The 144,179-nt window shown below is 35.6% G+C and overlaps 4 protein-coding genes across 4 annotated transcripts in view; 2 read left to right on the forward strand and 2 right to left on the reverse strand.

The window, feature by feature from the left end:
- Positions 1-106, reverse strand: part of LOC131061392 (uncharacterized) — a 1,308-nt gene extending 1,202 nt beyond the window's left edge. Inside the window, exon 1 of the mRNA XM_057995036.2 lies at positions 1-106. This exon is cut by the window's left edge and continues 153 nt beyond it. Coding sequence (XP_057851019.2) covers positions 1-58 — 58 coding nt within the window. The 5' untranslated portion in view covers positions 59-106.
- A 14,913-nt stretch (positions 107-15,019) lies between these two features.
- Positions 15,020-16,256, reverse strand: LOC131061391 (uncharacterized). Its single transcript, XM_057995035.2, has 2 exons — positions 16,021-16,256; positions 15,020-15,930 (listed from the first exon to the last, which is right to left on the reverse strand). Exons 1-2 carry the CDS (start codon positions 16,229-16,231, stop codon positions 15,146-15,148), a joined length of 996 nt encoding a protein of 331 aa, XP_057851018.2. The 5' UTR covers positions 16,232-16,256; the 3' UTR covers positions 15,020-15,145.
- Positions 16,257-22,798: 6,542 nt separating this feature from the next.
- LOC131061361 (uncharacterized) lies at positions 22,799-24,460 on the forward strand. Its single transcript, XM_057995008.2, has 4 exons — positions 22,799-22,830; positions 23,250-23,338; positions 23,429-24,204; positions 24,359-24,460. Exons 1-4 carry the CDS (start codon positions 22,799-22,801, stop codon positions 24,458-24,460), a joined length of 999 nt encoding a protein of 332 aa, XP_057850991.2.
- A 40,460-nt stretch (positions 24,461-64,920) lies between these two features.
- On the forward strand, positions 64,921-106,268 carry LOC131061360 (uncharacterized). Its single transcript, XM_059214822.1, has 4 exons — positions 64,921-65,131; positions 65,221-65,900; positions 106,061-106,131; positions 106,226-106,268. Exons 1-4 carry the CDS (start codon positions 64,921-64,923, stop codon positions 106,266-106,268), a joined length of 1,005 nt encoding a protein of 334 aa, XP_059070805.1.
- The last annotated feature ends 37,911 nt before the right edge of the window (positions 106,269-144,179 follow it).

Here is a 144,179-nt window from a genome sequence, read left to right on the forward strand (position 1 = left end):
CGTTTGTACTAAGCAGCGCCACCATGCAAATTGCCGCGATCAACATCTTTGCAGTCATTTCGACACAAGTATTGCTATGAGTCTCTGCTACTGCTCTTGCATCAAATGAATCCCATCCTCTGCTTTTATGGCCACTCCATTCTATTGCTTCTTCATAACGGGACTCCCATCCTCGTAATCCATGCTGCTTCCACGTTATCCCTATGCACGATGGAACGTGGAACTTTATCAACGCCCCTATCCGCTTGGTTTTCTGGTTTGATTTGTCACCCATTTCAACTCAGCCAACCCCCAAATTAATAAAAAATTGTGAAACGATTTCAATCCAAGCGTCCCCTACGAAGGCGCTGAGATTCTCGAGGCGTGCAAGAGTATTTTACTATTGAAGCGTCTCATTTACAAGACGGCGAATGCATTTGAAGCAACCCAAAAGTATTCCTTATGCCACCTGCAACAGCTTTCAATTCATTTCTCTCTAGTTCATCGTATCGCTACAAGTTTTTTTTTTTAAATGCACTTTCTATTGATAAATTCCTCTTATACAACGGAATGTCTCTTTATGCTGTACAAAGCTTGGAATGTTTCTTTAGGTTGATAAATTTTTCGTAAATTGTTGCATGAATCAACCCATCATTCAATAATGGGACCCATCTCTACACAAAAGGTTTTTTCTATTATCATATCTAATATATCAATGATGCTAGATTTAAACATTTACGATTCAATGAGCTTCAAGCATGTAATCTTTAAATATTCATGACGCTGTCTAAGGTAGGTATAAAGACATTAGAAAAAAAGGAAACAAAAAAATTTAGAAGTTCTTAAAGCATATTTAAATTTGGTGAATGACATGCTACCATTAGCTATTAGAGGAAGGGTTAGCTTTTTATATCCGATCCAAAATCCTCCCAAAAATATTCAATTAATAATACATGTGAATATGATCTTAAGAAGCTTGTAGTCTCAATTATTTTGAGATGTCAAGCATTTCCAACAAGAATATAGATTATTGTGATGAAAAATATAGGATTCTTAAGAACACTAATCAGGGAAGAATGTTGTATTTGAATGCATCAATAGTTTGAACATATTTAATTCCATACAATAGTTCAATTCAAAGCTTATGAATGATCAAATCTTGAAGAAAAATAAGTGGTTGGATTTGATAATGATAGAGTGGTTGAAAAATTAGTGACAATATTTTTTTGTGACCTTCTCCAAATAAATAATCTAATAAATTATATATTTGTGTTGATTATTTATCTCAATTGAACAATCAAGAGTTAATGACATATACATGATAAGATCATCACTTAAGAAAGTCAAGAATTATTATAGTTCTTACTCATGATATATATACGCATTCTGAAATATGACCTAAAAAAAAGTTTGAAGTGGTCAAATATACTATGAATTTTAAAATAATAAATGGTATAAAGAGACCTCTCCAACCACTGTGCGGAGGCCAGCGTTGCCCACATTGGGTTACACATGGCTAAAAGAGAAGGCTTTAGAAAAGTCTGGCTTGAGTCAGACTCACTAAACACTGTCAATTGTCTGAATGGGCGCACAGATCCTAGCCGGACGATTGCTAATCTGATCAAGGATTGTTGGGATATAATAAATGAGTTGGAAGAATTCAAATTTTGCACGTATTTCGAGAAGGCAACAAAGCAGTAGATCTACAGGCCAATATGGCAGTGGGCTACGTGGCAGCTAAATGGTGGAGTAGTAGGGATTCATTCACAAAAAACCTGTGCAATCTGGCTTGTGATGATTCCACCCACTTGCGTTAATCAATGATCTTTAATCATGATTTGATTGAGTTGTTGGGGAAATAGATCCTTTTTGTTTTCCCTAACCGAAGATCTAGAAACTTCCCTTGTACCTGGATTTTCTATCTAATTGTGTGGCCCATTTTCTGCTACTGTTCGAAGACTTTTCTGGTGTGGCCCATTTCCTGCAACTGTTCGGAGACTTCTCTGATGTGGCCCATTTCTCGCTACTGGCTCATTATGGGTGGGGAGAAGAACAGGCAAGAACCATCTACTTATGAGAAATGGAAGAAAAACAAGGAGGTGTGGCAGGAAATCATTGATGGGGGAATTGTCCCCTTCTTGGAAAGACTTCATGGCCCTTTTCCTCTACTCACAAAATCCTTTATCAATGGGTGGAAGAAAGGGGTCCTAAGGGCTTATGGTGTTGAGTACTAGCTGGATGTAACCCTGGTGGGAACGGTTACTGGTCTGGCGATGAATGGTAGAAGGTTCTATAAAGACAGGAAAATTGGGGAGGACTTGATGATTTTTTTCGAAAAAGACAAGTAGCGCTCAAGAGTTAACAAAATGGCTGATGGTGGCTATAATAGGAAAGATCTTATGGCTCCCTGGGCAGAAATGGCTGAGTTCATCATGAGGTATATTACGCTCGATGGCAGATATGCCAATATATTTTCCTACCATTTTACCATTTTGAATCATTTTAGGCATGGTAAAATCATTTCTATTCCTTTCTATCTGGCCTCCTCTTTAGAGAATAGTCTTGAAAAACATATGGAGAATTCAAATAATCCTTTTCTTCATGAAGGGCTTATTGTTCTCATCATGGAGTACGCTAAGACCCTTGAAGTTGTGCTCTCTCTATCTGAGAAAGGTCAACATACTAATATTCAGGATGTCTTTGACTCGAAAATGGATTTGGAGGATAGTGGGGGTGCCATTCCTTTTGACAACCTTGATTATAAGCTAGTGGAAGAAGGTGAGATAATGGTAATCCTTGGGATGTTTAGCAATAAGAATCCCCCTAGATGGGCAGCCAACAAATATAAATCTACTAGCAAACTAATTTCTAAGGCCGAGCCCCTTTCTAAAAAGAAGAAGCTTGCGGCTAAGGACTATGGTCCGAAGACTTCAGACTAGGAAATTAAACTGGACATTCCAATTAACGTCTTGAAGGAAAAGCAGGGGACCGTATCTAAAGAAGAGGACAGTGGGTTACAGAGGAATAGTACTCTGATGAACCTGGTGATGGAAGTGATCAAAAGCCAGGAGAGCTGCTGGAAGTGGGTGGAGAGAGAAATTGATACCCTCAAAGTGGGGGTAAAGGAGATTATTGATATCTTCACAACCTTGCCTCAGCCTAGCAAATCTGAGAAGCTCATGATTATGACCCAGAAGCTCTCCCAAGATGTCGAGGTGATGAAATGCAACCATGAACAAAGAATTGAAAAGGTAGAATAGTCTATGGCGGAGATAAAGAAAAACCTCAAGAACCTGGTCGACATAAGCAAGGAAGCCATGAATAATAGTATAGAGGGGCTCGAAAAGATCAATGTCATGGTTGCGGATTATAGATCCATTCATAGTGAACCTGAGAAAGATCTTAGAGGTGAAGACATGGCTGCTAGAAAAAACAAAACTATAGGCCCTTGTTCCAAGACCAGAAGCAAGAGCAACAATAAGGGCACCTCCAGATTCATTATGGAGGAGATGGAGGAAATCAACAAGATTTCCATCCAGAAGAACAAGGAGCTGGTGCACTCTCTTAATTGAGTGACTTTCTTTTTTGTTGTCTATGTCTCTTTTTCTTTTGTGACTATTCTGGGGTGCTCCCCTGTTTTGCTATTGGTTTATGTCTGTTTGGCTGATGGCCGACTTTTGTAAAACTTTTAGTTTTGGGTCCATGTAAAACCCGTTTATCTTTATCAAAGACTATGACCACCAATGCATAGTAAATTTGGAGACTACTTTACTAGCTCCATTGTGCAATTTACTATCCTTCACCTAAAAGAGGCAAGCTAGGATCTACGTGAATGAAAATCATGTATCCATACTAATTCATAATTCAACTCATCATGGTCACAATTCATTTCACTGATAGTTATTTCCTTAACACACATAAATACATCATATTTTACAATATTTCCTTAACAGATTAATTGTATAGATAAATCTATATCTTATGTTTGGCTAGCATAATCCTACATTAAATTGTATAATCATTTATATTATTTTATATAGGTTTGAATTTTTAAACTTATGTCAAACGCTCTACCAATAAATTTTCTTATAGATTAAATTTTTTAGTTGTAATAGTTCCCATTGAAAAGTGTCTGGTTGAAACTATTTTATTCAATTCTTAGGTTTCTTAAATGTTTTAAGTTCGATTGTTTGTATTTTGGCTTGTATAGTGTCTAGATTATGAATCGATAGATGAAAAAAAAATACCACTCTATTCTTGTTTTGTAAGCTTTGTAGGAAGGGTATGTTAATCATGAGTACATTAAATTCATAAATTATCTAGCTATAAGACACCGACCACAATTACAAATATTTTGTTCACCACGTTTGAGATTTATGTATTAACTCAAGTTATTTTTAAACATTAAAACAATGATGAGATTCAAGAAGTGGAACTAGCTTTTGAATGTGAAAAATACCAAAGGCGATGCATGAAAATTTTGTCTATTCTCTCCTTCTTGATCTCTCTATATTTAACCAATCACTTGATCAAACGAACCATCATGGGATCCATCTATACACACAAGTTTAAGGGTGGGAGGTATTGTTGTTGTGATCGTGGTTGTGTAATAAGTGGATTGATGAAATTCTATCTTGGTGGTGTGTATTCTTCTTGTAATAGTGGTTGTTGATAAGTGGATTGAATTGTGTTCACAGGTAAGGATTATCTTTTTAAACCCAGTCCAAACAACTAGCAAAATAAATATTTAATAATATATGTGATTATGACCTTAATATTGTAGTAGTGCCAATTGTTTTGAGGAATCAAACATTACCAACAAGAATATAAATAATTATGATGAAAAAGATAGAATTCTTAAGAATATTAAGGGAGACACAATGTTGTATTTGAATACATCAATAGTTCAAATAGATTTAATTCCACACAATAATTCAATTAAAAAGTTATGAATGACCAAATCCTTACAAAAGTATGTGGACAATTCATATATCATAATACGTAACTATAAAATAATTATATGTATTGCACATGTTATAGGATCCATGGCTGAATGCATGTTTTACCCTATCTCAAGAAGGCGTTAACTAGCTTATGCTAAGTAGTTGGAGTCGATTATGGTATAGTTGTTGAAAAATTAATCACAATATTTTTGTGTGACTTTTTCTAGACAAATAATCTACTAACCTATATATTTGTGTTGATTATTTATCTAAATTGAACAATCAAAAGTCAATGGCATATACAACATAAGTTGATCACCTAAGAAATTCATGAATTATTATAGTTCTTACTCTTTTGATATATGTATATAAACTTTGAAATATGACCCAAAAAGTTTCAAGTGGTCAAATATACAGTGGATGCTAAAATAATAAATGATATAGGGAGACCCCTTCAACTACAACTACTAAAGTATTGTAAATTTGAAGAGTACTTTACTAGCTCCGCTGTGCAATTTACTATCTTTCGCCAAAAAGAGATTAGCTAGTATTTACCTCAATGAAAATTATCTCTGTACTAGTTTGTAATTGCAAGTCATCATTGTCACAATTCCTTTTCCTAGTAGTTGCACTCTGAACATAAATATATTATATTTTACATTATTTCCTTAACACATTAATTGTATTGATATATGCGCAGCTTACTTTTGGCTAGCATAATCCTAAATTAAATTATATAATCATTTATATAATCTTATATAGGTTTAAAATTCTAAACTGATGTAAGACATTCTACCAACGAAGGTTTTTCTAGAATAACAGTTTTATTCAATATAGTTCCTATCAAAAAGTGTTTCATTGAAACCATGTGGTTCATAAACGAAAGTACAATTTCAATTGACAAGGTTTCTACAAAATAAAAAAATAGTTAAAAAGAATTCATCCAAAACAAATAAGGGCAAGAGCATGAAGTTGTATCACACTTGGGGCTAACTTGGGGTAGTTCGTTCGGACTACCACTTGGCCACGTGGCGCTCCATATCGCTAGCATGGCGTCGAGAGTTTGGTCGGACTGGGTTCGACCGAACTCAGTCTGACCAGACTATTGGTGCCATTATCACAATTTGTGTGCGCTTGACTTTAGTGTTTTTCAAAAGAAATTCAAAATAGTTCAGCCAGACTCACCTATGTTGTAGCCAAATCACCTATTTTGTCTGTATTTCTGAAACTTTTCACTTCTGCTCAATTTTTCTTCAGGCAAAATATTTTTTTACAAAAATAAAAAATACCCTTTTGTAGAGCTCGAAGTCAGGAATCTAAACATATATTTCTTTTATTATTTTGATTAATTTTTATTTTTTTAATTAAACATTGTGAGTAGGTTTTTAAAGTTCAAAAAGAAGATGATTAGAAATTAAAAAAAATATCAAATGATATTAAATATTAAATTTTTTTTTTTTTTCACTAGATGAGATAATATTCTCCAAAAGGGTATAATTAATTTGTTTGATAAGCATAAATTTAGTAGACAAAAGGTGATGTCGAATGGAAACTACTAAATTCAGCTATGTTGACTTAAAAATATTATTATGAGAAAAATATACATCAAAATTTAAATTTTTTTTAACACTACATATATATGTTCTCTATTTGGAAAAAAAAAAATCAAAAAAAAAAAGTTCGTTTTTTTTTTTTTTTTTGTGATGCAGACTAGAACCCCTGATTTTTCAGCAATGAAAAATATGTCTTTGAATTTATAAAAAAAATATCATTTTTTTTCCCAAAAAAATATCATTTTTTTTCCCAAAAAAATTGAAAAAATAAGAGACATAAATTTCATTAATATTTCTACATTTGATTAGTTTACAACATTTCAAAATTCAATTTAGAAACATTTGTCACTTTTATGTAATCAAAGTTAAACAATTTTAGTTGTGTTGGCCAGTTCCTTTATGAAAGTGTGACACAGGTTTATGCTTTTACGCATAAATAACACTAAAATACACAATTTTATTCATTCTTTATGTTTCTTAGATGTTTAAGTTCAATTTTGTGGCTTTCAAGTTATTAGTGTCTAGATTATGAATTGATGTATGAAGAAAAAGAGATATATATTCATCTTTTCCAAGCTTTGTAGGAAGGCTATATTAATTGTCCCATCAAAGGAGATCCATGGCAATTTTGCTAACTGTTCATTGTGATGTTCTCTCCTCCTTGATCACTCTATTTTTAACCAATCATTTGATCAATCAAACAATTACTAAATCATGATATCCATCTATACACAAATGTTTATGGATGGAATATATTATTTGCCATTGTGGTTGTTTAATAAAGTGGATTAAATAGTCTTTCTTGGTGTAATTTACTCTTCTTGTAATGGTGGTTATTGATAAGTGGATTGAATTGTGTTCAAAGGTAAGATTTTTTGTTCTTGGGGTGGTGGTTGTTGATAGGTAGATTGGAATTTATTTATAGGAGGAAGATATTATTGTTATGATGGCAGTTGAGATGTTGGTCCTTGTTGGTAGTCAAAGTTGTGGGTTGTATGAGATGAATTTTTTGTTAGTTGATAAAGTGTTGGTTATGGTATGGATTTATGTGGTGATGATTGATTGATTTGTGATACAAATGAAAAAGTTGTTTCAGGTGGATTAGATAGAGGATCCTTTCTTTATTGGTCAAAGTGAATCAAAATTTAAGGTGGATGGAATTAGATGAAGTTTCAATATGATGTAAAATTTTATGTTGTGGCGTAGATGGGAAGTGATCGTGGGTTGATCAGTATAAATTGCAGTAAATTTTAAGTGTATTAGTGGGGGAAGTATATAATGAGATGTGATGAAAGGTGAAACACTCTACATGGTTTGGTGCATTCATTTGATTAGTTGTGGGTTGTTCCTTGTTGGTGACTAGCCAACATGGGGGCTCATTGGACAAGATCAATGAGGCTAGGTGTGTCAAAATTATGGGGTTTTGGGTAATTTATCAATTAATTATCTCAATATATAATATTTATCTAGAAAGGGTAATCTATGTAAGCTATAAGTGGTGTTATTGTTGCTAAATTCTATGAACCTTAGAGAATAATAAAGATGGATTACAAAAGTTTCTTTTTAAAATATACTTTCTTGAGGCATTTGAGGTCTTGAGATTTTTCCTTGAGTGTAATAACTATGGTTACTCATAAATTTTTTTAAGTCATTTATTTCTTTCACTTTCTTGTAACTTCCAACCTAGTGAGAGGATGACATGAAATGACACTTCTTTTCTTACTAGATTTTTATTGGCTTTTAATTTTTTGGTCTTTCTTATTTATGTATTTTTTTTTTATATTTTTAAAAATTCATTCATAAGTTAAAGGAAAGAGAATATGGATGGTTTTATTAAATCTTGTGATCTAGATAGTTTGATGGGGTTAATCTAAAAAGTATACTTAGGCTGGCTTAGGATGGAAAAATGGTGGATATGGAAGCTAAATACATTGAAAAATAAAAAATAGAAAACAATGAGTTGAAAGAACAAAGAGGCTAACAACAAAAGTACTATTTACTAGAGTTCATTACAAACTTCATGCTCAAGCTTGTTGCAATGATTTGATAATGGATTTTGATAGAGCCAACTCACATAAAGTTTTTATTGTTGAAAATGATGAATTAATGATGTCATTTTTTGAATTTCATAGGAATATATATGGATAGATGAGGAAAAGATTAAAAAATTGGAGTTAAATTCACTTACTATGGAATCAACTTGAGAGAGTGGACTTATTATGCCCTACATACTTAACCTTACATTTTACTTTGGAAAATTCGGGTCCCCTTTTCTTTTGTCCTCTTTTCCTTCTTTCTTTTCTTGTTTCTTTGGTTTTGATTTCCTTCTTTCCTTTTTTTCTTAATGTTATTTCAAAGTCCCAGAATCTGGGGTGATGAAGGTTTCCTTCAGAACCATGCTCTCTAGGATTCCTCCTTGTTTGTTGCCTTTCAAAGTCCCGGGTTCCTGAATCATGGAATCCCAAAATCCTACTCTGATTTGTCTAGCACTTCAAAGCCTTGGAATCCAAAGCCTTGGTTGGTGGTGTGTTTATTGCACCTTGTTTCAAGGATATTTAAGAAAGAAGGAGCTCATTTGTGTAGTTATAAAGTTTCAATGCAAGACTTGCAACCCGTCTTGCCTTTAAGAAATCAAGTGCACAAGATTTTTCAAACTGCTTTCTCCCTAGACTGTGAAGGTTTGGGGTGTTGATTTTGTGTTTTTTGTGTTTTCCTTGAGCTAGTGTTTTCTTCTTTCCTCTATGTTTTAGGTTTTTCTTTCTTTCTCCTGTAATTTTTGTGTGGTATTAAGTTGATTCCTTGAAGGCATTTGGTAGAGAGGCCCTAATTAGTCGATCATTTTTCCCTATCCCCACTCGCAATTTGTTTTCTTTTCATGTTAATTTTTCTTTTCCTATGCATACCACTTTTCCCTAGCTTCGTAAGTCGAAAACTCTCTTGTAGGTTTTTGCATCATTTAGCCTTTGAGGGAAGAAGTTTTGATCAGCCTATATCTAAACAAAATAATCTAAGTATGGAAAATTCCCCTTGACTTCAAAGTCTTGGACTCCAGAGTCATTGATAATCACAAGAAATGGTGTTCACCACTCTTTGGAGTCCCAAAATCCTAGTGTCTAGATGATTGAAAGCCTTTATGGAGTTCACTTTAGAACTCCGAAATTTTGGAATTTGAGGTCCTAAAGAAACCTTTGCCATTTTACAGCCAACAGTCATGATCGTCGAATCCCAAAATCCAGAGTGACTTTATAGAGATAGTTCTCTAGACTTTTAGAATTTGGGGGTCTATTATTGCTTATCCCATTTTGGTATGCCTAAGGCTAAAACCCCGGACCCCAAAATCTAGAATCACCATATGAGAAACCCATCCTTCGAAACTTCAGAACAATGCACTTTGGTGAGTCAGAGAAGCTCTTACCAAATTATCCCTATGGTCCCTGTGATCCTGAAATTCGAAGTTTGGAATCACCAATTAATTGACAAACCCAAACTTTCAAACTTTCAAACTTCAAAGTCTCGGGTGAACCCATATCATTTTGTCCTTTAGAGTCAATGACCTCAAACCTTGAAATTGGGATTAAAGTTATAGAGGATGTTCTCCAGACTTTCAAACTTTGGAGGTTTAGTATCAGTATATTTTCAAGGACCTTGTTGCACATTTGACTTCTCAAGCGGTAGGAATACCAATTCTCGTGTTGTTCCCTCAAACATAGGTGGATTCTTTGTTTGCAATGAAGGGCAAAGCCATTTTGATGGACACATGGATTTTAGATTAGATGAACTAGATTAGAGCCTTCCTCATCAAATCTTATGTTGTTTATGACGAATCTATGAAATTGAAGTGTATATCATTAGCCTTTACTGACTAATGGGAAAAGGCTTGGCTAAGAAGACTCAAAAGAAATTAGAGTATATGAATGAAATCAAGAGATTAGATAAAAAGGAATTTAAAGATGCAAATATTTTGGGAGATGAGGATTATAGCTTCACTCAAAGTAGTCTAGACAATCTATTGTTCAAGTTGGAGATTATGGAGGGCCAAAGTGTTGAAATGATGAAGTGCCAACACCCCATACTAGCTAACCCTTGAGCTTATAAGAAGTACATTACGATCAATGTAGGAGCTTAGCTCCTGAGATCAGACAAGGATCACTTGGATACCATGGAGATTATCTTGTCAGAGTGGTATAAGAAGATAGAAGAGAAATTTAGACATGATAAGAAATTTTGTGAGCAAGCTTTAAATGAATGCATGGGTTTGATAATGGCCAACTCTCATATCTTTAAGGTAGGGGATTTCTTAGAGCACTCTATTGTTAAGCTCAATAAAGCCATATGAGTGGCTGATTTTAGAATCAAATGGATAGATAGGTTGGAGGAAAGGCCATTGAATCAATGCTTTGATAATTTTAAGAAATACAAAGAAAGATAGGAGAAGGCTTCTTCCATGTAATACCCAGTGTCAAAGGACACTCTTTGTAAGTATTGGTAGGGTGTATAGGGGAGAGTTTATCCTTTGTTAACTCCTAGTGGCGACTCAACAATTTTATCTTCATGGGAATGGTGTTATCTAAGATTAGTGGAAACCATAGTAAAATTAGAAGGTTTCCTCCTCCCTACTAGAAGTTAAATTTTCCCTTCTTTGCATGTATAGGGACCAATTCCAGTGGAATCAAAGTATTAAAGAATCTATGAGTTGTCAGTTGAAGACTACAATTGGATACTTTCATTTACTTGCAAGATTATTCTTTCTATTTTGAGGGTTTTAGGCTAAATAATAAAGTCAACAACTTACATATTGGTTGGAATTCTTAATTAATAGGCGATTTTGGGTAGGATAGAAGCCAAATTTTAGGAGGCCTCCTATAAATTGAAGTTTTCTTAGCTTTGTAAAGTTTAAAAAATTGATGATTTGAGGCCTCTAGTATTGTTACTTTAATTTTTTCTAATTTTTACTCTTAATTTCCAAGACACATTTTATCAAAGATTGTGGATTCCGATGCTAGTTATTTGCTAGCACATAATCAATACATCATCTTGTTTGTGGATTTTCTATCTCATGAATGTTTTTGTCAGATTTCTAGTATTTTTCTAGAGTTTATATCTTTCGGTATTGAAAGATTGATCTTAAATGTCTTGTATCAACCTTATTTACTTCATGAACCATTGTATGCATGTTAATGATGCATTAGGTTGGAGTAAATTTATGAGAAGGTAATTAAAATACTATGTTTACTTCATTAGCATTCTAGATTTGATAAATTTAATACATGTTGAATGGATCTAAGTGCTTAATGCTTTCTTAAATCATGTTGATACTGTATGTTTGAAATCAATGCTAGTAATTTTTTGTCTCTTATTCCCTGTTCTATCTTTTGAGGTTTAGTTTTAAAGAAGTTAAGTTCATTAAGGAAGTATGTTTTAGAAAGTTTGTCCTTTGTAAGGTTTGTCACATCAACACTAAGCTATTCCTGGTATAGTTGAGAACCATTTCTAGAGACCTTAGGAGGTAATATTCTACTCTCTTTGTTTTTGATTAAGGTACAAGTAGGGAAAGGGCCCTAACTGATGCAGGAGCTTCCCTGGTTCACAACAATCTTGCATCAACCAAAAACATTTTCCTTACTATTTTGTTTTCTGTTTGCAGTTTCAGTTTTCCTTTTTGTGTGTTCTGGTTTTGGCTCACCAGACCCTATGGAGTTGGATTCTACTTGAAGACTTGATCATCTCTCTTTCTTTCAGACCGCATCTCATTTGGATCACTTACTGACAAGATATCGCTACTGGTTTCCATGACAATTTCTTGTTACCAGTTGTTCCTTTGTTACCAGTTGCCTGAGACCTATTTTGGTGATCTACCGGAACCCATTCCGAAGCTTGTGGAGCCTTGGGAGTTGATTTCGATGTTCCTTGGTGTATGTTCAACCTTTTCCCGCAATCTACGTTTCATCCTTTGGATTTTTTTTAAGGAATCTCTTGGCGGAGGCCGACCTTGTTCATTTTGCATGTTAAGTCTTGTTCTTCGGGTCTTGATCCCTTTTGGGCTAACTGGATCCTTTGGATCGATACATATATTTGTAATCATGCTTTAGAATGTAATCAATTAGAATCAATCAGAATATCAGATAGATAGACTATGCCTAGAAGATAGATCTTTCGATTCAAGGTCTCGGTTGTGACCTATTCTACTAGGCCTGTGTGCTGGTATGTTGTAACCCAGTTGAGTGAAATCAAATTTCATGCAATAAAACTATCTGTTCTACATTGACTCCATCATATCTGTGTGTTTCCTTTGTGTTTACTCTTACTGACCGGTCTAGACTGATCTCCTTGAGGTCCCTCCTCACCGGTGACTAGTTCACTAACATAATTATAGAGAAAAGAAGGAGGATATCTAGCTAAACAAAGTAGAACAACTTCCAGACATGGGTTTTCAAAGGACCCAAAACCTTCATGGGTTTTAGAAAGGACCCAATTTCTCTTTGTTGTTAATCCTTTATTGGTAGATTATCAAGCTTTTGGTTTGATTTAATAACTATCTACTTTACTGGTAATATTCTACTCTCTTTTTTATTTTATCCTTTATTGGTAGATTATCGAGATCTTGGTTTGATTTAATAAATATCTACTTTAAAGACCCTTTTATGAAAGAAAAAGCCTTTATATATTTTTTATTTGACTTATATCATAACTCTAGCTTGAATTGTTATGTACACGATGTGACTAGGTACCATCTATAGATAGATTTGGAAGATAACGAAGTTACATCAGATAGATTGAGGTGGTCCATGTTAGTAGTTGTAGTGTTGTAAATTATAACCCCTTAAAATTTAATTGTCCCTTTTGGGCCCTTGCTTTAGTATTTTCTCTCATAGCTTATTGCAAGCCTATTTCCTGCCTTGTCACTATCAAACTGTTTGCATATGGTCATGAGGTGACCATATCCTAGGTATTGGGCTTGTGCACTCTGCATCCATCATTCTATACTCCTTTTCTTGCTAGATTGGGTTCCTAGCGACATATTCCAAGTGGAATAGGGTACCTAGTACCATAGTCCCTCCAAAAAGGGAGCAAAATCAAGTGCATACAAGTATTAGTTCCACTATTTGTTATCTGATCCTAATATTTTCATATGACCATTGGAGGTCAGCCTAAAATAGGGAATATCTTGATATCCCTAGATAAAGGAAACATTTCTAATTTATTTTCACCTAAGAACATCCCATCACAATCCTAGATCATTGAGAAAGCATTATTAAGCAAGTATCTTTGGATCCAAGTATTATGGAGCGACAAGCTACAAGAACCTGCATGCAAGTATATTTTCCTGATTTCATAATTAATGTCAAATCTCTAGCCCTTTATCTATAATAATAACATTCCTTTGGATTCATACACTTGATCATTTTTATTAGCACAACCATATAATTTATGGACGATGATTAAAATAAGAATTATAGTCAACATTATACTCTGTTTATTATTACTCCATTATCAACAAGTTATCAGGCTCTTGGTTTTATTTAATAACAATCTTGTTTGAAGGTCCTTTTATGAAAGTAAAATGCTTTTATATTTTTTATTGGGCTTTTATTATAGCTCTAGCTTGAATTATTACATGTAGATGGTGTGGCTGGGTACCAATGGGAGTGAATAAATTTAATGATTCATTCTTTAATGAGAGATTCAGTTAATCTTTGAAGGACCAGATAAATGAGCAAAGAGGGAAAATTAACAATGACCCCCTTTTTAGTATATTCACCAAGAAGAACTTCTTTTTGTGATGATGAGAGATACTCAATTGAGGGTATAAATATTAAATTATTCGAATAAGGATGATATAAATGAATGGAAGACCATGATGGGTTTATAGTGGCAATGAAAATAAAATTGGATGGAGAATTATTAATATTTAAAATTTGATTTAAATTTAGAAGGAATTGAAGAGATGCACGAACAATGTCAAAGTATTTATAGAATGCGACGTGGAAATTATTTGATGGCTGTTGGACGTAATACATAGAAAACGGAATTAGGTATGCACAGAGCATGACCATAAACATAAACATAAATATTGGTGGAGTGATAGTGGTGGATATCTATCTTATTACTTACATCATTAGACAAGGAGCACATTTGAAGATTTGTTGTTACATTAATGTTTCTAAATAGATTGATATGTGCATGATATTTTATTGATTGTTCAAACTAACAAATTTGTTTTCTTAGAGGTTTTACTTGAAAGAACGTGACCCTTGCTTAAGGATATTTTTTCCAAAGATGTTTATAAACCGTTTAGTTTAAGTATTAAAGATTTACATATAATAGTGAGGCCAACAAATTTTTTGATTGTACGGGCATTGAAATTAATGTTGCAGACGGTACGTAATTTTTTTAGCAAGAGGTCAATTTCATGATGCAAGGGTCATCTATAGGTAGTGCAAGAGAATTCGGAAGTAATTTAATAGATACACGTACAATGTCAAAGTAGTGATGGGAATGCCACGCAAGGACATGAAATTAATCAAATGATGAAGATCTCTATGACATTATTTGGTGGACATTGGCCGTAATACATAACGAAATTAGGCATGCACAGAGCATAAACATAAACATAGATATTGGTGGCAGTGGCGGTGGTGGCGATGTATTATTGTTTGTTAGTGCAGATCTCTATCTCCTGCAAACCATGCCGCGGTCACCGGGTCTACCTGCACAGTTGAGGTCGAGGATGGAGAAATCGTTGGTGTTGATGTCGTTGTTGGGTGAGCCGAATCGGGCAACTTTGCAGTCAGTGGCAAAGAGATTGGTGGTCACATAATCGGCCTCACCTCCCACCACGGGCATGGCGGCGCCCAAGTTAATGGGGCTCCTGTACTCTGCTCCGTATGTCTGCCCAAGCACGCCGGTTACACGGGGGCTGAGAGAGTAGAACTTGAAGCTCAGCTCCAGATGGGCAAAGCAGTGGTCGGACTCGGTGGTGATTCCGTAGTTGTGGATTCGAGACTCCTCGGGAGTGATGGGCACAACGCGGGCTGTAATCATAAACTTGTTCTCCACTTCAACCGTCACAGCATTAGCGGTGTCAGATCGAACGATTTTCAGTTTGGAGGAAGAGAGGGGAAGCGTGGCAGCAGCTCCCTCCCGGTTAGGAAGTTGGATCGATTTGCCGTCCAAGGCAATGGCCAGTTGGTCAATTGAATCATCCCAGGAGGACACCTTGTTGGCTCCTAGGAACAGCTGGTGGTTGCCGCAGAAGAGCACTCCAATGGACTGCACCCACGTGAAGTCTCTTCCCATTCCCTCACCTCTCTTGCCGGTGAAGTGAGCATTGATGTGAAGCTCTGAGTCCGACACCAAACAGAAGTTCTGGTCTTTCTTACCGTGGAAATAGAACATGATGCCATCTCCGCCAATGAATCGAGGATCCTGGCACACGCCTCCGGGCTTATTGCACGCTGCAGTTGCACAGCACACACCCAAACTTGTTACTCTCCATAAATTATAAAACAAACAAAATAAAATTATCGATAGATAGGCCTACTTACGGCAAACAGCCTTGCAACTTTTGCAGTCCATCACGCACCCATACGCACACTCGTCCGGACAGTATTGCTCGTATCCATAGCAGCTCTTCCTGTACCCGTACTCATTACATTTCACTTTCTTGTTTCTCTTTCCCTTCCCCTGTGCAAGCACGTCGTTTGTACTAAGCAGCGCCACCATGCAAAGTGCCGCGATCAACATCTTTGCCTCCATTTCGACACAAGTATTGTTATGAGTCTCTGCTACTGCGCTTGCATCAAATGAATCCCATCCTCTACTTTTATGGCCACTACATTCCGTTGCTTCTTCATAACGGGACCCCCATCCCCGCAATCCATGCTGCTTCCACGTTATCTCTACGCACGATTGAACGTGGAACTTTATCAATGCCTCTATCTACTTCGTTTTCTGGTTTGATTTGTCACCCAATTGAACTCATCCAAATTCCAAATTAATAAAAAAATGTGTAACGAACATTGAATCCAAGCGTCCCCTAGGAAGGCACTGAGGTTCTCGAGGCGTGCAAAAGTATTTTAGTATTGAAGCGTCTCGTTTACAAGACGGCGAATGCATTTGAAGCAATCCACAGTCTAATTGGCTTGTTTCATTTAACTACTTTTATTCTTTATGCCACCTGCAACAACTTTCAATTGATTTATCTCTTTCCATCCAGTTCATCGTAATCGCTACAAGAGTTTTTTAAATTCACGTTGTATTGATAAGTTCCTCTTAAAAAACAGAATGTTTCTTTATGCTGGAGAAAGCTCAGACATGCATATGGGTCATCTGGTTTGTACTAGATTCTACTTCTCTCTTCCACTTCATTCTATCTTGGGTTTGAATTTTAAGGATTTACTCCTAATTTCCACGTAAAATTACATTCGAATCCAATAGAAGATAGAACATTGGGACAGGACTTTGTTTATTTACTCTTTACTTGTTTAAATTTTACTATTTAATTCGTTCTTTAGGTTTCTTAAATGTTTTTGTTCAATTATTTTTTCACTCGTGTTATTTTCTGGCCTGATTATAAATTGATTAGGAAGAAAAACATTAGTCTATTATTGTTTTTCCAAGTTTTGTAGGAAGGGTATGTTAATAACGAGTACAATAAATTCATATATTATCTAGTTAGAAGACACCAATTGCAATTCAAAATCTTTCATTTGCTCCTTTAGACATTTCTTTACCAACTCAAGAAATGGTCAAATGTTAACTCAATTGATTAGATTTAGAGTTTATTTTGCTTCTTTTGAATAACCAAGTGGAACCCTCTATTGAATATGCAATCATCCTATCAAAGGAGGTGTATTTCAATTTTGTTGATTGTTCATTCAAATGTTCCCTCTTCTTTGATTTCTCTATCTTTAACCCAATTATTTGTTGAATCAACCCATCATTCAATCATAGGATCCAACTATATACACAAGGTTTTCTCTATTATCATAGCTAATATATCAATGACGAGCTTTAAATATTCATGATTCAATAATGAGCTTCAAAAACACGATCTTCAAACATTCATGTTGTCCAAGATAGCTACAAAAGAATTAAGGAAAAAAGAAATAGAAAAAATAGAACTTTTTCAAGGATATTTAAAGCTAGTGAATGATATGCACCTTTAGCTACTTGAGAAAGGGTTAGTTTTTTAAACCCAGTCCAAAATCCTACCAAGATACACAATTAATAATATATGAGAATATGACCTTAAGAAGGTAGTATTGCCAATTGTTTTGAGAGATCAAGCATTATCAATATAACATATAAATAATTATGATGAAAAGGATAGGGTTCTTAAGAACATTAAGGGAGACATAATGTTGTATTTGAATGCATCAATGGTTCAAATAGATTTAATTCCACACAATAATTGAACTCAAAACTTATGAATGACCAAATCCTTAAAGAAAAAGGTGTAGAATTTTTATATTATAATGTGTAGCTAGAAAATAAGATGTATTGCACATGTTGTAGGTTCTATGTAGAAACAATTGTGAGTAAATGCATTTTTAACCTGCTATAAGATTGGATTATCTTGTTTATACAAAGTAGTTGGATTTGATTATGGTATAGTTGTTGAAAAATTAATTAGAATACTTTTGTGTGACCTTATCGAGAAAAATGACATAATAACCTATATGATTTTGTTGGTTATTTATTTCAATTGAACAATCAAGAGTTAATTGCATGCACAAGATAAGCTTGTCACCTAAATCTTACTCTTTTGACATATATACACATTCTGAAATATGGCCGATTTTTTTGAAGTGGTCAAATATACGATGGATGCTAAAATAATAAATGATATAGAGAGACCCCTTCTTCTATAGTACTAGAGTATAGTAAATTTGAAGAATACTTTACTAGCCCCATTGTGCAATTTACTATCATTGGACAAAAGGTGTTATGCCAGGATATATCTTAATGTGTCCATACTCGTACTACTTTATAATTCCAAGTCATCATGGTCACAATTTTTTTAACTTATATAGTTTCACTCTAAATATAAATATCATTTTTCACATTATTTCCTTATCGCTTAATTATTTTGGGATATGTGTAGCTTACTTTTGGATAGCATAATCCTCTTTTTTTTAATGGAGGTCCAAATGTATGAGCATAGCAGGCCAGTAGGGGCAGGAAGTCCACGAGAACACCAGCTCAATGACGACCTTCATAGAGTACTTTTTGCCTCCCGATATGGGGGCACAAGCCTATAGGTTGAAACCTCTTTGGCTAAGAGCCAAGGACTGAGGGTTATCCATTCCACCAAATTCATCTAGGATATGATATTGGCCTCATCCCTTATGATGTTAGAGACTTTGCACTGAGTAGGACTTGACCCTTGGTGGGATCATTTGGATCCATTCAACTTCACTAGTAGACCAAGGGTCGATTTAATCATTTTTATTGTCTTATATAGGTCTGAAATTCTAAACTCATGTCACACTTTCTACCAATAAATGTTCTTTTAGAATAATAGTTTTAGTAGTAATAGTTCGTATTGCAAATTATTTTATAAAAATCACGAGGTTCATAAAATGAAAGTACATTTTCAATTGAGAAGGTTTCTAGTAAACAATTAGTTAAAAAAAATCATCCAAAGCAAATAAAACAAAAGTGAAATATATGTCAAGTTTTATTGTTTTATTCATTCTTTAGGTTTTTGATAGGTATTGGTCAACTATGCCATTGATGTCAAGGTATTTAAAAGAGCTCAATTACTCTCATACCTATGTTTGACAATTTGATTGTAGAAGGACAATGCCAAGTTATGCTGATGAGATTTGCTGCAATATATATGTAATATAATCTTGCATCTATTACTATAGTATAAAGTGACCCAGAAAGATCAACAAAATGCTATTGAGATTTGTCCCTTAGATTCAGTGTTTAGACTATTTCTTTTGAGGGTTATAGATTGTGGTTTAGGAGTAAATAAAAGCTACATGTGACTTGTATCATATTCAAAATTTGTAGTGGTTGAACTTCAACAGATAGAAAGCTTGAAGTGATACAGTGGTCATTATGCTTGTTGGCCAACTAGGTTGATGTTCTGGATTAATATGCCACGTGAGTGTAATGTACACAAATTAGAGATAGTGTGTAGATGCACATTGAGACTAGTAGAACACATTTTAAGTAACACATAGCGTGTACCTTCTTCTGGAGTGTTGTGTGGGTTTTTCAGACTTGACCTATTAAGAATTTTGTTAAGAATAATTCTTGTGCCTGACTTGTAGATGCATTAATCTTGTTCTAGGCCAATGTATGAATTTAATCATAATTTTAGTGCACATATATTTATTATATTTTTCATTCCCAGTGTGAGTTTGCTATTGTAATATCCATACTGAGTGGTTGATGTATGAGTATGTGGGCGATATTGTGTGACTAACATCTCAATTATTTTGTGTATCTTTATTAGAAGATCATATGCATTAGGTCTATATCAAAATCATGTATTCATTCTGGAATGTCCACAATCTATACATTATATATTTTTATGGGATTGGTGTCTCACATGTTGAGTTGGTCCTCAAATCTTGGATAATTAGAGAATTGTTGTCTCTTGTAGGTTGGTGCAAACAAATGTATTTGGAGATTGGTGTCTCTTGTGGGTTGGTGCCTACAAATGTATTTGGAGATTGGTGTTTCTAGTAGGTTGGTGACTACTTCATATTCTTAGTGATCTATTATTTTTGTCAAGATGGATCTAGGTAGTACATCCAAGCAACTATTCTCACTATGTTTTTTCCCTTCTAGGTTTCCACATTTATTTGGTATTTTATTGTGTTAATGTGTGTTTAAGTTTATCATTTGGATAGTTTATTTATTGTTATAATAAGATCCATTATTGCTACTAATGAAATAGTAGTTTCAAAGTTATGTTTTGGCATATGTTGATTCACTCCCCTCTCAGTATATCTATATGTCTAGAAAGTGGTGTCCTTCACTAAATTCTTTGGAAGAATCTTATCAAATTGAGTTAGATCCAGAATGAAACTCTTAGTTGCTCAAGAAGGTCTATATTTAAACAAGGCACCCTTGTTTGATGGATCCAATTATTCTTTTTGGAGGGTAAGGATGGAAGCCTATCTAATGATAATAGGTTTTTTGTGTTTTTCAATCTATTGTATATTGTTAAGAGATTACATATACTCCTCCAAGAGATCAAGACACGAAAAGTGCATGAAATACTAATACAAAGGAATGCAATGTTATTTTATGTGTTCTAGCTAGTTCTAAGTTTGTGAAAATAATGGATTGCAAGACTACTAAAGAGTATGGGACAAACTCTATAATATCTTTGAAGGAGATGATAAAGTGAACAGGGAAAAAATTCAAACCTACTAGGGATTCTTTGAAGGTATGAACATGGAGGAAGAAGATACTATTGCATACCTACTCTAGGTTGATGAAGATGTTGATACCATAAGAGAAATTGGTGAAGAACTAAAAGAATCAATGATTGTTGAAGTGTTATTAGATCCATTTTTCGTAAATTTGATTCAAACTTTTCTACAATTGAAGAATCCAAAAATATGAATAGATTGACTATGGGTGAGCTACATGGGTAGTAACTACATATGAGATGAGAATTGTGAATGAAAGTTTTTTAAGGAAGGATGTAACCATCAAGGCATCAATAGATAATGAGGGTTCAAATTGTAGTGAATATTTTGATCTTGCAAAAGTAAATTTTGTGATGAGATTAAAGAGATGATGTAGTAAGTATAAAGGTAAGTTACCTTTTAAATATTTCATTCATGGTAAGATAGCCCATATATTGCTTCAAAGTGTAGACTAAGAATTGGCAACAAGAAGAATCCTTTGTATACTGATGAATAAGGTTACTCATCTAGTCATTATGAGAAACACACCTATGAAAATAGAAAGGCTCTATTTATAACATTGAAAACTCCCTATAGTGGTGCAGAAAATATACTTGTTGAAAATGAAGGAAAAGATGCTGAAATGGATTTGAAGTAGAATTTAATATGCTCATAGACTAATAAACAATCTTAAAAAAATGATCACATAGGAAATTAACAATAAATAAGAACTAAGACATAGACTTAAAAAAGTTAGAGAATATGATTGTAGATTTTAAAGCCTAGATAGAGGAAGGCAAAATGATACAATATGTCTTGAATGACAAATTAAAGATGAGACAAGGATTGTGTAATTCTTGTAGTGGAAGGGGTATTTCCAAGGAAGTATTTAGGGAGAAAATAGTCAGATGAGAAAAAATATAAACATTGAAAAGAGTACTGAGATAGTAGATGAGATTATTTGTAGTTAGACGAAACAATATTTCAATATTGGTATTGTATATAAGGAAAAATAAATCAATAAGGTTACTTAAGATTCCATAAATAAAAGTGTAGAGAATTTAGGTGAGCATGGTTCTAGAAGTTTAGGATTAGATTTATCCAAGGCAATTGAGGATAAAAAGAAACAAGATGAAGGGTTCATCCATGTTTAAAGAAAAAAGAGAAGGTTCAAAATAACAAATCCAAGAAGACAAGCATACAAAACTAGGTTCAATCATTCTTCTTTAAGTTTCTATTTCAGTTGCAATCATTATGGACTTGAGGTTGTTGATTATATAAGGCTTCCTATAATGAAAATATTTTAGGAAGAAATGTATCATACCATAAATAATTATTATTTGCACATGGTCTAATATAGGTTATAGAAATAAATGACCAGTGTTTATAATTTATCTTCCTTCCTCTAATGTTATATTATCAACATCAAATTGCATACTATAGGAATAAGGCTTAAAAGTAGTAGCATCAATTTTGAATTGTTCTTGATTAGTTCAACCACTCAAATTTGTCCTCCCCTTATTCTTACGATATCGATAATTAAATACAAAACTATTGAGCTTCTTAGTCTTGATATTTTATTTTCATAACCATTAATAAGTATGGCATGTATATGAGCTAGTGGTTATTTATAATAAAATTATGAATGTTTAGAATTTTATAATCTAGACATATTATTTTTTTCCTCATAAGACACACAATCTATTTCGATTTAGGAGTATGTTATCTAGGTGAGATGTATCATCATCTTTAGTTTCGTGGAGATCTCGAATCTAGATGCTTCACCATCTTATTTGAGTATAATAGTTCATTGAGCTCCCCTTTCTATCTATATAAACTTGAGTTCAAAATCATTTATTTCCAACTCCACCTATATTTTTTTTTTCCACCTTTGATGATTTAAGTATAATCATATGGATTTTTGATAATGTTATCTCTCCTTTCAATGGGGTTACCAATATCTTGTAAGATAAAAAGGTAAGAAGGATCTACTTTCTTTCTTCTAACCTAACTCAACCTTAGTTTATTCCATATTGCCTTGCTCTCAAAATTTACTCATATATTATAATTTTTTGTGAGGCCAATTTTTTTCTCTAGCATAACCAATTATTTTGTCCATGGAATTCCTTCCTACTGAGGTATAACCCTTTTAATCATTCCTTTTATATAGTGGTGGGTCCAAATACACACTTTTCACAAAACCTAGGTTTTCGATTGTACATGACGTCTACTTTTTAATCTACAATTCACAAGTTATAAAGAGAAGATTATCAATCTTTTCTTCCTTGTAACCTCAAAACTTCCATCGATTAGCTTAAGTTTCTTAATATAGTCTAAGTAGAAACCCTTCAACAATTTTGTAACAAGAGAGTGAAATGTAATGATTACGGGTACAGGAAGAGCTGCTATGGATACGAGCAATACTGTCCGGATGAGTGTGCGTATGGGTGCGTGATGGACTGCAAAAGTTGCAAGGCTGTTTGCCGTAAGTAGGCCTATCTATCGATAAACTTTATTTGTTTGTTTTATAATTTATGGAGGGTAACAAGTTTGGGTGTGTGATGTGCAACTGCAGCGTGCAATAAGCCCGGAGGCGTGTGCCAGAATCCTCGATTCATTGGCGGAGATGGCATCATGTTCTATTTCCACGGTAAGCAAGACCAGAACTTCTGTTTGGTGTCGGACTCAGAGCTCCATATCAATGCTCACTTCATCGGCAAGAGAGGCGAAGGAATGGGAAGAGACTTCACGTGGGTGCAGTCCATTGGAGTGCCGGTCGGCGGTAACCACCAGCTCTTCCTAGGAGCCAACAAGGTGTCGTCCTCGGACGATTCCCTTGACCAACTCGCCATTGCCTTGGACAGAAAATTCATCCAACTTTCTAACCAGGAGGGAGCCACTGCCACTCTTCCTCTGTCTTCTTCCAATCTGAAAATCTTTCGATCTGACAAAACTAATGCGGTGACGGTTGAGGTGGAGAACAAGTTTATGATTACAGCCCGCGTTGTGCCCATCACTCCCGGGGAGTCTGGAATCCACAACAACGGAATCACCTCCGAGTCGGAGCACTGCTTTGCCCATCTGGAGATAAGATTCAAGTTCTACTCTCTCAGCCCCCGTGTCACCGGCGTGCTTGGGCAAACATACGGAGCAGAGTACAGGAGCCCCATTATCCTGGGCGCCGCCATGCCCGTGGTGGGAGGTGAGGCCGATTATGTGACCACCAATCTGTTTGCCAGTGACTGCAAAGTTGCCCGATTCGGCTCACCCAACAACGACAACCACATCAACACCAATAATTTCTCCGTCGGTGACTTCAACTGTGCAGGGAGACCCGGTGGCCGCGGCATGGTTTGCCGGAGATAGATGTAAAAATTGAGTCTGAATCTTTAGCTGGAAAATAAAAGCAAAACTTGCATATTGAAATCTGAAGAATCAGAATGAATGTAATTAAATCATTTACATTACCATATTAAAACTTGAATGAATTACAATTGATTTATAGATCACAGGAGTAGAAATTATGCATGAGATGCATGGAATTTCTAGAGATCAGAACTGGAAGATGAAGAGGGAGTTAAAAACAGGAACTCCTTGGTTAGCTTAAACATAAGCAACAATGCAAATCACAATCATAGTAAATCACAGGAAAGACTGCATGTTAAGTTGCACTAACACCCCCCCTTAAGCCTAATTAAGGAGAGATATGGGTCTTGGCAACAAAGCTTGATTAAGAACCCAATTACAAAGAAGAAAGGAGAAAACCCAACTGAGAGAAACTCCTGACCATTATTCAAACTATAGAAGAAAGTTGCAATTATCGATGAAGAAGAACTACAAATGAATCCACACTGCAACATGATTGTATCAAAATCATAGAAACCACTGCATGAGTACCTCTGAGATACTTTGAAAATGCAGTTGTACATATTCTGTATTGCTCAAATGGATGAACAGATACGTACGTGGTCTCTGAATACAAAAACTGACCATCTGAAGACAAGTAGATATGAATCTGTAGAAATGTGCTTCAAACTGAAGAATTGTAAAGATGACCTCCGCTTGGGATGATACCATTGTTTATCCATTGCTCAGTAATGTCCCACTAGAAAGAAACTCTGGAAACACTCGAGGATGCGACTCTAGAATCTTATGTAGTTAGAAACCCCACTAGAAAGAATCTCTAGGAGCAAACAGAGTTGCAACATTGGAATCTTATGTAGACAGGAATTTAGAACAAAAGAATACTTTTGACTATCAATTGGAGGAAGGTTGCATATCAACTTTAATCTTCTATTTTATTCAGGAAACTTATTAAAAGAAACCTATACTAAATGCATTAAGCAAAACTCCCATGCAAACTTTCTAAAAGTTCAATTTTTACAAAGCCCCAAATTTTCTAGATCTTTTTCATGTAGTGCTTGCAAAGCACATACAAGTTTTAAAGAATCAATATAGGAAAAAAGACAAGGAATATGCAAAAATTAGGAGAAGAATATGCATGCATCTAAAAATAGAGGTTTACGTCAACTTCCATGGTGATGATAATCTTCAGAAATCTGCCTGCAAATAATCGTGTTTAGCTTCTTCTTCCTAGCAATTTGGCTCTAATACCATGTAAAATTTTGCAGCTAATCCTGCAAAATAGAGAAAATATCTAGCTGGAAAATAAAAGCAAAACTTGCAGAGAAAATTAGAACAAAGAACTCATCAACCATTGTATATATTATAATATGCCAAAGCATTATTTTATACAAAGAATAAATCAACGCATGAACATAGATCATGCAAAAATTGTTGGAGTGGATGGAATAGGCAGAGTACTTACCAGAGATATTCCTTGTCCAGATAAGTTCATCGCCAGCATCAGAAAAAATTATAACTCTCTCCCCCAACATCTTTTCATATTCCAATTTCACATTTTGATCAATATCTAAAAACTCAATTGATTTCCATTTTGCCACCTTAACTATACTCAATTTTAAAATAATCAGCCACAAAGACACCCCAAAGGGAAGAAAGAGTGGAAATTAAAGGAGACCAATCCCTCGAGTTCACCAGAGGGGGATGTCCATTCCAAACTTCCTCCCAAAACCTGACCTTTCTACCATTTTGGACAATCCATGAGAGATGAGGCAAAATCACTGATCTACATTTACATAGAAAATTCCAAATAGTTGAACCAGACGGTAAATTAGAAACTTGAAAAACATAATCTCTTGGTCTGTTATTTAAATATTTAGCAAACATAATCTGTGCCCAAAAGGAGAATGGTCTCTCATACAATTTCCAAACCAACTTAGCACCTAAGGCTAAATTCTGACTTTCCAGACTCCTAATGCCTATGCCCCCAAGGTTTTTAGGCAAACAAACTTTATCCCATGCTACCAGAGGGAGTTTATTCTTATCATCTTTAATATTACTCCAAAGGAAGGACCTAAGAGTATCTTGCAAACTAACAAGAGCCGCTTTCAGATACTGCAAAATAGACATGAGATAAATAGGAACAACATTTAGGATAGACTTAATAAGAACAATCTTACCAGCCAAAGATAACCATCTATGATTCTAGGATAGGATCCTTCTAGAGAAAACTGAAATGATCTTATCCCAAAAGTCAACTCTGTCCTGCTTAATGAAGAAAGGTATGCCAAGATAAGAACAAGGAAGATTTCTAGATGCAAGTCCCCAAAAAATCTTCAATCTATCCTGAACCAATTGTGGAGTATGAAGGAGAAAAATCTTTGACTTATCAACATTGACTCTCTGGCCAGAAAAAGATGCATAATTCTGTATTATCCCCTTTATCACTCTTGCCTCACCCAAAGAGGCCTTACCAAATAAAAAGGTATCATCTACAAACAAGCAATGCAAAATGCTTTGTGGAACATTCTGAATCCTAATTCCCTTCCAAAGCCCTCCCAGCTTAGCGGCTCTTATAGCCCAAGTGAATGTTTCAGCTAGAAGAATGAACAAGAAAGGAGACAGGGGATCCCCTTGCCTCAAATCCCTAGAAGAGGAGAAAAAACCACAAGGGGCGCCATTAATTAGGACCGAGAACCTTGCAGAAGAAATAAAAGCATGAATCCATTTGACCCATGCTTTAGAAAAACCCAATTTAAGTAGAACAACACATAACGCCCCCCATTCTATTATATCATATGCTTTCATCATATCTAATTTGAGGATCATGGTCGGGATTCTGAGAGTAGAAATAGAATGCAGAACCTCATGCACCACTATAGCTCCCTCTACCATCTCCCTTCCTGGAACAAAACCACTTTGTTCTAAAGAAATGATCCTAGGCAGAATTTTAGCCAACCTTAAAGAAATAGCCTTTGTAAAAATCTTGTACAAAGTATTACATAAAGCAATAGGGCGAAAATCAACAAATGTCTTGGTAACCTCTTTTTTAGGAATAATTGCAATCATTGTAGTATTAAGCTCTTTCAAAACAGACCTATTCCTTCTAGCTTCCTCAAGGGCCAATAAAACATCATTTCCCACAAAATCCAGCATTTCTGAAAAAATAAAGGAGTAAAGCCATCCGGTCCCGGAGCCTTATCAGGGTTCATTGCAAAAACAATATTCTTAACTTCATCCAAAGAAAAAGGAGACATCAACATTTTATTATCTTCCGAAGATACTAAAGAATGAATATTAGAAGAAATGTTATTATTAAGATCTCCATGTGCCGAAGACAATAGTGACCTTAAAAAACTAACTGCCTTTGAAGCAATATCCTCCTGTTCTGTTAAAAGTTTGTCATTTGGACACTCAATACAAGATATCCTATTTCTACTTCTCTTAATTTTTGTTGAAGAGTGGATTTTTTTTGTATTTCTATCACCATCTGAAAGACAGATCTCCCTCGATTTTTGTCTCCAATAGATTTCTTCTTTGGACAAAACTTCTTCAAGCTCTGCTTTTAGCAATTTTAGTTCATCAAAAACAAGAGGCACCATACCATGTAGAATCACATGTGAATTAAGACATTCAGTCATATCTTGAATCCTCTATTTTTCTTGAAAGATGTTCTTAAAATGCAAGATATTCCATTCTCTAATATTAAATTTCAAAAATCCCAACTTCTTAGCAATCTGAAACATTAAGGATCCAGAGCAATAAGGAGCATAACTCCACCATTTTTTGAGAAAAGGCAAAAAGGAAGAATCTCTAAACCACATAGGTTCAAATTTAAAAGGTGACTTAAAAGGAGATTTATCTTCCAGAATTGGTAGGGAAATTGGAAAATGATCTGACCCCGAAATTGGAAGAATAGAGGAAAAAAATTTGAACTCTGAATCAATCCAAACATCTGATAACAAAAACAGGTCTTACCTTTCTGCAATTTGAGAAAAATCTCTTCGCATATTTGTCCATGTGAAAATCCCATTCTAAAATTGACAATCAAAAAGACCCATGTCCTTAATGAACATCCCAAAGTCTTCCATAATTTTTTTATTAGGAAAAATACCTCCTTTCTTTTCTCCCAAGTCAGTGACAGCATTAAAATCCCCCCCAAAGATTATAAAGGGACCATGCCTTAAAGGGGAGGAAATCCTCTTAAGTTCTCCCCATAATTTAGTCTTCCTTTGAATACTAGAAGGAGCATAAATATTAAAAAGCCAAAAATTAACCTACGAAAGCTTGCTTTTAACTAAGGCCAACATCTAGTTTATAGTAGAAGCAACTAGCTCAACCTCAATGTTGTAGTTATTCCAAAGCAATGCCAAACCCCCTGGCACACCACAAGCTGGAGAGGAGAGGAATTCCCACTTTCTCCAAGAAGAAAAAACCAAATCAGTAGACTCCTTTGACAATTTTATCTCTTGCAACATGAAAATATCACACTTAACTAAGTCCATCTGGGACTTAATTAAGTGCCTCTTGTTAGGGGAATTTAAGCCTCTAACATTCCAAGATATAATTCTCATTTCTCTCGAGGGGAGGCTAAGGCTCCCCTCTTTCCTTTAGACAGAGAATACTTTCCTTCTCCAAAACTACTTTGAAGATTACTCTTCACAGCCCCCGACCTAGTCACAGGAGGACTGATAATAGACCTCTTACTCCTCTTACCCTTAGGAGTACCACTTCCTTTCATAGTGTCACCAAGAGAAACTAAATGCTTCCCTTTCCCAACACTAGGAGAAAGAGACAAAGTCTGTTGAATCCCAACATCAATTTCCAATTGAGTCCTTTGATTCTTTGGAGGCCTACCCCTACCAGGAGAAACCATAGATGAATCCCTAATTAGAGTATTTTGAACAATTGGTAAAATCTTACTTGACTTAGGAGAAGTCATGGCTAAATTATCTGTGATGCCCACTTCTGATGAGGCCAAAACCTCAAAAGGGTTAGCAGATGCAGAAATAGGAAGGGTTGATTTAATTGCCCCCAAGTCATTCTCAATGGAATAGATAACCCTATTCATAATGTCCTCATCCATGTGATGCTCATGATCTTTAACAAGATCATTTACTTGGTGAACCAACTTTTCATCTGGCACAATAATAGGAATGTCCCCCAACTGAATATTATTTCCTAAGGTGGTGCTATTATCCACATCCACATCAACATGATGTGAAGAATTAGACACCAATTCTTTGACTTGTTGAGAAAGGATAGCATCATCAGGAAACCCTAGAGAAGAAACCCCAACATTAGACTCCGAAACAACCCCATCATTCTTTGCAAAAATCTGACCAATCCCCTGACAACTTTCTATGTATTCTTTTGACTTCACAGGATAGCCATGATTCCCACCACCATCATTTAGTGACTTATCCAAGGAATTCGAGGTAGTGAGATTTGGAAGTAGATCATCCACATTGTTGTCCCCCGAAACCACAATATTCTGGTGAGCTACTATCTTATCCTTACTTGTAAATAACCCTATAGACTCTAAATCGTGAGACACAACATAAACCTCTCGCTTCCCAACATCCCTCATAGCTTGGTTAACCTCAAAAGTAACGGGAGGTTTCCCAATGGAACCATTGACTAATAGTTTATCCAACAATGGATTATCGTGACTACCCAAGCAATGTTCTGCCTTATCTAGAATAGAGGATTTTGAAAAATCCATAAGCAAAGGAGCATCCAATTGCAAGGAAGTTTTACCAAAGTCTTTCTCTAACTTATTAATTGGTTGTTTCCAGATACCCTCATGAGATTTAATGATATAGGTCCGAGGGAAAACATTATTAGGGTTAGTCAGGACACAGATTTTTACCAGAACCTCCCCCTCCACAAAATCAAATCTTGATGATAAGAAAGAACCACAAGTATTACCAATTTGTTCCAAAACCTCTGTGTCCATAAATTCAAACGGTAATTTGGGCAAGCCAAACCAGAAAGGAACTAATTTAAAGCTTGACCAAGCAGGGACATAAAAATGGTTTCCAAGCCGAAACAAACACTAAATTTTTACCAAACCAGTAATGTGAAGATTTTAAAACTTCATCCCTAGTAGAAGAAGAGTTGAAAACAATAATAAATGCATTTGCAGAGAGTAATTGAAAATAACGCATATCAGACCACTTTTTCTGCAATTTATGATGAAATTTAGATAAACTAGTTGCATCCCCCCACATTTTCCCATAAATAGCATGTGTATGCAAACAACGAGCTTTCAAATCCATAACAGAATCAAGTAAATCAATGCATGGAACAGGAGCCCATACCTACGAAGACCCACCTTCTAAATCAGAGCCAGTTTGATTTTCACTTACCTTATCGTCTTTTCCTAATGTCGAAGATTCCCTTACCTTATCCCCCCTTTGATGTGACAAAGATAACTCAAGCAGGTTACTGTTAGACTGTTTGTCCATCATCTTTTCACCAGCGTTCAGTCGAGAAACCCTAATTGCCTCATTTATAGATGAAAACTTCACAACTTTCGCATAGGACGGTTTTCTTCCCAGCTCTATAGATCATTTACCTGAAAGCCCCTTTAAATGATTTGGGATAAATTTTTGCCGTGGGCCCTGACCAAAATGCCTACGATCCAAAAATCATTGATGCCCTTCACTAGATCTGTCCATACTCCGCCAATTTCCACTGCTTCGACCTTTGAAAAAACCCCGAAAATACTTGGAGACTGGTCTGAAATTTCGTAAGTTTGCCCTCAACCAATTGTGCGCTGCCATATCTACCCATTTTCCCTTCATGAAGACTAGCTGTGGGGCATGCAATGGATCATCCTAGCCCACATAAGCCAACGCGTTAGTAACCCTAGTTTTGCTCATTCCGAGCGAGAAATTGCAAAGTACTTTTAATTATTACATGATCTCATGTCTCGATCAACTCCAGACGACTGATAAACTCGAATCCACCAACAAATTTGTCGGCCCCTCGCTATGGCGCGGTCATTTTCTGTTGCAAATGTGCATTGTTAACGCTCAACGCTACTTCTCAACCGATTTGTTTATCTGCAATGATCTGAAGTTGCCGCCCACTGTATTTGCAGTGTTCAAACCTCCTTTATTATTGGATTGCAAACTATTCCAATACCAGCCATGAAGCAATAAATCCTCCTGCTCTAGTTTCTCAAATAATCCGCCCATTTAAAAGAGGCGAAATCTTCTTTTTTCTCTAACGGCAAAATGAACCTCAGAAAGAAAAATCAGAATACCATGTACAACCCTAATGTCTACCATGGCCTAAATCTCTACATCTTTTTCTTTCTACAGTGACATTATAGCCAAATTCCTCTACATGCTACAACACTTCATCCAAACATTACAAATGTTTGGAATGCTACAACATTCAACTCACTCTCCAATTCATGATTACATAGACACATGATCTGGTAAACACTTGATAATTTAACCTCTTGATAATTGAGTAATGATAGATTGATACTGTTGTGGAACGGTATAAATGAGCAGACAGACCATACAATGTAATATAATGATTTACGCCAACAAGTTGGAGGATAATTTTTTGGGATAAAGTAGTCTGTACAATTGTGTATTTTCTTAGTAGAGCTCCCACCAAGATTTTAAAAAATAAGACAACAAGAGAGTTATGGAATGGTTATAAATAGTCAATCTCTCATCTCAAGGTATTTGGTTGCATTGCAACATATGCATTTCCAAGCTAATAGAAGGAAAAATATTGATTCTAAGACACTCCAGTGTATATATTTTTTGGGTGTAACATTAACTCGAAAGTTTAACATCTCATGGATCCTGAGACACATAATATTTATGAGAGTTGAGATGTTGTATGTGATGAGTCATCTTTTGACTCCTTGGTGCATAAGGAAGATACATCTATCTCTCATAGATTGCTCTCATAGTCAAATTAAGAGATAGAAGACTCTTCTCACAAAGAAGATGAGCTGCAAGGAGAATTGTCTGTTGATCTTGCAATCCGGAGAATCATTCTTCAAAGTAGCAGTAACAATATTGGATTTGCATCTAAAATGGGTTCAAATCACTCTTAGGGACTGCCACATAGGTTCCCTTCCAGACCTCTCCTCAAGAGTGAGGACAAGAAGCTAGGAAATAAATGAGGTGAACTTTGCATTGATGAATTCAGTTGCGAATAGTATTGAAACTGATATAGCTTGAGAAGCCCTCAATCATTTATAGTAGAATAAATCCATGGATGTTGGCTATGACTCTCTAACCAATCTTCTTGGAAGAAAGAAACCCATATACTGCACATGAGTTTTTAAAACAAAATACAAGGTAGATGGAGCCAAACGGATATGCTAAATAGGAGGGAGTTGATTATGTTGAGACCTTTTAATTGACTATGAAGCTCAAAGCCATAAGATTTATTTAAGAATTAGCTACACATAAAGGATGGAAGCTTCACCAGATGGATGTCAAGAGTGCTTTATTGAATGGTGTTCTCAAATAAGAAGTCTACATGATCTAACCCGAATGCTTCATTAATGAACACAATCCTCACAAGGTATGCCATTTGATTAAGTCAGTTTATGGGATTAAACAAAACCCTTAGGAATGGTACATAAAAGTAGATGGTTGAATCTCTTATAACATGGTTTCACTCATAGTCCCTCTAATCCTAATTTGTATATTAAGAAGGTAGTGACAAATATTGTTATTTGTGTATTTCATTTGAATTATCTTTTGATCATAGTGAGTTTAGACAAACTCATTAACACTATCAACAATGATTTGAATAAATCCTTCAACATAACATATTTGGGGCTACTTGATTATTGTCTTGGCTTAGATATATGATAGAAGGAGCATCATATTTTTATCTCCCAAATTAAATATGCCAAGATAGTCCTATAAAGGTTTTCCATGTTTGGTTGTAAATCTATGTCCACTCTAATGGAGAAAGATTTGCAACTCTCTCACTTCTAGGATTCAACTCTAGTTGATGAGACTCTATATAGGCAACTTGTTGGAAATCTCATTTACTTGACTTATACTAAACCAAATTTATGCTTTTTTGTCAGATATCTATCTAGGTGTATGAATGAATTGAATAAATGTCATTGGATTGCAACTAAGCATGTTTCTTGATATGTCTGAGATACATTTGATTATGGTCAATAATGTAAGAATCACAACACGTTCTTCTTACAAGGATATGCTAACCCAAACCATGCCAAATCTATTGATGATAGAAAATACACTTTAGACTATATTTTTCACTTTTGGTCTAGTCCTATTTTGTATATAAGTAAGAAGTCTTGGTGTTACTATTGTTACATTTCATTATGTAAGTATTCTATATAGCTATTTTATAACCATTCTTCTATAGTTACATTACAATTCCTATTTATTGCTACACATTTAATATTATATACAATCCATATTTTGCACCATTCGTTCTCATTTGGTATCATAGCCATTTCAATCATGAAGGGTGTGTGAAGTAAATTAGTCATAGAAATCTCATGAAATGGGTAGTGGAGTGTTGGTATTTTGGATATGTTGATATGGTTTTGTCATTGATGTCAACACTTATCAACTCTGGCACTTGGATAATTGGCAATGTTCACCGGCAAGCAAGTGACTTATGCACAGTCACTAGTATCTGGTACACCGACAAGATATATTGTTCACCGGCACTTGGAATGACATGGAAAACACTTGGTTATGTTGAAGACATCATTTGGACACTTTATCTTGAAGATTTGTTCATTGGTATATTCGTGTTTGCATATTTGTTGTTACCGGCAAATAGGTCCAGGATAAACACCGACAAGCTTATCTATTCCAGATCAGCACGACATGCTATGGAGATGATTTATTAAAGTTGTAAATGCATTAAGCTGATATGTTGAATCAGATATTGCATCGGTTATTATTTTACTTGTAAATTGTTTTTATTATAATATTTTTGTAAAGCCGACCTACACATTTTGGTCCTAGGCTTTGGTATATATGTAAGATCTTATTTGTAAGATCGATATGTGATTGGGGAAAAAGATTTTTAATAAGGTATATGTGAGAATAAGTAGAGCTATACACATAGACATCATTTGAAGGTTTAAGGAAGGTTTTATGAAGGTATATCAGAACTGAACCGGTACTGAATCCAACATATGAAGATGCTATTTTGAGTAGTACATCATTATTGGATTTAACCATCCAATTGTAGTCAGTGTGACTCCCATTTGTGTTTGAGCAGTGAGCTCTAGGTGCTCGGCCTTTCTGCATGTGCAGACCCCCTATTGTATACACATACTATCTGTAGTAGTATCATCTAATTATGGGTAAGGTTTCCCACCGTGGTTTTTCCCTTTATAGGGTTTTCATGTACAAATATTGGTGTTATGTGTTGTGGATTTTATTGTCTTTCTGTTTCATGCATTAATCTTTATCGATACTGCAATTAACCGATAAACTGTCAACCGACATCAAGTTTGGTTTATCAGTATTAAGCATTAAGTTTGGGTAATTTGTTTTTGGTTTAAATTCATTTGACAACTGATTCACCCCCTACCCCCCTCTCAGTTGTCTTTAGGACCTAACAATTGGTATCAGAGCCTAGTCCTCTTTTTGCAAAAGTTTAACAGCTTGAGGAGATTCAATGTCTTCTAACTATTTCAAGGACAGTCCTAAACTTGATGGAACCAACTATGACATATGGAAGATCAAGATGAGACACATTTGAATTGCATTGGTAAGGACATCTGGGAAGTTACAAAGAATGGCTATACTGCTCCTACTCCCAGTCAGCCTAACCCACCTACCTTAGGAAAAGATGAAGAAAAGGATTGCAAAGCAAGGGAAGCACTTTTGAGCACATTATCAGATCAGCAAATCATGGGATTATTAGATAGATCTACTGCTAAAGCTATTTGGGACCATTTGGAAACATTAAATGAAGGAGATTCCACAGTCAAAATTGCAAAACTTGAAAGCTTTCGAGTCAGGTATGAAAATCTAAAAATGGAAGAAGATGAAAGGATTTCTGCCTTATGGAAAGAGTAAATGAAATTGTTTTGGGTATTAAATGTTGTGGAGGAACCTTAAGTGAAGATGAAATTGTTTCAAAAGTTTTAAGAGGATTGGCACCGGCATACAAAATGAAAGTTACTGCTATAAATGAGTTAAGAACAATGCCTAATACATCAGTAACTAGAGATACATTGATTGGAAAACTTTTAGCTTTTGAAATTGAGGAATTTGGCCCTGTTGCTACTATAAAGACAAATTTATCTTTTAAGGCATCAACATCATCTGTACCATCATTTGACAAGTCTGATTGGAAAGCCTTTTATGCAAGAGAACTTGAAGAAAGCAGGAGAGAAAATGAGGAGCTTCAAGAACTTGAAGCACTATTTGCAAGGAAATTGCCTAAAGGTCCAATTGGAAGTAAGTATGAAGGTAAAGCACCGTTTAAATGTTTTAACTGTAATAAGATTGGTCATATGGCTTCAAGATGCCCTGATAGACATGCAAGATTGAAAGAAGAAGCTAGAAGAACATACAAGCCTAACCTTGAATATCAGAGATACAGTTTTAAGAAGAATAAAGACAAGTCTTGTTATCTTGCTGATGAAGGAGTCACTGATGATTTTGATGAGGATCCGGCAGACAATGGATGGGTCTTTGTTGCTATAACAGAAGATCAACCGACACCTACTGTTCAATCAGTAGAGCAAGCCCTGACATCTAAAATTGAAGTTAAGGATGAATGGATCATTGATTCAGGATGTTTACATCATATGACTGGTGACAAAAGTAAATTCTTGACTTTTCAGAAATATAATGGAGGTCTAGTAAGATTTGGAGATGATAAAGCTTGTTTGATCAAAGGTAAAGGTACTATATCTCTTGATGGTAAGCATAATACTGACAATGTTTACTATGTTGAAGGTTTAAAGCATAATCTTTTGAGTGTTGGTCAATTAGTTGAAAAAGGATTTTAGTTACAATTCAAGAATGGAAAATGCAAAATTATGAACATAATTGGTTTGGAAATTGCAACCGGTAATCAAACTAGAGGTAATATCTTTCATTTGAATAAAAGTGAAAAGACATGCTTGATTGCACATATTGATGAAAGTTGGCTATGGCATAAGAGACTCTGTCATGTAAATTTTGATTGCATTGTGAAAATCAATACAACTAAGGCAGTTAGAGATTTACCTAAGATTGTTAAACCTCATAATCCGGTATGTAAGGAATGTCAATTTGGAAAACAAGTTAGAGAATCTTTTAAAAGTATTCCAAAAAAATCCAATAATGCTCTTGACTTAATTCATACTGACTTATGTGGTCCAGCTAGAACTAAAAGTCTACAAGGTGATAGATATTTCATGCTAATCATTGATGACTATTCTAGAATGTGTTGGGTTACTTTTCTCAGAGAAAAATCAGAAGCACTTGGGAAATTCAAACTATTCAAGGTGATGGTAGAGAATGAAACCAACAAGAAAATCAAATGTCTAAGATCAGATCAAGGAGGTGAATTTACATCTAAGGAATTTAATACATTCTGTGAAGTAAATGGAATCAGAAGACAATTATCAGCACCCTAGACACTACAACAAAATGGAGTTGTAGAAAGGAAAAATAGAACTATCTTGGATGTAGCTAGAAGCATGTTATCAGAAGCAAATATAACACATGTAGATTAGAGAGAGGCAGTAAGCACATCAGTCTACACATTCAACAAAGTTTGCATCAAAGGTGAAACTGGTAAGACCCCTCGTGAACTATGGTTTGGCATTACTCCTCTTAAATATTTCAGAATATTTGGAAGTAAATGCTATATTAGGAGAGATGAGTATATTGGAAAATTTGATCCTAGAAGTGATGAAGGAATATTTCTTGGTTATTCTTCTAAGAGCAAGGCATATAGATGTTTTAACAAAAGATTGCAGAAAATTGTTGAGAGTACAAATGTGAAAATTGATGAACAATTTAGAGGAACTTCAAGGTATATAGACTCTGAACCGACAACATAGATACTGACAAATGAACACACATCAGTACAGAATGAAGATCCAGTTACACCAGTATCATCTAAAAATTCCACTATAACTGAGGAACAACAACAAACGAAGACACCCCGGTATGTAAGATTGAACCACTCTGAACAGATAATTGGGAACAAGTATCAAGGAGTTATGTGCTAATGATTAATTTGTTATTTCTAAAGTTAATTAATGTCATTTATTAATAATCCATTTTTAACTTTCAGACTAATTCAGCATTGGTTCAGACTAATAATCCATTTATTAATAATCTCTTTGATATTCAACAATGGGTATCAAAGCATTGGTTCATCTTTGAAAAGCTTAATTGCTTGAGGTAGATTTAGAGATAACACAAAATGTTCATGTTAAAGCACCAATGTTTGATGGAACAAAATTTACTTATGGGAAGGAAATAATGGAGTCTTACTTGGAAGCATTTGTAAATGGAATTTGGGATATTATTCAAACGGGTTATCAACGCCCTCAAAATGGACCATCAACTCTGGATGAAATTAAGGCTCAGGAGACAATGCAAAAGTTAGAACAATTCTTATTAGTTGTATAAGTGATGAAGTATTTGGAAAGGTTAAAGGAATGAAAGAAGCTAAAGGAATTTGGAGCAAGTTGTGTTTTTCATACGAGGGTGATCCAAAGACCTAGCAAGCAAGACTTTTGAACTTGAATTAGAAATTTGAAGGTTTTAGAATGGCTGATGATGAAAGTGTTGAGAGCTATATACATAGATTAAATGATATCACAAAGGCTATTTGAGTTGCTGGTGGAGTGCTAGAAGAAAGTGACAGTCATCATAAAGAACTTCTTTACATTGACCGAACCCTACAAGCTAAAGAAGTGTTTTATTCAAAAGAATGTGATGACTTGAATAGCTACTCAATTAATTATCTTATCGAAATATTTTCTACTAATGAAATATGGAGAGATGGAAGATATAAAATCTTATCAAAGAGAAGCTTCATTTAACATTTCAAGGATATCAGGAGATTAACCGAAAACAAGTGAGAACCTGGATGTGATTGAAACAAAATTTGTTAGAAGACTGAAGAGAGGAACTATAAAGTATAAAAATTAAGTTTCCCTTGAAATGCTTTAATTATGAAAGAATTGGTCATTATGCTTCTAATCTATATATAAAGAAGACTACAATTAATCTAATTATGATGAAAAGAAAAGTAGATACAAAAGACATGATTGTAAGAAAAGAATAGATCATAGAGATAAAAGGAAAAAGAGTTTTTTTTTCAATATTGAGGTGCACTCATATGAAGAAGAAGATGTTGTCGAATCCAATGAAGTATCTTTATTCTTGGCTATAGAAGAGAATAATCAATATAAGCCTCAAAGACCAAAATAGATGACTGCATTGCATACTAAATTTGAACCAAAATCATGGATCATTGATTCCAGATGCTCAAATCACATGACCGGAGACAAATACAAGTTTATCAACCTAAAGAATTATGATGGTGGAATAGGAAGTATCTTAATTTATGGTAAGCATAAAATAAATGTTGTTTATTATGTATAAGGTTTGAGACATAATTTTTTGAGTGTTAGTAAGATGTTTGATAGAGGTTATGAATTTGTGTTCACTCATATCGGATATATGATCAGAAAAGGAAAAAATAGAAAGATAGTAGCAAAAAGAATTAGGACAAGTGGAAATGTTTATTATATAAAGGATAAACGTGGAATCAAATGTTATGGGTTACATTTTTTCAGAGAAAAATATGAAGCTTTTGAAAGATTTAAACTTTTCAAATCAGTGGTAGAAAATCAAGTTGATGCTAGAATAAAGTTTTTGAAATTTGATAGATCTAGAGAATTTACTTCAAATGGAATTGACAATTTTTTAAAGAAATATGGTATTAGGAGACATCTTTTTTCTCTAAGAACTCAGCAGAAAGTTGTGGTAGAAAGGAAGAATAGAACTATTGTTGATATGGCTAGGACCATGATGAAAGATGCTAACATGGCTAATGTGTACTAAAAAGAAGTTGTCCATACTGATGTTTATATTCTTAATATGGTTCAGATAAGAGCGAATCATACTAAGGCACCATATGAATTGTGGTATGCGAGATCACCCACTGTGAAATATTTTAAAATCTTTGGGAGTAAGTGATGTATCAAAAAAGATGAGAATGGCCTTGGAAAGTTTGATACTAGAGTAGATGAAGGAATATTTTTGGGATATGCCACAAAATAGAAAATCTTATTGGTGCTACAATAAGAGATTAAACAAGATAGTGGAGAGTACAAATGTGAAAGTATGTGAGGTATGGGATCAAACTGTCATTTAACCTATTCAAGAGACCAAATTTAAGATCATTCTTATTGTAGTAGAAGAAAAGATAGATCTAGAAGGAAAAAATGAAGAGAAATCATACAAAACAAAACAAGATAAAGAAGAATAAGAGAAAGCAATCAAGAACCTGAAATATGTGCAAAGGAATCATTAGAAGATCAAATAATCAGAGACAAGAACAAAGGAGTTCAGACAAGAAGAAGTGTTAACAAGGTAAATGAGCAAACTAATTATTATTTTCTTTCACTCATTGAGCCTAAATCATATGAAAAATCAAGAAAAGATAAAAGTTTGGTAAAACAAATCGAAGAGGAATTGAATCAGATACAAAAGAATTAAAATTGGGAGCTAGTAACTAGACTAGTTGATAAAAATGTGTTAGGAACTAAGTGGGTGTTCTAGAACAAACTAAATGAACAAGGACAAGTCACAAGGAACAAGGAAAGATATGTAAAGGCTATTCTCAGGTAGAAGGCATTGATTTTGAAGAAACTTTTGCTCCAATCACTAGGATGGAAGTTGTTAGAATGTTTCTTGCTTTTTATGCCTACAAAAACTTTATAGTATATCAGATGGATGTCAAGTGAGCATTTTTGAATGGAGAATTAGAAGAATAAGTGTACATTGAACAACTAGATGGATTCAGATTTTTAGAAGATCTGAACATGGTTTGGAAATTAAACAAGGCATTGTATGGAATAAAACAAACACCTAGATCATGGTATGCAAGACTGGATAGATATTTATTACAACAAAACTTTGGGAAAGGAACTATAAAAAATAATATTTATTTTAAGGTTGAAGGCATTAAGTTGTTGATTGTTGTTGTTTATGTTGATGATATTATATTTGGAGGAAGTGATGGAAATTATGTAAATAATTTGAAAAATCAATGTAGAAAGAATTTGAGATTTCTATGTTTGGAGAGATGTCATTTTTTCTTGGTCTTCAAATTACTCAGTTGGATGATGGAATATTTATTTCTCAAGATAAGTTTGTTAAAGATATGTTAAAGAAGTTTGATATGGAGAACTGTAAACTTGTTACTATCTCTTTAGTTGTTGGATGCAAGTTAGGAAATGATGATACATCTTTGGATGCTAATCAAAAGATGTACATATCTATGATTGGAGAACTATTATATCTTACTGCTTCTAGATTAGATATTATGCAGGTTGCATGTTTGATTGCAATATTTCAAGCTAGTCTGAAGAAAACTCATGATCAATTAGTGAAGAGGATTTTTAGATATCTAAAAGGAACTTAAGAATTTGGCCTATGCTACAAGAAGGATGGATATTTCATTTTGAAATCATATACAGATATTGATTGGGTCAAAGTATTGATGACACAAAAAGTACTAGTGGTGGTGCATTCTATTTGGGATATATATTTGTTTCATAGATGAGTAAGAAACAAGAATTAATGCCATTATCCACTATGAAATATAAATACATTGTTGTAGCATCATGTTGTACTCAAGTTTTATAGATGATGCAGATTCTTAAGGATATTAGAGTGGTACATGATGAAGCTATTCCTGTTATGTGTGATAATACCAATACTATAAACATTTCAAAGAATATGGTTATGCATTTAAGAACAAAACATATTTAAATCTATTATCATTTCTTAAGAGAGAAGGTCATAGAGAAAGAAGTCAAATTGGAATACATTTTTACTAAGGCATTAGCAAATGATACTTTTGAGTACTTCAGGCAGAAGTTAGAGGTTATTGCCCCTCCTTTTTCTAACTAGATGTATTTTCAATAATGCATCTTTCCAAGAGGAGAGTTAGCACTTATTTTTGTCTCTTGGATTGATGTTGTTGCTACTCTCAAGAGGACCAGTGGTGTGAGCTGGTTAGTATGGTTTGCAACGCCCTTTGTCATTCTTGTCAAAGGAGGAAAGAGTTGTTGTGAGATTATGATGATCAAGTGATGTCTTGGTGGGGCCATCAATTACAAAGGGGGAGATTATTGGAGTTTGTTGGTAACAAGAACTTGTATGGCTGTCATTAATGTCAAACCTAGTTATCCAAATGGATGTTGGTCTAGATATGCTCTTGGTTGATGGTCCAAAAATCTTTTGGTTCCCTCCAAATATGTTGTTGATTGTGTTACTCTTTAGTGGATCATATTACTTTATTTTGAACATGTGTTGGAAGATGTATTGAGATGTTGTTTTGGGTCTCTCCATGGCATGTGGAGACCCACATTGAGTATTTTGCATTGAAAGAGATTATGTGGCTAACTGGTTGATTATTTTTACACATGTTACGTTTGGTAACAAATTTGGAGTATGAGTTAGCGTGTGTGGATTGATCATGGAAGGATGTAGGACCAAAACCTCTCAAACAAATAATCTTATAGTAAATGCACCTATCATCTCATCTACATAGTACACTTGAAATAAATTCTCTTGGTGACTTAGAAGGTGCTTGTAGACCACATTCCTGCAAAACATCGTTAGTGTGCAAAGTACAACATATATAGCGATAAATATCATAATGCATGAAAAATTCAACATGGACCCTACAACAACATGTAGTACATGCATGATTAATATTAACATAAATGGTTTTGTCATCTCAAAAAATCTTTGGCTAATTTTAATTTGAGGAAAGCTTTGAAGAAACATTTCATAAAATTTTGTTTGAGTCATATCTAAATAGTGTTTTGGATGGCTCACGATTTATAATTACAATTTACCTTCTAACAACATCTCTTTGGTTGGGTGAAACCCTTGTGTTGTCATGCCAATATTTCTCAATTAACGTTCTTAGTGCACCAACAACAATCTTGTCCTTGCATGGGAGTCTACCCAAGAATACCCAAAGAGAATTATTATTAGGATCCTCAATTTTCTCTTGCCTCTCTAAGGCATAGTGTGGTTCTACCTATCCTTAATGACTTGCTTGTTTTTCGTATTAAATGATATTTTTTCATTTCCTTTCCCATTATGGTTGATGTGAGGACACGACGAGTAACAATAGCATCTTTAGTGTGTGATTTCGAACTAATGGCTTGGTATGAATCAAAAAGATTTCTCAAAAATGATTCTTTCACTATTATTTTTGGATGTTCTTAACCCCAAAAATTTCATTGTCTCTCTAAATTTCAGTTTTTTAATCATTTCAACAACTAATTGGCATCTTCCACTTTGATTTAAGTTTTCAAAATAGTTATTCCAAATTCTTCTAACCATTCTTCTACAAGTTTTTTCGGAAATTTTATCATGCATTGGGTTCACAATATTTTCATCAATGTCTATTAGGAAGTTTGGTTTTCTACGAATTATTCTAAGAGGTGTTAATATTGGTGCATTATGTACATTGATCACATCAAATTCAAATGGTATATCTTCTTCAATTTCATTAACATGTGCATTCATCATATGCATTTGAATTGGTGTATGTTGATCATTTTGATTTGGTGCATTCATCATATCAATTTCAATTGTTGAATGATCATCACTTTTATTAGGTGCATTAGATGACATACCTTCACGTAATCTCCTCATACACTCCCTTTGTCTTTCCTTTGTTGCCTCTCTGGTGGGGTGTACCTAGTTTGCTCAACACTTCACCTAGCTGGTGTTGCTCAATTGGACCAACTCACCAGGCCTAGTTGCTCAATTGAACCAACTCACCTTGATTCTTGTTCTTTGTAAGGTGTTTTCTTCAAGTGTTTTGGCTAGGAACCCTATCAATTCACTGTGCTTCTTAGTTGCTCAATTGTGGCTTCTTGGCTACAAGTTGTCAAAATGACCTCCTATCATTATAAGATCTTGCAGAGGTGTGGAGGTGTCTACTAACATGTTTTTTATGCATTTGAGGTACATTAGTGGCTTGCAATCAATAGGTTTCTTACCGATTTCAAAATCTTGCCTAGAAAAGGGCTACAAGGAATTAGGCCTAATTAGGCCCCCAAATCCGGTTTTCTAAGGCTTGGGTGAAAATAATTCAAAGGACCCAAAATAAGTTTGAATTTTATTCAAAGTTACACCTATTCCTAATGGATTTTTGTGGTTTTGGCCCCTGGTTTCACTGTACAATGTATGAACCCCAAAATGAGGGTTTTGAAGGGTTTACAAGGCCTTTAACCGGCAGTGAATGGACAAATTGGGGTTTTGGTATTAAATGGATTTTTCAAAGCTTATCCCTACATGTAAAAGTCTTCCCCAACTCCTTTAACCCCTCAAAACTCTGAAATGGTGATTTGGCACACACCCCTGCACTTAGCACTTCAATTTCACCTTATTTCCACTAGTTGGGTTGCTCTTGGACTTTCCTAGTATAAGGTGACATTCATACTTAAAATCCTTTCCAAAAATTGAACCTCCATATGTAAAATATATAGAGGGTTTCACATCATGTTCCAACAAGCCGTGATGGCAGCACGTGTGGAACTCATGGGGCAACCATATTTACAAGAAAATTGCTATTTACAAGCCAAAACTTGCTGTTTGCAAACTTGAACAAGAAAACACCAAAGAACAGTATTTAAAAGAATCTAAAATGAACCAAAAACTCAATAACACATAGGAGTAACTCAATCCATTTCTGGATCAATGGATTCAATCCATATTCAATTGCCAAATGAGTAAAATCAAGCCAAAATACTGCCAACAAGACTGAAAATGAGTAGTTTCAGTTGTTGAACTTACATCACACACTTCTCCCACCTTGGTAAACATGAAAGAGAAGGTATATATAGGTTTACCACATGTGGAGTCCTCCTAGGTTGTTAAACAATCCCTAACTCCAACGCTAACCAATTCAGGACAAAAGTTGTCATGACAACTTTTTGCAACTTTGCAACTTTTGCACTTTTGGTCTCTCAAACTTATAAGACCTATTCCAAATCATCATAAATGAATTTTCAAACATGTCTAAGACCTATTTAATCCTCCCTAATTCTCATGCCAATTTTTGACACTTTTGACCATCAAAAAGGTCAATTGGCTACTCAAACTCACTATTTACACAAAAATGTAAAATTAAGTAGAATGAACACAACCTAGGCCTACATTGACACAAAATGATAACTCTTGGACCCTCCTAGAGTCCTTATTCATCACTAACTTGGCTAGGGTCAGTACAAGCCAAAATTGTAAAAACTAAATTGCCTAAGTCCTAGGTGCTCCTGCACCACTCTCTTTGTTCATTCATTCCTCTCTTTTTCTTTCCCATTGTCCTACATATAACATCATGATGAAAATCCACAATCAAATAGAAAAAATACAACAAATGATCATCATTTATTATAATCTAAAATAATAATGATAAAATAACTTCAAGAAAACCAAAATACAAGACAAATCAATCATGATCAAAGCAAAAAAACAAAAAATAATCATCATTTTATTATAATATAAAGTAACAATGATAAAATAACTTCAAAAATAATCCAATATACGAGAAAAATCAATCATTTCAAATAAAATTTGACAAAAAAAAAAGAAAACTTGACTGTTACTGTCCCAGAAAATCATGTGCAACAGAAGTGGGGCCTTTAAACAACTTGCAATGCTGGTTTTTAGGCCGTTGGGACTAAAATATATTAAGATTTTCCCATAACCCGTATGGGTTATGGAAACCTAATATGAACATTTACAATTTCTCATAACCTGTACGGGTTATGAAGAACTAGAAGTTTTGGCCTTAGTTTTGCATAATCCATACGGGTTATGCAGAACTAGGAACTAAATAGGAAGTGGAGAGAGAGAGAGAGAGAGAGAGAGAGAGAGAGAGAGAGAGAGAGAGAGAGAGAGAGAGAGAGAGAGAGAGAGAGAGAGAGAGAGAATGGGATAGGGAGAGAGTAGGTGAAGGAGAAGAGGGTGAGAGACATGAGGTAGAGAGAGAACGAGAAGGAGAAAAGGGTGAGAGAGTTGATAGAGAGAGAAGTGTGAGGGGGAGAGAGATGAGATAGAACTCGAGGATAATTAGGGCTCTGAATAGACAGAGATGGTGATGGGGGAAGGAAGATGAGAGAGAGACGAAAAGATGAGAGACATGCATATATACAAACACACACACACACATATATATAAATATAAATATATGTATATATAATTATAGATATGCATATATACATACATAAATACATATTATATATGTATGTCTATACATATGTGTAGTAAATTCTTAGTTTACAAGCATACATTATTATATCTTCATAACCTGTATGGGTTTTGTGAAACACAAAATAATGGTTTTAGTTCTACATAACCCGTATGGGTTATGTAGAACTGTGAATAGTACTTTTTTATTTTTTAAAACCTGTGCAGGTTTTGACTTGGTAATAGGGTTGGAAAATGACCCTAAGGCTTGCAAGCCCATTTTCTCGCCATTTTTGTCCCTTTACACTTTTTTTTCATTCCAACATGATTTCTTAGCTTTGTCGTCATCGGGTTTACAAATGATCAAGTGGGTATCTCTAAAATTACCACCATAATCTCACATGTCTTCTTAGTTTTGTGACCATATATTTTTTTTTCTATTTTTGCACAACATTAGCCTAATAAACTTTAATTTTCTTTACCAGTACCATGAGAGTTCTCACAAAATATGTCTACCACTTTTTTAATAACTTTTGATAGACTCGACCAAATTCAAAATAAATTACATATTATTGTTCTACACTAGATTCTATACACTTTAAAAAAAATAAGTTTGCATTTTTAATTATTTTGATGCAAGTTATGCCCAGCGCACGAACAAGTACCAAATTTTCAAGATGCGGTCACTTCACAAAATCATTTAAAAAAAACTCAATGAAAAATTACAAAAAAATACACAACTTCTAGATCTCACTCTTACCTATCATCCTACTAAAGGATTTTTCAAAATATTAAATCTAACTATATATTTTGTGCAACACACAAAAACAACTATGTTATATTTTTATAAAAAAATTAGGAACAATTTTTCGTGCACGAGAGGTTTGACCCTCTTAATCTTATCCAATTTTAAATAAATTTAGTAGAAAATAGATTCAGAGTACTACAATTCTTATTCTTTTATCAACTCCTAGTTTGAGTGCACGACCCTCAAATATCTCTTTGAAGTTCAGGTTAACCTGTTTTCAGAAGAAAAAAAAAAGTGGCCACTTACACCCCCCTTTTTGTTCACCATCTTGGTGCAATTACCCATTCATGTCAAGGATTATTAGAGGAATGGTGGGTGGGTAGATCTCTGTTAGGTTAGCATGGACCTTTCTCCTATTCAATCTGCTTTGTTGGCTGCAAAAGTTGGGTCGAATCAGCAGGCTGACCTTTTAGTCTAGATGCCAAACCCTTTAGGTTGCTCCTCGGTATCTTAGGCTATCTCTATGCTATCCTTTTTTTCCGCTCCTCCTATTTGGGATAAATCCTTGCTCAAACACCTTATACCTAAGATCAATATCTTCTTTTGGATCCTGCTCCAGAATAAAGTGTTGACGGTTGATAATCTCTGCAAGCGTGGCTTTCAAATCATCAACCAGTGTTAATTATGCAAGGAAGTTGCGGAATAGGCTAATCATCTCTTCATCCATTGTCTGTATGTGGCGTCTATCTGGGGAAGATTTCTCGCTCTCTAGAATTGGTCTTGGGTATTTCCTACTTCGTTAGAGGACCTCTTTTTCTAATGGAATACCCCCTCTTTAAATGTCATTATCTGAAGGTTATGGTCTTTTACATTTCCCCACGTTGTCTGGGGAGTGTGGAAGGAGTAGAACAATAGATTGTTTAGGGATAAGAAAGCTCTAAAGAATATTGTGTTTGAGAGAATATATAGACTAATTGTGGAGAATTTGAATTAAACCCCTTCTAATGCAGATAAAATGGAGAATGTTGTCTGTATAGCCTATGATCTTAAGATGGAGAGAGATTGGGATATCAAAGCTGAAATTTCTAAGGCATCTAGACTAGGGAAAAAGGATCGTGAAGGTGTTAGTTGGATTCATCCCCCTAGGGGATGGATAAAAGCTAATTTTGATGGGGCAACTAAGGGTAACCCTAGGCTGATTGGGAGTGGGGGAGTGTTAAGAGATCACTATGGCAATTTTGTTTTGGCTGTGACACTCTCCTTGGGATCTCAGTCAAATCACATAGCCAAAGCCATAAGAGCATTCCAGGTAATTGATCTAGCTAGTACAAAATGAATATAAAAAATATATGGATTGAGGGGGATTCAAAAAACATTATTGAATGCCTTCTAGGAAATTCCCCCCAATCATGGACCATTAAAATTTGGATTGATGATGCCAAATTCTTTTATCCAACTTTGAAAAGGTTAGAATTTCCCATGAATTTAGGGAAGTTGATGCGGTGGCTGATTATTTTTCCAATGAAGGGGTCAAGCTTATAGGCCGATGGACGTGGAATACCTACAATGAATTATAAGTGGATGTTAAATCCTTATTCGACTATGATGTCACGCATGGAAAAGTTTCTATTTCTAATAATCATAAAATGGATCGGAGAAGGGTACTATTTCATCATTCAATACAAGGGCGATGCCTTAATTATCTTTATGAGTTGCGAGGAGTGACATGGTTTGTGGGTGCCTTGGTTTTGCTGCTAGTTTTCTGCTAAGTTTATCACCTCTGCAACTGAGAAACATGAAGTCAGTGAAAAAATGGGGGAAATAGGAAGAGAGTGGAACCAAAATATAGTGAGAAGCATAATAAAAACTAGCAGATTTGGAGGCACATTGATAGAGGAGGGCTAAGACCTTTCCTAGAGAAACTTCATGGCACTAACACTGATATTGTTAAGTATTTTGCTAAATTTTGGAAGGAAGAAGGAATTGTTCTCTCTGGGAGATAGGTGAAGATAGACAAAAATCCTATGGGGGTAGTTATGGGACTTTCTACATAGGGGATGGAGTTCTTTCATGACAAAAATATCTCAGATGAAGCAGTTATCAAATTTCGGAAAACCGACGAGGAAAGGGAAGCGCTTGTTAAAGTTTCGAACAACTATTTTGAGGCCAACAATATTAAGAAGTTTTAGAGGGAGGTTCTCAAGATTATAATGGAATACATCATCATGGACGACAGATTCACCAGAGTCTACGACTACCATTTCGTCCTCATCAATCACTTTCGGCACAAGGTTAGGATCTCTTTTCCATATTATGTGTTGTGCTCCCTGAAACATTATCTTCAGGAACACTGTAATAGCCCTAGGAATCACCCTGTCCTACATGATAAGCTCATTCAACTTATTCATGAGCACTTTGCTAACATTCTGGCTCTGTCGAATCCCATTTTGGCCCCGACCTTGGATGGGTATGATACTGAAACTAGTTTGTCTGAGGGTAATCATGAATGGGATTCCGATTGGGAAGAAGAAAATACTACCACATCTAAGAAGGTGCCTAAGAAAACCCCTTTGAGTAAGCCTTCGGGTAAAAAAGACCTCTCTGTGAAAACCCTTTCTAAAGATAAAATCAAGGTGAAGGCCCCTCCTAAGAAGAAATTGGTTTCTTACTCCGAGGATACGCCAGAAGATTCCTTTGACACCACTAACCCCTCTAAAGGATCCTACTCCTCTCACCCTGCTATTGATAGAGAGAATAGGCCTAGATTCCCTAAAGACCTCAAACCTAAAGACCATTAATTTAAACCGGACCAGGAATTTCCAGATGATATTATGGAAATTGGTAGAAATGGTGCTATGGATCTCTTTAGGTTTTTTAAATGGGTTTTTTCATGAAATAAAAGATAGTAACTTAAAGAACAGGGTGTTGTCTAGCAAACTGGATGAAATGATAGAAAAATGGCAGCACCATAATACTGTAGGGGTAGTGTGGATTGAAGACGAAAATATGTCGATGGCTGAATGTCTACAAAGGATCATGGAACTAATGGATAAAATGAAAAAGGAAAATGAAAAAAAGACCATGTGACTTGAAGGGGAAATTGGTAAAATAAGGGAAACGATGAGCATTATTATGAAGCTAAGCCATAAAATTGTGAAGAATTCATCGGCCTCTATGAGTACATTGGTGGAGAAGTTGGATAAAGCTCAATAGGGTGCCCTGATTGTGGACCTAGATGCTAACAGAGAAAAAAGCTAAATAGAGGATTCCTGTCCCTCTAAGAGAACCATAGGCAACCTCAAGAGAAAGGTAGAGTCTTCCACTCACGAGTTCCAGGACCTGAAGAAGGCGGCCCAAGAGATGAACATACTCGAAGTTGAGATTGCAGAGACATTAAAGTCCTTAGGTTAGTTTTTGTCTGGTTTCAGTTTAATGCTGTCTTTTGGTTCGGTCTGCTGTCCTTTTTGACTGCGTGACAACTTCTCTATTTTTGTGGAGTTTGGATGTTTAATTTTATAAAGCCTGTAACTCCGTGATTTCAAGTCCCTGTAAATATCATTTTTTGGTTAATAAAAACCATATGTCCTACAAACTTCTCAATCATATTCATATTTTAGAGATATCCACTAACCAAGAATAACATATTTTCCATTAAGAATATTTATTTAATGCCAATATAAGTATTACATACATAATGAATAACCAATTACAACATAGACATTACAATGATTTCAACTATCAGAACCTATTACAATAAGTTATGATCTCAATCTACTACAAGTCCAATTACATACGTCCACAAGATAATTGATACATAGTGACTTTTATATTAGCATCTTCCTCATGATATAAGATACGTAATTTCAGTCTCAAATACATAGAATATACTCCAAGAATCCATCCCCATAAAGAAGAGATATGAATGCACATCCATGGACACCTGCATCCAATGGAGAACATCCCAATGGAAGAAGGCATTAAACCACCCATCCATGTGGAACCAATAAGGAACCACCCCCTCATGCTAGGAGATGACACAAGGTTCCAACTAACACTCTAGACCTAGGCTAACACCTAAAAACCAAAGAGACTCAACCGTCAAATACACTACAAGAAATAACACGTAAACATAAGCCAATCACATCGCAAGGCTAAACATAAAACATAGAAACTACTAGAGGCATATCAACAACCATGGAATAAGGAACAATGAGACATGTAGGAGTTGAGTGTCATCACATGCTATCCTCACATAAAAGGAACCACCCTGATAGACCTGTCATTGCATGATATTCTCTTATAGAAGGCATCATCTAGATAGACATGTAGAACCATGGCTCAACTTATGTGAGAAACAAGGGAGTACGACATGCCATCTCTATGGCCTTCCCAACCTTATCCCAAAACATCCTCCTTGGGACTAAGCATTGGGGCCCAAACACTATTCAATATCTTGATTAAATGAATCCTAAATATCCAAACCATCTAATTAATTATTAAGGTTATCACTTGATAAAATAAGGAAAAATTTCATGAGCCCCCGAAAGTCTAGACTGCCTAGCTTCCTTACAAGGAACCACTTGGTGGCCCATTCCCAAATGACCCTAGCCAATACATGAAAGCCCACTCCCCCTAACGAATTTTCCAAGACCTTAGGGTATACACATACATCAACAACACAAGAGGATCATACAAATGCATTCTCTAAGAATCATTTACATACACGAAGACATGAACTCAAAATAAAAAAACATAAGCCATAATGCCAACATCATGAAATAAACAAGAGCCTCTATAATCAATCACAAGAACAAGCATAAATTTTCCCTTTGCTCAACCATATGTAAAGTCAATCCTACACAATAGGGAACATCAACTTGTTGGAGCCATAGAATAAATAAACAACTAAAAACTGAGCAACACCAACTCTAGAAAAACCAAGATTACCAACAAATGCCTTTGATACAAGAACTAAATCAGAAAAGAGAACTGAGAAAACTAAAATCAGCAAAACACAATAGGTAAAGCAGTTTAGCACATACACCAAGCAATACAACGCATTTGCAAAATGTTACAACTCCTTCATCTGATGTTTCAACACATTTATCAATACTTTCAATGCTTTCAATAGATAAATTAGCACATATAACAAGTGTAATAGCACTTCCATTGCCCAGAATAGCAAATACAAAAATTACCATAGCGCATATATGATAAGTATTAGCACATTCAACACAAACATTGACACATTCGTTAAAATAGAACATTCACAGAAAAGACTCAGAAGATACAAGTAAAGATTATGATTAAATTCAAAAAAGAAATAAGACTATTGAAAAATACCGAACTCATACAGATAGGGAAACAATGCAAAGTAAATCACAGGGATTTTATCAAAATAGAAAATAACAATTAAAATATTGACACAACGTTGTTACGGGCTCGACACACACTCAAGAATACTGGACATACACAGAGCTAAATCTCACCAATAGAGAGAGATAAAAAAAGATTATTTAACATTAGGAACATATATCAAAATATGCGGACCATCCAAACTTAAATTCACAATACCAAATTAATCCAGAACATAGGTTCGAACATGACAACCATAAAGACATGAATATAGAGAAACTTCCATAGTAATTAAACATGAATATAATAGCCTCGCCATGATGGAAATTGGTGTACATTTTGTTCGAAGTAACTAACTTGGGAGATTGATTGAACATACCTTTGAATACAACGTTTTCACCTATTTCCTTGAATTTCAATTTCATTGTTTAAATTTATTGAGGATACTTCCCTAGAGAGTGTAAAACCATTATACACCCAAAACTACATGCATTTCTCTAATCCCGAAAGAATAAAATCTATTCATCACCCTATGGTTGCCTAAGGTGATACTCAATTGTGTTATCTTTTTGGTTCATATAATAGTAAATCTATAAATACAATTGTAATATTAGATTCTTCAAAATACTAGACCTCAATCCCTCTCTTGGCCGCTAAACCATCACCAATGAATTTGTTTGTTTCCTCACTATCAATAAAATGTCACACTCTTACCTTGAAATATTCCTCCAAATCTAAATAGGTTGTACCTAACAGAGTAGAAAAACTTCCTCTTGTAGTTCCTCAAATGATATGGTCTCTTAGTTCAAAATTTTCTTCTTCATGATTACTTGTTGCATCAAATTTCTCTTTTTATTCTTCATTATTGGAGATGTATTCATTGTAATGAACCTTTCATTGACCAATACACTTGTGGATTTCTTTTCCCTTTTCCTTATATTAAAAAATAAAATTTTCTTTGCAACTCATTCTTTGCTTCTTCATTCATGTTCTTGTCTAGTTTGGTGATCCCTTCTAAAAGGTTTTCTTGTTCTTAGGTGGAAATGAATTAGGTTGGATTTTGTTCTTTAGTGTAAAAGAATCCATGTTGCTTTTTTTTATCCGATCTTGTAAATAAGGGCGAGGAAAATTTCTTCACTCGATCCCTGAGTGGTTTATTGAAGTCCCCAATGTATAATACAAATAACGTTTTATCATATACATAAGAAACCATCATTGATAGTCTCTAGAATTCAAACACAACCATTATTTGACCCATATTTTCTTAAATTTTACTAACCCCTAAAGTGCAATTCTAGATCTTTCTTGTTAAAGTTATTGATTGGCCTCTAGTTGAAATTAACATAACTCTATGAGATTATGAACCTGGGTAAAAAAATATATGATACCATGAGTTGTAGCATCTCCTTCCAAATTTAGTGGCATAATTTATCTCTTCCACTTCATACATAGCATTTAGGGAGAAGCATATATCCTTGACTTTTGATCCAGCAATGTGTTGAGCTTTTGTTTGAGCCATCAAACCTAGGTTTGGATCACTTGCCCAAATTTCATTGCAAGTCTTGGTTTTGTGTTCCTCCCTCTTTTACAATCTTATTTCTTCCCTTTTTTAGTCTTGATTCTTAGTTTTGATTGATACAAACCTATAAGAGAAATCACTTGATGAAATTCACCCCTTGGAGATCTATAATCATGTAGGTAGTTTATATAACTCTCTCTTGGATTTTGTTGTTCCCTATCACCATACAAGACTTTTTATTTATCTATATTTTGAGGCACTAGGGGTCTAAGTATTGATCCTTTTAGTATTATGGTATTACTTCTATTGTTGTTGTTTGTATATTTACTTGCATCACCAATGTTGTTGTAACCAACTCCAGGTTTGTTCATATTTTGTAGCATTTGTGTCAATATATTGGTCAACATTTTGCTGTCATTGATAAGTACATCTAATTGTTGTTCTATATTATTACCCTCATGTGGATTCCTTTTGTCTCTATTTTCCATAATTTCTTCTACAACTTCCAAATTAATACGAAGGTGCCTAAGAAAACCCCTTTGAGTAAGCCTTCGGGTAAAAACGATCTCTCTGTGACAACCATTTCTAAAGATAAAATCAAGGTGAAGGCCTCTCCTAAGAAGAAGTTGATTTCTTACTCCGAGGACACGCCAGAAGATTCCTTTGACACCACTAACCCCTCTAAAGGATCCTACTCCTATCACCCTGCCATTGACAGATAGAATAGGCCTAGATTTCCTAAAGACCTCAAACCTAAAGACCATTACTTTAAACCGAACCAGAAATTTTCGGATGATATTTTGGAAATTGACAGAAATGGTGCTATGGATCTCTTTACGTTTTTTAAATGGGTTTTTCCGTGAAATAAAAGACATTAACTTAAAGAATAGGGTGACGTCTAGAAAACTAGATGAAATGATAGAAAAATGGTAGCACCAGAATACTGCAAGGGTAGTGTGGACTGAAGAACAAAAGATGTTGATGGTTGAATGTCTTTAAAGGACCGTGGAACTAATGGATAAAATGAAAAAGGAAAATGAAAAAAAGACGCGAGTTGAAGGGAAAATTGGTAAAATCAGGAAAACAATGAGCATCATTATGAAGCAAAGCCATAAAATTGTGAAGAATTCGTCAACCGCTATGAGTACACTAGTGGAGAAGTTGGATAAACCCCAACAGGGTGCCCTGATTGTGGACCTGGATGCTGACAGAGAAAAAATCTAGAGAGAGGATTCTTGTCCCTCTAAGAGAACCAGAGCCAACCTCAAGAGAAAGGCGGAGTCTTCCACTGAAGAGTTCTAGGACCTGAAGAAGGCAGCCCAAGAGATGAACATACTTGAAGATGAGATTGCAAAGAATTTAAAGTCCTTAGTTAGTTTTTGTCTGGTTTCATCTTAATGCTGTCTTTTGGTTCGGTTTACTGTCCTTTTTGACTGCGTGACAACTTTTCTATTTTTGTGGAGTTTGGATGTTTATTTTTATATAGCCCGTCACTCTGTGATTTTAGGTCCCTATAAATCTCGCTTTTTTCTTAATAAAAATCCATACATCCTACAAACTACTCATTCATATTCATATTCTAGAGATATCCATTAACCAAGAATAACATCTTTTCCCTTAACAACATTCATTTAATGCCCATTTAAGTATTACATACATAATGAATAACCAATTACAACATAGACATTACAATGATTTCAACTATCACAACCTATTACAATACATCCACAAGATACAAGATACATAGTAACTTTTACATTAACATCTTCCCCATGATATAAGATACGTAATTTAGTCTCAAATATATAGAATATACTCCAAGAATCCATCCACATAAAGAAGAGATATGAATGCACATCCATGCGCACCTGCATCCAATGGAGAACATCCCAATGGAAGAAGATATCAAACCACTGGACCATGTGGAACAAATAAGGAACCACCCCCTCGTGCTAGGAGATGACACAAGGTTCCAACTAACACTCTAAACCTAGGCTAACACCTAACAACCAAAGAGACTCAACCATCAAATCCACTACAAGAAGTAACACGTAAACATAAGCCAATCACATTGCAAGGCTAAACATAAAACATAGAAAATACTAGAGCCATATCAACAACCATGGCATAAGGAACAAGGACGCATGTAGGAGTGGAGTGTCATCACATGCTATCCTTACATAGAAAGAACCACCCTGATAGACATGTCATTGCATGCTATCCTCATATAGAAGGAATTATCTAGATAGACATGTGGAACCATGACTCAACTTATGTGAGAAACAAGGGAGTACGGCTTGCCATTTCTATGGCCTTCCCAACCTTATTCCAAAACATCCTCCTTGGGACTAAGCATTGGGGCCCAAAAACTATTCATTATCTTGATTAAATGAATCCTAAATATCCAAACCATCTAATTAATTATTAAGGTTATCACTTGATTAAATAAGGAAAACTTTCATGAGCCCCCAAAAGTCTAGACCGTCAAGCTTCCTTACAAGGAACCACTTGGTGGCCTATTCCCAGATGACCCTGGCCAATTCATGAAAGCCCTTTCCCCCTAACCATGTTTCAAGACCTTAAGGTATACACATACATCAACAACACAAAAGGCTCATACAAATGCATTCTATAAGAATCATTTACATACACCAAGACATGAACTCAAAATAAAAAACATAAGTCATAATGCCAACATCATGAAATAACCAAGAGCCTCAATAATCAATCACAAGAGCAAGCATAAATTTTCCCCTTGCTCAGCCATATGAAAATTCAATCCTACACAATAGGGCACATCAACTTGTTGGAGCCATAGAATAAATAAACAACTAAAAACTGAGCAACACCAACTCTGGAAAAACCAAGATTACCAACAAATGCCTAGAGTACAAGAACTAAATCAGAAAAGAGAACTAAGAAAACTAAAATCAGCAAAACACAATAGACAAAGTAGTTTAGCACATACATTGAGCAATGCAGCGCATTTGCAAAATGTTACAACGCCTTCATCTGATGTTTCAACGCATTTATGAATAATTTCGATGCTTTCAACAGATACAGTAGCACATATAACAAGTGTAATAGTACTTCCATTGCCCAGAATAGCACATACAAAAATAACCATAGCGCATATATGATAAGGATTAGCATATTCAATACAAACATTGGCGCATTCGTTAAAATAACACATTCACTGAAAAGACTCAGAAGATACAAGTAAAGATTATGATTAAATTCAAAAAATCAATAAGACTATTGAAAAATACTGGACTCATATAGATAGGGAAACAATGCAAAGTAAATCACAGGGATTTTATCAAAATAGCAAATAACAATTAAAATATTGATACAACCCTTTTACGAGCTCAACACACACTCAGGAATACTGGACATACACACAGCCAAATCTCACCAACAGAGAGATAAAAAAGGCTTGTTTAACTTAGGAACATATATCAAAATATGCGGACCAACCAGACTCAAATTCACAATACCAAATTAATCCAGAACACAGGGTCGAACATGACAACCACAAAGGCGTGAATATAGAGAAACTTCCACAGTAATTACACATGAATAAAATAGCCTCGCCATGATAGAAAATAGTGTACATTTTGTTTGAAGTAACTACCTCGGGAAATTGATTGAACATACCTTGGAATACTACCTTTTAACCTCCTTCCTTGAATTTCAATTTCATTGTTTAAATTTATTGAGGATGCTTCCCTAGAGAGTGTAAAACCATTATACACCCAAAACTACATGCATGTCTCTAATCCCAAAACAATAAAATCCATTCATCATCCTATGGTTTCCTAATATGATACTCAATTGTGTTATCTTTTTGGTTCATATAATAGTAAATCTATAAATACAATTGTAATATTAGATTCTTCAAAATACTACACCTCAATCCCTCTCCTGACTGCTAAACCATCGCCAATGAAGTTGTGTGTCTCCTCACTATCAATAAAATGTCACACTGTTACCTTGAAATACTCCTCTAAATCTAAATAGGTTTTACCTAATAGAGTAAAAAACTTCCTCTTGTAGTTCCTCAAATGATGTGGTCTCTTAGTTTAAAATTTTCTTCTTCATGATTACTTCTTGCATGAAATTTCTCTTTTTATTCTTCTTCATGATTACTTTTTGGGAAAGACCTTTTTGTCATCTAATAAAGGTCTCTTCTTTATGCGAAGAAGGAGACTCTTGTTGCTAGAAGGGAAAGTCCCTGAGGTGGTGAAAGATACCCACTCTCATGCCAAGGCAGCTCTGAGATTGCACCAAGTGTCCGAAGCCAACAAAAAGGCTAAACAGGACCTAGAAATTGCAAAACCGGATGAGGTGTATAACAATGAAGGAGAACAGGTCACTGAGGAAATGGACCCTATTGATGTTGATGCTTTGGATGGTGAAGATGTTACTCTGGATACACCAATAGACATGACAGGATAGGAGAAATAGGATGAGGAAAAGAGAAAGGAGGAAGAGAAGAGGAAACAGACAAAAGAAGAGAAGAGGCAAAAGGAAGAGGAGAAGAGAAATGAAGAGGAGGAGAGAAAAGAGGAAGAGAAGAGAAAAGAGGAAGAGAAGAGAAATGAAGAGGAGGAGAGAAAAGAGGAAGAGAAGAGAAAAGAGGAAGAGAAGAGAAATGAAGAGGAGAAGAGAAAAGAGGAAGAGAAGAGAAAAGAAGAGGAGAAATGAAAATAGGAAGAGGAGAAGAAGAAGAAGGAAGAAGAGAAGAAACAAGAATAGGAGAAGAAGAAGAAGAAGGAAGAAGACAAGAAACAGGAAGAGGAGAAGAAGAAGAAGAAGGAAGAAGACAAGAAACAGGAAGAGGAGAAGAAGAAGAAGGAAGAGGAGAGGAAAGAAGAAGAGAAGCGAAAAGAAGAAGAAAGGAAGAAGGAAGAAGAGAAAAGAAAGAAAGAATCTAAGGAGCAGAAGAAGGTAGAAGAAGATAAGAAAATAGCCAAGGAAAAGGAGGAAGCAGCAAAGAGTGTACATGTAGAGATCCCAAAGGCAACTGGTGGTAAAGCTAAACTAGCTGACATCACCAGTCCCATTGACCTCCAGTCTGCAAATGAAACAGAGCTACTGCAAAGTATTAAGCTTGCTCAAGAGAGACTAGAAGCACTAAGGAGGAAAAAGGAGGAAGATGTGATTCAAACTGCGGTGGAAACTCTCACTAGTTTGATTCCCGATACCAATCTCCCAAGTAACGATTCCTCTCTAGCTCAATTGAAGCTCCTATGCACAGTTGTAGAGGACCAAGTGCAATGTCTGGAAGATGTTGCTGAAGCCAATGCAAAAAAGGTGCATCAAAAGGCTCTAAACACTGCTTTGGTAAAGAAGTTAAATGAGCTCCGGTCCAATCTACAGAAAGCATAGAATGACATAAAAGATGTTCTGGATGAGGGGAATCTACTGCTCAGTAAGATATGTCAACCCCATCTATTCTGTGATGATGTGCTTTCTCAGAAAGACAAACTGCAAACTAATTTGTAGATATTCATAAGGACCTTCAAGATGCCCTATGATTCCTTCACCGCTTATGGGCAAACTGTTCACTAGTTTCAACTTCAGGCTACAAGAATAGAGCTAGAGATCAGCAACTGGACCAGAGATTTGTAGGAACTTCAACTGGTTTTACTATCATGACTTCAAATACTTCAGAAATGCTATCTCAATCTGGATGCCTTAACGGTCACTCAAGAGATGAGTACCTTGGATGCCATGGAGGACCAGGTTTTCCAGATGCAAACGGAAAGTGAGGTTGCTACCTCATTGCTTGAGTCATGGTTTGTATCCATGAAGACATTTATGCATGACTTTAAATCAGTTTTTGATAAGTTTCACTCTTTATTGTCATAAACTCTTATGATTTTAATGATAATGGAAACAGGGGTTATTCAACTATACTTTGTCATTGTTGGGAAAGGGGGAGTAGTATTCTATATTTAAAATTTTGATGCATGTTATGTATACTTTCATATTTATCTCTGTAAGGGAGTAGTATACATTGTATTTTCTGCAAAAAAGGGTAGTGTATATGCTTAGGGGGAGTAATTTTTGGTTATGGCAAATTTTTGTTGTAAAACACTTAGATGTCAAATTTTTTCCCAAGTGTTGCCATCAATGCCAAAGGGGGAGATTGTTGGCATTTTTGATAATAATGTTGTGATTGTCATTGATGGACACACACTTGCTTTGAGATCACTTTTTGTATGTATAAGTTATGCTCAACCGGTATGTGTTCCAAACCGGTATTATGTATTATAGTCTTTAGACTATCGGTGTTTACAGAAAGTGTTTACCGATCCCAAGCGGTATGAAGACCTCAAGCGGTTTGAGGATCTCAAGCAGTACGAAGGAACTAAAGTGACAGTTATCATTTTCCCAGTCTTCATTTTGGACAACCGGTAATCGGTTTAATATTTGAACAGGTATTACTCTATGATGAATTACCAACCGGTAATCGGTAAAGTTGTATGAAATGGTAATACTCGGTGATGAGTTACCAACCGATATTTTTGTGATGAGTTACCATCCACCAACACTTTGACGGTGATTTTGTGTTGTGTTACCAAATGTGTCTAGATGCAATGAACCTAGTAACTTCCAATGTAATCCTATTGGACCGACATGAAATCAAATTCCTTTTTTAAGGACATCATGTCTAGGGTTTTAGATGAGGTAGCTGTTAGGGTTTTTGGTGGTTGATGAGTTTTTGTATGTGCGATCTTAGAAGAGGAAATCAAGTCTGTGTGCTGTAACAGAGTGTGGATTTTACTGAAGATTGAAGTAATGCTGAAATGCATTAGCAATGAGCTATCATGGATCTAACCAAGCAGACTGTTCTATTTGCTAGGTCATTCACTTGTTGATTACTCACATCTTCGACAAGTCTGAAACCCAAAAAAGCCTTTGTAAATCTTCTAACAAGGTGGTTCACATATGTGGATCGAAAATCCTCTCACAAGGTAGTCTTTAATCGGACTTATCTCCTAACAGAGATTGAGATTCCTAACAGGATTTGTTCTGGTGAAGAACATTGTATGACCTTAACCGGTTTGGTTACTATTAAGCAGATAGTTACTTGTGAGTTTCATCTCACCGTGGTTTTTCCCATTTGGGTTTCCATGTCAAAATCTCTTGTGCTATGGTGATTGTGCTTCTATGGGTGAATACCTTATTTGCTATTTGGTTTGCATTTGTGTTAACCGGTTTGTTAGTAAAACTGTTATACCGGTTTGTTAGTAAAACTGTTTAAGTATTTGAGTTTAGTATTTTTTGGTATACTAATTCACCCCCCCCTCTTAGTATTCATCACATATGCTCATAGACTAATAAAGAATCTTAAAAAAAGGATCACATAGGAAATTAGCAATAAATAAGAACTAATACATAGACTTAAAAAAGTTAGAGAATAGGATTTTATATTTGAAAGCCTAGATAGAGGAAGGAAAAAGGATACAATAAATCTTGAATGACAAATTAAACATGAGACAAGGATTGTGTAATTCTTGTAGTGGAAGGGGTATTTCCAAGGAAGTATTTAGAGAGAAAATAGTCAGATGAACATTGAAAAGAGTACTTAGATAGTAGATGAGATTATTTGTAGTCAGATGAAACAATATTTTAATATTGGTATTGTATATAAGGAAAAATAAATCAATAAGGTTACTTAGGACTCCATAAAGAAAAGTGTAGAAAATTTAGGTGAGCATGGTTCTAGAAGTTTAGGATTAGATTTATCCAAGGCAATTGAGGATAAAAAGAAACAAGATGAAGGGTTCATCCATGTTTAAAGAAAAAAGAGAAGGTTCAAAATAACAAATCCAAGAAGACAAGCATTCAAAACTAGGTTCAATCATTCTTCTTTAAGTTTCTATTTCAGTTCCAATCATTATGGACATAAGGTTGTTGATTCTATAAGGCTTCCTATAATAAAAATATTTTAAGAAGAAATGTATCATGCCATGAATAATTATTATTTGCACATGGTCTAATATAGGTTATAGAAAGAAATGACTAGTGTTTATAATTTATCTTCCTTCCTCTAGTGTTATATTATCAACACCAAATTGCATACCATAGGAAGAAGGCTTAAAAGTAGTAGCGTCATTTTTGAATTCTTCTTCATTAGTTAAACCACTCAAATTTTTCCTCCCCTTATTCTTACGATATCAATAATTAAATACAAAACTAATGAGCTTCTTAGTCTTGAAATTTTAATTTCATAACCATTAATAAGTATGGTATGTATATGAGCTAGTGGTTATTTATAATCAAATTATGAATGTTTAGAATTTTTATAATCTAGACATATTATTTTTTTCCTCATAAGATACACAATCTATTTCGATTGAGGAGTATGTTATCTATAAGAGATGTATCATCATCTTTAGTTTCATGGAGATCTCGAATCTAGATGCTTCACCATCTTATTTGAGTATAATAGTTCATTGAGCTCCCTTCCTATCTATACAAACTTGAGTTCAAAATCATTTATTTCCAACTCCGCCTATTTTTTTTTTCCACCCTTGGTGATTGAAGTATAATCATATGGTTTTTTTATAATGTTATCTCTCCTTTCAATGTGGTTACCAATATCTTGTAAGGAAAAAAGGTAGGAAGGATCTACTTTCTTTCTTATAACCTAACTCAACTTTGGTTCATTCCATATGGCCTTTCTCTCAAAATTTTCTCATATATTATAACTTTTTGTGAGGCCAATTTTATTCTTGAGCATAACCAGTTGTTTTATCCATGGAATTCCTTCCTATTGAGATATAACCCTTTTAATCATTCCTTTTATATAGTGGTGGGTCCACATACACACTTTTCACAAAACCTAGGTTTTCGATTGTACATGACATCTACTTTTTAATCTGCAATACACAAGTTATAAAGAGAAGATTATCAATCTTTTTTTCCTTGTAACCCCAAAACTTCCATTGATTAGCTTAAGCTTCTTAATATAGTCTAAGTAGAAACCCCTCAACAAAACATGTAAAGATTTCCTTAATGAGAACAATTTTGACACATAAAATGTAATGAAAAAATTAGCACAATAAAAAATATATAATAAAAAATATAACAATAACACTTGATAATAATTGAGAGTAATAAAATACTTATGGAGAAAAACATCCATTTAAAGTATCCACTGAACACATTTTACAATATGATGATCATAAATAACCATTAGCTACTATCTATACCATACTTATGGCTAGGATGTGACCTACGCTAAATTAACTACCTATATAAGATTATATATAAATTACTATATAATTTAATAAAGCGTCATGCTTACCAAAAGCTGGTGACACATACCAATACAATTAATGGGCTAAGTGAGTAACATAAAAGATGATATATATTTACATATATAGTGTAACTATCAATCAAATAAATTGTCATCATGATGACTCAGAATTACAAACTAGTCAACTCATAATTTTAATTGAGGTGAACTCTACCTTAGCTCTTTTTCTCAAAGGATAATAGATTATACAATGGGATTGATTTACTTCTCGAATTTACTATAACTTACTCTAGTACAACTCCTATCCATATAATGGTCCTCCATAGTTGAAGGTGTCTCTATGCATTCTTTACCATCTCAACATCCTTAGCATATTAAACCATCTTAAACATCTTATGTCATATTTTAGAATGTGTTCATATGTATATAAAAAAATGGGATGTAATAATTCTTCAATTTCTTAGATGAGGAGCTTGTCTTATATGCCATTACCTCTTGATTCATCAATAGAGATAAATATTCAACAAAAATATATACGTTATTGCATTTATGGTGTTGAAAAGGTCACATAAAAATGTTATGATTAATTTATCCACTAGTCTACTATCATCACATCCCAACACTTGGTAGAAACAAGACAATCCTATCTTAAAATAGGGTTATAAGCATGCTTTTGCTCATTATTATTTATGCATGGGGCCTATAACATGTACAATATGTGCTCTTTGATAACTACACATTACAATATAGGAATTATACATGTATTTTTCTTGAGGATTTTGTCACTAAATTTTTTTATACTAGATGATTGGGTGTGCATAAATCCATATGATATTTTCATGCATTCAAATATAACATTATGTCGCCCTCAAAGTTGTTAAAAATCCTAAGATTTTTCATCATAACTGTCTATATTCTAGTTGATAATTCTTGATTTAGAAAAGAAACAAAGGTACTACTACCTTCTTAAGGTCATATTTCCATATATAATTATTTCAGAATTTCAATTGGCTTTTAAACTAGGTGTAAAAATAAATCCTTGCTCAAGTAGCTAATGGTAGGATGCCATTTATTAACATTCAAATATCATTAAAAACCAAACCATTTTTTTTTTTCTGTTTTCCTAATGCCTTTATAGTTGTCTTGGAGAATAAGATGAATGTTTGAAGCTCACATTATTACTTCTCATACTTCATATATTAGATGTGATAATAGAGTAAAACTTGTATCTATAGATGTGTCTCATGGTTGAGTAATTAATATGTTGATTGATCAAATAATTTAGGTAAAGAGAGAAATCAAGGAAGGAAGATTCAAATGAACAATCAAAACTCCTTTGATAGGATGATTGCACATTCAAAAGAGAGTTCCAATTATTGATTTTTCAAAAGAATCAAAATGAACTTAAAAATCTTATAAATTGGATTAATATTTAACCATTTCTTGAGTTGATATGAAAATGTCTAAAGACACGAACGAAAGATTTTGAATTGTGATTTGTTTATTCTAACTAGATAATATACCAAATGATTGATATACCCTTCTCACAAAGCTTGGAAAAACAAAATAACCCGAACAACAAAAGAATTGAACTTAAAAATCTAAAAAACCTTAGAAATCAATAAAATTGTAAAATTCAAAGAAACAAAAAGCGAATAAACAAAGTTTTGGACCAATTTTCTTTTTGGGGTATTGGATTTGAATTCAAGTTTAATTCGAAATTGGGAGGTGTAAATCCTTAAAATCCGAACCCAAGATAGAAAGACCCGGCAGAGAGAAGTGGAATCTAGTCCAAAAACGTTGACCCTTATGCATGCTTAAGCTTTCTCCGGCATAAAGAAACATTATATTATATAAGGGGACTTGCCAATAGAACGTGCTTCGGAAAAAACTTGTAACGATACGATGAAATGGATGGAAAGAGAAATTAATTGAGAGTTGTTGCAGGTGGCTTAAAGATTAAAAGTAGTTTGGTGAAACAACCGAAGTTTGTAGATTACCTCAAGTGCATTCGCGGTCCTGTGAATCACACGCTTCAATAGAAATTTGCATTTGCATTCCTCCAGAGTTTAGTCTTGATCTCACTGCATCCGTACGGGATCGTTTGTTCTTTTTATAGTTTGTTATTAGGTGAGTTGAATTGGGTGACAAATCAAACCAGAAAGCCAAGAAGATAGAGGCACTGATAAAGTTCCACGTTGCATCGTGCGTAGCGATAACGTGGACGCATCATGGATTTCGGAGATGGTGGTCCCGTTATGAAGAAGCCATGGAATGAAGTAGCCATAAAAGCAGAGGACGAGAATCATTTGATGGAAGCGCATTCGCAGAGACTCATAACAAAACTTGTGTCGAAATGGTTGCAAAGATGTTGATCGCTGCACTTTGCGTGGTGGCGCTGCTGAGTACAAATGACGTGCTTGCACAGGGGAAAGGAAACAGAAACAAGAGAGTGAAATGTAATGATTACGGGTACAGGAAGAGCTGCTATGGATACGAGCAATACTGTCCGGATGAGTGTGCGTATAGGTGCGTGATGGACTGCAAAAGTTGCAAGGCTGTTTGCCGTAAGTAGGCCTATCTATCGATAACTTTATTTGTTTGTTTTATAATTTATGGAGAGTAACAAGTTTGGGTGTGTGATATGCAACTGCAGCGTGCAATAAGCCCGGAGGCGTGTGCCAGGATCCTCGATTCATTGGCGGAGATGGCATCATGTTCTATTTCCACGGTAAGAAAGACCAGAACTTCTGTTTGGTGTCGGACTCAGAGCTCCATATCAATGCTCACTTCATCGGCAAGAGAGGCGAAGGAATGGGCAGAGACTTCACGTGGGTGCAGTCCATTGGAGTGCTGTTCGGCGGTAACCGCCAGCTCTTCCTAGGAGCCAACAAGGTGTCCTCCTGGGACGATTCCCTTGACCAACTCGCCATTGCCTTGGACGGAAAATTCATCCAACTTTCTAACCAGGAGGGAGCCACTGCCACTCTACCTCTGTCTTCTTCCAATCTGAAAATCTTTCGATCTGACAAAACTAATGCGGTGACGGTTAAGGTGGAGAACAAGTTTATGTTTACAGCCCGCGTTGTGCCCATCACTCCCGAGGAGTCTGGAATCCACAACTACGGAATCACCTCCGAGTCGGAGCACTGCTTTGCCCATCTGGAGCTGAGCTTCAAGTTCTACTCTCTCAGTCCCCGTGTCACCGGTGTGCTTGGGCAAACATACGGAGCAGAGTACAGGAGCCCCATTAACCTGGGCGCCGCCATGCCAGTGGTGGGAGGTGAGGCCGATTATGTGACGACCAATCTGTTTGCCATTGACTGCAAAGTTGCTGTGAAAAATCTATTACTGATTATTATCCTCCTATCTTTGATAGATTATTTGAGCAACAAATATTGGAAAATAACACAACTGCAGTTTCACAAACTAATATAAATGCGCAACACAATGAACACAATATTTTCGGACAATTGTCCCTGGAAAAACCCTGAAGGGAAAACCAGTACTGCAGATGAGGAATATATATTAACTATAGCAAATCAAGAGATACAAATACTGCTTGACTATTACTGGCAGAGCTTCGACGACCTCCCAATTTCTCGTGCTGAGATTCCACCCCGCTACTATCCTAACACTATCACTGCGCCCTTGCTAACACTGCAAGTTTCTCCACGCAATTCGTTATTTTCCAAATGCCCCCTGACCCCCTTATATACTACTCTCGTTAGAAAACCAACGGCCGAGATTAATTATCAATCAATGGCTGAGATTAAAAACAACTAAACAACCTGGTTGCTAGAAGTTTCTAAAAAGAGTCAAATAATTAATAAAAATTGTTTGAACTCTAACTACATTTGTTAGCAAACAATTATTTGCTAATTATTTAGCAAATGGACAAACAGTTGTCCAAGCTACCAAACTAACAAACTAACACTCCCTCTTAGCGAGGAAGCTATTCTGCATGACACCCAACTTCTCTTTGAAGATGATGAATTTTGCCTTCCCCAATGCCTTTGTTAGAATGTCTGCTACCTGCTGATCTGTAGGTATAAACTGTAGTTGAACAACTCCACGTTGTACACAATCTCTGATGAAGCGATACCTAATGTCTATATGTTTCGACCTATCATGAAACACTAGATTCTCAGTCAACTTAATGCAACTCTGATTGTCGCAGTGTATCACTGTAGTCTCCACCTTCTGACCAAACAAGACTACTAGCAACTTCCGAAGCCATATAGCTTCACATGTCGCCATGCTAGCTGCTATGTATTCCAACTCTATAGAACTTAGAGCCACAGACTTCTGCTTCCTACTGAACCAAGAGACAACTCTTGATCCCAGACTGAAACAACACCTTGAAGTGCTCTTGTTTGTTATACTGCTTGCCCAATCTGCGTCAGTATAGCCCATCAACTTGATTCCTTCACCTCGAGAATATCTAATCCCATACTTGATTGTACCTCGCAAATAATGCAGCACATGCTTTGCCGCTATCCAATGCACTCCCTTTGGGTCAACCATGAACTGACTAAGAGAGTTAACTGCAAAAGCTATATCTGGCCTGGTGTTGACCAAAAACATGAGAGAACCAATCAACTACCTGAATAATGTGGGATCTACATCCTTCTCCCTAAATGTATCTACCTTCCTCCAATTCATGATCATAGGTGTAGACATGGCTTTGCAATCTTCCATCCTGAACCTTTTCAAGTTTTCAATGCAATATTTCCCTTGTCCAAGGAAAATCTCTCCATCTGTGTGCCATACCTCCATGCCTAGAAAGTAGTGCATAAGTCCCAAATCCTTCATCTCGAACTCTGTTGCAAGGTCTCTCTTGCACTATTATATGAGCCCTAGTGAACCTGTTAGAAACAAGTCATCCACATATAGAACAAGAATGAGAATCTCACCCCCAACCACCAAGTAGCAGAGATTAGCATCCGCCTCACTCGTCACAAAGCCCATTTCTTGCAAGTAACTATCAATGCATTCATACCATGCTCTGGGAAGCCTACTTGAGTCTGTACAAATCTTTCTTTAATCTACACACGTGGGTCTCTTTGTTGTGTGCTACAAAGCCTTCTGGTTGTTCTATGTATACCTCCTCTTTCAACTTACCATTGAGGAACGTTGTCTTGACATCCATTTGATGGATCTGCCATCCCATTTGTGCTAAAATTGAGATTACAGCTCATATAGAAGTATACCTAGCAACTGGAGCAAATGTCTCATCATAGTCTATTCCCTCCTTCTGAGAGAACCCTTTTGCCACAAACCTTGCCTTGTATTTCTTGATGCTACCATCTACACCGTGCTTGATCTTATAGATCCAACATGATCCAACCACAACTCTATCCGTTGGTCTAGGCACTACCTCCCAAACATCATTCTGCATAATTGAAGTATACTCCTCAACCATAGCATCTTGCCACACTTGATGTTGTGCAGCCTCCTGATAGCTAGAAGGTTCACTATCTACCAACTGACTAACCAATGCAACATAGTCATCAAACTTGGTTGGTTGTTTCTGTTGTCTACTACTCCTCCTAGGAGTCCCCACTAACTCCTGAGTATTTCTTTGTGTCTGTTGAACCTTACGATTGTTGCTGCCAACTATAGAAGATGAAATATCAACCACCATGTCTTCTTGATGCATCTCTTCTTGGACCTGTTGCTCCATACTTTGAGAACTCTCACCTCATGAGCCTATGCTTGTACTAGTAACTATACTAGAGCTTTGCTGACCTTGATTCGATTGAGTGATCCTTGGAGCTTGTGTTGGCTGCTCACTCTGATCATCTACTGGAAAATCTCCGGACCTTCTAAATGACTTTTCCTCCATGAACTTGACATCGCATCGAACAATAATCCACTTGGTCCTTGGAATGAATATCCGATATGCCTTTGAGGTTTCACTGTACCCCACAAAGTACCCTCTTTCTGCAGTTTGGTCTAACTTGGTACGTGTATCCTTTGGAATGTGACAATATGCCAAACTCCCAAAGATCCTGAAGTGACTAACATCTAGCTTCTTCCCAGTGAATTCTTCCTCTAGTGTCATCTTCCCTAGCACCTCTTGTGGAACCTTGTTCTATATGTATACTATTGTACTACATGCCTCTGCCCATAGATAACGAGGCATATCTTGGTCATGCAACATAGCCCTTGCCCCCTCTGATATAGACTGATTCTTCCTCTCAGCAACTCCATTCTGTTGTGGATTATAAGGAACAATCCACTCTCTCTTGATTCCTTCTCTGGTACAGAACTCATGGAACCCATTGCCTTTATACTCGCCTCCCTTGTCTGACCGAAGGACCTTTATCTTATTTCCTATCGAATTCTCTACAAGAGCTTTGAACTCTTGGAAGCGACTAAAAACCTCATCCATGGTCTTCAAGAAGTATATCCAGGTCTTCCAGGAGAAATCATCAATAAAAGTAACAAAGTACTCATACCCTCTGAGAGATTTTATTGACAATGGTCCACATACATCTGAATATAGTAGATCAAGAACACCCTTGGATCTAGTGTCACTCCTTGGAAAAGTTGCTTTCACAAACTTCCCCAACACACATCCCTTACATACATCATCATGCTCTGTGCTGACCTCTGGAACACCTGTCATTGTCTCATGAAGAAAATTAAGTGCTCCATGATGTATATGACCCATTCTCCTATGTCATAGCTCTCCTCCATCTCTAAGATTGTTACTACTCATGAGTGCCTTAGAAATATCAAACTGCAGCCTATAAAGTCGATCGCTCCTAACTCCAATAGCTATGGGTGATTTCCAATCCTTATGCTTAATCAATACATATGCCCCTCTAAAGAGTACATTGTACCCTTTGTCCTGAAGGATAGATACAGAAATCAAATTCATCCCTAAGCCTGGAATATACAACACATCATGAAGAGGAATTATCTTACCATTCTCCCTCTGAAACTGAACAGTCTCTTTCCCAACTGAGTTGAGTTTGGACATGTTTCCCATAGATATCTAGATTTTGGTGCTCTCCTCCTTATAACTGGAGAAGTATTCTCTAACTCCTGTCATATGAAATGATGCCCCACTATATATGTACCAAACACTCTGTGAGGTTGAGCTTACCATACATGCTATGAGTGCAAACTCATCTTCCATTCTATTCGAGAGCTCATCTGCACTTGCTGAAGCTACAACTTGCTTCTTGCCTTTCTTGTCATTCTTCTTCCTTTCTGGGCAATCACTGACATAGTGGCCAAAATCATAACAACTGTAGCACTTAATCTTCGACAAGTCTTTCTTCTTCTTCTCACCTTGTGGATTTGATCCTTTACGGGACCCCTTCTTTGCTTTTCCTTTACCCGCTAGGGCAACGTTCTCCTGTTCTGCCTCACTTTTCTGACTCTTATTGTTGGCTCCATTGACAAGGCTTAGTCTAAGCTCCTCCTGAGTGAAGTCACTCCAAAGTCAATCCCAACTTGGTAAGGTGTCTCGTCCATTAACAACTTGAACAAAGACATCCCATTGCTTAGAAAACCCATTTAGGGCTATCCGTACTAGCTCATCATCACTTGGTTTATCTCCTACAACCACTAACTCATCCTTGACAAATCTGAGTCTGGTGAGGTAACTCGTCATGTCTTCTCCCTTATTCATTTGGGTATTCCTCATCTTTTCTCTGAGAATCAGCTTTCGATTAGTGGTAGCATTCTGGTACAGATTTAGAATGGCATCCCACATCTTCTTTGCAGTATCTAACTCTGTAATATGTGGAACTATATGGTCCTTGACACCATCAAGGATTAGCTTCCTTGCCTTGGAATCATTCTTCTTGTATGCGGCAAGTTGTGTTGCATCTATAGGTACAATCACAACAGTGGTAACATATTCCTTGATACCATTCTCTTCTAGCAATAAATTTTTTTTGGCTTTCCAGACACCAAAATTAGAGGCTCCATCCAATCTATCCTGATCTCTTAAACCAATTGAGGCCATCTCAATGGTTAAAAAAAATAAAAAATTCTAAAGAGGTTAAACTAGGTTTTATAAACCCTCAATTTACTTCGCCTGGGGTAAATCTTTTCTACCCTCAACTTAGCTCTGATACCATGTAAAAAATCTATTGCAATTACTGATTATTATCCTCCTATCTTTGATAGATTATTTGAGCAACAAATATTGGAAAATAACACAACTGCAATTTCACAAACTCATATAAATGCGCAACACAATGAACACAATATTTTCGGACAATTGTCCTTGGAAAAACCCCGAAGGGAAAACCAGTACTACAGATGAGGAATATATATTAACTATAACAAATCAAGAGATACAAATACTGCTTGCCTGTTACTGGCAGAGCTTCGACGACCTCCCAATTTCTCCTGTTGAGATTCCACCCCACTACTATCCCAACGCTTCACTGCACCCTTGATAACACTGCAAGACTACTTGCTAACACTATAATTTTCTCCAGACAATTCATTATTTTCCAAATGCCCCCTGACCCCCTTATATACTACTCTCGTTGGAAAACCAACGATTGAGATTAATTCTCAATCAATGGCTAAGATTAAAAACAACTAAACAACCCTAACCAAATTGGTTGCTATAAGTTTCTAAAAAGAGTCAAATAACTAATAAAAATTGTTTGAATTCTAACTACATTTGTTAGCAAACAATTATTTACTAATTATTTAGGAAATGGACAAACAATTGTCCAAGCTACCAAACTAACAAACTAACAGTTGCCCGATTCGGCTCACCCAACAATGACAACCACATCAACACCAACGATTTCTCCATCATCAACCTCAACTGTGTAGGGAGACCCAGTGGCCATGGCATGGTTTGCTGGAGATAGAGATTTGCACTAACAAACAATAACACATCGCCACTACCACTACTGCCACCAATGTTTATGTTTATGTTTATGCTCTGTGCTTGCCTAATTTCATTTTCTATGTATTATGGCCAATGACCGCCAAATAATGTCACATAGATCTTCATCATTTGATTAATTTCATGTCCTTGCATTGCATTCCCATCACTACTTTGATATTGTGCGTGTATCTGTTAAATTACTTCCAAATTCTCTTGCGCTACTTATACATGACCTTTGCATCATGAAATTGACCTTTTTCTAAAAAAATTGCGTACCATCTACAACATTAATTTCAATGATCCTACAATAAAAAAAAATGTTGGCATCACTATTATATAGTAAAAAATCTAAGAAAACAAATTTGTTAGTTTGAGCAATCAATAAACCATGCACATATCTATCTCTATAAAAACATTAATGTAACAACGAATCTTCAAATGTGTTCCTTGTCTAATTATGTAAGTAATAAGATAGATCAAGATATGTGTGTAAAAAGAAATGTAGTGTTTTATTTATATATATGGTAGAATGCAATTTGGAATGTTTCATGTTCTTAGTAATCTCAAATTAACTATTTGAAAGATGATGTCATGGACTTTCTTATAAAATTTAAATTTAAAAGTGCAAAGGACTAATTTTATGTTATTATTTTAATTGAAGTAAATGAATAGATTAATTGAAGCCTAGAACTAATTTCTGAAGATATTTGTAGAGACAAAATTAATCTAAGTTCAAGAATATATCAATCTTTAACATTATTTTTGAACACCAATCAATACATAAGAATTAATCCAATCAAAATGAGTGAAACACTTCGTTATGCTTTTGCATGCATTCCTACATTCAAATTTTAATTATGGTTTTCCATTAACTCCTAATATTGTTATGCCTATAATCATCTTGATTATTCTTTATCATAATTTTGGGCTTATGCTCTAGCATTCTTCTTTTTACCATATTAATGAGATTGTGGAACTAGAGGACTTAATCACACTATTTTTTTTCTTGAATTTGTTCAATCAATTTTAGATATTAATTTCCTATGGATGTTTGCCCCTATGTTTTTCTCAATCAATCTTGTTCTCAAGTAAATTAGTCCAAGAGTAGAACATGATTGGTATACATTTCATTGGTCATTCTACTCTCTAAGATTTGGATAATCTATTTATATGTCTTGAGTCATGTCAATTTGACATTCAATTTGTGAATCTCTTTCTCAAAATATTGGTACATACTGTTATTTCTAAAAACCTTTCCTCCATTTTCTTATTTGACACAACTTCACCAAATGTTAGTAGCCAAGGAATCACTTTCCTAGTGTTTTTGTTGAACTAGATTTTCCCTACTTATAAATAATAGAATTTTTAATTTTTTTAAATTTGTTTTAAGTCCTTTAAATGCAAACGCATTTCTATATCTTACATTATTGTGACGTGTTTCTAAATTTATTATTATTAGCGTAATACATTGGCATGATTGTTTGGTAGTTTCTTACCTATCTATACCGTTTCTCAACGGTTTACCAGTTTCTTCTTGTATTTATTTTCTGCATTCTCTTTCGCATAATATAAAATTGATTTTCGCTTTCTTCCTCTTAGCTTTTATATGGTATAGGAGGTGGAGTGTTGCGATAGGAGGTGTGATGGAAATTTTGTATTGTTGTGATAAGGTATGGGTGATGAAGAGCTGGTCTATGGTTTCCAGCCGCGAGGAAATCGTGTAGCAGTTGTTGAGGCCAATACAAGTTTTCTTGCAACTTTTTAAATGAAAATATTGGCTGTGCTTAACAGTTTGTCTTCAGGCATAAGGCAAGCAATTTTTTATCTACCATGAAGGTTTTTCTTTCCCTAGGTGCATCTTGGCAAGCATTCTCTCTACATTATTACCTTCTACAAGTACATTCTGTAGAGATGCTAGATGGACAAGTCATCAATGTGGCTTCAGAAGAGAAGCTTACAACCAGTGGTTATTTTGTTCTTGCTATCATTCTTTTCTCTCTGATTTCTTATTTGTAAGTGGTAGTAGAAGATACATGGGAAAAATTTATTTTGATGGTTGTTTGAGTAAATATATATAGAAGCAATGAATATCAATTGTGCCAGATGATTCCAGTAGCATAGTCAACAATGATGGAGCACAAAATATAGTCTATGATATCATTGATTTCTATTATGCCTTGCTAGACACTCTCCAGGACACCAAAAAACATAAAGCTGTACAAGTTGATTTGGAAAATACTTTTGGAGTATTTCCTCTGATGTACACTACCAAGCTAAGAGGATATGTGTATAGCTTGATCAAGGCTATGGACCGTTGATGATGAATGCGGGGTAGAATATCCATATAAATGTCCTTGTTTCACTGCATGAGCCTATCGATCTCATTTCAATGTTTCTTTTCATCCTCGAAAGTATGTGTATGCCCAAATCAGGAATGCATGTCAACATATCATAAATAATAATACTCTTTCTATGATAATTTTATTTTGGTATTATCGTGTCTGCTCTCAAGTTGCTTCTTTTAGATGCACAACTACTAAAATGCCTAATCATGTTGCATGGTAGAAAAAGATACACATAATTATCTACTTCAAAGGGTTATGGGAGATTGTTAGTGCAATACAATGTCTAAATGATGTAAATGAATGGGAAGAAGTTTGTCAATGATGTTGCCAAAGCATTGATGTTGAGCACAATTAGAATCTTTGACAAGGTTCAGCCATATATTCAAAGGAGGCCTAGGATGTCCTCTCCACTATCTACGAGGCAAATAAACAGACCAAGATCATCCATTTCCAGTCCAAGCTTCACACATTCAATATGAAATTTGAGAAGGAAGTTGACCAAATCTTGTGTCACATGCTGAAGCTCTGAGTAGATCTTATTTCATTTAGAGAGAAGGTGGAAGACAAATTTCCTGTCCCGATCACTTTGAGAGCTCTTCCTCCCTAGTTTAGGAATTAGTAACATGAAGTCATCTAGTCATTACAAGATGACTTTGATGGAAAAGAAGTAGTTTTGAGATAGAAGTGCATTCAAAAAGTCTTGAAAGGGATCCGCATACAAGTTTCCACAACAACAATAGAAGCCTCCAAAGGATAATTCATGGTGTCACATCTATCATACCGACACATGATACTGATCATTGTTGTTATAAAGGCCTTATCCAAAGAAAATCTAGTAAGGAAGGCCCATGTAGTCGTAGTCATTCTTGATAGTTGAGAGGATGTCCTCATCAATAGAAGCATAGAGGACATGTTGTATCCCAAAAGGATGAGGCATTTGATGAGGATATACTAGATATATCACATTGCAGTGTCAATCACAATGTGGTTGTTTTCCCCCAAACCTCCAAGCCCTCGCGAGATGTTTGGTTGATTGACTTTGGCACTAGAAAACATATGACTAGCAATAATTGTTTTTTTCATACTCTAACTACTCAACCTATTGGAGATATAATTCGAATAGAAAATAATAAGGAGTATGTTACAAAAGTAATTATTATTGTCACCATTCGTCTTGGGATGAGAAGTTGTTCTCTTACTAAGGTGCTCTATGTTCTAGGTTTGACAAAAAATATCTTATTATCAAAAAAATTCTTGATTAGATTGTGTAGATTTTTTTACATCAACGTTTCGGATCACACTCTGTGATCCATCATCGGGATGATAAAGAGAGATGAAGGAGAACAAATGATAGATGCTTGGTCCACATCTATCATTTGTTCTCCTTCATCTCTCTTTATCATCCCGATGATGGATCACAGAGTGTGATCCGAAATGTTGATGTAAAAAAATCTACACAATCTAATCCTGAAGTTTTTCAATAATAATTCTATGGATTGTAGAAACTTAATATCATTAACAAATATCTTTCCTATCAGTTAGTTATTGAATCATGAGCTTAAGGTAAAGTTCTTGATCAAGGATGGTATTAAACAATATCTTATCTAATGAGATGAGAATATCATTTCTAGAGATTTAATGAAGGATTGAATATTTGCACTTGATGTAGTCTCATCCTTTTCAACTACTCTTTGTACCTCTATCGAGTCTACTACTCTATGACATTATAGATATGTCCATCTATCTTCCCGCTCCCTCCATCATCTTAGTTTCAAGGAGATGGTAAGCATCTATCATTTGTTCTCCTTCATCTCTCTTTATCATCCCGATGATGGATCACAAAGTGTGATCCGAAACGTTGATGTAAAAAATCTACACAATCTAATCCTGAAGTTTTTCAATAATAATTCTATGGATTGTAGAAACTTAATATCATTAACAAATATCTTTCCTATCAGTTAGTTATTGAATCACGAGCTTAAGGTAAAGTTCTTGATCAAGGATGGTATCAAACAATATCTTATCTAATGAGATGAGAATATCATTTCTAGAGATTTAATGAAGGATTGACTATTTGCACTTGATGTAGTCTCATCCTTTTTAACTACTCTTTGTACCTCTATCGAGTCTACTACTCTATGACATTATAGATATGTCCATCTATCTTCCCGCTCCCTCCATCATCTTAGTTTCAAGGAGATGGTAAGCATCTATCATTTGTTCTCCTTCATCTCTCTTTATCATCCCGATGATGGATCACAGAGTGTGATCTGAAACGTTGATGTAAAAAAATCTACACAATCTAATCCTGAAGTTTTTCAATAATAATTCTATGGATTGTAGAAACTTAATATTATTAACAAATATCTTGCCTATCAGTTAGTTATTGAATCACGAGCTTAAGGTAAAGTTCTTGATCAAGGATGGTATCAAACAATATCTTATCTAATGAGATGAGAATATCATTTCTAGAGATTTAATGAAGGATTGACTATTTGCACTTGATGTAGTCTCATCCTTTTCAACTACTCTTTGTACCTCTATTGAGTCTACTACTCTATGACATTATAGATATGTCCATCTATCTTCCCACTCCCTCCATCATCTTAGTTTCAAGGAGATGGTAAGATGCCTTCATCATCTTTCACATTTCTTGACTATGCATTCTAGATTTCTTGTAGACAAACAACATCGATATACATTCGAGCTGAGAACCTTCCATGCCAAGGAGCATATTGAGGTTGTACATATCAATTTTTGTAAACCACTTCCTTCTTCCTTTCAAGGATGCAAGTACTTCAATTTGTTCATGGATGACTCATCTTGCAAGACGGCTATATTTTCTCACAAGGAAGAGTGTTCAACATTTTGATGCCTTCAAAACTTCTACCATGGAGCTATATGTGAGACCAATAGGTCCCTTCTTCTACTCTACTCAGATCAAGGGGGGAAATTCATCTCTAAGGATTTTGTGGAGTTATTGAAGCATCATGATATCAAACAATATTTTACCTCCACTTATACACCTCAGAAAATGACATTATAGTGTCACAATCAAACTATCATGGAGATAGATTAGTGCATGCTTTCCATGACCAAAAAGAGCATAAAAGATGAAGGCAATTTACAATAATTAGTATTATTGGCTGGGAGAAATATATACAACACAAAAAATAGTTATATCACCATTGACGAATGACATTGAGGAACGATAAATTGATACTGTTGTAGAATAGTATAAATGAGCAACAAACCATACAAACTAATATATTGATCTATGTCAACATTCTCCTCCCCCTTATTACTTTGATCCTAAAACTTTCCCTAGGGACCCCCCCTTAAGGCTAACACAAGAAAACTTGTTGATTACATTATATGAATATTTATTTTAGAAGATTTTCTATTAAAGAAGCAAATCTTGAACCAAGCGGGGCTCCATCAAGTTGTCTCTTGACCCTTGAAAAGTTGTAGCTTCAAGCTATGTTCTTAAGCTCTTAGTCTCGAACTCTCAAATCACAGAGTCTTGAATTATTGAACAATGATCCCTAAGAGATACGACAAATATCTATCATTGTTGAATGACCATGAAAGGGTATTGATGCTCTGCAAAAAGGATTAGAAAATTTGTTTGATGACAATACACACAAGAGCACAAGAAACAAATGTTAGTGTTAGCAACAAAAGATTATCCTAAACAGGCATATCAAGAGAGATATTAAGCATGAAATACAAAGCATACAAATATAGAATAGATAAACTATACTCCTCCAAATGCTAATCAAGATGCTCATAGTTGCTCCTCCCTTGTTCCTCTCCTCTCCAAGTTCCACATTAGTGTAGCTCTCAACTTTTAGCACTAGCCATGGATGCCATATGGAGATTCAAGATGGTTGAAAATGATAAACAAATGCTATGCAAGTGTAGACAGTGATGCTATGAAAATTCTCTATGGTAATACCAGTATAACAACAATGCTCTAATGCTTTCTTCTTTGCTTGAGGAGAAGGGTTCTATTTATAGAAGAAATGGGGAAATGAAGGGTTAAGATTGAGCAATCTTAACAAGTGTTAGGATTGAAAGATATTCAATCCATGTGAGACTTTCAAACCAATCCCATGTTGACAAGTGTCACCATGAGGAGGTTTGAGAGGAGAGATAAGGAGCATTGAATGCTTGAGGGGACATGATGGTTACCCTAGGGGGTTGGGTTAGGGTTAGGTTAATGGATATTCCTTTTATCCGAGGGATAAATGAATGTGCAAGGGTTAAATGGTTACCTTAGCCAAAGAAATAAATACTTTGAAGAGATCCATGAGTCAAAAGGATGGTTAAGTTAGAGGAAAGTCTCTAACCAAAGGTAAAAGGTGAGTTAACCATAAATGGTTGTGTAAGAGCCTTTAATGGTTTGGAAGACTTTAGAGGTTAACCATTTGAAGACATAAAGCCTTTAATGGTTATTAAAGACTTTGGAGGTTTTGAGAAGTGACTTCCTTTTATTTAGGAATGTGACAATGATTAGGATAGGATTAGGCTAATTTGAAGGAGTTAGAAGAATCTAGAAGGGATTTAGGCATGCAAGTGGATTTTGTAGGAGAATGCAAGTGGGAGGAATTTTGAGATTTTCAATTAAAATAAAATCATTTATTTCAATTAAATGGTGTAATTTGCATTTGGATAGATATTTAAATAAATATTAATTTATTTAAATGTGAATGTGAATTTTGGATTTTATTTAAATAAATTTTAATTTATTTACATGAGAAAAAGGAAGATAAAGCATTTAAATGCTTGAAGACTTTGAGGGAAACAATTAAAGGCTTGAGAAGACTCTAGAAGGAAGCCATTAATTTTGAAGACTTTAAGGGAAACCATTAAAGGCTTAAGAAGACTCTAGAAGGAAGCCATTAAGTTTGAAGACTTTAAGGGAAACCATTAAAGGTTTCAAGTGAGTGAGGATAAATAGGATTATTTAAATTTATTTATTTAAAATAGTTGTGCAACTTGCATTTGTAGGAAAATGCAAGTGGGTGGAGGATAAAGGTGATTTAAATAAATCTTAATTTATTTAAATGTGAGAGATGGGATTTTGGGGGATTTAAATAAATATTAATTTATTTAAATGTGAGAAAATTTAATGAAACAAATATGATTTATTTATTTAATTAATGGTCTGAATTTGGTTAAGTGAACTAAATCAAATAAATTGAATAATTTATTTAATTAGCAGGAGAAGAGGGTTAAGATTAATTAATTAAATATTAATTTAATTAATTATTGATTGATGGTTAAATAATCAAATAAATACTAAATATTCATTTAATTAAGTGGACAGATTTATGTGGCTACATTTGCCCCTCTTTGAGACGGTGTGATTTTATCGCATCATTTCAAAGAACGAAAAATAGGTGTGAAGAAATATGCCCCATAAATATTAATTTAGTGGGTGGTATGCCCCCTTGAGAGATGGGCCAAATTTTTTTTGAAGAATCAGGTGATCTCTCAAAAAAGAATGAGAAGTGGAGGGGAGGTAGAATAAAAGAAATTAGCAATAACGGTGAAAGAATGGAAGAAAACAGAGTGAATACGGAGAAATGGCAAGCCAGTGAGTACCTGTAGGTTATGCAGGAGATACAGTGCAAATGTTGTGTTGTGCTTTTGATTGATACTGTACAATTGATCAAAATGGGTTGGACAATCTGGTGCAATTGGTTAAATTGCCCCGGTCGAGTCAAAGCATGACAGTTGATGTTAGTTGTTTGCTTGGACAAGATAAAGTCTGAGTAAGTGAATCAAAGTGACCTGATGGTGACTTAGACAATTGATGTAATTTCTCGATGAAGTCAAGGTATTTGAAGCAAAATACTCGTTGATACTTAGACAATTGATGTAATTGTCCGCTATGATTGTGTTTGATTGGTTGATCAAGTGATAGTGTGTGCGTGTGATGGATAGTTGTGGTGAATCATAGTAGTCCCGTTGAGACTAGGTCATTATGGTAAATGTTTGTTGTAGTCTAGGTTTTCCATAATCGATTACCTGTTGAGACCAGAAGATACTTGATCAGAGTATCTGTTTATAGTCTATGTGTGTGGGAGTCGATGTACCTATGCAGATAGAGTAAATTGCTTGATTGGGTTGATGGGAAACAATGAAGGGATTATGATGGTGTTGATGATCAAGATAGGGAGGGTGAGGGGGTGGATTCAATGTTAGATAGAAGATATGGAGGAGCTATGATTCATTCCTATGGAAGAAGAGAAAATTAGAGTATCCATTGTCATTACTATGTATGCATGATATGCATCTATTATGAATGTATGGATGGATGGAATGCAAGGGAATGCAATATATACAGATGAGGTGAAATGACGATCCATAGTGCTTTATTTTTCATCATTGAGCTTCTTTAAAATGTTGTAAGAAAATACAAGCAACTTGACATAATGATTCAAGATGACCTGAGTATTCCTTACATGGATTTTGATATAGCAAGTTAATACAAGCAACTTGATATAATGGATCAAGTTGACCTGAGTATTGCTTGCAGAACAAACAAGGATTATCTCCTTTCATGCATGACTTGGAATGTCCTCCTTGATCTTTTGCCGATCATATCCTGAGACAAGTTCATACCATAGTAAGATATAAAACCATTATCGAGGTTGGATGAGGCAGTAGGAACCAAAGATGGAGTATTGTACCTGTAAGCAAACAACATATATAAAGAATAAAGAATATGGACCCTCGATAATGGTTCATGCTCATATGGTCGAGATATACGCTATAGTCAGCAAGACGTAGTGATCTATGACTATATTTTTGCATAAGATCACGTAACTTAGTGAACTTCCCACGTAGACACCATTAGTACACGCCCCAAAATTTCATTAGATTTATTCGCAGAAGACATACAAACAATGCTTAGGAACCATCCTGGCCACTCTAATCACTTGTGGATATCCTAGAGTAGCATAGGAACCTGATATAAATGAATAAATAACCTACAAACCAACCAAGTACTTGATAGCTTTAACAAAATTTTCTTGTCAAAGAAAATGTCATCTTGTCTTTGTTTTGGTAAGGAAGGATGCATCCTCGTGAAGACAGTTTTTGCGTTGATGTTGACTATTGGGTTGATGTGATAAGTGGTGGTCATTTTGAGTATGTCACAGTGTTTGTTTGGTATCTGCTTTAAAAAATATATGTACAAGGTGTTGCCATGTTTTTGTTTGTTTGATGTTTTTTGATGTTTTTGATATTTTGTGAGACAATTTTGAATGTTTTTGGATTTTGTGAGATAGTTTTGAATGAAGAACTCAATGAATCACAAAATAATGTAGAATCCACTTCCATCAACTAGATTAAGGGAATTGCCACCAGTTTAGATATGACTATGAAAAAGCGGGATGCAAGACGCATGAAGTACTATCCTTGATTGTAGATCAATAGCAAGCCATGGTTTTGGATTGATGGATGAGTGAATGTGATCGCAACAAGTCTGAAAGACAATGAAGCCATAGCCTTTACGAGTGGCGCCTGTTTGCCAGGTTTTCACCATCGCACTTACCCAAGGTGCCACCGGAGTGGTTTGTTCACCGTTTGGATGCATGATTTTTCTTTACTATTTTGCTTTTTTTGTATTTTCTTCAGGACATTTATCTGAATGTTTTTTGATGTTTTTGTTGGTATGTATGGGAGCCTGATGCTCTATGTAGCTTATGTATAAAACCGTTTGAGGTGCATGTTGTTGATCAGATCTGCTAGCGGTTCTCCTTCTGAAGTAGCCAACTGATATGCCTCGGACCCAAATATAGTAGTGATAACATATGGACCCAGCCAGTTTGATTCAAACTTCCCCTGATGTTCTTAGTTTGGTTGGTTACGAGGATTCTCTCGAAGAACAAGATCATGTACCTCGAATATGCAAGGTTTAACTCGATGATTATAGCTTCTACTCATACACTGTTGATAGGCCTTGAGGTGATTGTATGCAGCTTGTCGTTTCTCATCAAGTAGCTCTAAGTCTTGGAGATGAGATACTTTGTATGCTTCATCATCGATGAGATTGTGCAAGGAAACCCGTAGTGATGGTATCTCAACCTCAATAGGTAAAATAGCTTCTGCACCATAGACTAGTGAGTAGGGAGTTGCGCCTGTAGGGGTTTGAATGCTAGTTCGATATGCCCATGGTGCTGGATTCAATTGAACATGCCAATCACGACCGGCATCATTGACTGTTTTCTTGAGGATTCTTAATATGTTCTTGTTTGATGCTGCGGCCTGATCATTGCCTTGTGGGTAATAGGGAGTGGAAAATTGGTGTTGGATGTGGAATTTCTCATAGAGTTCACGGACATCCTGATTTTTGAAAGGAAGACCTTTATCTATGATGATGGACATGGGTACATCATACCGGCAGATGATGTAATTGAGGATGAATGAGGCGATCTACTTGTTGGTGACTTGGGTAAGTGGAAAAACTTTGATCCACTTTGTGAAGTATTTGGTGGCAGTAATAATGAATTTGTGGCTGTTGGATGAAGATGGATGGATTTTACCCACAAGGTCAAGGCCCCATTGACAAAAAGGCCATGGTGTTGTGATTGGTTGCAATTCCTATGCTAGCGCATGTATCAGGTCCCCATGAACCTAGCATTTCTTTCACTTTCTGATAAAGTAGTAGGAGTCTTTTTCCATGGATGGCCAATAGTATCCAGCTCGTATGATCTTCTTGGCTAGTGATGGGCCACTTGAGTGAGTCCCACAAATTCCTTCATGTACCTCTTCCAATGCCTTTTTTATCTCATCTTGTTCTAGACATCGAAGGAGAGTACCATCAAGACTGCGTCGGTATAGGGTTTCAACAATAATGATATATCGAGCGGTTTGGCGAATGAAGGTTTTATGTTGGTTATTCGATTGGTTAGGAGGAAGGGTGTGATCATGAAGGTAGGTGTAGAACTCATTGTACCATGGGGATTCAGAACCGACAAGGTGACATATCATCTCGGATTCTATGATATCATAAGTGAGAATCCAAAGTTGTTCAACTAAGAACTCGTAGCATGTTGAATTCTGTGGAAGATCTAGGAGAGATGCGATGGTAGCCATAGCATCAGCAGCTCGATTCTGATCTCTGGGTATCTGCTCAAAGGTGATAGTAGTAAATGATGTTTTTAATTTGTCCACCATTTGTTTGTACGACATGAGTTTGTCATCCTTGGTCTAAAATTCATCTGTTGCTTGTCGAATGACCAGTTGGGAGTTGCCATATATCTGTAGCTCTTGTAACTTCCATTGTATGGCTAGCCTAAGTCTTGTGATCAAGGCCTCATATTTAGCTATGTTATTTGTGCATGGGAATGTGAGCCTGTAAGACTTCAGGATACTGTCACCTTGAGGTGTGATAAATAGAGTGCCTACCCCCGAGCCATGCCTAGTGTATGAACCATCAAAGTATAGTTTCTATGGTTGTGTTGCTGTGATCATGAATATCTCTTCATCTAGAAAAATGGAAATGAGAGGATGATCGCCCATGAGGGGAGCATCAGCTAACTGATCTGCAATGACTTGCCCTTTGATAGCTTTACGGTCCACATATTCGATGTCAAATTCACTTAGAATCATCACCCATTTGGCCAGATGACCTGTCAATGTTGCTTTGCTGAGTAAGTACTTGAGTGGATCAATTTTTGTAATGAGTTGTACTTTATGTGTCAGCAGATAGTGTCTCAGTTTAGTGGTTGCCAAGATTACTGCTAGGCAAGCTCGCTCAATAGGTGTGTAATTGAGTTCAAAGCCAACTAGTGTGCGAGAGATGTAGTATATAGCACATTATTTTCCTTTTGCATTGTGTTGAGCCAATAGTACACCCAATGTTGTACTTGTTGCTGAAATATAGAGTAATAGAGGCCTACTTGGATCTGGTGGGATCAGCAATGGCGTATTCATGAGATAATCTTTAAGCATCTAGAATGCTTGCTGGCATCTGGTATCCCATTGAAAGCGTATGTTCTTGTGTAATAGGTGTGTAAAAGGGTGACACTTATCTACCAGTTGTGCAATGAATCTTCAGATGGATTGTAGCTGTCCTTGTAATGTCCTTAGCTAACTGATATTCTTTGGTGGTGGCATGTCCATGATTGCTTTGACCTTTGCAGGATCAACCTCAATACCTTTACTTGAGAAAATGTATCCTAGAAGTTTCCCTGAGGTTACTCCAAAGACACATTTCTTTGGGTTGAGTTGAACATGATATTGTTCCAGTCTATCAAAGATTTTCTCTAATATTTCTATATGACCTTCTCTTGTTAGTGATTTTGCCAATAAGTCATCAACATAATCTTCCATTATGGTATGCATCATGTCATGAAAGATGGTGGTCATTGCTCTTTGATAGGTCGCTCTTGCATTCTTTAGACCAAAAGGCATGACATTCCAGCAGTATGTGCCCCACGGACATGTGAAGGCTATCTTATGTTGATCCTCAGGTGCGATCTTTATCTGGTTGTACCCTCAAAAGCCATCCATGAGAGAAAGCATGGCATGTCCTGCTGTTAGGTCCACTATTATGTCAATGTTTGGTAGGGGGAAGTCATCTTTAGGACATGCTTTTTTCAGATCTTTGAAGTCAGTACAGATATGGATGCCCCCATTTGGTTTGCCAATAGGCACAATATTGGATATCCAATCTGCATAATCAATTGGTCTAATAAAACCAACATCTAGGAGTTTCTTAAGTTCTTCTTTGACTAGTACTGCAATCTGAGGATGCATATTGCGAAGCTTCTGCTTGATAGGTTTGGCTCCTTCTGCTATGGTGAGGTGATGCATGACTAAATTAGGATCAAGCCCAGGCATGTATGCATATGACCATGCAAAGTTAATTTGGCACTTTTGGAAGAATTCTACAAACTTAGGTTGTTCCTCTAGAGTTAAAAGAGATGCTAGATGTATGTGGTGAGGAGTTTCAAGAGTCCCCATGTTGTATTCTTTGGTTTCCTCGATGAGAAAATCTGTTTGATGGCAACACACACAAGAGCACAAGAAACAAACATTAGTGTTAGCAACAAAAGATTATCCTAAACAGGCATATCAAGAGAGATATTAAGCATGAAATAGAAAGCATACAAACATAGAATAGATAAACTATACTCCTCCAAATGCTAATCAAGATGCTCATAGTTTCTCCTCCCTTGTTCCTCTCCTCTCCAAGTTCCACATGCGTGTAGCTCTCAGCTTTTAGCACTAGCCATGGATGCCATATGGAGATTCAAGATGGTTGAAAATGATAAACAAATGCTATGCAAGCGTAGATAGTGATGCTATGAAAAATCTCTATGCTAATACCAATACATAACAACAATACTCTAATGCTTTCTTCTTTTCTTGAGGAGAAGGGTTCTATTTATAAAAGAAATGGGGAAATGAAGGGTTAAGATTGAGCAATCTTAACAAGCTTTAGGATTGAAAGATATTCAATCCATGTGAGACTTTCAAACCAATCCCATGTTGACAAGTGTCACCATGAGGAGGCTTGAGAGGAGAGATAAGGAGCATTGAATGCTTGAGGGGACATGATGGTTACCCTAGGGGGTTGGGTTAGGGTTAGGTTAATGGATATTCCTTGTATCCGAGGGATAAATAAATGTGCAAGGGTTAAATGGTTACCTTAGTCAAAGAAATAAATGCTTTGAAGAGACCCATGAGTCAAAAGGATGGTTAAGCTAGAGGAAAGTCTCTAACCAAAGGTAAAAGGTGAGTTAACCATAAATGGTTATGTAAGAGCCTTTAATGCTTTTGAAGACTTTAGAGGTTAACCATTTGAAGATATAAAGGTTTTAATGGTTATTGAAGACTTTGGAGGTTTTGAGAAGTGACTTCCTTTTATTTAGGAATGTGACAATGATTAGGATAGGTTTAGGCTAATTAGAAGGAGTTAGAAGAATCTAGAAGGGATTTAGGCATGCAAGTGGATTTTGTAGGAGAATGCAAGTGGGAGGAATTTTGGGATTTTCAATTAAAACTAAAATCATTTATTTCAATTAAATGGTGTAATTTGCATTGGAATATATATTTAAATAAATATTAATTTATTTAAATGTGAATGTGAATTTTGGATTTTATTTAAATAAATTTTAATTTATTTACATGAGAAAAAGGAAGATAAAGCATTTAAATGCTCGAAGACTTTGAGGGAAACCATTAAAGGCTTGAGAAGACTCTAGAAGGAAGCCATTAAGTTTGAAGACTTTAAGGGAAACCATTAAAGGCTTAAGAAGACTCTAGAAGGAAGCCATTAAGTTTGAAGACTTTAAGGGAAACCATTAAAGGTTTCAAGTGAGTGAGGATAAATAGGATTATTTAAATTTATTTATTTAAAATAGTTGTGCAACTTGCATTTGTAGGAAAATGCAAGTGGGTAGAGGATAAAGGTGATTTAAATAAATGTTAATTTATTTAAATGTGAGAGATGGGATTTTGGGGGATTTAAATAAATATTAATTTATTTAAATGTGAGAGAAAATTTAATGAAACAAATATGATTTATTTATTTAATTAATGGTCTGAATTTGGTTAAGTGAACTAAATCAAATAAATTGAATAATTTATTTAATTAGTAGGAGAAGAGGGTTAAGATGAATTAATTAAATATTTAATTAAGTGGACAGATTTATGTGGCTATAGGTATAATTCTCGATCATATACTCTAAAGCTCCCTCGACAACAATCCATATTGAGATCAACACCAAATCTCAAACCTGTCTCCAAAATATAATCTGCACAACACATGTATTCTTGAAATCTATCAGCATCGAAAGGAAAATAGAAAGCAAGAAATACAAAAACCAAAAATATTCTCAAGAAAAACATCAGCCCAAAGCGAGAAGCTAACTGGAGATGATGAAAATGCCTCCATCCTCCGATGCAGCTAGTCTCCAAAGTTTTGATCTTGTTACACTTTATTCATTTGACAATTCATGTGAGTCTTTGGAAGCCTTGTTAGGTGTAGCAAAGATAGCTCCGAATGTCCAACCAAGACTAAATGAAGATCCATTCAATCTATAACTATTTGAAAATCTATTGAAACTTTGAAAGATACTCTCAAATGTAGAATGAAAGACTCCAAAAGCATAAGCAATATTTGACATATGTGTAAGGATGACGATATTGACTTCAACCAATGATTGACCCATTTACCTTCAAAAATAAAACACACCCCTATTTTCCTTATTACTCCAATAGAAAAACAAAACTTCTGATAAGAGAAAGAAAATACATATAGTTGTACCCCTATATACTGAATGTGTGAAGACCTCTCAGTGAATACTTGGATTCTCAAATAAAAACATATAGGTTATACCCACTTGTCTGTTATTCCACTTTTTTATTTTCCCGCCTTGCCTTTGTCTTTTCAGCATCCCCACATTTGTTCAGTGCTCATGCAATTACAGATAGATAGTGAAATATTAAAAGAGAAACATTTCAATCTAACAATGGAGGAGTGGCTTGTCACTCATCAGAGTTTCAGCGCATAACTTTTCTCAAAAATATTCAGAACAAAACCACGCCTTTCTTTATCTTTGAAACGGAATCTATTTATCAATGAATTTTGTTGAACAAATTTGTATCCAAAGATGGCATGAGCTTCTAAACAATGTAACTGGCAACTTCAATGAGGTAATCTTACCTCTCTCAAAAAACACACACCGCAATGTGCTTGGGCAAATAAAAGACTACACCGCAAATGAAAACTTCCTCGTCTTATGCCTATCTCAGAAATCTCCTTCACTCGCTGCACAGAGAAGATGATTATAGCAACGAAAATATTGTCATGCCATGCAGGAAAATGTATCTCTAGACAATATTTTTAATAAAATAATAACAAATAAGTTCTTAACCATGCAGTGGAAATGTATCTTCCATCATAAGCATACAGGCACAAGAATATACATCTCGCTTTGTCTTACTCACTCTCTTGTATCTGCCATCATGGTTTTAGAAGCGATTTGTGCTCTTTATTTCATGCCATCGCTGATTAACAAAAAAAATGCTACAATCACCTTCTAGTCTATGCCATCCTTAAAATATTGGAAGCAACGCTATTCAGTACTCATCGCCGTTGGTCCTTTTATTTACTTCACGCCATGTCAGATAGGCTTTAGTGAAATGTATATCATAGGCACAGAGAAAGCGTTAAGCTCTGATACCAAATGAAAGAGCATAAAAGATGAAGACAATGCAATAATCAGTATGCGTTAAGCTCTGATACCAAATGAAAGAGCATAAAAGATGAAGACAATGCAATAATCAGTATTATTGGCTGGGGGAATATATACAACACAAAAAACAGTTATATCACCGTTGAGAAACGGCATTGAGGAACGACAGATTCATACTGTTGTGGAACGGTATAAATGAGCAGACAGACCATACAATGTAATATAATGATTTACGCCATCAAGTTGAAGAATAATTTTTTGGGATAAAGTAGTCTGTACAATTGTGTATTTTCTTAGTAGAGCTCCCACCAAGTTTTTAAAATATAAGACAACAAGAGAGTTATGGAGTGGTTATAAATAGTCAATTTCTCATCTTAAGGTATTTGGTTGCATTGCAACATATGCATTTCCAAGCTAATAGAAGCAAAAAGATTGATTCTAAGACACTCCAGTGTATATTTTTTTTTGGTCTAACGTTAACTCAGAAAGTTTAACATCTCATGGATCCTGAGACACATAATATTTATGAGAGTTGAGATGTTGTATGTGATGAGTCATCTTTTGACTCCTTGGTGCATAAGGAAGATACATCTAGCTCTCATAGATCGCTCTCATAGCCAAATTAAGAGATAGAAGACTCTTCTCACAAAGAAGATGAGCTCCAAGGAGAATTGTCTGTTGATCTTGCAATCTGTAGAATAATTCTTCAAAGTAGCAGTAAAAATGTTGGATTTGCATCTAAAATGGGTTCAAACCACCCTTAGGGACTGCCACATAGGTTCCCTTCCAGACCTCTCCTCAAGAGTAAGGACAAGAAGCTAGGAAATAAATGAGGTGAACTTTGCATTAATGAATTCAGTTGCGAATAGTATTGAAAGTGATATAGCTTGAGAAGCCCTCGATTATTTACACTAGAATAAATCCATGGATGTTGACTATGACTCTCTGATGAGAATAAAACATGAGAGATTAATAATCTTCTTTGGAAAAAAGAAACCCATAGACTCCACATGAGTTTTTAAAACAAAATACAAGGTAGATGGAGCCAAACGGATATGCTAAATAGGAGGGAATTGATTATGTTGACTATGAAGCCATAAGATTTATTTAAGAATTAGCTATACATAAATGATGGAAGCTTCACTAGATGGATGTCAAGAGTGCTTTATTGAATGGTGTTCTCAAATAAGAAGTTTACATGATCCAACCCAAATGCTTCATTAATAAACACAATCCTCACAAGGTATGTCATCTGATTAAGTCACTTTATGGGATTAAACAAAACCCTGGGACATGCCACATAAAAGTAGATGGTTGAATCTCTTATAGCATGGTTTCACTCATAGCCCCTCTAATCCTAATTTGTATATTAAGAAGGTAGTGACAAAGAATGTTATTTGTGTATTTCATGTGAATTATCTTGTGATCATAGGGAGTTTAGACAAACTCATTTCAACAACAATTTGAATAAATCCTTCAACATAACATATTTGGGGCTACTTGATTATTGTCTTGGCTTAGATATATGATACAAGCTTGCATCATATTTTTATCTCCCAAATTAAATATGCCAAGATAGTCCTATAAAGGTTTTCCATGTTTGGTTGTAAATCTATGTTCACTCTAATGGAGAAAGATTTGCAACTCTCTCACTTCTAGGATTCAACTCTAGTTGATGAAACTCTATATAGGCAACTTGTTGGGAATCTCATTTACTTGACTTATACTAAACCAAATTTATGCTTTGTTGTCATATATCTATCTAGGTGTATGAATGAATCGAATAAATGTCATTGGATTGCAACTAAGCATTTTTTTTTATATGTCTGAGATACACTTGATTATGGTCAATAATGTAAGAATCACAACAAGTTATTCTTACAAGGATATGCTAACCCAAACCATGACAAATCTATTGATGATAGAAAATACACTTTAGACTATATTTTTCACTTTTGATCTAGTCCTATTTTGTATATAAGTAAGAAGTCTTGGTGTTACTATTGTTACATTTCATTATGTAACTATTCTATATAGTTATGTTATAACCATTCTTCTATAGTTATATTACAATTCCTATTTATTGCTACACATTTAATATTATATACAATCAATTTTTTGCACCATTCATTCTCATTTGGTATCATAGCCATTTCAATCATAAAGGGTGTGTGAAGTAAATTAGTCATAGAAATCTCATGAAATAGGTACTGGAGAAGGATCCAACCATGGTGCATTGTAACTAAAGTGAGGTGTTGGATAAAGCATATATGAGTTTCTAATAAAAAAGACAAAATGACATAGAAACCTATTATGCAAAGTAAAAGGAATAATCATTTTTTTTAGATTAAATTGGGAGAGGCCCGAACCATTTTATAGCTGCTAAAGTGAAGAAACCCAAGGTCTCACAAGGAGTGAGAGCCCCAAACCAGAGGTCCAATTGCCAAAAATAATGGAACCTAGCTGATTCCTAGAACCAAACACCACAAAACCAAAAGACGAGACTAGGCTAGACTAGATGAACATAACAAAAATAAAAATAGCTAGACCCCCAACAAAGACACAAATTGATGGCCTACCTCATGGGGGGTTTCTCAAATCTATCTAATAGATTCTAGGAATGTTAAAGGATGGTTTGATGTAGATTAGATCGTAATGATGACCAGGGATGGTTTAAGATCCAATTTAGGGTGGATTGAGATGGATTGTAGTCCTCAACTGACCATTCATCTCAAATTATATAGTTTAATTTTGTGCAAATACCTATATTCATTCTAAATTTTTAGACATAAATAGATCTATCAAAGGGTGTTTGAAGTAGTCGTGAATTTAAGATTCATTATTTAATAATATATGTATTTCACTAAAGCCAAGTATAAAAACTATATCATAAGATCTAAGATGTAAATCCATGAAAGAAGTAATGCCACTCAAATGCACAAGTTATCTAAAATTAGTTCTTAGAGAACAATTATATGATATTTTTCTTAGAGAACTATGTGTTAAGTTTAAAATATACTTGATAATAATCAATGTGAACTCACTAGATCCTTGAGAACATTTGATAAATTTAAGAATATCCTACAGTAAATGAATATATATAATTTGTTATGAAATTTGTTCTTGAACAATCACAAAGTTGAATATTTTTCACTAAACTTTTCTCAAAAATATCTACTTCTAGGAAGGGTCAATTAGGGTAACCTTTTTTATCACCTATGTGCATTGGAAAAATAGGTTAAAAAAGTTAAACTAAAGATTAAGCTCTGAGACCATGTTGAATTTTGCAAAACAAAAGTTTGCAACACAAGCTTGAAAAATCAAACAATAAACTAGAACACCTTCCACAAATGAGAGTAGCAAGAAAAATTATGCCATATTCCTGAAAAGAAAATATTACAAGATGAAATTACAATGCATAATGATGTGCTTATATAGAGAGAACAATGATGCCCTAAACTAAATTTAGGATAATTAAAGTACAAGCATGAGGAGCTGAAAAAAGCTCAACTCTAGCTAAAAGAGATTCAAATGAGCTAAAATAGTTACACAACTAAATCAACTAGAAGCATAAAAGAACAACTAAGTGAACTTAAGAAAAAACCATATCTAGTTGTTAAAATGCTCCAACACCCCCCCTAAGTGAAACTTAGCGTGAAGTAAAAAACCTCTAAATGTATGAAATGTAAGAGTGGGTCTTGACAACTAAAGGTTTAATGAGGTAGCCATGTACAAACCAATGAAATAAAATCTCTCACGGATGGAGAAATGGAGAAAAACCTAGTGAGAGAAATCTCCTCTCCAAAAGGTAGAAAAAGAGAATGTTGGACTTTGTTGGTAAGATGAGATTTTATGGTTGTCATTGATGTCTAACCTAGTTATCTAGATGGATGTTGGTCTGGATATTCTCTTGGTTGTTGCAGAATTATGTTTTGTATTGAAATTATTTTTGGTATTGGTTGTGTCATCTTGTATTCAGGATGGTCTGATAATCTTTTGGTGCCCTCATGATATGTTAGTAATTGTTTTGCGGTCTAGTGGATCATTTTATTTTGGTCTAGATATGTGTTGAGATGTTGTTTTAGGTGTCACCATGGAGTGTGGAGATCAACATTGAGTATTTTACATTGGAAGAGGTTATGTGGTCGATCGGTTGATTATTTCTACACATCACATTTGGTAACAACTTTGGAGTATGTGTTCATGTATGCATATTCTTGGATTAATCATGGAAGGATGTATTGTAATACGTTTTGGTTCCCTCTTTCTCCTAGACTGGAACAAATTGAGTATTTTAGGTTTGTATGGCTTATTTTGTGCAATATTGCTTATTCTATTTTGGCTGACCCTTAATTACGATTTCAATATTGTATATAATAATTAAGATGTGTGGATGGATGAATTGTAGTGTGGATGAGAAGTGAATTGTGTGAGAAGTGTATGCAAATGATTTGCGAGTAGATTTGAGTTTGTGGTTGTGCAAAAGTCAGTTTGAGAAAATCTTTGAAGGTGATATTAACTGCAAGATAGTGTGTTGTACCAGAAATTTAGATTATCAGAGATGTTTTCCATGATGTTGGTCACTTGATACAATTGTTCAAGGAAAATTTCATGTTTAGGAGAATCCTTCTCAATTTCAATTCAGCTATTTCACTTGTTGTTAATAGATAGTGAGTCATTCGGTGGTAGTTTGGACCTTGTCCTAAAGAAGTGATCTTTAGTTGAGCAAGTACTCTTTGTATCTTCCCTAAGGTTGTGTGTCTTAGTTCTGCAAGTCCTTCAAGGGTTGGTGTTCCTTGTCAGTAAGCCTAAAATGTTGTAAACATTGTTATTTATATTGTGAGTTATATTTTCATTGTGGTTTTTCCTTGTTTGGGTTTTCCATGTAAATCTAGTGTTCATGTGTTGAGGCTTGATGCTTATGTGCTAATGGTTAATGTGTTATTTTTAAAGTTAGCTAACGTCATTTATTAATAATCTATTTTTAAGTTTCCGAATAATTCAGCTCCACCCCTCTTAGTCCTATTGGATATTCAATAATGGGTATCAAAGCATTGGTTCCTCTTTGAAAAGCTTGACTACTTGAGGTAGATTTAGAGATAGCGTAAAATCTTCATGTTAAAGCACCAATGTTTGATGGAAAAAACTTTACTTATGGGAAGGAAATAATGGAGTCTTACTTGGAAGAATTGCTAAATGGAATTTGGTAGATTATTCAGACTGGTTATCAATGGCCTTAAAATGGACCATCAACTCTAGATGAAATTAAGGCTCAGGAGACAATGTAAAATATATAATAATTCTTATTAGTTGTCTTAGTGATGAAGTATTTGGAAAGGTTAGAGGAATGAAATAAGCTAAGGGAATTTGGAGCAAGTTGTGTTTTTCATATGAGGGTGATCCAAATGCCTAGCAAGCAAGACTTTTGAACTTGAATTAGAAATTTGAAGGTTTCAGAATGGCTGATGATGAAAGTACTGAGAGATATATACATAGAGTAAATGATGCCACGAAGGCTATCTGAGTTGCTGGTGGAGTGCTAGAATAAAGTCATGTCATCATAAAGAACTTGTTTACATTGAATGAACCCCACAAATTGAAGAAGTGTTCTATTCAAAAGAATGTGATGACTTGAATAGCTACTTAGTTAATTATCTACCTATGAAATATGGAGAGATGGAAAATATAAAATTTTATCAAATATTATCTTCATTTAACGTTTCAAGGATATGAGGAGATGAACCAGAAACAAGTGAGAACCTGGATGTGATTGAAACAAAATTTGTCAAAAGACTGAAGGGAGGAACTACAAAGTATAAAGGTAAGTTGCCCTTGAAATGCTTTAATTATGGAAGAATTGGTCATTATGCTTCTAAATCTATATATAAAAAAGACTACTAGAAATCTGATGATGATGAAAAGAAAAGTAGATACAAAAGACATGATTTGAAGAAAAGAATGGATCATAGAGATAAAGGGAAAAATATTTTTTTTCTATATTGATGCACACTCATCTGAAGAAGAAGATGTCTCCGACTCTAATGAAGTATCTTTATTCTTGGCTATAGAAGAGAAGAATCAAGATAGTCCTTGAAAACCAAAAGAGATGACTACATTGCATGCTAAAGTTGGACCAAAATCATGGATCATTGATTCCAGATGCGGGTATGTGCAAGATCATGGGGGGCCAAAAAGTGGCAATAGAAAAACAAAGTGTTTTAAACCTTTCCAAACACGCCAAAATCTGCTTTGACTTTTTGTTTGGGTCGGCCAAAATTTGAATTTGGTTTGGTAATACCAAACCAAATCGGATATCCTATAATAGATATCCAATTTCTGATGTCACTATTATGATGTCACAATTGTGATGCCATACTTTTTTCAAATCGGATATCCGATTTTCTCAACATAAAAAATATAGTTTAGTAAAATGGGCATAACGTTTGCATTTCTTATCAAATTTTTGATTTTTTACAGGCGTTGGAAAGGTAATTCAGAGACCTATCAAATGGATGAGGTAGTTTGATGATTTTATAGAAAAAAATTTAATTATAATCATTTTAAGTTAGTCCTTCAATTTTAAACTTTAAATACTCACAAATTTTGCATACAAAGTCTCATTTTTTTCCTATCAATTGCTTTATCTATGACTTATCTATCTATACTTATATAATATATTTTATCTATCTCTTTCCTCTCTACTTATGTCACTTATTTTCTCATCCCATCTAGATAAAAAAATTCCCAAGTTACATGCATCTTTGCATTTATCTCCATCTTTCTATTCCTATCTCTCCCTCTCCCACTCCATCATTGTCACTCCTTATTTTTATATTTCTCTCTAATAGTTTCTCTTCTCTCTATTTATCTCCCTCCTCTACCTTATCCTACCTATACTTATATATTATTGTCTCTATCACCTCCTTTCTCTCCCTATCTTATCCCCTCTATCTCTATATCCCTATAGATCTATCTTCATGTATATTTATATCTCATTATCTCTAAATCTCACTTATTCACTCCATCTCTCCCTCCATTTGTCTTACTCTCTCTATCACTTTATATCCATATCTATCTCTATCTCCATCTTCACATCTCCATCTTTTTCCCTATCAATATCTCTTTGTATATGTTCCTCTATCTTTATATATCTTCCTCTATACATGATTAATCTACTTCTCTGTCTCTTCCTCTATCGCCCTCTTGAAGTATCTTTCCCTTTCTCTACCTTTATCTCTTTATTTGCTCAATCTTTATATATCTCTGGCTCTCTCCCCATGTCCTTCTCTATATTTCCTTTATATATCTCTATATCTTCCTCTTTCTCTTTCTCCCTCTCTATCTATCCCTATCTATAATCTCTCTCTTTCTCACTCTCTCGAACTATCTATAGCTCTCTATCTATAGATATTTCTCTTCCTTTATATCTCTATATCTCTTTCTTTTTTTATCTCTCTCTTTACCCCTCTCTAACCTTTTTTCTCCATCTCTTTATATATTTATCTTTGTCTTTACCTCTCTCTTTCTCTATATCTATTCATCTCCCTCTCCCTTTATCTTCATTTTTTATCTCTATCGTATTCTCTCCTTTTTAATATCTATATATGTCTACCTCTTTCCATCCATCCTTGTCCTTTAGTTTTTCTCCCTCTCACTTCATACTCCTTAATATCTATACCTCTATGTATGTCCTTGTCCTTTAGTTCTTTTCCCTCTCTTCAGTTCTTCATCTCTCTTCACCCTTATATCTAACCTTATTTGAAACTTAGTATATATGGTCTCCTAATGGGTTATATCATGTCCTAAGGGGTCATAGAACATCATATGACCCCTTAGGACACAATATGACCCCTAACAACACCATATTGTCTCCTAAAGGGTCATATGGTGTCCTAAGGGGTCATAAAACACCATATGACCCCTTAAGACACAATAAGACCCCTAATGGCACCATATGGTATCCTAAGGGGTCCTAAGACACCAAGTGACCCCTTAGGACACCATAGGACCCCTAATGACACAATGTGGCATCCTAAAGGGTCATATGGTATCCTAAGCAGTCAGAAGACACCATATGACCCCTTAGGCCACCATACGATCCATAACACCATATAGTGTCCCAAGGGTCATATGGTGTCCTAAGGGGTCATCGAATGCTATATGACCCATTAGGACACAATATGACCCATGATGACACCTAAGGGGTCATATAGTGTCCTAAGAGGTCATAGGAAACCATATGACCCTTTAGAACACCATACGACACCTTACAACACCATATGGTGTCCTAAGGGGTCATATTGTATCCTAAGGGGTCATATGGTGTCAAGAGACACCATATGACCCCTTAGGACACAATATGACCCCTAACAATACCTAAGGGGTCTTATGGTGTCCTAAGGGGTTATATGATGTCCTAGGAACCTTTAGGACACAATATGGCCCCTTATCACACCATATAATCCCTAACGACACCATATGGTTTCCTAAGGTGTCCCAAGACACCATATGACCCGTTAGGACACAATATGACCCCTGACAACACCTAAGTGGTCATATTATGTCGTTAGGGGTCATAGGACACCATATGACCCCTAACGATACCTAAGGGGTCATATGGTGTTCTAAGGGGTCATAGGACACCATTTGACCCCTTAGCACACCATATGACCCCTAATGACACCATATGGTGTCCTAAGGGATCATAGAACACCATATGACCTCTTAGGACACCATACGATGCATAGTGACACTATATGGTGTCCTAAAGGGTCATAGGGCACCATATGATCCTATAGAGTACCATACAACCCATAACAACATAATATGGTGTCTTGGAGGGTCATAGAACACCATATGACCCCTTAGAACACCATACGACCCATTACGACACCATGCGGTGTCTTAAGGTGTCATAAGACACAATATTACCCCTTAGGACATAATATGACCCCTAACAACATCATATAGTGTCCTAAGGCGTCATAGGACACCATGTGACCCCTTAGGACACCATACAACCCATAAAACCATATAGTGTCCCAAGGGGTCATATGGTATCCTAAGGGGTCATAGGACACCATATGACCCATTATGACACAATATGACCCATGATGATACCTAAGGGGTCATATAGTGTCCTAAGGGGTCATAGGATACCATATGACCCCTTAGAACACCATACGACCCCTTACGACACCATATTGTGTCCTAAGGGATCATATCATATCCTAAGGGATCATATCATATCCTAAGGGGTCATATAACACCATATGACCCCTTATAACACAAGAAGACCCATAATAACATGATGTGGTGTCCTAAGTGGTCATATGGTGTTAGGAGACACCATATGACCCCTTAGGATACAATATGACCCCTAACAATACCTAAGGTATCATATGGTGTCCGAAGGGGTTATATGATGTCCTAGGAACCTTTAGGACACAATATGACCCCTTAGCACACCATACAACCCCTAACGACACCATATGGTGTCCTAAGGGGTCGTAGGACACAATATGACCCGTTAGGACATAATATGACCCCTAACAACACCTAAGAGGTCATAGGACACCATATGACCCCTAACGACACAAAATGACACCTAACGATACCTAAGGGGTCATATGGTGTTCTAAGGGGTCATAGGACACCATTTGACCCATTAGCACACCATATTACCCCTAATGACACCATATGATGTCCTAAGGAGTCATATGGTGTCCTAAGGGGTCATAGAACACCATATGACCCCTTAGGACACCATACGATGCATAATGACACTATATGGTGTCCTAAGGGGTCATAGGACACCATATGACCCCTTAGAGGACTATGAAACCCATAACAACATAATATGGTGTCTTAGAGGGTCATAGAGCACCATATGACCCCTTAGAACACCATACGACCCATAACAACACCATGTGGTGTCTTAAGGGGTCATAAGACACAATATTACCCCTTAGGACATAATATGACCCCTAACAGCATCATATAGTGTCCTAAGGGGTCATAGGACACCATATGACCCCTTAGGATACCATACAACCCCTTTACGATACGATATTGTTTCTAAAGGGGTCATATGGTATCCTAACGAGTCATATAACACCATATGACTCCTTAGAACACAAGAAGACCCAAAACCATGTGATATGGTGTCCTAAGGGGTCATATGGTGTCATGAGACACCATATGACTCCTTAGGACACAATATGACCCCTAACAATACCTGAGGGATCATATGGTGTCCTAAGGGGTTATATGATGTCCTAGGAACCTTTAGAACACAATATGACCCCTTAGCACACCATACAACCGCTAAAGAGACACCATATGTCCCCTTAGGACACCATATGACCCCTAACGATACCTGAGGGATCATATGGTGTCCTAAGGGGTTATATGATGTCCTAGGAACCTTTAGAACACAATATGACCCCTTAGCACACCATACAACCGCTAAAGACACCATATGGTGTCCTAAGGGGTTATAGGACATGATATAACCTGTTAGGACACAATACGATCCCTAACAACACCTAAGGGGTCATATTATTTCCTAAGGGGTCATAGGACACCATATGACCCCTAAGGACACTATATGGTGTACTAAGGGGTCATATTGTGTCCTAAGGGGTCATAAGACACCATATGACCCCTTAGCATCCATACGACCCCTAATGACACCATATGGTGTCCTAAGGGATCATATGGTGTTCTAAGAGGTCATATAACACCATATGACCCCTTAGGACACCATACAATGCATAATGACACCATATGGTGTCCTAAGGGGTTATAGGACACTATATGACCCCTTAGGAGACCATACGACCCATAACAACATAATATGATGTCCTAGAGGGTCATAGAACACCATATGACCCCTTAGAACACCATACGACCCATGACGACACCATGTGGTGTCCTAAGGGGTCATAAGACACAATATGACCCCCTAGGACATAATATGACCCTTAACGATGATATATAGTGTCCTAAGGGGTCATAAAAAACTATATGACCCCATAGAACACTATATGACCCCTTAGAATGTCATACGACCCTTTACGACACCATATGGTGTCCTAAGGGGTCATATAAAACTATATGACCCCTTAGAATAGAAGAAGACCCATAACGACACGATATGGTGTCCTAAGGGGTCATATGGTGTCATGAGACACCATATGACCCCTTAGGACACAATATGACCCCTAGCAATATCTAAGGGGTCATATGGTGTCCTAAGAGGTTATATGATGTCCTAGGAATCTTTAGGACACAATATGACCCCTTAGCACACCATACAATCCCAAACGACACCGTATGGTGTCCTAAGGGGTCGTAGGACACTATATGACCCGTTAGGACATAATATGACCCCTAACAATACCTAAGGGGTCATATTGTGTCCTAAGGGGTCATAGGACATCATATGACCCCTAATGACACAAAATGATGCCTACCGATACCTAAGGGGTCATATGGTGTTCTAAAGGGTCATAGGACACCATATGACCCCTTAGCACACCATACGACCCTTAATGACACCATATGGTGTCCTAAGGGGTCATAGGACACCATACGACACATAACAACACAAAATGGTATCCTAAGGGGTCATATGGTGTCTTAAGGTGTCATAGGACACCATACGACCCATAACACCATATAGTCTCCCAAGCATATGGTCTCCTAAGGGGTCATATGACACATATAACCCATTAGGACACAATAAGACCCCTGATGACACCTAATGGGTCATATAGTGTCCTAAGGGTTCATAGGACACCATATGACCCCTTGGGACACCATACGACTCCTTGCGATACCATATGGTGTCCCAAGGTATCATATGGTATCCTAAGGGGTCATATAATGTCCTAAGGGGTCATATAATGTCCTAAGGGGTTATAGAACACCATATGACCCCTTAGGACACCATAAGACCCATAACGACACAATATGATGTCCTAAGGGGTCATATGGTGTCCTAAAGGGTCATGGGACACCATATGACTTCTTAGGACATAGTATGAGCCCTAACAAAACCTAATGGATCATATGGTGTCTAAGGGGTCATATAATGTCTTGTGACCCCTTAGGAAATAATATGACCCCTTAGCACACCATACAACCCCCAACGACACCATATGACCCGTTCGAACATAATATGACCCCTAACAATACCTAAGGGGTCATATGGTGTCCTAAGGGGTCATAGGATACCATATGACCCCTTAACACACCATATGACCCCTAATGACATGATATGGTGTCCTAAAGGCTCATAGAACACCATATGACCCCTTAGGACACCACAATACTTATAACAACATCATATGGTGTCCTAAAGGTTCATGAGACACCATATGACCCTTTAGGACACCATATTCTCTCTCATATTATTTCTTTCCCTCAATTACCCTTGATCACCTCTCTCCTAGTATGGGTTTATAGATACTTCCCTCTCCCCTTCTACCCACCCCCTAATTACTCTCTATGTCTATCTTCACCTTTGTCCCCATCTCTCTTCTCTCTTTGTTGATACTTTTCCCTCTCCCCCTCTCCCCCTCTCCTCCTACCCCCTAATAATCTCAAACTCTCCCTCTCATTCTCTCTTCACCCCAATCACCCCCTCCCTCTCTCTCTTCGCCTTACACATAATTACCTATAGCTCTCTCTCACACTCTCTCTTCCCCCCAATTAATCTCTCCTTCTCACCTCTCTCCCCCTCTCCTTGTCCTCTTTGAATTTTGTTGCTAGAGATGAGAAGGAAATGCAGAGAGACTATTCTAGATCTTAGGGAAGAGAGAGTGACATAGAGGAGGAAATTATGAAGAGGTAGAAATATAAGAACCTTGTAGACCTTGAGAGATTTAATGAGGTATTCATTGATAGTTAGAGATATAGGTCTAGAGAGAGATGTATAAATATGGACAAAAGAGAGGGAGGAATAAACAAATAGGTGGAGTGATAGGTTTAGGAGAGAGAGGTGGAGAAAGGAACAAACATAGATAACATGGTTTATCAAAATTTATCGAACTCAATAAAATTCATAAATTTTCTATTATTAATTGATTACTTATTTTGTTTATTTTGAGATGAATGTTACAAAAATTCATGCACTAGGGAAATCATATGAAAAAGTCATGATTTTTTTATGTTTTAAAAATGAAGGATTACTTTAAATGAATTATAATTATTTAAAAAAAAAAAAAATTGAAAATATACCTATTCCATATCATAGAGCTCTTAATTACCTTTCCAACACTTGTAAAAAATCAAAATTTTGATATAAAACACAAAAGTTGTGCCCAATTTACTAAAAAATTTTATTTTTTTTTTTTCAAAAATTGGATATCTGATTTTAAAACGTAAATTTTTGCCTCCATATTTTGGTTCAAGTTTGCTTTGGAATTTGCCTTGGAAGTGACAAGCCTGGAAAGTTAACTGAAAAAATGTGTTTTTCAGTTTTCCTTGATTTTCCAAATTTTACACTAGTGGTTGACGACTTTTTTTATAGCCAAAATTGATAAAACGAAAAGGGTTTTTTAATGACGTTCTCAGCTTTCCAAAAATATAAGGCTTGTCTTATTTCAACTTTAATAAATAATTATTATTTATTTTCTAATTGAATTCTGACAAAAGTCCTGATTGATAGACTGATTGAAAAATACTCATAACTTTCAAACCGCATAACATTTTTTGAATCTAAAACATGCGTCACATCCTATGCTTCATCTACTATAGGGAAAAATTTTAAAAAAATGAATTTCATAAGGTTTTGACCAAGTTAAGGTGGTCAGACATAGGAGTTTTTGAATTTATGAAAAATCTGTAGTAAAAAATTCATAAATAATTATTTACTTTACAAAAAATTATAAAAAAATATGTATCACATTTGGACATGAGTCTAATACTTACATTATAAATCTTATAAAAAAATATTATGATTTGATTGTGATTAGGATGGTCAGACATACACCTACTTCTTATCTTTTTCCTAAAAATTTTGTACCACTGCATTGAAATTTGAAATTTTCATCAAATAGGATTTTTTTTTCAAAAAACAACTAGTAGCTTAGAAACTACATTCAATTTTCTATAGATTATCTTTTTACATATTTTAAAAATAATGTTCATAACTTATTCAATTTTTCATGTCAAGTTGCATAACTCTGATTTTTTGAAATTTCATTGCCCCTTAAGGGCTTGTTTTGGCACACCATGATCCTGCACATACCCATGCTCAAATCACATGACCAGAGACAAATACAAGTTTATCAATCTAAAGAATTATGATGGTGGAATAGGAAGTATCTTAATTGATGGTAATCATAAAACAAATGGTATTTATTATGTAGAAGGTTTGGGACATAATTTGTTGAGTGTTAGTAAGATGTGTGGTAGAGGTTATGAAGTTTTGTTCACTTATATCAGATATATGATTAGAAAAGGAAAAACTAGAAAGCTAGTAGCAGAAAGAATTAGGACAAGTGGAAATATTTATTATATAAAGGACAAAAGTGGAATCATATGTTATCTGAATTAGAGAAATGAATGCCAGTTATGGCATAAGAGGATGAGACATGTTAACTTTGATAACATGACAAAGATTAGTAACTTTAAGGTAGTAAAAGATTTACCGAAGATTATCAAGCCTATTGACACTGTGTGCAGGAAATGTTAGTTAGGGAATTAGACAAAGAGAAGTTTCAAGAATAAAGAGTATTCTACATAATATCCATTGGAGCTAATTCATACAGATCTATGTGGCTCTACAAGGACAAGAGGATTTAGTGGTGAAAGGTATTTTATGTTATTGATGAATATTCTAGGATGACATGGGTTACATTTTTAGAGAAACATCTGAAGATTTTGAAAGATTTAAATTTTTCAAATCAGTGGTAGAAAATCAAGTTGATGCTAGTATCAAGTGTTTGAGATTTGATAGATGTGGAGAATTTACTTCAAATGGGATTGACAATTTTTGTAAGAAATATGGTATTAGGAGACATCTTTCTGCTCTAAGAACTCAATAGAAAGTTGTGGTAGAAAGGAAGAATAGAACTGTTATTGATATGGCTAGAATCATGATGAAAGATGCTAACATGGCTAATGTGTACTGAAAAGAAGTTGGGCATACTGATGTTTACATTCTTAATATGGTTCATATAAGAGATAATCATACTAAGGCACCATATGAATTGTGGTATGAAAGATCACCTACAGTGAAATAATTCAAAATCTTTGGGAATAAGTGATCTATTAAAAGAGATGAGAATGGCCTTGGAAAGTTTGATACTAGAGTAGATGAAATATTTTTGGGATATGCCACAAAATAGAAAATATTATTGGTGCTACAATAAGAGATTAAACAAGATAGTGGAGAGAAAAAATGTTAAAGTATGTGAGGTATGGGATCAAACTACCCTTGAACCTATTCAAGAGACCAAATTTGAGATCATTCTTATTGTAGTAGAAGAAAAGATAGATCCAGAAGGAAAAAATGAAGAGAAATCAAACAAAACAAAAGAAGATAAAGAAGAATCAGAGCAAGCAATCAAGACCTTAAAATATGTGCAAAGGAATCATTCAGAAGATCAAATAATCAGAGACAAGAACAAAGGAGTTTGAAGACAAGAAGTGATAACAAGGTAAATGAGCAAACTAATTATTGTTTTCTTTCACTGATTGAGCCTAAATCATATGAAAAATCAAGAAAAGAAAAAAGTTTGGTAAAAGCAATGGAAGAAGAATTGAATCAAATACAAAAGAATTAGAATTGGGAGCTAGTAACTAGATTGGTGGATTAAAATGTGTTAGGAACTAAGTGGGTACTCTAGAACAAACTAAATGAACAAGGACAAGTCACAAGGAACATGGAAAGCTTTATATGTAAAGGATATTCTTAGGTAGAAGGCATTGATTTTAAAGAAACTTTTGCTCCAATCGCTAGGATGGAAGTTGTTAGAATATTTCTTATGTTTTATGCCTACAAGAACTTTATAGTATATCAGATGGATGTCAAGTGAGCATTTCTGAATGGAGAATTGGAAGAAGAAGTGTACATTGAACAACTAGATGGATTTAGAATTTTAGAAGATTTGAACATGGTTTGCAAATTAAACAAGGCATTGTATGGAATAAAACAAGCACCTAGAGCATGGTATGCAAGACTGGATAGATATTTGTTACAACAGAACTTTGGGAAAGGAACTACAAAAAATAATATTTATTTTAAGGTTGAAGGAATTAAGTTGTTGATTGTTGTTGTTTATGTTGATGATATTATCTTTGGAGCAAGTGATGGAAATTATGTAAAGAATTTGCAAAAGCAATGTAGAAAGAATTTGAGATTTCTATGTTTGGAGCAATGTCATTTTTTCTTAGTCTTCAAATTACTTAGTTGGATGATGGAATATTTATTTCTCAAGCTGAATTTGTTAAAGAGATGTTAAAGAAGTTTGATATGGAGAATTGTAAACTTGTTTCTATCTCTTTAGTTGTCAGATGCATATTAGGAAAAGATGATACATCTTTGGATGTTGATCATAAGAAGTAAAAATCTATGACTGGAGAACTATTATATCTTACTGCTTCTAGATTAGATATTATGCAGGTTGTATGTTTGATTACAATGTTTCAAGATAGTCTGAAGAAAACTCAAGATCAAGCAATGAAGAGGATTTTTAGATATCTGAAAGGAACTTAGGAATTTGGTCTATGCTACAAGAAGGATGGATATTTCATGTTGAAAGCATATACAAATACTGATTGGGTCAAAGTATTGATGAGAGGAAAAGTACTAGTGGTGGTGCATTCTTTTTGGGAGATATATTTGTTTCATGGATGAGTAAGAAATAAGAATCAATGTCATTATCCACTATGAAATTTAAATAAATTGTTGTACCATCATGTTGTACTCAAGTTTTATAGATGATGCAGTCTTAAGGATATCATAGTGGTGCATGATGAAGCTATTCCTGTTATGTGTGATAATACCAGTACTATAAACATTTCAAATAATATGATTATGCATTTAAGAACTAAACATATCTAAATTATTATCATTTATTAAGAGAGAAGGTCATGGAGAAAGAATTCAAATTGGAATACATTTCTACAATAAAACATATAGAAGACATTTTTACGAAGGCATTAGAAAATGATACTTTTGAGTAGCTGAGGCAGAAGTTAGAGGTTATCGCCCCTCCTTTTTCTAACTAGATGCATTATCAATAATGCATCTTTCCAAGAGGAGACTTAGTGCTTATCTTTATCTCTTGGATTGATGTTGTTGCTACTCTCAAGGGGAGCAGTGGTGTGAGTTGGTTAGTATAGTTTGCAATGCCCTTTGTCATTGTTGTCAAAGGGGGAGAGAGTTGTTGTGAGATTATGATGATCAAGTGATGTCTTGGTGTGGCCATCAATGATAAAGGGGGAGATTATTGGAGTTTGTTGATAACAAAAACTTGTATGGTTGTCATTAATGTCAAACCTAGTTATCTAAATGGATGTTGGTCAAGATATACTCTTGGTTGATGGTCCAAAAATCTTTTGGTTCCCTCCAGATATGTTGTTAATTGTGTTACTATTTAGTGGATCATATTATTTTAGTGTTGGAAGATGTATTGAGATGTTGTTTTGGGTCTCTCCATGGCATGTGGAGATCCAGATTGAGTATTTTGCATCAAAAGAGATTATGTGGCTGATAGGTTGATTATTTTTACACATGTTACGTTTGGTAACAAATTTGGAGTATGATTTGTTAGAGTAATTGGGTATTTACTTGATTAATTAAACAATATTTGTTTAATTCTTTAAGTTCCCTATTATCTTTTTACACTTAAACTAACATTAGGTGCACAATAATTAATTCTTTTGTTAATTATTATGTGCAAGCCTAGGTTTTCCCTTTTAGGGTTTCTTGACCTATTAGAGGTTATTTTTCTTTTCTTTGTATCATTTATGACACTACACATTCTGGTGAATATTGAGTTTTCTTTTGAGCATATTTTCTTGTGTTTTGTTCTACAGATTGTTCATGCTTCATTGCTTCTCCGTGTGACAGATTGTTTTAGCTTGCAGAAGATCTTTAGGCTCTTCCAGTGTGGTGTTGTGTTTCACAACTCCAACATGGTATCAGAGCTCAGATCTGCAACCATCTATTCCTATTTTTGAGATTTTTTTCATTGGAAGCAGATCTGGGGTTTCAGGCAATTTTTTGTTGTGTGCTTATGGATAGGCCTTTTTATGAGCACTTTGAACCTAAATGGACCTCACCATAGTGCTTAGAAGGCCCAAAAACCGCTATAGTCATATAAAATTTGTCTATTTTTGACTCCTGAGCATCTAGGTGATTTTTTCTCCAACACCAAGCTGTACGGCTCTGGCACACAAATCGAGAAAAAAATAAAAAAAGATTGCCTTTTTTACAATATGCAGGCTGGATTTTTTATTTTTTTTTAAAATCACAAAAAAATCATCACAAAAAAAATAAATAAAAAAAAAAACAAAAAAAAAACAAGAGGGCACGAAAAAGTTTTTGGTTTTTGGGGTTTATCGCACGATACCGGACCTGATAGTCCGGTCACCGTACGTCCTACCAGACTTGTCAATCCATCCCCTGTGGCCCCCGCCGGCCCCTCCAGCCTCCACTGCCGGGACTACCCCCGCTACTGGCCACTCCCCGAAGATCCCCGTCTGCCACCGCCCTGCCCGGCCCCCTGCCGCTGTCGCCGCTCCGCCTGGAGATCCCCGTTGTCGCCGTTCCTCTCGTAGGATCCACTCTGCTTGGGATCACCACCTCCGCCCAACCTAACCACCCCCACCTCTACCCTCGAGCCTGTTACTACTTATCAAGTTGCCATTAGTTTTTATATTCAAAGTCATACTATATACTCTAGTCGGTTAGCACTACCGAATCATGCAGTCGGTATATGCAGAGAAGCCGGTATGCACAGTCTAGTAAGTTACAGAAGAAAGTAGTCACATAACGCAGTACACACCGAGTTGTCTACCGAGTATCTTTTCATGGATACCGAGCAGTAAAGATGACACACCGAGTTGACATACACCAAGTGAAACGTGTTACCAGATACATTGAACCTGGACATGCTTATGAAAACGTGTTACAAGATCGAGGCACATCAAACCGTTATCATATTGGAAATTGCACCAGAAGATTGTGTATGATTTTGAGATCAATATAACCATTGAAATATTTTGTATAGTTATTCATTCGAGGAATCATGTTTGTAAGATTGAAGCAATGAATTGGATCACCGTCTTAAGAGATATATTTATACAGCATGAGTTAAGTGTGTATGTATGCATAAAAAGAAGACTGTTACAGAGACACATAGGTCACCGAGAAGGTTTTCAGAGAACAGTCGAAGAACAGAGTAAATAGAAGGGTTTACCGAGTTACTATATGGGTTACCGAGGTATGCTATAAGCAAGGTAATCTATTCTGAGCACATAGAATTTGCTATAACATTTCAGATGTAAAGTTGCACATATTTGTAATGATTTTATTGTAATATTGTGAAGTTGAAAGAGAAACCTTTAACAAGGTAAAAGACTCTAATCAAGTCTATAAATTGTAAAGCCCTAACTAGGTGCAACATTCAGATTAAATGTTGTAAAATCCTCTAGCAAAGTAGATCTAATAGATCTTGTTACTCCTAACAGGGTAAGCTATCAGAAATAGCTAAAATGTAGCTCTAACCGAGCACTCTTTATTATTGCAGTAGTGAAGTTGTGGGTGCCATCCGCACCACAGTTTTTCTCTCTAACCAAGAGTTTCTGCGTAACCAAAATATATGTGTTATGGAGTGAATCATGTATGATTGTTATCTATTTGCTTTAACTTTATTTTATGTTACTGCACTATTCTGTTTATGCATAACAGTAAAGTTATTATTCAAGAAAAGTTTTTCAGTACTGATTCACCCCTCCCCTCTCAGTACATTAGCTTTCCATATTGGGCCTAACAATTGGTATTAGAGCTCGAATCTTGGAAAAGGGTTTAACTACCTAAAGAGAAAGATCTTATCAATGGAAGGCTATAAACAATCTCGGAGGATTGTATATCTACAAGAAGAGTTGGATCATGCTAATCAAGTGATTGCAGACATGCAAAGACAAATGCAAAAATCTCTGAAAGTAAGAAGAAGATTATCTAATGACTTGCAGGATTCTCAAGAGTTAGTGGAACAAATTGAGACATCATCTGAGAATTGTATATCTGAAGAAACTGAAGAAATGATTGGAGTATTGAAAGAAAAGAACAAAGCATTGGTTGATCAAATAAAAGCAATGAAAAGAGAACAAGAACATTTCGATACACAGATGACTGAAAATCTAGATGCATTGAGGACAATTGAGGATAAAGCAAGAGATCTACAGAGAGAGAAACAACAACTTGAAGTCTTAGTATCTGATAAGAATGATGAAATCATAAGGTTGACTGGGATTCAACAAAATATGACAAATAAACTAGGTTATGCACATCATGAAGCAATTCTAAAGAATGATGAGAATCAAGCATTGAAACTTGAAGTATCAAGGTTGACTGATGAACTTGAAACAGAGAAGAAATCCAAAGAAACACTAAAGAAGAGTTATGAAGCATCAAAGATGTTGGATGAGCAATTGAATACAAGAAGACCCAACAAAGATGCAGGACTTGGTTACAAAGGAATTCATACTACCGAGAGAGGAGAATCATCAAAGAAAGCTTGAAACATGAATAACATCAAAAGAAAGAAGCCTATTTGCTACTACTATGGAAATCAAGGTCATACTACCAACGTATGCCAAATCAGAAAAGGTAAGCAACCAAATATCACTAAGTCCAATGGTTATTGTTACAATTGCAATAAATATGGTCACACATTTCATCAATGTAGGACAAAGTCTGTTAACAACTATCAGAAGGCAAAATACAAAGGGTTTTGTAGAAACTGCAATATATATGGACATAGTACTGAGAAGTGTTGGCTTAAGCAAAAGAACTACATGTGGTCTGCACACCGAGAAAACACTAGAGGTTACCAAACTCACACAAATCCTTACCAACAATATGTAGCAGTACCATGGGATTACAACACAAGGGTATGGTGTGAATGTTGTGGAAGATATGGACATATTAGTGCCAACTATTTTATAAGGTTTGGAATGAACAACCGAAGATCATGGAGAAATCCTGGTATGGCATGTTTTCATTGTCACAAAGTTGGACATTTAGCTGGAGATTGCAGAGATCAACCTAGAGGAGACACTGAAGAAATAAAAGAGAAATTAAAGATGATTTGGAAAAAGAAGGAAATTGTGTCAAATGAAGAAAGCACCTTACCTACCGAGTTAGGTGCACCTATTCCAAATTAATCACAAAAGGTACGAAGGGACTGCATTCTTTGAAGGTTAAAATCATAACAGTTCCTATTCTATTATGTACTAAATTCAAAATCTGCATAGTTAAGATGCATTAGTAAGTTTGAAATTCTATCAAAAGTACTTTACAGGAAACTTGTCAAGTCGGTGAATACAGGAAGCCTGTCAAGCCGGTAAATGAAGGAAATTTGGTTACTCAATTAAAACAAAAAAAGAGAGTAAATTGGTTAAAAGGTGAACTGAGTGCATTTAATATATTTGACCTAACTTGCATAGAGCTCGATAAGGTATTTTGTGTACTTAAAAGCATTTTTGCGGTCATTTACACTTACCAAGTTTTCGAAAGAGCATAGCAGAGCGATTCCAAGGTGATCAAACCTCATTCTAAGTGAATTCAAGGTATTTACAGCAAATCTCATCACACTGTTAAGCTAGCTTACCGATCTTATCAAATTGTTATTATCTATTGAGTGTGAAGCGTTTGTCATTTGTAAACCGTCAAACCCTAAGGATAGTTTGCTAAGTTTTTACCTGAAATCTACAATGGTGCCCAAGATCCAAGATCCCATAGTTGTCAAGAATATAGAGAAGCCCTCACTAAAATACACTTTGACTCCTAAAGTCGCCTCTGAACCAGATGACAAAACCACCTTTTCACTCATCCTAGATCGAGTCTTGTTAGTTGAAGATGTGAGATTCTTCACCAAATGCCGTGTTGAAGAACTCAATCATGTTGAGATTAGAGACACCTATGATGAAATATGTACTGATGGTGTATTAAACAGCAAGTATGAACACATCAGAATCAAGGGATTGACTGAAGCCCTAACCTACCCTTGTGTGTTCAAGCCCCAATGGGTCAAGTTTGTTCTAAGTAGAGTTCATGATGATTTCATGTGGCTAGAAGAGCAACCATTCAAAATCACTAAGGAAATCATTCATGTGATCACTGGTTATCCTATCTATGATCATGCACGAGCTCATAAGATGATATCACAAAAGGAGTTAATTAGTTTAACCGGAGTAGAATCTGATTACAGAGGATTGAAACTAAACAATGTCATTGATGCAGAACTTAAGTTTACCATTAGAGTAATCGATTGTTGTTTCTTCCAATCTGCAAGGGAAAATAGTGTACCCTATGCCGCAGTTGACATAGCTTATAAAATTGTGAAAAAGGGAATGAAAATTGACTTATGTGAAGTGTTATTGAAGAACCTATTTGAGAATTTGAACACAATAAGGAAGCCGAAGAAGAACAACTCAGCAAATACACTGAAGTTTGGTTCACTTCTTGTATGCATTTTTTTCTACTTTGAGAAATTCTTTCCATCAGTCGGTAAAGTAGTTTGGGAGCTACACCGACCAATCACCCATCAGATTAATGACTTTATCAAGAAGTTGGGAGATAATTTCAATGATATAATGGATGACTACTTCAGCAAATTTCAAGAGAAGATGCACAACAGGTACCAGATTCCACCCCAACTAGTGGAGAAATATAAGGATGACATATGCTTTGAGGTAGATACTGATTACTATTATGTGAATGTTGTGGAACCAAGAACTCAATATTTGCCACCTATGGGTTATGAGATTGACTTTGATATCACACAACAACAAATTGATGCATATCTTTCATTACCAAGGCATGCTACCGAGCTAAGATATGGAACTTATGAAGAAGTTAAGGAAAAGGTAAAAATGAGCATTGTAGTACCCAAAGCTACAAGAAAGGCTACAAAGATGATTAAGGCATTATCTGAGAAATTTGGAGAAGACTCTTGATCTACACCTGTCAAAGGCACTCTTGCCATCATCGAAGAGGAATCTGAAGCTCAAGAGGAAGCTATAACACTAAGCACTAAATTTCCTAAGGGTATAGTGTTGAAAAGAAAGAAACTGGACACTTCAAGGCCCTACCGACTCCACCTCCAACAAAGAGACCTAACACTAGAGCATCAGCTGCATCACTGAGTAAGAAATTACTGCTACCAAGGTAACCTAGACCTATAAGAAATCAACTCAGAGACTCATTCTGGCAAAAGAGTCTAGTGATACAGAATCCGAAGATGCAAACAAATTCTAGATTGTAAAGAGTAAGAAGGTAAATATACATAGTGTTGAAAACTTCTGTGCCAATCTAAAAGAATATGGTGGATTTGGAGGATTTAATATGTCAAGTATGAGACTAGGAATAATGATGAGAAGAGACAAATTGAAGAAGCTGTCATCTGCACACTTCTAAAGTTTCGGCTAGCTCCATTAGAACTAGTCAAGTCACTTCCAAATGAACTTTACTTGCATATTGATAATAGGTGGAAATATGCAATGGACTCGGAGAAACAAATTAGAGAAAGAAGTCTAGTCCATCTATTTCCTGATATGTCTATAGCAGAAATAAATGAACATTTGACAACCTACAATTCAAAATTTCTTGTCAAACAGAGAGCCTTAAAACTGATGAATGGGCTATATATTGATGTAGAAAATGAGACAAAAGCAAAATGGCAGGAAATCTTCAAAATCAAGGACGTCGGGGAACAATCTAAAGTTGAAATTATTGATGTCACCGAACAAGGTCCTGATGCTACCAAGCAAGACCTGACTGACACTATTCAAATTGATGAAGATGTCATGGATGCAGAAGCACCGGAGCAGGAAATGATAGAAGGCACTACATAATCAAAACTTGTATCTAGTGAATCTGTTTTAGAAAAAGTTTAGCCTTACCCACCGATCAATCAACTTGTCTCTACCAAAGCTCCTCAGGATACAGCACAAGGCACCGAAGGTCACCAGTCTGAAGTAGCAGAAGGTACAACTCAAGAACAGACCTCTCAAGCACCCTCAAGCATCGAAAATGTAGCAGCTGAGACACCCAGTACCGAGACACCAAAAGACACCATAGCAGCTATAGGAACTGACCAAAGTGTTGCCTCTACCGAGCAACCTACTGAGGGTTAGCAAGCCTCTCAAGCTATTGTCTTGGTCCACCCAACCAAAGGAAAAGAGAAGAAGGTGAAAAAACATAGTTTCAAAGTTGATTTATCTAAACCAATAGTGTTTCCCAATGTGGATATCTCAAAATTAAAGGGGCAAGCACTTATTGATTTCGGTGAACTATACAAAGTAAAGGCCGAACAAGAAAAATAGATGGCCATTCAAAAGAAGAATAAAGTACTTCAGAAGGTGAAGACATTGGTGACAGATATGCTACCTTCAGCTACAGTGTCAATCGATGCAGCCATCCACATTCAACTGGATGAACTCCTTAATCAAATAGAAACATCTAGAGTAGATGCATCTGAGTACATGAGCAAGCTAAAAGACAAGGAGCTTACTGCAAAAATGATAGAAGAGGTACAGAAAGCTCTAGCTATTGGCAAAGTCAAACTTGTCAAATTCATTATTGAGTTGTCCCCTCAACTCAAGCATATTCTTTATTTATTTCAGAAACTTTGTACATTTTCTATATTCATTAAAGATATCAAGAATAAAACTGATGCAATTGAGAAAGAGATCACCGATCTCTCAAATAAGTTGACCACTGAGCCCAATTCAGTTCAAAAATTTTATACCAAGCTTCAACAGCTCATGGATCAACAATTGGAACTAAGAAATGAAGAACACAAGATCAGGATGGATATAATGACACTCCAGACATTATTCCTTCCTCATCTTTAATCAGTTCAAGAACTGATTAACCGAGCTACATGCCTATCTACTACACAAGAGGGAAACACTCTTGATGGCTTAATATCCCTATTGGTTGATATTCAAGCACAAAATTCTTTAATGGAAAGTGTAAAGGATGCCCTCTCTGTCGCACTCACCGACACCTAGATAAAGTATAAATCCATTTTTGATCAGTTACCACCCCCAGATGGAAATTAAGTTTTTTATGTTTGTCAAAAAGGGGGAGTGATACTATATAAGGGGAGTAATATAATATATTGAGGGAGTGATATAGTTTTGGTGAAATAGTTTTCATATAGTATTCGAAGTATTGTATACAGGGGGAGTATATCGAGTAGAGTATGTAGATTATCCAAGGACAGTAACCAGAGCACACAAGCACAGAACCGAGCATGCAAAATTAGAGTTATGTATAGTATAATGATAAGGGGAGTATATCTGAATATACTATTTCATTGACTATTGTATATATTGTCAAGTATAGTCATTTTGCAATGTATATAGATTTTTGAGTTATGACTTTGAAAGTAGTTTTGTCAAACATCTCAACTAATGTCAAAAGGGGAGATTGTTACTACTTATCAAGTTGCCATTAGTTTTTATATTCAAAGTCATACTATATACTCTAGTCGGTTAGCACTACCGAATCATGCAGTCGGTATACACAGAGAAGTCGGTATGCACAATCTAGTCGGTTACAGAAGAAAGCAGTCATAGAACGTAGTACACACCGAGCTGTCTATCGAGTATCTTTTCATGGATACCAAGCAGTAAAGATGACACACCGAGTTGACATACACCAAGTGAAACGTGTTACCAGATACATTGAACCTGGACATGCATATGAAAACATGTTACAAGATTGAGGCACATCGAACCGTTATCACATTGGAAATTGCACCAGAAGATTGTGTATGATTTTGAGATCAATCTAACCAATGAAATATTTTGTATAGTTATTCATTCGAGGAATCATGTTTGTAAGATCGAAGCAATAAATTGGATCACCGTCTTAAGAGATCTATTTATACAGCATGAGTTAAGTGTGTTTGTATGCATAAAAAGAAGACTGTTACAGAGACACAGAGGTCACTGAGAAGGTTTTCAGAGAACAGTCGAAGAACAAAGTAAACAGAAGGGTTTACCGAGTTACTATATGGGTTACTGAGGTATGCTATAAACAAGGTAATCTATTCTGAGCGCATATAATCTACTATAACATTTCAGATGTAAAGTTGTAGATATTTGTAATGATTTTATTATAATATTGTGAAGTTGAAAGAGAAACCTTTAATAGGGTAAAAGACTCTAATCAAGTCTATAAATTGTAAAGCCTCTAACTAGGTGCAGCATTCAGATTAAATGTTGTAAAATCCTCTAGCAAGGTAGATCTTACAAATCTTGTTACTCCTAACAAGGTAAGCTATCAGAAATAGCTAAAATGTAGCTCTAACCGAGCACTCTTTATTATTGCAGTAGTGAAGTTGTGGGTGTCATCCCCACCACAGTTTTTCTCTCTAACCAAGAGTTTCTACGTACCCAAAATATATGTGTTATGGAGTGAATCATGTATGATTGTTATCTATTTGCTTTAAATTTATTTTATGTTATTGCACTATTCTGTTTATGCATAACAGTAAAGTTATTATTCAAGAAAAGTTTTCAGTACTGATTCACCCCTCCCTTCTCAGTACATTAGCTTTCCATATTGGGCCTAACACGGCCACCTCCCTCTGCCTTCTCCACTCTCTAGTCTTTTTTGAGAGGGGGTTGTTTTTTGTGTCTATCTTTCACCTCTGGAGTCGGTTTTTGGTAAATGAATAGGCGTCGGAAAGTTGGTTCCGATCCAGACGTCATGGAGTTGGATTTTTTTCTCGCATCTTCTGTTTAACTATACTTTTTTCTAGTCAAAGTTGGGCTTCTTTTCTGCACTTTAGGAGCTGTAGATTGTGCAAACGGGCTCCATTTTTCGAAAATGAATAGGCGTTGGAAAGCTCTTAGCATGCTCTATTCATATTTGTGATTTTTTTTCTTAGACTTTTCATCAGGTACATGAGATATCAGTTTGAATTTTTTTTGCTTATGCACTACTTCCTTCTCATCAGTATGTACTAGGGTTTGGGTTTATCTATTGCGGGGGGTATTTTTTCTTGCTTTCTGTCATTTATATCAGAAATCACAAACACCAAAACTCTCAAAACAAACAAACCCATTTGCATCTTCTGTCTAGTCTAAAAGATCACATAATAATAAAAAAAAAACCAACAAGCAGGTGCAGGTGTAGGTACATAGTTTTCTTCTCATGGCCGATCCTTCAGTTGAGTTGTTGACTTCACACAACTATCACACCTAGAAGCCCCACATCATGAGGCTCCTTAAGGCATGAGGGTTGTGGTCTTGTTTGGATGAGGTTCAGCCAATATTGTAGTGTCCTTATGAGCTTCTTCAGCACAAGAACAAGATGGATGAGGATATGGGTTTGCTCTCCTAGCATGTCTCTGACAGTCTTTGATTTCATCTTGATGAGTTGCTCACTCCTCGGGCTATGTGGTTGAAGTTCGAGTCTCTCTTCGAGAGGGTCAATGAGATTCAGGCATTACAGATTGAGGCAGAGTTGGTTTCTTTGTCACCTGATTCCTTTCCCACCATTGAGGAATTCTTGAACAAGTTCAAGATTACCCGATCTATTCTTCAGGGATGTGGCAAGATTAAGACTAACATAGAGTGCATTCATTTGATTCTTTTGAAGCTTCAGGGTCATTTTCAATTTTTCGCCTCTACTTTCTACTCCACCATGGATGGCTTGGGTGCTTGTTTCACCATGCCTACCTTTGATGTCTTTTGTGAGCATTTGTCTCATGAGAAGTCTCATCTTTCTCAGCTAGATATGCTTTTAGGATCCAAGAACAAAGCATTGGTTGCTCAGTCCTCTAAGGAGAAACAAAAGCAGAAATCGAAGCTGAAGAAGCCTTCTACAAGTAGTGAGAATCCCTCCAAACCTACTCATAAGTCTAAATCTAAACTACCATTTCCTCCCAAGCATGAGAAATCTTCATAGTTTGGTGAGTCTTCCTCCAATACTAAGAAGAAATCAAGAGATACTTGCAGTTTTTGTGGCAAGGAAGGACATCTCATTTCCCGATGTTGGAAATGTTTAGAGGCTTTAGAGGAAGCCATGCAGCAACATCACATCTCCTCACCTTAGGCATCTTCTCCTTCCACAGGGAAAGCTCATGCTCTCACTGCTCAAGCTTCAACCTATGGGTCCACATGGATACTTGATTCTGGTGCTTCTCACCGTATGACTCACACTCAGCAGTTGGTTACTTCTCTTGCCTCTTGTGGTACTTCACAGATTGCAGTGGGTGACTCAGTTCAGCTTTCAGTCTTGGGTTCAGGTTTTGTCTCATTGGATGGGGGTACTCTGGCTTTGGTAAGACAATTGATTTCTCACCACATGATGTGGTTATTCAGGACCTCCATGACTCTGATTTGGTTGTAGCTACTGGGAGTGTGGCTACTGCATATCGTCTATACAGATTTGATGGATTTGAGCCCTTTGTGGGTGTTGGTTCGTCTCTTATAGCACATGCAGATTCAGTGAGTAAGCTTTGGCATGAGCACTTGGGCCATGTCAATTACAGATATCTTCAGCAGATGAGTACACAGGCACTTGTTCTTGGGCTCCCACAGATTTCCTACACTGATGGTGTTTGTCATGGTTGTGTTCTTGGCAAGCATCACAGAGATCCCTTTCTGAAGGGAAGAGCCCCTCGTGCTTTTGCACCCTTGGAGTTGATTCACAGTGATCTCATGTCATTTCCCACTCCTTTTTTGGGGGCCAAGTATGTGCTCACTTTTATTGATGACTTCTCCAGATGCACATGGGTGTACTTTCTTAAGTACAGGTCTGATTTTTTTTCATTCATTTCGAATCTTCAAGACATTTGTTGAGAAGTAGTCAAGTTGTTCTATTCGGTCGATACGTACAGATAATGGGGGGAGAGTATGTGAATCAGGCTTTCAAAGATTTTTGCACTGAGTATGGTTTGCAACATCAGTTTACTGTTCCCTACACCCCTCAGTAGAATGGTGTCGCTGAGTGCAAGAACATAACTTCATGGGAGATGGTGAATTGTATAATTCAGTCCAGGTCCACGGATTCATTATTTTGGGCTGAGGCAGTCAATTGTGCAAACTATATTCAGAATCGGATGCCTCACAAAGATATTCGACATATGACTCCTGAGGAGGCTTGGTCTCATAACAAGCCTCATGTTTCTTTTTTCCGAGTGTTTGGTAGTTAGGCATGGGCTTTTATTCCTGATGCTCAGAGGAAAACCATGGAGTGGAAGAGTCAGCCACTCATTTTTGTTGGCTATTATGAGGATGTTAAGGCATACAGGTTGTTTGATCCTGATTCCAGAGAGGTCCTATTTTGATAGAATGTTCAGTTTCATGAGCGCTTTCCCATAGTGGATACCCCAACTCCAATGTCTACTCCTCTGCCTACTCCTCCCACTACATCTCTTCAGGATCTTTTTGAGGATGATTCTGATGATGGTGCTGATGATCCACCATCCCCACCTCCACTTGCTCCACCTCAAATGCCTAAGTGGGCTCGCTTTATTGTTGAGGCAGCTGGTCCTCTGGCCGATAATCCTTCCGATACTCATCAAACTCGTTTTCATACTATGGGCTCTAGTCTTTTGATTCATGCTATTTTAGATTATCCTCAGAAGTTTTTAGAGGCTACCAGTCGTCCTGAGTGGGATTTTGCTATGGAGGAGGAGTATTCTTCTTTGATGAGGAATCATACTTGGGATCTTTGTCCTCTTCCTAAAGGCAGAAAGATGGTTAGGTGCCGCTACTTGTATCACACCAAGTATGCTGTTGATGGTTCCATTGATAAGTACAAAGCATGTCTTGTTGCAAAGGGTTTATCATAGGTTGAGGGTATTGATTACTCCGAGACCTTTGCCCCTATCGCCAAGATGAACTCCATTCGCTTTGTATTATCTCTTGCAGCTTCTTGGGGTTGGCCTATTTTTCAGATGGATGTGAAGAGTGCCTTCTTGCATGGGGATGTACAGGAGGAAATCTACATGGAGCAGCCTCAGGGATTTTTGCAAGATAGTTCTTTAGTTTGCATACTTTGGCATTCATTGTATGGTCTCAAACAGGCCCCTCGGGCTTGGTATGAGAAGATGGATTCTTTTTTTCTCTCCACTGGGTTCACCCACAGTCATTTTGATCACACAGTGTACATTCAGCTTCTTGAGGGTGAGATCCTGATTCTTGTGCTATATGTTGATGATCTCCTCATCACCGGTATCTCATCCTCTATTATTCAGCATACTCAGTGAGCCTTGATGGATCAGTTTGAGATGACAGATCCTAGGCTTCTGCACTATTTCCTTGGTCTTCATGCGATTTAGTCTTCTAATGGGATCTACATTTACCAGCAGAAGTATGCTCTTGAAATGCTTTGGCACTTTGACATACTTGATTGCAAGCCTGCTACCACTCCATTTCAGTCAGGGGTTGTTTTGACCACCGCTTGCCCCACTCCTTCAGTAGATTCTATACTTTATAGGCAGTTGGTTGGTAGTTTGTTGTACCTGACTCACACCTATCCTGATGTTTCCTTTGTGGTTGGTCTTGTCTCTCAATTCTCCCATGATCCTCATGAGAGTCATTGGCAAGCAGCCAAATGTATTTTGTGGTACATTCAGGGCTCTAGTTCTCATGGCATTCACTATACATCAGGGGACCCTCACATTGTTAGCTACACTAACTCAGATTGGACTGGTGATGTCACTGATCGGAAGTCTACTTCTGGCTTTGTTTTCTATCTTCACTTTGGTCCTATCACATGCTCTTGCAAGAAGCAGACTACTCATGTATTATCATCTACAAAGGCTGAGTACCGCATTATTGTGCTCGCCAATCAAGAGATCTTATTGCTTCGATAGTTGATGACTGAGTTTGGTTTTCCTCTTGATAGTCCCACTATTCTTTGGTGTGACAATCAGAGTCTATTCATATTTCCTACAACCCGGTAGAGCATCAGTGGACGAAGCACATTGAGCTTCACATACATTTCATCTACCAGTTGATTCAGGATGGTGTTCTCATTTTGGAGTACATTCCCACTGCTGAGCAGGTTGCAGACATCTTCACAAAACCTTTTGCATCGCCACGCTATCTTCAGTTGCACTCTATGCTTGGGGTGAAGGAAGTTTTCCTTGGGGGGTCTTTATGAGGCCTTCCTTCCTTCTTCTTCTTTCAACATGTTCTTTTATCTTTTTTTTGGAGAGGATTTTTTTCCCACTGGGTTTTCTCCTTTGTCTCCATTTCATAGAGATTTCATTGTATTTGGGTACCTGATCAGGCCTTGTTGTCAGGACCCATCTTTCCTGCTTTTAGTAGTTGTTCTAGACTTTAGCTTCTCCCAAAGTCTAGCTTAAGGGTGGGTGTTAGAGTAATTGGGTATTTACTTGATTAATTAAACAATATTTGTTTAATTCTTTAAGTTCCCTATTATTTGTTTACACTTAAGCTAACATTAGGTGCACAATAATTAATTCTTTTATTAATTATTATGTGCAAGCCTAGGTTTTCCCTTTTAGGGTTTCTTGACCTATTAGAGGTTATTTTTCTTTTCTTTGTATCATTTATGACACTACACATTTTGGTGAATATTGATCTCTCCTCTTTTGAACATATTTTCCTGTGTTTTGTTCTGGAGATTGTTCTTGCTTCATTGCTTCTCCTTGTGACAGATTGTTTTAGCTTGCAGAAGATCTTTAGGCTCCTATGGTGTGGTGTTGTGTTTCTCAACTCCAACATGATTTATCATGTGTGGATTTTTGGATTGATCATGGAAGGATGTATTGTAACATGTTTTGGTGCCCTCTTTCTCCTTGAGTGGATTGAATTGATTATTTTAGGTTCGAGTGGCTTATTTTGTGTAATATTGTTTATTTTGTTTTAGTCAACCCTTAATGAGGATTTTAATATTGTATCTTATATTTAAGATGTGTAGATGGATGAATTGTAGTGTCAATGAGAAGTGAATTATGTCAGAAGTGCATGCAAATGATTTGCAACAAGATTTGAGTTTGTGGTTGTGTGAAAGTCAGTTTGAGAAGATCTTTAAGGGTGATATATTCTACAAGATAGAGTGTTGTGCTAGTGAAGATTATTATAGATATTTTCAATGATGTTGGTCGCTTAATATAGTTATTCAAAGATAATTTTATATTTAGGGGAATCCTTCTCAATTTCAATTCAACAATTTCATTAGTTGTTGACTAACAATGAATCGTTCGACAACAGTTTGTATCTTGTCTTGAAGAAGTGATCTTTAGTTGAGCAAGTCCTCTTTGTATCTTGCTTAAGATTTTATGCCTTAGTCTTGCAACTCCTGGAAGGGTTGGTGCTCCTTGCTAGTAAGCCTAAAACATTGCAAACATTATTATTTATATTGTGAGTTAGATTCTCACAGTGGTTTTTCCTTGTTTGGGTTTTTCACATAAATCTAGTCTTCATGTATTGATGGTTGATTCTTATGTGCTCAATATTAATGTATTATTGCTAAAGTAAGTTAGTATTGTTTATTAATAATCTATTTTGAATTTCCAAAATTATCCGGCCCCCCTAGAGCAGTTATGTTGGGTATTCAACATAGAATGAAAAACTAATAATCTTCCAATAAAATATCCAAATAGAATAGGAAGATGATGAACATCCTCAAAGAACAAAGAAGTTGTTCAAACAAATACTGAATGATAACTACTAGAGTGTTGAATGAAGATCCTCCTCTAAAACCAAGAGGATGGTTAGGATCTAGAAGATAAGAATTTGCATGAGTGCCCCCTGTTAGAGTTATCTTGTATTAGCTAATAATTATTTATTTAATTATTAGTCTATTAAACTCTACGCTTAAGCTAAACTTAGGCATTTAATAAATATTGTAGGTATTTAACAATAATTCTAATTATTAAATACATATTATCCCTTTAGGGTTGCATATCTTTAGGGTTTCTATTATCCTTTTATAAGGATTGTATTGTACTTGTTCATTCAATTTGATTCCCTTTCTGAATGATAATTTTCTTCTTTAGAGCAATTATGATTTTTTGCTTTATGTGCCTCCATTCTTCTCTTGTGACAGGTATTTGCATGCAGGTGTTTATGGGATCTCTGAAGTTGTATTTCCTCAACTTCTTCATGGTATAAGAGCCTACATCTGTTGCTGCTTGTTCCTGATTTTTTGGAAGATTTTTTGGAGGAGGGTTTCAAGTTTTTTTGGATATGAGGTAGCTATTTTGTTTCTGATCATTTTGGGCTCAAACGGACCTCATTGTCGAGCTCAAAACACCCCAAAATCCCCATTTCCATATAAAATTTGTCAATTTTTTGACAAATTTAGGTTCTAAAATTTTTTCTTTGGTTTTGCTTTTTTGGGCACGAATTTTGAGAAATTTGTCAAAAAAATCAGAGCAGTTTGGGCCAAAATAGACCTCACCGTTGGCTTTTGAAGGGTATTTTTAGTCATTTTGATATATAATTCGACCTATTTCGGTGACAAGTGCATCTGGGCCATGATTTTTTCATTGGCATGCTTTACAAGGCACAAAAATCCATACAACTGTACCTACAAATGCATCAGAAAATTTTCGTCAAAAAAAAAAAAATTTAACCTTTTTATGCCCAAAAAGAGGGTTTTTTTTTTTTGGCCATATCTTGGGCATACGGAGTCATTTTTTCGAAAACGAATAGGTGTCAGAAAGCTGTTTCCGAGCCGAACCTCATCATGTTGGTAATTTTTTCCAATTTTTTTGTTTGACTATGTTTTTTTCCAGTCAAAGTGGGGTCTCTTTTTTGCACTCCGGGAGCCATAGAATGAGCATCCGAACTTCATTTTTCGAAAACTTTATATAGTTGGAAAGCTTGTTCTGTGTAATTTCCATCCATATGAGTTTTATTTCCAGATTCTTCTCCATACATATTTTATTTAGTTTTTTTCTTTTCAGCACTCTGGTGGATATCTTGGTTGTTTCAGGTGTTGGGATCTCTTCTCTGGGTAGGATGTCTCTATTTTGGTTCTCATTTCTGTTTCCAGTCTTCTTATCATTGTAGCTTGTATTTATGCAAATGCACTGAGATAAAGTGCCATCATGCATTGTTTACATGGAATCTTGCACCTCTTGTGCCTTATTGTACATGCACTACTTATAAAGTACCATGGGGGGGTTGATGTTTGTCTTGTTTGCCATCTACCATTGTCCATTGAGTGTTCCTTCCACGACATTCACCTCATGATGTGTGTCAAGTGAGTGTTCCTTCCATGACACCATGTACTTTCTCTACACCTTTGATGTTCCTGGTTCTTCATCATGTAGTTCTTGTTGGCCATTCTTTTCAGTGCATCTGTCCCTCTCCCTCTTCAGCATTATGGGGAGGTTTGTCCTGTTGGTTCTAATGCTTCCGTGGTTCGATTGATCAGCTCTTTAGGCTTTGGTATCTCATGCCATCTGTATCTTCGAGTTCAGTTGTTTTCTTTTGTTTGCCATCTGATTCAAGTAGTGTCATTTGAGGGCACTCATGCAGATTATATTCTTCTCTACCTGGTCATGTTCTATTTCAGTGTAGGTTCTTCAGATCAGCAGTTACTATTCGATAGTGTTTGCAGCTATTTCCTACTTTAGTGGTGTTCTTCTTGCTTTTCCATCTCTTTTTGGAGTAGAGTGTTTTCCCATGTGGTTTTCTCTATTTCTCCAGTTCATAGAGATTTGGTTGTGATTGGGTACCTCATCAGGCCTTGTTGTCGGGACCCAAATTTGCCTTCATCATGTAGTTGCATTTTTTGCTTCATGCATTTAGTTTTTTAGCTACTCCCTAAGTTCATCTTAAGGGGGGGTGTTAGAGTTATCTTGTATTAGCTAATAATTATTTATTTAATTATTAGTCTATTAAACTCTACGCTTAAGCTAAACTTAGGCATTTAATAAATATTGTAGGTATTTAATAATTATTCTAATTATTAAATACACATTATCCCTTTAGGGTTTCTTTGGGGTTGCTATTATCCTTTTATAATGATTGTATTGTACTTGTTAACATGGATTCCCTTTTTGAATGATAATTTTCTTCTTCAGAGCATTTTTTCTTTTTTTCTTTATGTGCCTCCATTCTTCTCTTGTGATAGGTATTTGCATGCAGGTGTTCTTGGGATCTCTGAAGTTGTATTTCCTCAACTTCTTCACCCCCAAAAACAAAACTCAAACAATTATATTGCAAACAAAGGCAAGAAATATGGCAATCAAAGACATAAATGACACATGAATCTAAACAAGTGACTCAAATGATACTACTCAACTATACAAGAGTAAACTGCTAGTAAAAAATACAACTGCCAATAATATGAAGAATACTGATCAACAGAAGATAAGTCACCTCAAACAAAACATTAATGTAAGAGTGTCTATATGGTAAAATATGTTGGAATCCAAGAACACTGAGAGGGGGGGTTGAATCAGTTTTCTACCAAAATGATCAATTTTAACCTTATTAAAACATGCATACACCAATCGGTATACTGGTACATATAGATTTGAAATAAGTAAAGCAACTAATAAGCCAATCACATAAATGAATACCATAACACACAAAATTATACATGGAAAACTTCAAAGAGGAAAAAACATGGTGGCATTTGTGGCCCACAATATCAATTCACTAGCCATATGAAGAGATATTACAAAATATAGTGGCCTGCAATTGCAGGAAGGCTTGCAGCCTAAAGCACACTACTCAATCACAAAAGGAGCCTCACTGACTACATACAAATCCAAACTACAATCTAAAGAAATGATTTAACTACAAAGATAACATCTTCAATGCCTAAATACGGTTCCGATTAAGCTCTATCTATTCCGGTCTAAAACCCTAAACTCTTACTAGAATAACCCTTTACATAAATATCCTCACACACATAATCTCTCTCATATATTTTGCATCTTCTTCATTATTTACTTCTCAATACCTATCCATCTCATATATAAAAAATTATCTAACCAACTGACCTGTATACCCTTTACAAATCAACATGCCTTATGTCAGCTTACAAAGATAATTACAATATTCAATATACATGTCGGCTAGATAACATAAATAAATGAATATAAAAAATAATTGCCGATGCCAGATCCAAAAGATGTCAGCCTCCAATACTGATAACTTGATTCTAAACCATGTCGTCCTACATTGTTGTTAACCAAAGAAACCTATTCAGTCGGTTGGTGCTATTGAAGTGTCTGTGAAATGCCCGTCGGTACACAACTAAACCAAAATATGAAGCCAAAACAATTTGCCATGTTTCCATCAATGACAACATATTGAAACCAATTATTTGAGTGTCAATTGCCAATAATCTCCCCCTTTGGCATTGATGGCAACACTCATTTGAAAAATAGTCATGGTTTCCAACTGTCGGTTTCATCCTGAACTTGCTCCCCCTGAGTTGAATAACCATCAATAAAAAATACTCCATATCTTCTTAATGTTTTAACCTATACTCCCCCTAATGTATACAACTCCCTCTTTTTATTTTTCACATCTATATCACTCCCCCTTTGACATCAATTCCATCAAAAATTCCAAAAAGAATACCAAAAACCAGGACGAAGAATGAAAAATATTGTACAATGAATATCCCAAAAATACCTTACCAGAGCTGAATATATTTGAAAATTTTCAGATAGGCCTTCTCCAAAAACTTTAGATAAGTATCCCAACCAGATTTGAAAGTGTCAGAAATAGATACAAGTCCATGTAGCATATGGGCAAATGACTATTTCTCATTTAACTCTATCGGTGTGGGCTTACCAACCATATCTATACACTCCTTATGTACACTTAAGGAATCCAACTGGGGACTCACCAAACCTCTAAGAATTATAGCTCTTCTTATGATTTTTTCTTTTCCCTCTCAAGAGTAAAAACTTGGGCTTCCAAAACCAAAATCTGACCACCAATGGATGTAGTCAATGAATTCAATCCATCAAAAGAATTGGCTATACCTGTAATCTCCTCCTAAATGTCCTTCCTAAATGTCCTTAATCTTTTTATCTGACTTAGCTGTGAGCAGACCTATGTTACAACATACTCTATAAATATTTGTACATTGCCTTAAAGAATTATCTATAAATTTCAACTTATCATTGATTTCCTTCCTTTCAGACTCAATCGTTTAATCAAATGTAGCTCTCTTTGCTTGCATGAATCTCTCTAGTGCTTGTCAGTTTGATATCTACTTCAAGGACTGCAAATCCTTTGAAATGTGTTCAATGATTATCTTAAGGCTATCAGATGGGCTCTCGTCATTGCCAAATTTACACTTTGGGATAAGTCTATGCAAAACAATGATAGACTGATCAATAACACCTTTATCCATAGATCCTTCCTTCATCATTTTTTGTGCAACCATCATCATGAGTTCAGTAGAACTTATCGCAGTTATGATTTTTTTTCAACCTACAAGGTGTCAATTGACAACAATGATGGACTCACTATGGGCTCCCTGCCGGATTCCTCTTTCTTCTCCTCTGATTATTTAACCTTTATAGATTCCTCACTTGCACTAGTGACTTCGCCACTTGGTGCAGTCTCAATAACTGTCCGTTCCTCCCTAGGAACTTTATCCTCATCCTGTACAATCTAATATGAAGGACCGTTGTCCTCAACATTAGTAACCTATTCATTATCAACCTTTACACTCTTTGTATTTTCTAGTATCTCAACATTTGTTTGTACATTTGTATCTACCAGGGGCTCAATTTCCACTATCTTAATGTTTTTCAAAATTGAGGGTGAAGTACCCATAATACCTTTACCCTTCCCTTCAACAAGGATGTCTGTAGTATCTGTCTTAGATTCTGGTGAAGTATAAAAACAATGGTTCTCTTCAAAGAACTTAACCCACGTCTTGTGGGTTTCCTTGATTATCTCATTGACCCTTCCTAGCATAAGACTGATTATTATATGCTTGTTGTTAAAGATTTTCCTATCTACAACTTCAAGTGTCTTATCCATCTCCTCTGGAGCAATAGAAACACAAACAGATAGCAACTCTTGAATCTTTATATGCTTGTCCTCTTGCATTGTTGATAGTCTTCTAGCATCTAACATATCATACAACTATGCCGGTATTTGGTCTTCAATTTCTAACAAGGCTTTCTTATAAATATCCAAATATAAAAAAACTACTTCCTCTACTTCTCTTTGTTCATCATTATCTAAATGTTCATAATAAAAATGTGCATTCTTTAACATACCATCTTTAGTAATTTCATCAAATAACTCTGCACAAGTCTTTGGTGGAATAATAGTTACATTACTAGATTCAATTTCAAGATCAATGTCATACTTCTTCTTCCTTCTTCCAGTACTGGATGGGGCTAAAGGTGTTTCTTTTGGTGCTTTCTTTTGTTCCTGTACTTTGATAGTAACTTTCCTAACTAGTTTCTTCTTAGCCTCTACTTTAGTTTCTTCAATTTTCTTCCTTATTAATCTTTTGAATGCCAGGAGTGTGCCATCATTAGATGCAATAGGCTCAATGAATATTTTAGGTTCTTTCCTCTTCTTGCCCTTCTTCAGAACAACATCAATCAACGCTTTAATGTCCTATGAAACGTTTTCAACAATTTACTTGCCTTTCCTTCATTCTTCTCTCTCTTCTTTTGCTTGAACTCAGTTTCAATCTCTTGCTTCTTCTCTTTAGCAGTGCCAAAGGTTTTGACAATTTCATCAATAAGTACCTCAATTAGCATTTGTGCATAAGCATGAAGGATATGTGCATCAACTTCATAACCCATTTCCTCAATCAAATATTTTGGGGTTTTAAAGCTTCCATCAAAGTTTCATCTTTCTTGACCATGAAGCATATGCCAATTGAGTACTTTTCGACAATGTGCTTAGGAACCCTCATCCAAGAATTCATAGCCTTTTTAAATACTTTAAAGTAACCCCATACTTTGTCATCTCTCTGACTACCCAATGTAGCAATAGACTATTTTAATTTCCTCCCTACCGGGATATCGAATGCCTATTTTCTCTTCCCAAAACCAGGAATCTCATTGATGAAAAATTGCGTTAAACAGACAATTAGGTTACCATACTGGAAAGTTCCTTTCTTTTCTCCATTAATCTTTTCTAAGTTTATCAATAATTAATCCAACATCCAACCAAATATATCTAACTTCACATTCTCCCTCATCATTTTATGAGTTGCATAAATGCAAGAGCTAGAAACAAAATTCAGTCGATTTGATTGAGTTACCTTTTAACCAATGACCATGCTACCGAATTTGATATCTGTGTCAATGATAGTATTGATACTGATTGATCGCCTATCTAATGTTGCACCGGTAGTCTTGTTAACCTGATCATTTGAAACTTTCTTCTCTGGATGTTGTCCAACCTGCGATAAACTGGTGATTTCCCTGATGGCCTCCTTCATAATCTTATATGGTCTACCCAACCAGATAAGCTCTCCATGCACTTTGATCAAAACATACCTAACAATTTCATCTTCAAATTCTAGAATATCTAGAATGTCGGTAAACCCTAGATCAATAATATGCTAGTATTTAGTTTTAATATTTCTAGAATCTTCCATTAACTCATTCATGTATATGCTCTTGATATTAAGCATTCCCAAATCCTTAATATGACAGTAAATGTAGCCTCTTACATCTTCAACATACATGAATCCTTCCAGAACATGGGAAAAAGTGCCAATCAAATCATCCAGGGTAGCAACATGCGGATATTGCTTGAAAATTGTCCTGGGATGGTCCTTGACCTCAACAACAATCGGATTTGCAACAAACATAGGTACAGGTGATGATCCTGCTTCTATGATTGAAGATAAATACCTCTGAATCACTGTCAGTGAAAGACCCTAAAGACCTCTTCCAATCGCTAGTGAAATCGCTCAAGATGATATCGATCGCACTAATTCACCTTAGACTTCCTTTGAATCATTTTGAATTTCTCTAAATGCCTATTGATCAGAAATGAAGTGAATTCGACCTTTTATCCTCTAAGAAAAACCCTAATCCGTCATTGATATTAATGACTTCCGGTGAAAGATACCAGATCTCGATAAAACATCTCCATTGTGGATAAGCATATCCAATGTCTGGAACATCTTCCAGAACCTCTTCCCAGGGCTTAAGCAGTATCTTCATGAATTTTTCCTACCCCTAAGGCATCTACCTTAGTTATCGGTGTAGGAGCAACCTCCTCTATTGGTTGAGTAACCAGAGCATTCTCATCTGTAGATTGATCTTCTGACTTCCTCACCCATCTTTGGGTATGATCTTGCTGGATTTCATTATCCTTTTCTTTCCCTTTCTCATTTGATCCTCCATTACCAACTAGTGAATTTTGGCTTCTACATAATTTAGCAATATGTCCAACCTCATTACATGCATAACATGTAACATTGTTCTTTTGAATTGCTTTTCTAAAACTAGTATAATTGCTAGACCTGCACTAATTAGCCATATGCATAAAATTTAACATTCATTCTACAATATTTTGTCTTATGTCCATAGTTATTACATTTACAACATTGATCGGGAGTAGAATCAGGGTTCTGATTTGCTCTATTTCTACATTGCCTAGCCTTGTGACCAAATTTATTACAAACAAAGTATCTACCATTAAATTTATAAGCATTAAATTTCCTTACTAGTGTCTTATGGTTTTGATCTTCATTTGCAGTACCAGAACTCTATCCTTGTTCAAATCCAAGTCCACTGGAATCTCCATTCTGCCTTTGTCTCTTCAATAACTCATCTAGATGTGTTGAACTAATCTTGAATTTTTCTTTATGCTCACTTGCAATAGTCAAATCATCTCTTAGAATTATCATTTTTCTCTCAAGCTCTTGTTCATTACTCTGGGATTGTACTAAATCAGTTCTCAACATATCATTCTTATGAACCAACCTACCACATTCTTTAATTTTGTTCTTTAGAGATACATCAAGATTTTCTTCTTTTTTCTTCTGGTCTCCAATCTCCTTAGACATTCTCATAGTTATAGTTTGCATTTCATTTCTCATGACCATTTTCTCCTAACTCGACTTCTAACACTATTCCTTAAGTGCGTATTTCTCTTCATCATCCTGGTTTTGCAAAATTTCCTTCCTCCTAGCTTGAACATATGACAACCTCTCCTATAGGACAAGAATGAATTCCTAAGAAAAATTCAATTCATTTTGTAACTTCAAGTTTTTCATCCTTTCAGCATCATAATCTTCAAGTGTCATCTCAAGTTGCTTTTCCAAAATCATATCCATGGATTCAAGATTTAGGATCTTCCTCAAGCTATTAAACTTCCTCAGAGGCACAAGGATCTGATACCAATTGTTGGAATCCAAAAACATTGAGGGTGGGGGGAGGGGGGGGGGGTGAATCAGTGATCTACTGGAATGAGCAATTTCAACCTTATTAAAACATGCATACACCAACTGGTATACCGGTACATAGAGAATTGAAATAAGTAAAGCAACCAATAAGCCAATCACATAAATGAATATCATAACACACACAAATTATACTTGGAAAACCTCAAAGAGGAAAAACCATGGTGGGATTTGTGACCCCCAATATCAACTCACTTGCCATATGAAGAGATATTACAAAATATAGGGGCTTGCACTTGCAGGGAAGCTTATAGCCTAGAGCACACTACTCAATCACAAAAGGAGCCTCACTCACTACATACAAATCTAGACTACAATTCGGAGAAACGGTTGAACTACAAAGATAGCATCTTCTATGCCTGAATATAGTTCTAGTTAAGCTCTGTCTATTCCAGTCTGAAACCCTAAACCCTTACCGGAATAACCCTTTACATAAATATCCTCACATACATAATCTCTCTCATATATTTTGCATCTCCTTCATTATTTCCTTCTCAATACCTATCCATCTCATATATCAAAAATGATCTAACCAATTGACCTATATACCCTTTACAAATCAACATACCTTATGTTGGCTTACAAAGATAATTACAATATGAATGTACATGTCAGCTAGACATAAATACATGAATATCAAAAACAATTACCGATGCCAGATCCAAAAGATGTTGGCCTCCAATACCGATAACCTGATTCTAAACTATGTCGGCTTGCATTGTCGGTAACCAAAGAAATCTATCCAACCTGCTGGTGTTGGTGAAGTGTCTGTGAAATGCTTGTCGGTACACAACTAAACCAAAATATGAAGCCAGAACAAGTTTCCATGTTGCCATCAATGACAACATATTGAAACCAACCAATTGAGTGTCAATTGCCAAGAAAATCTCCATCTCACCAAAAAACAATCACTACATTTGGCTAGTACATAGGAACAACTACTGAATACATACGTCACTCCAAAGTGAAACCAATGAAGCATTAGGACAACTAAGTGAACTTAAGCAAAAACAAATAGCATAACAAATTGTTAAAATGTTATAACAACAAATCCTATACAAAATGTAATATTATTTGGTTTTGTGTAGTACTCATCCTATTTATAGAATTCTAGATTATTATTCATAGGGACACTATAGGTACTATTATAATGCAATAATTAAATTCCAAAGCACTAGTTAGAGATACTCCTATAAAGGATTTCTATTGATTTGACATAGCTTTGATATTAGACCCTAACAAACATATGTATTTGACATATTGAGTAAATAGTTTTTATTTTAATCTTTATTAAGGCCAAAGCCTACATAAGAGGAATTGATTGAGTACTATAGGAAGATATAGAAATAAAATTTGGAATATAAATAGAGTTCAGCTATTAGGAAAAAAAAAGAGAATTGGAAGCTTAAGATATAATATATTATTGTGAGGAGACATCTATGGGATACAATATTAGGATCCAAACCGATGTATATCAAAATATGATTTGGATCAAGTGGAGATAAAATTAAGGGTTTCACTATACTTTATTTGGCTAATTTAGTATTGTTTAATGTACATTAAGTGATCACCACAACACATTTATCTAATGAATTTGAATATTTTTTCATCCTAAATATTTATGTAAAAACATATTTCTAAACAAAAAAGATTGCACACTCTCAAAATGGATAATGGTTGTTATATGGTTGAACATCTTTATGTGTAAATAAAATTGTTGTTGCCTACTTATATAGTCTATTTTAGTAAAAAGTGAGAAGCATGATTGCATGAACTTGATATTTTATTTTTAAGACTCATTGGGTATCTTTGTTATGGTTTTTGGGATTACTATACGCAATTTTAAAAATTTGTTTTGTGGTAGCATTGTTTCTTTCAAAAGATATGTAAGGGAAGTCTTGAATATAATATCAAAATAGAGTGATGCATTATCATCCTTAAATATTCATCAATGTCACTTGGGATGACTAGGGATGGTTTAGGAATGATTATGATAAATTAGCCCATGGATTCTAGAGTGGATTAGGGATTTAATTAACAAAAAAAAAAAGTAAAATCTACCCAAGGATAAAACTTGGATTGAATGAAAATAAAAATTAACAACATTATATATATTCAAAATAATAAATAATGGAGAAAAAAGATGTATAAGGAGGAGACAAATAGACACTACTAGTTGTAGGTATACAACCCTCTATAATCATCATATATTTAACCTTGAATAATGTCTTAAATCTTCAAAATTAATCAATGATGAGTTGAAAACCATCATATCAACAAAATTGATTACTTCCCTAATGAAATACTAGTTTTTTTTAATTATTGGAGATGCTTGAATGATGGTTGAATTGATGGAAGAAAACTTGTAAAAAATTCTCATTTATATGGGTTCCACTTGAATCATTTTCATCTAGTAGGTAGTCGACCACGTAGTATTTGATCAAACAATTTTTATCTAGAAGGATTTTGGCCAAAACAATCTCGATTGGAAGGGTTTTGACCAGAATCCTTCCATCCAAAAATTGTTTGGCTAGATTCCAAATCTAAGCTTCAAAATCCTTGTTTCACAGCTGCAACAAATGATCTTCAATTTTAGTGAAACAAAAATCAATCTTGACTTAACGTCACTCTTTCTCACAAAATTCTAAAAGTTTCCACTTCTACTATATTTTGTATATACAAAATGAATTTCCTTAAAAATCTAAAGATACCCTTTTAGGGAGCTCAAAGTCAAGAATGTGTAGATATGTAATTTCTTTTATGTTTTAATAATTTGTAATAAGTTTTTTTTGTTAGAGTCTAGGTTTTTATTTTCCTAGTTGGATATATTATTTTCCTTTTTCCTAGGTTTTTTCTACACTTTAATTAAGCTTGCTTAGGTTAATAAAGCATGTTTACTTAAGACAAGTGGTATTGAGGTGTTGTCATGCTATGAGGAGGTGCATTTACTATGTTTAGACCCTCATGGTGGTCTCTCCTCATTGGTCGATATTTCCATCTCACTTGAGTCTATATAAACACACTACCTTGTTTGTATTTTCATATTGAATATCAAAGATATAGAGATTTCTCATGATTTTATTATGTCACTAAGCATTCATATCAAGTTTCTTAGATAGTATTGTTATTCTGTCTATTTTATTTCCAGTTTTTTGTTATAATACTTTCAATTTGATTATGGTTTAAATCTTTTTTTTTAGATTTTAATATGGTATTAGAGTTTGTTTTGGAAGATTAGATCTTTGTAGTGATTTTGTAAAACTTTGTTGTTTTTTCTCTTGTATTGTGTACGATCTGGAGAACAAAAAGGGTTTATGAAGATCTAATAATCCTTGTCATTGCACGTTTGTATTTCTCTTGATTTAGGTGCTTGCAACATTTTGAAGGATTTTGGGAGCATTACTTTCTCTTCCATTCAATCTAGGAGGCTCGAGAAAGCCAAGATTGATTTTTGTTTCACTAAAATCGAAGATCATTTGTTGTAGCTATGAAACAAGGGCTTTGAAGCTTAGAGGTGTTTTGAGTTCAAGTAGACCTTTCCATTATGTCTAAAGGCCCAAAAACCTCCATTTTTATATAAATATTGTCTATATTTGGACACAAGAGTCTTTGGCAAAGATCTTTTTTCTGGAGTGACCATTTTTCTTTTGGATCGCCATTTTTTATCATATTTTTGATGCATTCTTGTTGTTCCCAGCCACAAATAGCTGGCCCATAGCCACACTATGCCCCAAGAAGCTTTTTACCAAGTATATTTACTATTTTTGGTTGATATATGGTGCTGAAATCTGGTGTTTTCTTCAAAAACGTGAAATGCATTTGTAGCAACTTTTCGTTCCTCCCATTTTAGAGATTTGGCTTCATTAATCTTGCAGGAGCATTAAATCAATTTGGTGAAGGAGCATTGAATCAATTTGATGAAGGATATGTTGTTCATCACTCTCTACAACCTGCAATCAGTCCCAAAACAAGTAACCTTACCTCCCTGTTCAATGGCAATTTCAATTATGGCCAACAATATTTTTCATTTTCTCTCATATGATGTCAAAATACTATAGTTTATACAAAGGAATTATTATTTTTTAATTTTTGTGAGAGAAAACAATTTATTTTTAAAAAAATTGTATTTAGAATTAATGGTGTAATTAAAAACCTTGTTTTTTGTCTATCGAAGACAAAGAGGGAGACCCGAGTTGGCAAGAGGTCAATTTTTCCTTAACACCATTTGATTCTATATTCTAGTACAATTCCAATGAGTGGTTTGAAGGCCATCTTTTCTATTGGCAAAGTGCAATTTTTTATTGTTTAAAGTGCTGATATATTAAAATAGACCATTTTACGAGAATTTGTTCATGCTATAAAAAATTTATCGATAGCTTGAAATTGAGTGTCATTTTTTTGCAAAAGTGCATATTTTTTCATTTCCCATCTAGTGGTCCTATTTTAAATTGTAAACACATTAACTTATAAAGTACCGATTTTGTGGGGGGGTCATTTTGATTGAGTAAAAAGCGGGGTATCTCATGTGTTGTGTTTATATTTGCCTTCTTTTTTTCCGCACAACAAACAATCTTACTTTTTGCATTAAAATGGATAAAACAATAGTACCAATACTCACACCCTATAACTACTATGAGTGGAAGTAAAAAATGACAATCTATCTTAAAAAGTTGGGGTTGTTTAGAGTAACTATGGATCTTGAAACTGAACCATCACTACTTGTAGAAAAGCCAAAATGGTTTAACAAATGTGACAAAGCTTATGGTACTCTATGCATATTTGTATCTCCTAGTCTTCTTTTCATGTTGAATCTGTTACAACTCCAAATTATGTATGGACAACTGTAGAAGGGTTGTTTGGTAAACAAGATGAATTAAGGTGACACCAATTGGAGAATGAGATAATAGGGTTAAATCCATATAATTTTGATATAAATAAGAACTTCTTCACAAAACTAAAGGCTGTAAGATTGTAATTGAAAGTGTGTGGGATAGACACGAAAGATTCACAATTGATTCTAAGCATTCTTTCCAAACTTGGTCCAAACTATTTAGTTTTTGTTTCTACATTCTATGCCATGAAAAGTGCATTAGGAACTAGCTATAAAATGCCTTCTCTTGATGATTTTGCAAATGAACTCACAAAAGAACAAGATAAGCTGATTCAAATGGGCATAATTAATCCCTCTAAATTTCATGCCTTGGCTGCAAATCAGGGCACAAAAGATCAAAAAGAGTCTTCTAAGCAAGAATAGAAGCTAGCTACACAAAAAGTAGCTAATGATGCATCTTCTTCAAAAGGTTATAAGCCCAAGAAGGAGAAAACTAAGTGTTCCTATTGTAAGAAAAATGGTCACAATGAACATAAATGTCTGAAGAAGTAAATTGATCACTTGTCTCATCTGTTGGCAAAATGATCAACGCTCCCCTCGGGATTCGTGACAAGGGATTAACTGGCTCCAGTGTGATACATATCTCTATAGTTTGTATCGAGCATTGATAGATCGGTCTTTTGATGCAAAAACAAGTTGGCCCAATAAATGCTATCAGAGCATTGGGTCATGAGTTAGAATCCCTCGGGTAACGTTGAGGGGGAGATTGTTGGCAAAATGGTCAACACTTGTATCAAGCATTGATAGATCGGTCTTTTGACACAACGACAAGCTAGGCCAACAAATGGTATCAAAGCATTGGGTCATAGATTTGAATCCCCTCGGATAATGCTGAGGGAGAGATTGTTGGGAAAATGGTCAATGCTCCCCTCGGGATTTGTGACAAGGGACTAACCACCTCTAGTGCAATCCATATCTCTACAGTTTGTATCAGGCATTGATAGATCAGTCTTTTTACTCAACAACAAGCTAGGCCAACATCATCTTCTTGTAAATAACAACATCAAGATGCTTGATTTTGTCAAACCAATTTCATCTCTCAAATCTTCTAAGGACACAAGTAAGGGGAAAGCAAAGGGAAAGGCCCTAATTGTTGTTTCTTTACAACCTAATTCCTAGATTATCGACTTGGGTGCTTTGCACCACATGGCTTCATCACAAAATAGTTTTTCCTCCTAGGAGTCATGTTCTATGCCATTTATTCTATTGGGTGATGGCACTCTTATTGAAGTGCATGGGAGAGGGTTTGTTGACATGGGAGAAGGAATATGTTAGGATGTTCTTTATGTTACATCCTTGTCAATTAATCTCCTATCTATCTATTAGATCACTCACACTAGATCTGGCAAGCGGGTTGAGTTCACTCCAGATATAGTGTTAATTAGTGGGATGCAAGATGGGTCTACAATTTCATTGGGAAGGGTAGTTCATCAGTCCATACTGTATCACTTTTCTCAATTTGTTCCTGATTCTCCTTCACTTTAATTTCTCACTCACTTGGATGAGGTGATTTGTTTGTGGCATCATCGGTTTGGCCACTTGAAATATCTTTACTTGCAGCAACTCAATCAGTATGAGATGGTTATAAGGTTGCCTTCTCTAAGATTTTTTGATGGATTTTGTCAGGGATGCATTCTTGGAACGCATCTTGAAGAAAAAAATGATAAAGGCAAAGCATGGAGAGCCACACAACTTTTAGAGCTAGTATATAGTGATTTGGTGGGACCATTTCCACATCCTTCTTTCAGTAGAGACAAATATGTCTTGACATTCATTTATGATATTTCTTGATACACCTTTGTATATTTTCTCAAAATAAAGTTTGAAGTCTTTGAGTCTTTTTAGGAATTCAAAGCTTGCAGAAAAATAGTCAGGGAAAACCATTAAGGTTTTGTACACCAATAATGGGGAGGAATATGTCAACCAAAGGTTTGATTAGTTCTATATCTCATAAGGCATTGATCTTCAACACACACCTCCCTACACTGCACAATAAAATGGAGTTGTAGAATGTAAGAATTCATCCTTGAAGGAAATGGCTAATTGGATGATTCACTCCATATCATTGACACCTTAGTATTAGGCAGAGGTCATCAACTGTGCACGTTATATCCAAAATTAGGTTCATCATCAAGTTGTGAAGGGGGTAACTCCTTTTCAAGCTTGGACCAGTCAGAAACCCATAGTCAAACAATTTCTAGTATTTGGGCCTCCTGCAAGGGCCCACATTCTAGAAGAGAAACACAAGGCTACGGAACCGCAGAGAAAGCCTTGCATATTTGTTGGGTATCCAGATGGTTTCAAAGGCTACAAGATTATTCATCCCACCACACATGAGATTTTCATTGAGAGGAGTGTTTGTTTTGAGGAGGATATTTTTAGTTCTTCTTTTGCCACTTCTTTGTCTTTCATTCCTATGGAGACATTGTGACTTCATGATGATAGTTATTCTGAGGATTTTAATCTTCTCGCTCCTTCTAAGGAGTCTTATTCCTCCACTTCAAATGATGATGATAAAGATTCATCTTCCTCCTCTCTTAGATATCATTCAGAGGGTGACAATTCTCCTCTAGATTCTCCTCATTCTCCAACTAATGGGCCTCTTTGGGCTCATTAGAAATTGGAGTCAATTCTTGGTTGGGTCAATGATCCTTTATATGAGAGAAGACCAAGGTTACAATTCGAGCATCCTCCACATCTCTTCTTTGCTACAGCTTTAAAACCATAGTCCTTTTGAGAAGCTTCAGGCATCCTTGAGTGGGATGTCGTTATGTAGTAGGAGTTTAATTCCTTGGAGAGGAACCATACTTGGGATTTAGTACCTCTTCCTAAGGTAAGGAAACTTGTTTGGTGCAAGTGGATCTACTGAATTTATTTTTTTCCAGATGGGTCAGTTGATAAGCATAAGGCTCATATGGTTGTCAAAGGACTCTCCCAGGTTCCTAGGATCGACTACTCTAAGACTTTTGTACTAGTTGCCAAGATGAATTCCATCTGACTTATTCTTGTTATTTCTATAGCCCATCACTAGGAAGATCATAAGATGGATGCGAAGAGTGATTTTCTTCATAGTGATCTTCAAGAGGAGATATATATGGAGAAACCACAATGGTTCATCTAGGATCCTTCACTTGTTTTCCACCTTTAGAAGTCTCTCTAAGTCCTTAAATAGGCCCCTCAAGCATAGTATACCAATATGGACTTCTCCCTTCTATTAGTTGGGTTTACTTGGTACCATTCTGATATGAACATCTATATTTTACAACAATATGATACTCTCACCCTCCTTGTTCTCTATGTTGATGACTTGTTGATCACAGGGAGTCACTCATCCCACATCAAGGTAGTCAAAATTTCCCTCATGATCATTTTTTGATGTCAGACTTGGGCCTACTACACTACATTTTAGGGATTGAGATCACTCAGTCACCATCTGATATCTTCATTGGACAACCTAAGTACACTCTTGATATGCTCTCTATATTTCACATGGGTGATTGTAAGGTTGCACTAACTCCATTTCTATCTGGAGTCAAACTTAAGGCTTCTTGTTGTCTACCCTTGGTGGATGCTACCTTGTATTGCCAATTGGTTAGAAGCCTCATACATTTGACTCACATGAGGCTTGATATTTTATATGGTGTGGGCCTAGTCTCTAGGTTAATGCAGGAACCACGTGAGTTACATTGAAAGACAACTAAGAGGATTCCTTACTATGTATAGGGAACTCATAGTTATGGGATTCACTATGCAGGGGGTGTGGATATTGACTTGGTGGGATATATAGATTTAGATTGGGCTGGCTATTCTCGAGATCACAATTCTACTTTAGGGTATTGCTTCTCTCTTAGTTCTAGTCCAATTCCTTAGTCGAGCAAGAAGTGATCTTCTATTTCTCTTTCATCTACTGAGGCTGAGTATCGAGGAGCAATTAATGCTTCTAATAAGGCCATATGGATTCAAGATATTCTAATTGAGTTTGGCATTCCATTTCAAAGGCCTACAATCATCTTTTGCATGACAATTAGAGTGTCATTCTGATTTATCACAATCTAGTCCATCAGTGGACCAAGCACATTAAAGATTCACATGCACTACATTTGGGAGATGATTTATGAGCAGGTTCTTGATCTTTAGTACTATCAGACATTAGATTAGACTTCATGCATCTTCACTAAACCCTTAATTGAGAGCAAGTTCATTCATTTGAGAGCTTTTCTTGGGGTGCGGCAGGTGTCCTCTTTTGGGGGGGGTGTGGATTCTTCTCTATTAGAGGGAATACTATGTACATGGGTACCTCATCAAGCTTCATTTTCCAGGACCCATATTTTCACCCACCTAAGCTATGCTTAAGAGATAGTGTTGGTGTAGGTTTTTATTTTCCTAGTTGGGTTTATTATTTTCCCTTTTCCTAGGTTTTTCCTACACTTTAATTAAGATTGCTTATTTTAACAAAGCATGTTTACTTAAGACAAGTGGGTATTGAGGTGTCGTCATGCTATGAGGAGGTGCATTTACTATGTTTAGACAATCATAGTGGTCTCTCCTCATTGGCCAGTATTGCTACCTCCACTCCTCACTTGATTATATATAAACACACTACCTTGATTGTATTTTCATATTGGATATCAGAGATATAGAATATTTCTCTTCATTCTATTTTACCACTAAGCATTTACATCAATTTTCTCTAGGATTGTTATTCTATCCATTTTATTTCCAATTTTTTTGTTCTAATACTTTCAATTCGATTCCGGTTTAAATTTGTTTTTCCATATTTTAACATTTTTAAAAAATATTGTAAGTAGGATGTTTAAATTAAAAAAGAGTGTGATCTCAAATTAAAAGAAAAATATCAAACCATGTTAAAATATTTTGTGAAATATACAGTTCATTAGAGGAGAGAATTTCATAGATGGTTGATGCTCCCATCTACATGGTGTCATCTTCCACTATATTAGAGGCATGGAGGAGTAGTAGACTATATCAATCTAGGATTAGAGCATCCTCATACATCTATACCATGACCTTGGGTGGTACATGCACCATGATTATCATTTTTGATATCCTGGATGCTCCTATAGGTGTAGCTATTTGAGTGAATTATGTGCATTGGACTGAACAAATTTCCCTGACAAGTGATTGATGATGTATTGTGATCACATGCATATCCACTTGAGAGGAAGTGAAAACACAATGTGTACAGCTTATTGATTGGACATTTTTTCTAATTTGAGAAAGGCATTGCCAAGATTCATTATTATATTTATGACGTCAATATTATTTTGTATGTGGTTTGTAGTTTGTGCATATCTTATTGAATGAATTTTCTATTGAGTTATTTTATTTGTAATGTAAGAGCTACAATATGTTGCTAAAGAATATGCATTGAGAACAAATTGTGCATCTATATTTTCTTTCTAGAGATGTGGAATGTGGGTTGGAATGAATTGTTCCATATGTGAGCTAGCTTTCCTTTTAAGAAAAACATTGGCCCAAGAAATGTAGATTGTATGGCTAGGATGTATTCATCTTCAGTCATGTTTATTTTGAATAGGAAATCTCTAAAGGATACTGAAGAATCATAACTTGGAGTTTCTAAAAGAGATCTAAGTTTTTCAACAACATGCATAGTGTCTTATCTTTTGTTAAGAGATGGTTAAAAAATTGTTCTTTCTCTTATTGGTAGTTGTGGGAAACCAAAGAGACACTTTTTTTTTCCTTTTTTCTTTCTACATTGTTTAGTGTGATGATGCCTATGCAATCTAGCTATTTGATCATCTAAACTTTTAGTATTTCGAGTTATATATTTTTCATAAAATGTTCAATGCTAGCATTGGTATCTTTCACAAAGCTTGGTGCATCTTTAACCCATAACATGAAATGGTCATGTTCATTCCCTTAATTTTGAAATTTTATAACTGAAAAGTAGTCCAATACCTTTCAAAAGAATATTTCATCTAAACACATTACATTAATTCTGTATTTGTAATAGCAAGTACAAGTGGTTGGATCCTTTTTTATCAAAGAGAAAATGTCAATGTTGAAAGATGGATTAGGGTGGCTTTGTTTCGAGGTTGTAAAATTTGATATGTATAGTTCTTCAAATGTTTTTGATAATGGGATCCAACTTTCCTTTACACTAGTGAATGTCATAAAAAAGGTTAGTGGTCCTATTTGTCATATCATGTAAAAATATTCTTCTTGAGATATTGCAGATAGTCTTGTGAAAATCTTATCTTTTTGAAATATATGTATCCAATATCTGATTGCAATATTTTTTCAATATTTAGTTTGTACTTGACACCTTTTTCTAGTAGTGTCCTACCTTTCAATCTTCCCTTGCAAATTCTTATGCATATGGAATATTATACTTGGCCAATTAGTATTTTCATAGTTTTTAAAGATGAGTTAGTGGTATGATAAGAAAATGATCAATTTGAAATTTGTATTCCCAATGGACATTTTTTCAATATGTAAATCTTTTTGCAACTTCCTTCTTACATGGTTTTACCAAAAATAAAGCTAAAAAAGTTCATCTCTTCTACATACTTTTCTTGGAAGACCCCTAGAGGTCGTTTACCTTCTATGGGTGCAATTTCTATTATTTTTTCTTGAAGAGAATGTATAGTTCTTGACTCAGTAAATCCATCTATCAAGATGTATGTTTTGATAACTCAATGATGAACGGATAGTACCAAACCGGTACTGAGAGGGGGGGTGAATCAATACAGGCAAAAACATAATCCTAAACCGGTTTGTTAGCAGACATTGTGCATTGATAGATAAACAGTAACACCGGTCTTAAATAGAGTACAACCGAAAAAACCCAGAATAACTGAGACAAGCATAAACCGGTTGACACTTATCTTTTCATACATTCTAATACTTCATTTCCATTTCACTCTAGTGCATGAATAGGTAATCTATCATCAAAAGATATATAAACAACTAGATCAACATGATTTACCTTCAGACACAAATCACTCAAACTATCACAAGAATATCACCACACATGACACAGATTTTTCACGTGGAAACCCAATTGGGAAAAACCACAGTGGGGATGAATACCCACAAGCTGTTTTTGAACTCTTTAGAAGTCCGCTCTATTAGGAGCCTTGTCCGGTTAAAGACTAATACATTAAGTTCTATTAGGAACCGATCCTATTAGGGATCACCCGGTTAATGGATGGCTAGAATACCCGGTTAAGGGTTAAACCCTGTTAAAGGTTACCTTGTTAGAGGATTTCAAGAGCTCAATGGTTTTGAGTCACCCTGTTAAAGGATTTACAGTAAGCCAGTTAAAGCTACCCTGTTAAGGGATTTCCCAATTGTTGAAGTGGTTAGAGATCAATAGGTATTACAATGATCTGGTAACAACACTTAATGTTAATGCAGATGCACTTTAGCTCCTCTTCACCTTCTGCACTTACACTCTACAGGTATCATTTCTCTCTTCTGGTCTGGCAAGAGTCACGTATCTCTTCACTTGGATACTCACACACAACTTTTGCCAACAAATCTAGAAAGAAACACAACATCAACCTTATAGGAAACAGATAGGTCAGTAGCATAAACCCTAAACCCTAAACCTGTTAGGTTAAGCAATTCAAACGGTTCAATCCTAACCATCGAGCACATTGCATTAAATGCAATAGTCTTGATCCAATCTCAAGATGTTCTTCATCATTCATTTTCCACCGATTTCATGGCGGCTGATAACCCATCACACATTTTCACTGTTTACAGACTTCGCACATTCCCGAGGTAGATGGGAAAAATCTCCTTCATGCAAGATCCTTCACGTGCACAAGGCTGACGTGGCAACACGATCTGTTCTTTGTTACAATGCTAACTCATCACACAAAGTCATCGATTGAGCCACACAGGCTTGAAGCACTACAACCGGAAACCCTGAAGTTGAGACTACCAACCGGTAGTCATACAAAGCTTCCATGTGTTGGTTCCCATAACCACATGTCGGTTCACCTTAAACAAACATACCACTTCACTTTGGCACAAATGTCGGTTCACAGTGTTATACCGGTTCTCACATATACCGGTTCTCTCCTCTTCATCATATTGACATCAATGACAACATACAATGTCATCATGTCCTCATACTGGTTCACATAATGCCAACAATCTCCCCCTTTGGCATTGATGGCAATATACAAAGATATCTCTCTGCTTCACATCTTCTCCCCCAATTTTCGTAGATATCTTCTCCGCTTCTCTTCTTCTCCCCCTCTGACAACAATGCCAAAGTGGAGGCATAAGCTTCCCTGTTCCATTATGATGCTCCCCCTGAGGAGTAGCATCCTTCAACACACCAATCCTGAAGAAAAATTTGACTATGCAATACTTGACTGATGTGGAGCATATACTTTTAGTTTACCTCTTGAAGGAGCACCACCCCTAATTCACCTCTTAATTACATAAATGTAGCCTTTGGGAGAGGCTTGGTGAATATGTCTGCTAACTGCTCCTTACTGGAAACATGTTCCAATGCAATCTCTTTGTTTTGAATGATAGTTATGATACTTGATGTAAAGTACAGATGCCAATAGCTAACAAGATGAGAGGGGGGGGGTGAATCATACAAACTTAAACTTCCATAAAATCAACAGATTCAACCTCGGTAACATATACTTCAACAACTTAACCAAAAACTGCTAAACATGCAAACTTATGAACACATAATCATAATAACACTCATAACACTAGAATTAATGTGGAAACCCAAATAGGGAAAAAACCACTGTGGGATTTCAGACCCACTAAGAAATATACTCTTCTAGAGTATGGTCAGTTAAAAGCAAATTCTGTTAAAGATTACAAACACATTGCTAGATGTGACTCGGTTAAGGGATTTCCCTCAGATCTGTTAGGATCTTCACTTTGTTAGAAGTGACCTTGTCAAAGGATTTCAAATACTCATTTAGAATGTTACCTTTCTAGAGGGTTTATATATAAGACTGTTAAGTCCACTCGGTTAAGAGATTTTCTGTCACTTACAAAATAACAATAATAAAAATCTATCTGCAACTTCACATCTAAAATGCTAAAACAGATTCTTATTTTCTCAAAGCAATTTAGTCATAGGACTTATCTTGTCCCTCTACTGGGCTCTCTACATTGTTAATCAAATAGGTCTTCAAGCTTCTGTGCTTGGTAATCACTATGTAGCATCCCTGTGCTTACACTTGCTCGCATACATTGTTTATCAAAAATTCCTTATTTATAAACAATTTCTAACCGCTTAATCTCCTTGATCACATTTCCCATGATCAATCTTAGCCATTAGATCTTCAAACTTGACTAGGTTCAATGTATCGTTTCGATCTGAAAATGTTTTACCTTGCCTCAGGACTTGCAGTCCTTTCTTGGAACTTGGACAAGGTTATTGCAGTTCAATCTTCACTGTAGATCTTCCTGTCGATTTTCCTTCACCATAGGTCTTTTAACAAACTTCATTCACGACATACCATTCATTTATACATCTCCAGCTAATCATTGTGCTTCATTAAATAATGCTTTTATCCATCCCATGTGTACAGTCATAACTCGGTTGCAACTCGGTAAATACTAAACTTTACTTGGTAGATATTTCTCCTTCATTAACCGATATCGATAACCTTAGGGTTTACCGACTAGGTTCT

This window comes from Cryptomeria japonica, chromosome 11 (assembly GCF_030272615.1).
Source record: "Cryptomeria japonica chromosome 11, Sugi_1.0, whole genome shotgun sequence".
NCBI classification, from domain to species: Eukaryota; Viridiplantae; Streptophyta; class Pinopsida; order Cupressales; family Cupressaceae; genus Cryptomeria; species Cryptomeria japonica.

Bases quoted from the DNA above. Each gene is read 5' to 3' on its own strand.
- LOC131061391 (XM_057995035.2), bottom strand. From the start codon at position 16,231: ATGGAGGCAAAGATGTTGATCGCGGCACTTTGCATGGTGGCGCTGCTT. The intron at 15,931-16,020 runs GTAAGTAGGCCT...GTGCAACTGCAG, and splicing joins AAGTTGCAAGGCTGTTTGCC to CGTGCAATAAGCCCGGAGGC.
- LOC131061361 (XM_057995008.2), top strand. From the start codon at position 22,799: ATGGGGTTACCAATATCTTGTAAGATAAAAAG. The intron at 22,831-23,249 runs GTAAGAAGGATC...TTACGGGTACAG, and splicing joins ATATCTTGTAAGATAAAAAG to GAAGAGCTGCTATGGATACG. The intron at 24,205-24,358 runs GTTTGCCGGAGA...ATTGATTTATAG, and splicing joins GACCCGGTGGCCGCGGCATG to ATCACAGGAGTAGAAATTAT.
- LOC131061360 (XM_059214822.1), top strand. From the start codon at position 64,921: ATGGTTGCAAAGATGTTGATCGCTGCACTTTGCGTGGTGGCGCTGCTG. The intron at 65,901-106,060 runs GTGAAAAATCTA...TTTGTTCTACAG, and splicing joins CCATTGACTGCAAAGTTGCT to ATTGTTCATGCTTCATTGCT. The intron at 106,132-106,225 runs GTGTGGTGTTGT...CATTGGAAGCAG, and splicing joins AAGATCTTTAGGCTCTTCCA to ATCTGGGGTTTCAGGCAATT.